This window comes from Lepisosteus oculatus, chromosome 5 (assembly GCF_040954835.1).
Source record: "Lepisosteus oculatus isolate fLepOcu1 chromosome 5, fLepOcu1.hap2, whole genome shotgun sequence".
Classification (NCBI taxonomy): domain Eukaryota; kingdom Metazoa; phylum Chordata; class Actinopteri; order Semionotiformes; family Lepisosteidae; genus Lepisosteus; species Lepisosteus oculatus.
Window position 1 is genome coordinate 58,696,889 of NC_090700.1, and position 125,897 is coordinate 58,822,785.

The following is a 125,897-nucleotide window of genomic DNA, read 5'->3' on the forward strand; positions in this document are numbered from 1 at the left end:
TTACACTTTTATTTCTTTTAATGAAAATTAAAAACTTTCCAAATCGATGTGATGATGAGACCATTGAATGAAAAAAAAATATTTTTTTACAGCTGCTAAAATGTTTTCGAAAGAGAGCCACAGTTTCAGTTTGAACTATGAGCTGTTAACCATTACAGTACATTCTGTTGCGAGAACTCAAAAACTCTGGTCTACCTGCAGCGCCATCTGCTGGTAGCACTGTACAAATAAAGACCAAAAACAATTCAGTTTCTTAATGCAATCTTTACTTGCACATTGTAGAAAAAAAGTCCACAATAACAAAAAAACAATAGCTCTTTCTCTTCTTCACACAATATCAGTACACATTATGATCAGGTTTATGTGTTAAACACTTTACACAGATTTTGAAGGAGCTCTCTGAGACCTGTGAACTAGCTGTTAAGTGTACTTAATACTTAAGGTTCTGTGAAATTCACCAATGTATTAGGATTATACAACTTGCTGAGCTTTCTGTCCACAAATGTAAGATGGAAATTAAACCATACCAATGACATCTGATGTGAAGAATTACTAATTCACTGGGCGATTGTAAAAATCCCCCAAGAATGTTTGGATTTGTTTCATTCAAATAACTTGATGGTTATTAAATTATTTCATTAAAATAACTTGATGAGAACTATCTTAGTCATTTAGTTCCAATACAGCTGTGAATTATGCTGTGACACAGAAATAGCGGTTGACCAAGTATTTGAGGGGATTTTCTGTAATTCTTGAACTTTTTTCTTTAACTGAATTTAAGGGAGTGCTTTCATTGTTACATTATTACGCATCCAAGAACAGTGCATCTCAATCATGGTCCCAAGTCATTTTAAGTGTTTTTGCAGACATCACAGCTGCGTTCTTACCAAGTGGCTGTTGTGATGCGTCAGGGAAAAGTAACTCAAGCAGTTACAAGGCTTAAACAAAATGTAATTATTTCCATGCGTCCAGAAAAGGACATTCCCATTACTAGGGTATGTGCCAGAGATCCTTTGGGCAGGACAGCACTGTTTAAATGAAACCCCTAAAAGCTAAATCTTTGTAGAGTAAGTATTCATCTCAGAAGACTGTTACTGTACATTTCTACACCAGAAGCAGACTATGTTTTAGTGGGATGTGTAAGAACCAGCAGGCATTCTGGATCGAGGTCAAGTTTCAACACAATAAGCAATCCTAGTACAGAGTAAGAAATCCTATCGCTCATACACCTCACACTTCACATAGTAAAATACATCCTTCCATGGGAATTCTGGATCCTCCCATTACAAGCCATGCTATCTGAATGAAACGGACAAAGGCAGCCTTGTAGACACATCAGTCAGTCTTTCGTCTTCGCTTGTGTTAGAAAGACACACCCTTTCATCAAGAACTAATGTGCTGAAGGTAAAGTGCAGCTCCGGAGACACATAATACTGCTGCAAACATTCCTTTCTTTGTAAACAGTACAGGGCAATCATAACACATTTAAATCCTTCAAAGATACACAGAGCAGAATTGGTTATAAAAACAAAATACAATAACATGAATAATTAACAGCAATGCATTATTATTTCATTTTTATTAGCATAAAAGTGGTTTTCCTATGGCGTTACAAATATATATATTCCACAGAACACTGAATTCGCTCCATCACACATAAAAACACTTTGGGCGTAATGGGGACAACTTCAGTGTTTCGTAGTGCACATACAAATGTAATAATAACATAATTAACTCTAAGAAATAAGTATTAATGTATAGGTCGCAGCAGAGAGTTTGACTTGCTGCTGCTTCAAAAAGCACTTGTATGAATATCTGCTTCCACTTCTGTCTCGTCTCAGACCAAGCTAATTAGACACAAGCACACAAGAGCGCATAGACATTCTCATGGCACAGCAATGACAGTGAATAGTTCTCTACATGGCTGACTCAAACTAAACTAAAATGGCATCAGGGCCTGGGTGACTAAAAAGCATTAAGAATCCTTTTGTATTTTTTAAAAAGAGCCACATGAACTTAGGAAATACGTGGTTTTGCGGGGGTAAACTTCCCAGCTCGTAGCCAATCATTTGGTTTTTTTTTTGGTCTGCGTTGAGCATACTGTACAACCACATTTTCATCTAATTGTCTCAAACACTGATGAGAATGCCAAATTAAGGGAAAAAGCCCTTGAACCACAGTACAGTCTTTTTAATTTCAGATTAGTATTTCATTGCAGATTAGTAGCTATGATGCAACACACTGTCAAAATGTCCCTAAGAACAATAAACTGTATTAACTGTTAGGCTTCACACAATTTTCAGCAAATGCTAACCATTTTCACAAATGGTGTTTTTGCTTACATACCGAATGCAAAGAGCCATTTCTTTGCCATCTCATCTGGTATTAATTCTCAAACATAGAACTTTCTTCTAAGCTTAACTAGTGACTTACAGTACATGCAGCACATGTAGAGGATGGTGTCTGTCACAGATTATGCTTCTGACAGTAATATACACAGACACAGATCAGGTTTCTGCACTTTTTTCTTGCTTTACTAAACCATAGCCCTAGTTTAGTACAAGGAACAGTCACATACCAAAAGGTTTCATATAAATGCAGTAAAATGTGCTGTATGTTTTGAACATAACATAAAATCAAAGTCTCTCTAATTTCACTCTATATACAGCAGGTTCCTTCAAATTAGGTATTACCTATAATAATCTATCAGTTTGCCATCTGTATTTGCCCAATCATGCCACATTGGAATTAAAGAAGTAATAATGTTTTAATGTTTCTTTATTAGCCCTATACAATTTCTTGCATTAGGAATTCGTCTTTTCTCATACCCCAGCTTGCTCTCCATGAGACACAGACACACAGATAGGGAGAGAAGCTTGGGGTCAGAGCGCAGGGTCAGCCATTGTACGGCGCCCCTGGAGCAGTTGGGGTTAAGGGCCTTGCTCAGGGGCCCAATGGAGTAGGATTCCTCTGCGGGCCGCGGGATTTGAACCGGCAACCTTCCAGCCACAGGCGCAGATCCTGAGCCACAGAGCCACCACTCTGCCCTTTTTTTTTTTAATAGGGCTATACTAAACAAATAAAGAACATAATGTTTTAAAATTGGGAAGTTCCTCTAATTCTACCTTGTGTTTGCATCTTTGGTAAAACAACAATACTGAAGACAGAATGCCCTGATGCAGACATACTGTACAATCAGATCAGTTTTCTGTGAATATCTGATGTGGCGGCATAAATAGGAGCTATCAGCAGTATTCTTTCCTAGAAATTAAAATGCAGACAAAAACATACAAATACACATAACACAGCTCACAAGCATACCAACAAAATGACAAGGTATTTTTCTGAAAGCATAGACAGTAAATAACTCAGCCTTAGCCAACACAACACGTGCCTTGGTTACGCTAAAACAATGAAAAACAACACTTTCCAAGCATGAGTCTCCACATCGTACTGTAGGTATCCATGGTGTGGGTGGCTACATCTACAGAGTCACACTGTTCACTGCGATTCTGAACCTGTTTCCCCCCCCTTTTTGTTTTTACATCTGATCATGAGACGGCGTGGCCTACAGAAATACGCAGCTCTCAGCAGCAGCCAGTAGAATTTCATTCGTAGGCCGAGCGATATTGTGCTTTCAGAAAAGCAGAAAGGTTGAACTAGTCTATCATGAGGAGTCCATTAGAGCAACGTACATCGAAAGAAGCTGCTCTTCTTTGACCGGTTCTCTGTGATTTTGACAGGGCCACCTCCTCCTGGTGCAGTATTGTCATTCTGGTGAAAAGAACAAGGGGAAACATGCTCTAGTTCAGACGGGACAAGAAACAGGAATTAAACATCTACAGTAAGTGAAAGAATTTTCTTTTACTTTGTCAAACCACCGATTTCACTTATTTTGTAAGCAAGACACCAGATATGGAATATTCTCCCAAGCCTGTAGCTCAGAAAACATGAATTCCAGAGTGCGTATGAACTTGGTGGTTATGGAATGCTTACCATTTTTCTGTTCAGTCTAGTCATGATGTCTCTAGCAAGCGTGAAAAAGGCCTGCAAATAAAGAGAAGCAATGTCAGTGAACTTTTTGACTTTGGATATCTGTCTAATATTTTTTTTATATTTACATATACATGAATAATTGTTTTATACATAAGGGTTTTTCTGCCCTGCTGGCCTACTTTAAAACAGGGTCATATCAGTGTGGCTTGTCTCTTTAAAACATTTCTCAGGTTCTTCACCAAAAAGGTTTCATTACAATTTCAATTAAAAAAATAGAAGTTATTTTTAGCACTTATATTAATTAAGGTAGACTAACAACATACTGTAGTTGTTCCTAGAACTGTATTAGGGTCTCACCTCTTCCACATTTATGCTGGATTTTGCACTAGTTTCCAAAAATTTTATCCCATAGTCTATTGCCAGCTGTTAAAATTGGGGAAAAAACAACACACAATTAAAAAAATCATTAATGGATTCAAGTGCATATAAGCAGTATATATAACAGTCACTCATCACTCTGAAAGGAATAAAGCGCACATGAATTTTTCATTTACAACATCCATTAAAATAATTTAGCTTCATTATTTTCACAGTACATGTTTTTAGTAATATTTACAAATTAATTTATTAGAGCATTGTAACATATCCCTGAAAACAAAGAAATACTATTGTAAAATGTATCTGGCATATGCATGAATGAATTTCTGTTTTAGTTCATGTGAGATGTTACACCGCAGCACTCAAAGAAATGCAGAAAAGAAATGGAAAAGACTGTACAGTTTTGGGGAGATCAAAAGCCTTTAGTGTGCTGCCTTACCTTTTCACCCCTCTCTTTGGACACCTGTCTTTTGTCATTCATGTCACACTTGTTGCCCAGAATCATCCTCTCCACATCAGAGGAAGCGTGCTGTGATCAGATTAAAAAAAACACCCAATGTGATGTGTTTTCACTTCGCTCTGTTCTCTGCTGTTCACTTTCTCGCTGGAATTGACACACTCTTTGCTAGAGGATGTGTCAAGATTGTTACGTGGAAATGCAGTTCTGATTTACACCAGTATGTGGCAGCAACGTGGACATAAAATTAAATAAAATTCATTATGTTCAGCTTTTAATTTAGTTTTACACAAACCTTGCTAGTTGTACCATTTTTAAAGGTTATCCTGAATGCATATAATATAGAACTTCAATACTGCCTTGATAGCTTATTAACCCCTCACCCCATATAAGGTGACACAATAAGTCTGCAACTATTCATAAAATGTGCATATATTCGGATATGCACAGAGTATAAAGGCAGTATAGTGCATTTATGTGCTGATACTTTATTCAGTACCATGATATGCACAAGAATCTTAAAAAGATAGAAGAAATGTTTCAAATAAAAATATATAATTCAGAGGAATTATTCTTTGTTACATGACCAGTTAAGTGACAACTGTTCTGACACTGTTGCAGTTAAGGAAATTGCACACTTTCAAAACTTAATAGTTTAAGTTTTGAAAGGGATTTTGAAAAAAAATCCTTCAATATCACTAGTGCTGCTACATACCAATTAGGAGCTAGACCAAACACTGCTTTGTCTTTTACATTAAGGAGCCCCTTGGTCTGCAGAACTTACTGGTGACTATAGGCTTGAAGCGACTCACCTCTTCAATGTTCCGGATCCAGTTTTTTATGTTCTCAAAAGATTTCTCATTTGTGATGTCATATACCAGCATGATGCCCTGCGTATGAAGAGGTGAAAATTGAGAGACCCCAGGATTCTCAAGACCTGTGTACACTAGCAACGAACGTCCAGTATTGTAAATCTTACAGTGAATGTGAAGATCACTGTATGACATAATGAAATGTTCCAATTTTGCCTCACATCTCAAAAATATTTGTTGTGCTAAAAGGGAAAATATTTCTTCTAAGGAAGTGTAATCGAATGTGTATATCCAATGCACTCGTTTACAATGCTCACTAAATAAATTATTGAAAACCAAGCAAAGCTCCAAATACGTTTATCAAAATAGCATCATCCACTAGGCATTGTACTGTTTTTTTTCTGAGGCTAAGAAGCAAAAGGAAAATCAGTGTCTTTTTTAGAGCAGGAATATGCAAAGAATTATCTGGATGTTTTTAAGGGAGGGATGTGAAACTCCCTTAAGAAGCCAGTTGTGCAGACACGTGTTTCTAAAGTATGATGACTTCATCATGTCCTTTGCTGTTAAACACTGCACTAAACTTTTCTGGTGCCAACAAACAGGGCTTGGCTTAAATGTTCAAGACCTCGGGGATTTCAGACTTCCTTGCCAAGACTATAGCTGAAAATTACTGTCAGACCTGGGGTCTCACCAACACAAAACAAGAGTAAAAAAACTACTAAGCAGCAAGCAACTTCATTTCATTGTGCAGATTATTAAATCAGCTTTTGGCAATCTAATACTTGAAGGACAATGTCGTGAAATAAATAAAAGGTGTTGCACTTTTGTATGTTCCAAATATATAATGAAAGTCTCACCATGGCTCCTCTGTAGTATGCTGTTGTGATTGTTCTGAACCGTTCCTGTCCAGCTGTATCCCTGGAACAGACACATACACCAAGACAGAAAATTAAAATAAATTCATTTCTGTTTTCTTATAAGTACAGCACTTATTTTTACTGCTGGGTTTCTAATTTCCAGTGCCCACAGCTGAGACATGAATCCATCAGACGTTTATTCCCATCCTTGTGATAATCTCCTTTAAGATGTTTCAAAGACCATCAGAAACTAAGAGCCCGACTACATTCTTGGTCATTGCACACTGCTCACCACACTACCTTTCTGAATAGCTCGACTTTCCAAAACAAAGCTACACGTTACTGTATGACATGGCTTATCTAAACAATGAAAAAATGGCATACAAATTCCTAGCAATATTCAGAAATGAAGGAAGCAGGTCAGTTTCCTTGCATAAGAAGAGCAGCCTACTTCTAAAAGTGTAGTACTGGGGAGATACATGGACAGTGAGATGTCAATGTCAGTGAGGAAGGTACTTAAACTGTATAAAGAGTACCGCCAACGGAGTCAACTGTTGCTGTTTATGAGAAAGTATGCGTATGGGCCATGTTTTTAATTAAACATACTGCAATATGTTAGTATTTGTACAACCTAAAACTTTTTTACAACACAATTTAGCAATCAAGCCTGCCATATGTCATAGTCTGTAACAGAGCCAGTACAAGATATTAAACAAATGTGTCCAAAAGCAACCAACGATCTCTAGAACCACCAAAACAGCACCTAACAGATAGAGCTTTGCTAAATCTAAATATACAGTGTTGAGTCTTTTTGATAAAAGCAATTCAGATCAACACTCGGTAAAGCTGTTGTTGGCACTTTAATTTGATCACCATTAAAGATCAAATGAGAAATGAAAAACTATAACATACTTCTCTGAGTGATAACATTGCATTCATCTGCAAAAAAAAGAGAAATATTACATTTAACTTACCATATCTGAAGCTTTATTTTCTTCCCATCTAATTCTATTGTCCGGATTTTAAAGTCGATTCCTGAGAAGAATGCAAAAACATTTTTTTTAATGGTTATCCTTTCATACAGAGAACTACTAGAGATAAGCTATTCTGCTATTCTGCTATTCTATATAGTATATAAGTCATAACATGTTGGTCTTTGTCAACTCAACCTTAACCTTAACGGCAATTTAAAGTAACTCCACTGAAAAAATGGACAATCTGAAAGGTGACAAAAGTGACAAAAAAGTCAAGTTATTATTTAATGGCATGTAAACAATGTTAATGTTAACATAGATCAGTGATGTCAGCCACTGGGTTGCTAATTGGCTCTTGTGGGTCTTAAGCAGAAATGAAGATTTGTTATTAATACTCATCAGTTAAATAACAACGACCTGAAACTATTTCAGGCAAAGACAGAGCATAACAGACTTCTCAAAAGGTTAGAGAAAAACATATCAGTTTTTCACTGTTAATGAAATAAAGATAATTAAAACAGACATACAGTAACTCCCCAGTACAGTCATTTTAACTCTGAACTGAACAATTATATACTTGTGCATCATGATTTGTAATTGGTCTAATTCTACTCAGCTCATAAAGATATACCTCATTCACCTTAGCTACAGTTATAAAATGTTATAAAAAGTCTGACTGTCTTACTAAGAATAAACCACAGCCTCTTGTTTAAAAAGCGTGCATCAAACCATTAATTAGCCTACAATAAGATAAGATCCTCCTCAGAAGTTTTCAGAACAATCAGAAACCCATGAAAGCAAACAATTTGTGTTTGATGTGAAATCAAATTGCAGTAAAGTTCTTTCCATACAAAAAAAAAAACAGGCTGCTGAACTACATTATGTGCAAAGAAAATTAACAAACGCACATAATGTAGTTCAGCAGCTTTTTTTAATAATGGAAATGAGCCAGCTTCTTAAAGCGTTACCACATCCCAGAGAAAAGTGTTTGGTTGCCTATAATAAATGCCATGATTTACAGGAAACTCCTCAGTCATTCAGAAGCAGGTCTCTCTAAACCCATACACTCAGCTGTAGACATCCAAACCTCATCTTGGCATATGCATACAGGAAAGTGTCAAGGTGATTCCTAAATTCTGAACCTTCATGATCCCCATGCTTTGTAATGTAATCACCACTTAAGAAATGAAAGGGCATTACAGGAAAATTGTACAGGTTTGAATGGTCATAGAAATTTCCTGGTTATACAGAGATAACCTTGAGAATTCATGAATCATTAGAGAATGAATCTGTCGGTTATTTCTATACCAATAATCAGCTTCAATCACAATCAAAACCTAGAGGATCAGCTATTATTGCTTGAAGCCCAGAATGCTAAAGTCAGTCTCAGACTGTGAATTAATAGTGCAGGGCACAAAATACAATGTGTTAAAAAATGTTAGCAGTGGACTTTCTTCCGCAGGCTAAAGAATGTCTGAGCTATGGACTACAGACTAAGGTTGGATCGCAAAACCTCTATTCTGTACTACCGCAAAAGCATTTAAGCTTAAATACATTTTGGAAGTTTGCCACATGTCTTAACTCTGAGTCTCTCCAGCGAAGACAAATTTCTTGGATTATGATTTTGAAATGACCTTTTCAATCCCATTTACCAGAATTGGGATGATGAAGCTGAAGAATGGGCCGCCATCACTGATTTTCTAAACCTCACTTGTTGCTTTGATTGCCAAAAGAAAACATACAGGCTACAAATATTGAATTTACAATCATTTTTAAACAGTAAAAATATAAGCTGTTCTTTATAGTTTACCTGGTGGAATAAAAAACACTGCATGTTTGATTTCAGTATTGCCTCCTAAAAAGACTATATTGAATTCTCCTCTCACTTCTAGACTTATCACTAAGCACAGAGGAGCTGGAAATTGTGCTGGTCTTCATGAGACCTCCATTCCACTGGTGGTGTTTTATGGTTTAATAATTTACTATATAAACAGTTTATATAACACAAGAACTTCACGAGCAGCTGCTAATTCTTATTATTCACAAAATGATATCCCACTTCTCAGAGATCTGTGCATCTCGTTAATTCCTTATCTCAGACACAGATTTCTCTCAAATAAAAAAAAAAAACTTAAGCAGCTCCATAACATAAGCTGATCCTATGCAACCCTTGAGTTACGGACTGGCTCCTGACCTAGATAACAACTGGACAAGAGGGTGCATTCCAATATAAATCCCAGAATCGAATCAGTCAAAACATCAATGAATAAAAGTGTGTGAGATCACCATTGCAGGCTTCTCAGGTTGAGCAGGAATTTCACCTTAACATACAGTATGTGCATGTGTACATTCACACTGAGAAGCATGACTGACAGGCCAGATGTTTGGATACTGTTGAGTGCTTTTTTTAAATCACTCTTTACGTCTAACAAGAGGAGTTAAAATGACTTCCCTTCATGTTCAAACCTGGGTGACAACTCATGTGACACATGGATTCATTAACACATTCAAACTATATCATATCCACAACATAATTCACAAATATTTAGACTTACAGTGAGCCTGAATGCCCACTGAGCAGGAAGGCAAACAAAATGGCTAAAGTCTCATAAATTTCACATGAAAGGAAGTGGTGAGCTTCGCAGCAACTATAAACCTTACAACAAAAAGTCCACCACTTCCATTAAGCAGACACTGCAACTAAAAGCACAATACAGGTCTGTGTCTGTTCCCCTACTATCACCTTTGGTATCCTGTATAGTGTTGCAAAGCTACTATTGGTCAGTGGCCAGAGATTCATAGATATAAACTATTTCATGCTTCATTCCAACAGAAAACAAGAGCTGGGGATCCAGTTCTCTGGTGTTTGTCTCAAGCGTTTCAAGAGCTGCCTCAGACATGCTGCAACTGAAAATCCAAAGCAGACTTTAATAAGGCTGTCAACTGTGAGCCCGCTTGTATAACCATCATAAAAGATTAATCAAGATTTCATAAGTTCAAAATGCAACATGCTAGCAATCAAATGAGCTTCTCAGTACTTAACCAGTTCATGTCAGGGAAATCTCAAGTACACAGATTTGCGGACAGATAAAATGCAAGCGTCAGTATTACTGTGTAAAGACCGTTTTATTGCTTTTTTCTTTATGACAAGCAAAATAAGTTGTCAAACTTGCTAAAATAACCTTGTCAAGTATTTCAATACAGCTGCCTGACTATGGTCAAGAACATTATTCTTCACCCACCAAACAAATAGGTTTGGATAGCATACAGTGTGCTTTAAACGTATAAAGAAACAGAGTACCTATTTTACCCAAGAAAGCAAGAAGAATGCTGCTTGACTGAAAATAGGAGAATAATCCCAAAGGTGGTGAATTAAGATAACTATGATTCAATTTCCCCTCTTCTGAAAGCCTGAGAATTACACAATAAGGGGCAAAATTTCATTACGTGTGATTCACATATCAAAAAGGCAGCCGCTCAAGAAGAAAAAGTGATTTATTTCATACTTGCACTTGTAACAACCAGTTCTGTCACAACCGAAGCAAAGGAAATGGAACAAACGAGTGTTTCAGGCAGTTGTGGAAGCCTGCAGTGTGGACAGGATGCAGGACATTGACCTCTCTCTCTCCCACTCTTGTAAGAGGAAGTGAGGTGGCTGCAGTTCCCATAGTAAGTAGCTGATCCCTCCCTGATTATTGAACAGGCTGAAGAATGCAGAACCCTCCCTTATGACACTCAACCAGCTGACTGTCACAAGACCCAGCTGTGGCCTCTAACAGAACAGCCTCTGTTCATTTTGTCACCAGAATGAAATATCAGGGGTTAGACACTTCATATTCTACAGTTCAATATGATAAAAAAAGACCCTTTGGTGATCCAGTCACAACCACAGAGCACAAGACACTTTCTCTAATTCAGCATGGCAGTGTAGGTAGGATCTCTGCAGGTAAAGCCCTTATAACCACAACATCAAGTTCTGTGTGCAGATGTACCCTCTCAAAGTCACAAGCATAACCATCATTTACTCCAGTTCTTACATAGTAACCAGAGTCTTTCATATCCATCAGATCTTGGGTTGGTCAGATATTACAACATTTTGTGTTTGGCCCTTAAAGGGTATAAATACTCTTTTATTTTCCCTTTTATTTCCAATAGTAGAAACAAATGCTTCATTTTCCTCCAAAGTTAGTCCAACAGCACTAAACAATAAAAGTCATCTGAAAGGAACATAATGGAGCAGATCCTCATTATCCAAATACAATCAGCACCCGTGGAAATCAGAAACCTTATTTGTGCACACAATCCCTCCCTTAATCTAGCCTTGAAACGTTTGAAATATATAGTATTACGTAGGTGCTCACGAAACGGGTTTGTGGAGAAAGAAAAAATTCCTAAAATATGAACAAACAAATACGATCAAAACAGGATTCCCGCCTCAGAGCATGAGCAGAACTGGTCACATCTCCTAATGTCCTCTGTGAAGGCATCAACGTAGCCACTACAGAAACAGTATTTCCTGCTCTAGTTCTTGGAATTGCATAAAATATTTAAGATGAAATATTTCTTTTATGGACACTGTTCTGTTACTTTCACTACTGCTCATAAAAGAGGGGAATCGGTATCAAACTGGTAAATAACAACCACAGCTAAAAAACACTTAGGACTGTAAGAATAAAAAGGTTACATAACTCACAACAGACTATAATCTTTTCTAGTTCTTTCGTTAATCGCTTTCTAATCTGATTAGTGTACCTTTTTAAAATGTATTTATACGTTATGTTCATGTGCATTTTGCAACACAAAAAAGAAAGGGCTTTGATTTTAGGCTTTCGAACACGTACACAAGGCAGTTCAGCCGGGTGTTCCTCATTTCAGAGAATCACAATTCTGCATTATGCATAAAGTCTATAAAGGATGAGCCACCTTGGATACTGAAGTGAAACAACAATCTGCTGAAAGTGCTGCTTCATAATATTACACACACTGCTAATTAAAGAAGTGCTGTCACCACGTGGAACAAAATGAGCAAAGTCAAGATAACTCAATACTTCCTGTTTTATAGTCAAGCAGAAGTGCCTGACACAAAGCAGCTTTATAACAAAGATAAATGGAAACCCAGAACAGCCTCTAACCAGCAGGAAAAGCAAAAAGTATCACTTGGACATCTCAGACATGTAATTATTTACTAGCTTTAACTTCCAGAAAGGACTGACCCTGCCATTGACAGGAACTGTGTCAATAGGTCAGGCAAGATTACATTCAGCCTTGATCTGCTTGCAGATAGGCAGATTGACACAGGCAGATCATTTGATTTATTCCAGGAAGCAGACACTGGAGGACATAAAGGAGCAGGTAGAGAGTTTATTCCTGCAGAAAATTAAAGAAATTAAACAATGTTTCGGCTGTGGAGCCTTCTTTGGGTGTAAGAAGTAAAAAAATGCATTTGAGGGCATTTGATCGGATTCTGTGTGCATTTCAAAGTCTCTTCTTTTCTTCTGGGCTGCATCCATGAAGGTGTTCATCCCTCTGGCAGCCTGAAACCATTCTCTTTTTAAAAATTTAGTGATGCAAAGATTTACAAACAGGATGCATCCAGAACTGCAAAATAAATGTTTGCCTTCAGCTTTCATTTTTGTTACATTATCTTTATACCATATAAAATAAACTATTTACATCATGCCAGAAGATATGGGGGGGGTTATACAAGAAAATACAATTGTTTATTGAGAAACACAACAAACAACAAAACAAACACTCAGAAATATTACTGTGTATTCTCTCATAAACTGAAATCAGGTCTCAGTGGGGAGACAAAATTAATCCATGTTTCCCAGTATTTGCTAAACCTCTCTGCCTGTAACCTGAGAGAAAAAGTTACCTTTTCCATTATACAGATTTCATTCACAGCATCAACCCATTGTTCGTGAGTTGGTGATTTTGTTGCTTTTTTTACTAGCTGCAAACAGAATCCCTAATATATATCTACCCTTTACTTCAATATGATCAAAGTCAAAATTGTCCAAATACATAACAGAAAATTCAAATGGTATGTTCACATTTACTATATCGCTAAGAGTTATATGTAGAGATTTCCAGTACTGTTGTATTTTTGGGCGTGACCAGAATATGTATGAGTGAGTCACAATCTGCTCTTCAACACTGTGAACTGCTGCCTTTTTGTTGTTGGTTTGTTTTTTTTATTTTAGGGCTGATAAAAAAAATGGGTCAGATTCTCCCCACATACATTTCTCCAAGACTGTGAACTTGTAGAGCCTTGTTAAAATCTACATATGGAATTCAGCTTGAAACCATCCTGTTTCATTCTTCTTGTACTTACTGAAGGAACACCTTGACACCATACAGTAGTCTTTCACTGGCTGCCGCTTACTGTTAGACCACACTGACATCAAAACAATATTTATTGATGCTGAGCTGAATTTTGTTATTTCAATAACCTTCCAGAATACAACTAAATACAAGCAGATACTCTTTTTCCTAGTCACACAGCCTGTATGAAAGACGAGCGCTGGGCTGCTTGGGTAAGAGCTGTAGATTCTGGGCCCTTACTTGTAAACTGGGTTAGACGATCCCTCGTGTAAAGACCTACAAAGCAATACAGCAGGGCTGTACAACTCCAACCCTTGAAGGCCACGTTGTCTCCGGGTTTTCACCTCATCTCTGCTTTTTATGACATATCGGAGCTCACCTTTATCTCAGCTGAACCAGTTCAACGCTTTTCCAAGGTCTTTAGATGCTGATGTGTAAAGAGACCTTTTGGATTCTGGCCCCCCCGAGGACTGCACCTGTGTACCTGTGTACGGTCTCTCCTTACACACCTGTAATGTTAATAAAACTGCTACCAAGGCAGTGTGTCACAGTCCTGGATGGGATGAAATTGCTAATCTCTTCCCTGCTCCCCGTCTTTCATTGCAGGCGTTTTTCAGGTTAGCAAGCAAATCATTCTGTCATTTCAATGTCATGTCAGTTCTTCAAATTGTAGAGACGTTAGGTCATTCAAGCACAATGGACAAACGCACATGTTATTTTTACAATCAACACCCCCAACCACTATTGGGGATTTTTTTTTAAAGTGCAATGGATTACAAGTTACCTGTGTAAAGGATTATTTTTTTTTTAATTTATAGGGAGCTACAGTAAGACGACCACATTAAATTTAAAAAGTCCTCAGTTACAGTGATTATACAGTAGCTCATAGTATGGCTAATTAATGTCAATTAATACATTATTGCAGAAAAGCAGTTTCCTCAAGCTTCTATCAATTTAAAAAAAGGACACAGTAATTTGTAATTGTAATGGACTATTTTTAAAAGGACCTTTCCCTGCCACTTGCCATGGCAAAGGTCTAAAATTACATTGAACGTGCTGCGGAGCTGTGCAGAACGCAAAAGAAAGAAAATACAATTAAATATGGTTTGATCATCATCTTATCGATTTGAAATGAATGGTTTAAAATGTTTATGTATCATTCCATTTCCCGCTTGTGCATTTTGTTTACAAATTGTCTGTGGCAACTTTCATTCTTTTCAAAGTACCTTTTACAAACATATCTCGAGATCAACAAAATGAAATTACTTGGGATGCATAAGCGTTAAACCAATTTCAGCACATAATAATCAGCCCCTGTGCTCCGCAGTAATTTAGTTCCCCTTTTCACTGCATTCCAGTTACTTCACACTGTAATTCTCCTCAACTGTGAATTGGCAATTGCAAAGAACAAACTGAGCAAGCAATAAAGAGTGACAAGGAAGAAACTCATGCACATAAGGCACTGGGAGAGAAAGAACACAATTTAGATTACTTCTTTATTCAAGTCCATTTCTACATTATATTCTATATCATTCTCCATATGATTGTATTGTATGATTAACACAAATTAATTAGAAAATGTCATTGTAAACCCAGATCCTTGTCCCTTAAGTACTGAATGTGTTGACTTTCAATTATGTTTGAAGAAACTGCCATTTCATAAATGTTGCCAAGCAGCAGTATATAGGATGAAAACAGTGTCTTAGGTCAGATTCCAAACAATTAAATTAACTTGACTATTATATCAAATCCCAAGCAATTCTGGAATCTTACATATTACAAATGGAGATTAACATTCTAATTAAATGAATAATCATATAACCTATCTTTCTGGTATTCGGAGAGAGAAATCCCAGAAATAAAAATAACACAAATGACACATTTTCTCGCAATTATAAAACATTCTCTGGAGCAATATGTATTCTTTCATTAAACAAACATTTTCCCCACCACAGAACATTAACTCGGAACTTCTTGACTAAGATGCAGAAACGTTGTCAGACTATTTATCAATCTGAAAAGTGATATCCTGTGGACACTGGGAAAGAATGCATGCTTTTCAAATTGATTTACAACTGCAAGACAAATCATTTTATGAGTAAAATAAACACCTACTTAGCTATTATGAGCCTTATTAAAAAGTACAGTACATAAAATCTTATTGGCCATAACTCAAACAAATAATTCTTAAACTTACAAAAAAGGGGGTTACATACTTAAATTCTCTTTTTCCTCCTGCATCCCTTAGAGCTCACACATTTAGAAGACTTTCACAAAATGTCACACCTGCTCGCATAACTGTGGTCACAACGTTACCCTGCTGTAGGATTAAATCCCACAAAACCAAGAAACGGCTGTTCACCGGTGCTTTCATCACCCAGACAACACCCCCCAGGAAAAAATGAGAATATTTCCGAGAGCAGGGATCCAAGTCCGGTCACGAACAATAGATCATGTTTCTGTAAAAATTGATTATTTAAACACATCACCAGGAGAATAACCCAGTTGTTTTAAGCAATACCTAATGGTTCACAACTTAGTGGAGCATTGCTGGACAGAGAGATATCTTAAAATTAAATTCAGAGGTATTGAAATTATATCATAAATGAGTTCTTGAACCTTCCTGAGGTTTAGATTTTTCTTGTAACATTTACATCCCTCTTATCTTTCCTACCAATGAATCTGTTGACATCTGAACAGACACATTTTATTATATGGACCTGACTTAATGGAGCACATCTCTTGCCCTTTATGCTTAATTGAGTGCTTGAATAAATTGTTAATTAGTGGTTAACTGTCACATTTGTCATGCGAAATACTGAATCACATTATCAAGTAAACCCTACTAAACTATGCAGTTCATGATCAGAATAAGAAACGCTCACGCTAATACACAAGCACCCGTGTCTCAACAAAGCTGACAAATAAAAAGACGAAAAGCCGCGCTGCACGTGTGAACAGGGGAATGAGCGAGCGAGCGGGGATAGGGCGCCTCCTGCGCTTAAAGGCTTACAGCACCTGGTATTCCCAGGCGGTCTCCCATCCAGGTACTAACCAGGCCCGTCCCTGCTTAGCTTCCGAGATCAGACGAGATCGGGCGTGCTCAAGGGGGTGTGGCCGTAAACCATATATTTAAATTTCTTTCTTTTATTCCCTTGACTGAACATCCTAAAACCATTACCTTTTTAGACTGAAAAAGGTAATGTTTATATAGAATATCAGGTTATTCTTCACTACATCAAAGAGATCTTAAAAAACAGGAATGGATCCTCCAGGAGATTTTTACATCAGTTTTCAAATGTTCAGTTGATAAATGAGAAAGCCCTGATGTCGTGACTGCCTCTGAGCTCTTCAGGGATGAAAAACATATCTATCAGGCGCAGTTCTTCCATAAGCACTCAGAAATCTCCCTATTAATTATACATTCAGGGAGATACTTCTTATAGAAGCGTATCCATAGCACATAACTACAGCCTTCCCATCATGCTCCTCTGCTGTCTGCTCTGTCTCCTTCCAGCTCATGAAGAAAAGAACAGTGTTAGTGACAGTGTGTTAACTGTCAAACACAGGGAATACTGCCACTTAAAAGCGGTAATTGTTATGAATGTGCTTTATGAAGTGTTTCAGATTACAAGAAGATGCTATTATTGCACATGATGGTACAGAAACAAATGAAACTGAATTGTTGGAGATTGCGTTCACTGGTTTGAGCTATGTAATGCTGCCACTAACCAAATACTCATAAAAATGCATATGTAAATATTATATTATAAAGACCACTGTTTCTTCCACTTGAAAAAGAGGTGACTCACTGCTAAGTATCAATTCAAAGTAATCAAAACATAACCCGTTGTACAGTTCTATACTTATAATGTATTCGACACCAACTAATGAAGCCCTACTTCAGCTGAGCATTGCCCTATTTAACACAGTTTAACTCCTAATCTTGACAGTTAAAAGCACACAATTCCAATGCTAATAGAAAACATGAAAATAACAGTTTAAAATCTAATCACCAGCTGTTTGTGTGAATGAGCCATGCTAATTGAATGCATCAATAAATAGTCATTATTTATTCTAAACCTGAGGTGCTTTTGAATATTTGTTGATCAGATGGTTAAAATTACATGTCTGGAAAAAGTACTGCATCCAAAAAACAGGTATATGATGAAAGCTATAGTGATAAAACCAAAGCTGATGCTGATGTTTCTGATTTCTGATTTTGCAAGGCTTTAAAAAATAAAGATTATTGAAACAGGCCATTTTTTAACAGACATTATTAACTGTTTTTCTCTGTTTGTACTGAAATACTTTTTTCATATTGTTTTATCAGTGGCAGACTGCAAGAACTTAGAATAATAAACCTATTTATGGAACAATATTTAGATTTTCACCAAACATGCAGATATTCAGCAAATGCCTCCTGACAGCCTTATACTAAGTGCAGAACTCGACTGACAACAGCACAAATACACTTTCAATACATGCTAAATTTTGCGCATTCAGTCACAGACATGAGGTTAGCTCTGTGGATGGTTGGTTTACTCCTCTACAGTTTGTTTCCACTGCAGTGAACTTCTGGCCGGGAGAACCGAATGAGGTTTAAGCCAATAAAACTTTCCTGTCATTATTGCTATGCAACAATGAGCTCAGAATAGCCCAACCACGAGAAGTGACAAAGACAATAACTGCTGCGGAATATTCTGAGAAACCTGCTTTCCCAGATCTTCAGAGCATTCCATGGCTTTTTCCAACATGTACCTTTCAAATAACACACTAAATAATTGATTTGCCATAATCCATACAACGTTTCTTTAAAAGGATACATAATATACAAGTGTTTTTATATCACAATACAAATCAAACTGTTGGTGACACATAAACCTGTTACTACAAATACTGTAGCTGTGGACAACGCATACATGAAATGTCATTTGCTATATGAACATAAAATAGTTACAAATGAGAGGAGGTTTTTGAACTGACTGAATAAGCTAATGAACTCATCCAGACATTTCTTGGAAACGTCCAAGGTATCGGCTTCAATAACGTGGCTTGGTGACTTGTTTCAGACTCCCACAACCTTTTTTTTTTTGCAAAACAGCAAGTCCTCCTTGCAGTTTTAAATGCACTCCCCCATACTTTCGACCTGTGTTTTCTGGTTCACGTTTTACAATTGCTTCAGAAGAAGCTGATGGGGTTAACTTTGTCAATACCTGTGAGGATTCTGAATACTTGAATCAGGACCCTTTGCAGTCTTTTCTGTCCAAAACTATAAAGGTTCAGTTTGACAGAACAGACATTCTTTTCAGGGAAACATCTGCTAGCTCCTCTTTGAATTTATTGCAGAGCTTCAATATCATTTGTAATCTGGTGACCAAGACTGCACAGAGTTCTAAGGTCCTAATTGTGCACTGTAAAATGATAATGTCCATTGACTTCAGCAGTGGTAAATATTTGACCTTAAATTCTGTTTTCCTTTTGTTTCCTATGATGTCTAAAGTAGAAAGTGTTAACATAAACACCTAAGTCATTTTAATTATATAATTATTATACAATTTTTTTATTATACAATTTCTAATTGTATAAAATATAAATATATTATAGAATTTAACTATATTTTATGTTTTGTCACCTCGATAAAAACGCAGCACTTGTCTGTTAGACGTTATCTGCAAGGTGTTTTCCCTGTCTTGAATTCTGTCTAAATCATTTTTAATTTCTTTTCCAACTTCTACAGTGTTTGCTGACTCTTCTATTTTAATGTCATCTGCAAACAGACTGGATTACTAACTATACTGGAGTCCAGATTGGCAATATGAATAAGAAAATAAGGTCCTGGTAGAGATTAATTTACTCATGTACATGTCAGCTTTTCTTGAAACTCAAAAAGGGAATTCCTGTTCCAGTCTTCATTTTACAACACTGCCTTAGAAAAATACTTCCATGTGTTGTAATGATTCTACTTAAAACAGCAAATGCTGACTCAGAAATTTGCTTTCTTTCCGAGTTTGCGTCCAGTATCTGCAATAAGAAAGACCATCTTTCACTCCAAGAAGAGAGGGAGCTGGGGAATCACCCACCCCAGGGGCAAAGGCAGCTGCTAATGGAAGTGTAATACTAACATTTAACACTGACACCCCTTTGCATACAGTGTGTCTGGCAGTGGGCCTCTTTCTACCCACCAGCATTGTTCACTTCAAATATCACCTTTAAGTCACTTCAACAGCAATCAATTTTGAGCTTAATGAGGCCTCTTATATTTTAGACGGGAAATAATTTTTGTTTCTTCTCATCTGTAGGGAAGCACCATATACTTAAGCGAAGAGATGATATTTTTTAACAGTACAATCAGTAATTATACAGCTCATCTCACTCTGCACCATACGTACTGTATACGCTAGCACCTGACAATGAAATACCCAGAGGTTCATTAATGTAAGAGGACTCATCTGGAAGACGCTGTTTGGGAATTTTTCCTTCACGGTGACAGGAAAGCAAATCACACCGCCAGGTCTACTAAGCCAGTAATAAAACACCAACACAGCCATTTCCTGCACTTCAGAACCACGATGTCCACCCAGACCTTAAGAAGGCACATTCACTTTCAATTTATATTAAGCTGAAAGTCTTTAGAGAACAAGATGTAACAAAACAAACTCGCATCACATTAAAATAAAGCTTGATTCTGATCTGAAGTCATGCCTTCCCGAAACTGGCTACTGCTTTATTCCTGGGCACCATACTTCTAATTCCATGTACCTACTGCAGAGACCTACATGTAAATATTTTCATTCAGGGTAGCATATCTTTATGAGCATAAGGCAGCTTTAATTCATAGCTTCTGGTGCAATTAACAGTTCTTTCTGAAGGGACTTCAAATATAGTGACCCAACACACACACACAAAAACATAATAAAAAACACTGGTCAAAAGTTGCAAAGATTGTTCTTTAATAAATAAACCATGTTAAAAAAAAATGACAGCTTGAGATCTTGAGAACGTGCTACTGCTAATTGTACATTTTAATTGTGAGGGTTTTACTTAGTAGTGCCAGCACATTGCTGTTGAGAAGACACTGACACTGTCTACAGCTCAAAAACATATCACAGGCTACTTGAACACACAAAGCACTTTATGTCAAGTGCAGATAATAAGCAAGGGCTTGCCTTCCACTAATCACTCTTCAACGAAATATGGGAATGAGTGTTTGTATGGATCCCAAATTTAAGATGAATTAAACTGAAATGTATGAAAAAACATTTGGATTACATTCAAAAAGTGCTTTACATAAACCAAACCATAATAACTATCATGCATGGACCACATTGACTTCCTCTCATTTTTGTTCAGTATAACAACCTGATTAACCTATTGATATTTTATGTTACTATGCCTTCTGAACACTTGATGTTTAATAATTTCATTAGTGGTTTTGTTAGTTTCTGAATATCACTCACAAACTTTTATCTACTACATTCCAGAGCTCACGCCTTTTTTGTTTATCCTTAACACCCAACATTAACTATTTTTTCCCAATTCCGCATACTGTATTTGAGTAACTGCTTAAAGTTTATCTGAAAATTTAAAAAATAAAAGCTTTTATTTTTATTCACACTAGTAGCACATGTTAAACACTACTTTGATTAAAACCAGCCTTAGAACTGCTAAAGCCTACTGCATTACAAGGTACTGCAAGTCTATAAAATCAACAAAAAAAAACTGGTATTGTTATAAAATCAACTATGCAGAAAGCAAGAAAAAAATAGTCATGCTGAAGAGCTGAAATCGTGACAAAGAATTGAAAATGTCACCTTTTCCTGGAAACTTCTGTATTTTTTCAAAAGGCTTTCTGTACAGCTCAGTTTGTTTGCTTTCCAGGGGAATTTCCCACTGTAGTACTCAGTCTATGCTCTAAAGCTCGTAACAACTCTCCACCCGTTTGGTTCCTGTTTGTTTCAGAGGAAACCACTGCAATGTTATCATATCATTATGGTCTTTTCCATTTGTGCCAGCATGGGAATTCCTTCCAATTTCTCCATTCTTACATCCCAGCCGGAGGTCACAGCACTCTGTAATTCAGGAGTACAGGGAAATATGAAGCAAAAAAAAAACACAGCCACAAGGAAGCAGAGTGTATATTTTCCTCAACTACAAATTGACAAAGAGAAAACATATTACCAATTTTTAGTAGCAAATCCAGAACAACCAGAAACTAAACCACATGTTTTATCCTAGTTCAGAGAAGGCCTACATCTGAAGACTCTAAACATCAAGCACGTGTACTGAGGCTCCCTACCTCACTATGTAAAATGCAGGCTCGCTGACTTGGTGAAGAGAATTGAAGCTTAAATATTTTTACTCCAAACATAAAACTAATTCATAAAGATCTGCACTTACCCAATTTTGATGGGTACAGATGGACAGACACTGGATGGTCCAAATATTTCCTTGAACTTTTTAAAATTTCTTCATCATTTTTAGCCTTCAATTGTGACCTATGAAATTGGTGAAGTGCATTGCAACGATACTCCCACTGGGACACTTTTATTTTTTCTGTCATGTAGCTACCAGAGTGCATCCACCTGATATCTGGGAGGATTTAAAAAACCCCATCAGGAGTAAACTCAAACAACTACCGAACTAAAACAACTTGTTCACCCAAAAGTTTTCTTTGTGCCTGCTACAGCTGGAAAAATGTACACGCATCATAGACCAAGCCCTTATACCAAAATAAGAATGAATATCTCACCAAAAGAGTACAGAACAAGCTTAAGAGTCACAGCTGAAAACACAGCCCTGCCCGTCATTTCAGGAGCTGCTATAGAGTTCAACACCAAAACAGAAGGCTCAGGGTTTGGAAAGGTGCTCTGTTGCTTAAGAACTCTCCACACCAAACAGCAGACAGTTTTGTTGAGGCTGCTTGTTCCAAGGCGTGCTGTTATCCGCGCAGCATGGTAATGCTTTCAGACACACAGCACCGCTATCAGCTGGTGTCTCTTGCCCAGGAAGAGCTATCCAGCCCTTCACGAGCCATCCCTTAGCTCCACCATATTGCTGCAGTGTTAGTGCATGCCAGTCACCCTGCACCTGTACTGTATGTATGTCACTGTTTTTGAGGAATTACCAACCAGGTTCAGCATAGCAGGCATTTAAGTTCTGCTACTTACATAGGTCACCCTAGGAGATCAAAAGTTACAGCTGCCCCGTTAATTTACATCTGCTGAGTAAAAGACACCTGCTTGAGTTATTCAGTTTCAATTTCAGATCTGGGTGCTTAAGAGCACTGATCTAGTGGTTTACCTGCACTGAAAATACTTAGGCCTACAGTATAAGCATCAATAAGCAAAATAAGCCTTCAGGAATCTCCAGTCTAGACTGTTCAGTAATAAATTAAACTGCAGATTAAATTATCCATATTTGTTCTGTTATTTTTGCATAACCTGTGAGTCAGCCAGTAGCCTGGTTTAGTAGCTGTATCGCCTAAGATTTATCAGACTGGCTGGCTGGCAATCTCAACCCAGCGAACATTTTTGATGCCCACTGAAATACTCTGGGTGGCAAAATAACACAGACATTCCTGTTCTACTGAAAGCATATTGCAAGGATTGACACTATTACAGAAAAAGCAGAATAGACAGGGGTCGTTGATATGTGTACATATTCTAACAAAGAAACCCTGGGGTGCAAAATGGCTGTCTCTTACATTTTTCTGTAAGGAACACAAATATATGTATTTCTCACATCTATAACCTCATATAAGGTAAATGATTTTCAGCATAATTAAAAACCTTGCCAACCTAAAACTGAAAACGAGGTTGCAATGCAAGAATGATCAACAAAAACACAGGTTAATTCCGAAGGACAGGCAGGTATGGAGCGCGGTTTAATTCAGGAAACATACTGTACAGTACAGGCACAGTCACCTGTTGGGGGATTCTCCCTCAGATTTGAGGAATTTATTTTTTTAAATCCCAGAGGGGAAAAAAAAAGTTTCTCAGGGGGGTTTCAGGGGTTTTGTCTGAGCAGATGTTTCTAAAGTGATGAAGCAGAACTCCCTTTTGTTGGGAGAAACACGTGTCATTGTGTGTCAGTAGGGGAATGGTGACTTCTGCTCTTGACTGAAACATTGCTTTGCTGCACGGGTAAGGGAAAGGCAGGAAACCCTATCCTGAATGACTTGTATAAGGAAATTTAAGTGAGAGTTAAAATAAAAACTGGCGTCATGAATTAGGAATCTCATTCAGAAAAGATTCCAGTTTGTTAAGACAGTAATCCCAGATTTGATCACACACATCCCTTCGATCAAGTGTTGATTATTAAGTGAATAGACAAGTGATATTATGTTAACACGTTACATATAGAATGTTCAAATGTTCCTAACTTCACCTTCAGGTAATAGATTTGAATTGTGCCAAGCTATACCAAGCTATGTTAATGTTACATTGTAATGTTATTATGATGATGGGAAGACAGAAGCTAGTGCCCCTTCAAAATCAAACTCAAGGTTAAAAAAAAAAATACATTTTGCCCATGAATCGGATTTATTTTTTTACAATAGGCTTCTTATAGTTTCACGTCATTGCTAATAACTTTCCATTGTTTTAATGTCAAAAATACTGTTTACGGAGGTATACTGTACACTCTAGTAAATAAAAAAAGCACATTGTGATGTACTTCACAAGACAATGTGATGGAAAATGAACAAGTTGGAACTTTTTCAGGGTACGTTTAACGTTTCATTAAGTTATTTTGCTATTCCCCTCTTTGCTTCCAAAGCTTTAGGTGCCGGTTTTAAATGAAAATAGCTTTTATGTCTCCTCCAATCTAGATATATGCATCTATACTTAAGAGAGAATTTCAGCAATTTGGATTTTTGTTTTCAAAGCAATGCACATGATTAAAGATTCACAGAAACATCGGACATCGAACAACACACACCGTGCAAGGCGTACGAATAGAGAACTTGACAGTAACAACGTTCCGTTGTCTGTAGTGAAACTTCGCTGTGTAAAAGCCATTTCCTGTGCTCTTGGTGGAGTAAAGATGCTACTCTAGTTTCTAGGCCTTTTCCTGTGTCAGTGTCCTCATATCGCTGTCTTTCTGCTATGCAATAGCTCAATTACCTTCGTCAAACTACCTACCCCCCGAAATGTTAAAATAGATAAAAAGAAACCCGTTAACTTACCTATAGTGGAAATGAAGGTGGTGTTGAACGCATCTTCGCTAAACCTGAAAAGCAGACAAGTCTTACCGACCCCGCTGTCTCCTATGAGCAAGAGTTTAAAAAGATAATCGTACGTTTTCGCCATTTTCCCCTTCGTTTCTCTCCTCCTGATAAGTGACAATGTAGCAACACCCGAGCTCTTTCAGTTACTCTGTACTTCTGACACTCTGTATCCATACACCGAGGGGAAGGGAGGGCCCTGCGATGACGTCAATGTATCATCTGTCATTGAGAACGTCAAGGGAACCCACCAGCCACGAAATCGCTAGGAATCATGGTAAATGTAGTCTTTAACACTACGCATTTTCCTGCGCTAAGTTAGGGGGGAGCGTAACGTCCTGGGTACGCCTCTGGACTCGTAACCCGGTGGGTTGGGGGTTACAAGCCCAGGCTGCAGAGACTGCTGATGTACCTTGGGTGAGGTGCTTTACCCCAGTTGCTCCAGTTCACCCACAAGTGCAAGCAGAGACCAGCATTGCTGGGGGTACGCCCTGTGATGGACTCGTGCTGATTGCTTCACGCCTTGAAGCCTGACGAGCCAGTGGGTTTCTAGCTATAGAGCAGTTAATCATTCTTCATCTTGTTCTTACTAGTGCTACACCCTACTGATTGAACATGCTTCCAGCTCTCCTTATCTCACACACATGGCATCTAGAACTACAATATACAATGTCCATTTATATATATAGTTCAAGTAGGGAGCTGCGTCAGCACGCGTAGGCTGCAAAGGAACAAGTAACAGGTTTATTCCCCGCTGAAAAAAAGAAAAGAAAAAACACAAGGTTTCGGCCGTGGAGCCTTCTTCAGGTGTGAAGAAGACTCACACCTGAAGAAGACTCACACCTGAAGAAGGCTCCATGGCCGAAACAACGTGTTTTCTCTTTTCTTTTTTTTCAGCATGGAATAAACCTATATATATATATGTATGTATGTAAACTCGATATACCACGTCCTAATCTATAAATCTCAGATTTAATTTAGGGAAAAAAGACCAAAATAAGGGCATAATTGATATGTATCTTCAGGATCTCTCAAGAACATGAATTGCATGTTTTTTTCAGGGATTACTGGAAAAATATGGAATTTCTATGAAGAATTTACATAAACTACTGGAATGTATATAAATTATAATTTATACATGAATAATTTATCCAGCGAATATAATTACTGGGATGTTTATAAGGTTCAACACTTTATATAACCTATATTTTAAAAGTGCGAAGTTAACCGTTATCTTTCTGACGCGGTCGGTCGCCAGGCCCCGCGCGGATCATGGCGAGAGCGGCCCCGCGTGGAAGGGGCAGTGGTCCAGAGGTGGTCAGGAGGGGCAGCACGTAGTGGGCAGCAATGCCACAGCAGTGAAAGGAGGGTCTTCTTCCCAGACCGCAGGATGTGGACTTGGAGTAACGGCCATGTTTCTTTCAGGGGTTTCCCGCACACACAAGTACCTCGCTAACCAACGAGGGGGTTATAATTAATCAGAATTAAAAAAATAAAGCTGGTGTAGGGCTTGGATTATTCATACAACAGTAAATGAGTCATTTAATTCAATAACAATAATGTAGCTGTTGTGTTTCTATGGCGCTATTCATCCCAAACCTCAGGATAGCCCATATTCACCACCCTCACCGATGCACAGCAGATCAGGAGGACAAGTGAGAAATTGCCTCACCTCTTGAATTAAGGGGAAACTTTACGGAGGCTAGATTGCTCAAGCCTACAACTGAATTGAGCCAGCTCAGTGAATAATTAACAAGTACGAATGGAGTCATAAATGAACTGATAATCAAGACCTCCATTTAACTTCTCCTTTGAAGCATGACGCCACCTACAGTTCAGTGACCTTTGTTACTATACCGAGTATCGGTTAGTTGGAAAATTCTGGTACAGGGGAAAGAGCGCCACCTACTGGTCCACCAACACCAGCTGCAGTGGTAGCCTGGCATGCCCAGGAGGTCTTCCATCTCATTATCGACCAGGCCCAGCCTTGCTTGGCTTCCGGGACTTGGCGAAATCAGGCAAATATATGGAGATAACGCACCTACCCTCAGAAATAAAAAGTATTCCCACGCTTGTGACACACATTTCAACAAACATTTTTCATCCGCAATCACTTGAGCACACGGCTAACTACAAGGCTTTAATTCTTACATCCAACGCTTCTTAAAGAATAACAAAAACGTCAAAACATTCACAAATGCTCTCTAACAACTAACATTGTTGGCTGTTTGGCGTCGAAAATGGCTTTACAATAATGCGGCTTTAAGATTTCCAGGGGGCGGACGTGTCTGTCGTTGATGCCTTTGGCTGCGTCCAGGACACGCAACACGCAGACGAACGGAAGTCTCTGCAGGAAACCTGTACATGCCCGGCGTCTGCCTGAATTTACCCGACAACCGTCGCTGTGTCACACCTCCACGAGATACATCATCTGCATACCGAAGAAGCAGGCGCGGATTTACAACAGCCAAAGAGAGGCAGCTCATAAAGAAGCGTGTCTTGCCACCAGCTTTGTCAACTTCATTGCACCTGTAAGTGCCACTATGTCAGGGGGTTGGGACGGCTGCGAGTTACGCTATTAATGTGCCTGTAGATTAGGTCCATTGCGACATTTTTGAAATTCTTGCAGTGTTTAATTGCACTTACAAGGACATAGTCAGAGGTGCTTCCAATGCACGTGTTTGCAGATTTGCTCATGTAGACTGGTAATATATGCAAACTATATTGTAAATGAATGTACACAATTTCAGGGTGTTGGTTGCAGTTTGGCCCTTACTGGTTGAGATACCCAAACATCGTATAAATGCCTACTAGAAATTCAAAATATATAAATATATTGCTGTGAGCTAATTAAATTTCCACAAATACAGTATGTGTGAAATTGTAAAGATATTAGTGCTGTGTTTCATTCAAAGCGCTTTACAGGTAATGGGGACTCCCCTCCACCACCACCAGTGTGCAGCCCCACCTGGATGACACAACAGCAGCCATAGAGCTCTCGGAGTAAGATCACCACACACCAGCTCTCAGTGGGGAGGAGAACAGAGTGATGAAGCCAGTTCATAGATGGATTATTAGGAGGCCATGACTGGTAAAGGCCAATTGGAAATCTGGCCAGAACAGCAGGGTAACATCCCTGCTCATTTCACGAAATGCCAGCGGATTTCTAAAAACCACAGACAATCTGGACCTCATTTTTACATCTCATCCAAAGCACAACACCTTTCGTTATAGCATAGTGTCCCTGTGACTATACCAGGGCATTAGAACCCACATAGACTACAGGGTGAGCGCCCCCTACTGGCCCCACTAACACCTCTTCCAGCAACAGTCTTAGTTTTTCCCAGGAGGTCTCCCATCCAGGTACTGGCCATGCTCACACCTGCGGTTGCCAGGTGTGAGTTGCAGGGTGATATGTCTGTTGGCGTTTCGATTATAACACCATCTCTTGGCATACGATTTTCGCATAACAAGCCAAACATAGCGTCCGTGTTACTTATTTACAGCAGAGAATATTTCATCCACACCAGTTCTCATGGTACCGCACGGCTTGAAGCTCGTATTAACAAAGGACCAGAGATTCTCTGTGCACCGCTGGCAGATGCACAACGGAAAGAGCTTCCATTCAACTGAAAGGCTTCAGCTGAGTGAGACCGTATCATTTTAAGATCGTAAAAATCACGGAGGGCGATTCTGCCTTCATTTCTTCTGCGATCATAATCTCTTACTATTCCACATCAGCGTTTGTGTTCGATTGCAGCTCTTCTGCACAGCTGACCACGCTACCTCTGCGCAGGCCGTGACGTCATGCCCAGACCTAAGTAGCAAACCCAGCGGAGCGGAGTGTCGCAGATCCAGCCTTTATTTCAGTGCCCCGTATCTGCTCAGCCCAGATCAATCAATCTCTTCATGCGCGGTTAAGGCTTTTTCCCCGTCACCATGCCTGTAAGTTTATACACAGTTTCACTTTTCTGTTTTCCTTTCGACTGCATTGGTTGGCACCGATTAACTTGTTTTAATGAAAGGGTTGGCCTTCGATTTCTGTTCAGTGTCTCAGTGTTCACAGTCGTGTGGATGCATATTTCTTTAGCTTTGTTGTGGCGTGGGGCACATGGCGAGCCCCTGCGCTCGCAGTGCTTGATCAAGTCTAATCTAGGCCTCGTCGGTTTTTAAAAGTTGTAAACAAAGTTTTACCGTACCATAAATGTTTTTATATATATATTCCGCTTTTGCAAATGAGTCAATCCAATTTTGTTGCGCGTTGCATCTCTGTTTAAAGGAGCGATTCACCGATTAAAACAGAAATTAACCTTTAATGTTGAGGTCTAAGTTCCATCAATTTCGTTTTTGATAACGTTATGAATTCCCGTTGTGTAGAAACTGCTACAATCCCCCCACAAAACGTAGCATTCGTATTCGGTGTCGCCTAGTTCCAGATGGATGTTGGGACTGACATTATCTTCTTGGTTTTATCTGAGAAATGGGACAACATGTTTATCGTGTTATTACGTTTAAAGTCCAGTGAAGGAAACTTCTTTAAGGCGTTGTCTCGCGGTCTGCAAGACAATCTTAAGAGTGTTTTTATTTTCACATAAATCGCCTCGGATGTAAAATTTCTGCTCTGATCAGGAGTTTTTTTTTACTTAATTTCACAGCTGGCCAAAGACTTACTGCACCCCTCTCTTGAGGAAGAGAAAAGACAGCATAAGAAAAAACGACTGGTGCAGAGCCCCAATTCCTACTTCATGGATGTGAAATGTCCAGGTATTTAAGTCCCTCCCACGGAAATACCCTAGTACAATAAGAATGATGTTTTAATAAAGAATGGTAGAGTTAACATAACGTTATACACAATGCACTATTGTATATATGACCTTTTGGTTTAATATTTAAAATGTAGACCAAACATGAAGTAAGCATCAGTAGCATTCAGGTCCTTTAAAGGTTATCACATGTTGCTGGATTACAAATGAGACTTGCAGATCTTTTTCCAATCAGCATTTTTAATGCAGACTCGCGTGCTTTAACAAAATGTTTAAAGGCAAAGTTAGTAATTTGCCAGCGGATATTATAAAGAAAGTCAAAAACTGAAATCTGCTGCTTGCATATGTATTCAGACCCCTGTGCTCTGGTAGCTCTAAGTTTACGCAGGTTGAAGGAATTGTAACAGATATAAATGAACAAGTAATAGGTTTATTCCCTGCTGAAAAAAAAAAGAAAGAAAACACAACGTTTCAGCCGTGGAGCCTTCTTCAGGTGTGGAAGTCTCAGTGTCTTCACCTGAAGAAGGCTCCACAGCCGAAACGTTGTGTTTTCTTTCTTCTTTTTTTCAGCAGGGAATAAACCTATTACTTGTTCCTTTGCAGCCTATGCATGCTGACGGAGCTACCCACCTGAACTAAAAGATATAAATGTATTATTGTTGGCTTCTGCCTGTGCACCATTGAAATGACTGTCGCAGTTACTGTTAAAAACCCCAGTCTGTTTAGGGATTGGTCAGGCAGTGAATCTGAAGGAGATGTACAAAAATGAAGACTGTAGGGCATTTCTAAGGAAGTTAAAGATAAAGTGATAAAAATGCATAGATTGGGAAATAAGATATCAGTGTTTGAATATCCCAGTGAGCACTGTTGGCTCGTTAATCAAGAAGTGGAAGCTGTATCGCACCACTCGGACAATGACTGGAAAAGGCTGATCCTCAAGACTCCGCATCGGAACAAGAAGGAGAGCTATGAGGGAAGCCACTGAGAGGCCAGCAATCACTTTGGAAGACCTACAGGCGTCTGTGTCTGGGACTGGAGTAAAGGTGCATCAGTCAGCTATATCAAGAGCTCTGCATAGCACTGCCCCGTTAGGGGAGGGTGGCAAGATAGAGGCCGTTACTAAGAAAGAACCGTCTTAAAGTCTGTCTGGAGTTTGGTTAGATAGCATTTAGAGTGATCCAGCTAAGACATGGGAAAAGGCTTTGTGGTCAGATGAGACCAAGATGGAGATTTTTGGCCAAAATTCAAACTGCTATATGTGGTGCAAACCTAACACTGCACTTGCCCAAGAACACTATACCCACAGAGGAGTATGGTGGTGGCAGCAGCATGATGCTGTGGGGATGCTTCTCATCAGCAGGGACAGGGAATCTTGTTAGAGCTGAAGGAGAAATGGATAGAGCAAGATGTAGGGAACTACTGCAAGGGGACTTGTTTCAGTCAGCTAAAAAACCCGAAGCTTGGGAGAATCTTCACCATTCAGCAGGACAGTGATCCCAAGCAGTGGGCCAGAGCAATATTGGAGTGGCTCAAGAATAAAAAGGTGAATGTCCTTGAGTGACCCAGTCAGAGTCTTGAAATTTGTGAATGAGCTGGAGCAAATCTGCTAAGAGGAATGGGCTATTCAGCAGTGTGCAAAGCTGGTAGACATCTACCGCCTAAAGGCTGTGATCGTTGCAAAAGGTGGCTCTGCGAAATATGAATGTGTGGGATCTGAAAACTTACGCAAGCAGCATATTTCAGTTTTTGACTTTTAAGATATCTCTTGACAAAGAAGTGATTTTGTATTTCAAGATTTTGTTTGAGCATGTGAGTTTGCAATAAAATTACCTCCTGGGAGGGGGGAAGAAAAGTGCAGATATCACTTGTAAACGAGCAAAGCTTGAAAACTTTTAAAGGGTTGGAATACTTTTACCAGGCCCTGTAAATGTTATTATGGATTATTTTAAAACCGTTTGCTGTTATGCAAAAGAGGAAAATGAAGTCAATGTATGGACTTCTGTTAGATGCCTTTGCACTATGACAGGGCAGGCACGACACTGAGGGTCCAATATGCGTCATTGTTAACACAGTCCCTGTTTGTCTTTAGGTTGCTATAAGATCACTACTGTGTTCAGTCATGCCCAGACAGTGGTCCTGTGTGTTGGCTGCTCAACAGTCCTGTGTCAGCCTACAGGAGGGAAAGCCAGGCTCACAGAGGGTAGGTGGAGAATGTCCTAACCAAGCACATTCTTTCTGCCATTCAGATGGAAACAGTCACTTACAAAATAACTTTCAACAAGCAACTTTAATTGAAACCCCTTCCTTGTATTTCACACTAGCCAGTGAAAATTTGCATCTTAGTAACATGGGATTAAATGTAACTATTTATTTATTATTTTCACTTGCTTACATACTGTATAGCCAGTTCATGAGATCAGTAGTCCTGGTTTCTTGTCTGGGGATTAGCCAGGCTGTTGCACATGTGTAATTGACTTGTTCTCTTGCTGTCAGAGTGTCCCAGTTGTATTATTTCCATGTATTCCCTAGTATAGACGTTGTGCCAAAATGTGCCGAAGTACAGTACAGCAGGATATTTGATTTTGTAAACGTTTAAGACTATTGCTTCCTAAATAAAAACAAAGGGCAGCACTACAGAAGTATTTACCCCAGTTATTACTTCTTGTTTCCAAGCTTGTGTTTGGTTTGTAAAATTTGTACCAAGGGGTAGTGTTCACTTTTCTGTAATGAATGTAGTTACAGCCTTTAAAAGCCTTTTTTGCACTTACACTTTTAAAAAAAGTCAAATAAACTGAATATTCAACAAAAATGTAAAATAAGAGAAGTGTGCACCAGGATAAGTAATTTTTTTTTTTCAGGTTGTTCTTTCAGAAGAAAGCAGCATTAAAAAGGATGAAGATGGAACTTTAATGTACAGAAAAGTAATGTTTCAGATCAGTGATCAATGCCTTATAAACTATTCATTGATTCCAATGGATGCAAATTAATATGTAATTGTGTATTTGAAAGATACATGGCAGGTTGTTTCTGTTATGTGATCTATTCAGTTTTCCGAATAAAGCCCTACATATCTGCAACAAATTTGACTGTTTTAAATTGGTTATCGTGCTGGAGGGGTTATACCTTTACATATTGATATACTGTGGTTTTTTAATAAACTTGAGGCACTGGACCCTCTATGATACCTCCTCTCCATACTTTACATTGGCTATTTTGTCTCAAAGAAATCGTTGGCAAGAAAAAGAGGTACATAATTTAGTGATGTTTTGCACTTTACCTAAACTATTGTGACATTCGCCTTCAGCCCTTACAAATTAGAACTGTTCTGTGAATGCTTTTCATGACCACTGAGAGACTGATCAGCATATTCAGTGGGAGGCTGGTCAAGTCTGAGCATGTCTTTTTACACATACCCATTCTTATATAGTCACTTAAAAGAATGTTGATGTTTGCTAAATCCAGACTCTGAATTTAATCCTAGATTCAAAGCATGTGCCTGTATTTAACACCGATTACAACCGGGGGGGGAGGGAGCCCATACCACATCAAGTTTGTGCAACATCGCCCATAAACAAGTAAAATGAAATTTCCCATTCTGCTACTTGAAAGGTTTTTACCAAGGTTTCTTCCATATTCTGCATGGCTTAATTTTTTTAATGTCACACAATTAATCTATACTTTCCATTGCAGATGTTTAATGCTATGACAACACTAGGATGAGTTTCAGCATAGGTTATGAGGCAGCAACCTATAAAGGAAACTGGTCCATCAAACCAGAGCATAAAAAGCATATATATGAAATGCTTGTTCTTAAGCTGAAAACAGCTAATGTACATCTTCATGCCTCTTTCAGGAACATAGAAGACAGTGCTGAACGTGATATGAGGACTTTCAAAGTCTAAATTGACAAATGGAATTTCTTAAATTTGATGTGCCACACAATCCACAGATGACAACAGAATCTAGTTTTTCCATACAAAATTTATTTCAAGAAAATAACAAATAGCATGTTTCAAAATGGGATGAATGCAGTTGAGTACACGCACATGGACTTGCTGTATAAATCTATATTTCACCTTCATAGAAAGCATACATTTTTACATCTTCACTTTAATACTCTTGATAGACTTTCTTGGGGGGGAAGTGATCAACAAAAATGTGCAAAAGGCAAACTTGAATTATGGCCTTTGTTTTTTGCAAATGAACCTCACAAAAACCCAAACATGACACCCAGAAGGTTTAATAACATGCACTACATTTACAGTGTACACAAGTGGTTCCCACTGAACTCCATTTCATCTGTAATTCTCACATTCATTGTGTCTGGCACTGAACCCCACTATGCCTAGGCCCTTCATCTTCCTCGTAGGCCTCTCCACTGTATTGTCTGCGTTGGGATTCAAGGTCCATCTCAGTGAGGTCAACCTCTTCCACATCGTCAGTAATCATCAGTTCATCTCTTGGAGGCAGCAGAGATTCCAGCTTTGGAATTGTCTGTAGTGGAAGCCATCCATTTTCTGGGAATTTTACCTTGGAGGAGAAGAAAGAACAAGTCAAAAAAAGTTCTAAATCTCATACAGTTTACAAGGACTACAATCTAAGGATTAAAGCTAAAACTAGTCAACCTACAGTTCTTGGGGGGGGGGGGGGGGGGCGTACACACTTACCGTAAACTGAATTATTAGCAGTCCTTTCTCATAGGGTTCCCTATACACAGGCATGCCTTCATTCTGTACACATTTGATGTCATTGTGCTTAATGACTTGACCTAGAATAGAGAAAATGTACATTAACATTTAAACATATCTAAGACCAATTTAAGAGTTTGATATCAGCAGTACAGTAAGGGCCAAGATGAGTATAAACTTAGTAACAATTTTGATTTTCTTAGACCTTTTGTGCCTGCAGATCTGACATCTCAACCTCTAATTTACCTGGAGATGAGCTTATGATGAGTGTTCTGTTATCCAGAGTCCGGATGGTCTTCTTGAACCCACACAAGGCCTCGACTAACTTGATTTCCATTTTCATGATGAGGTCATCTTCCCGCCTTTGGAAAACTGGGTGTTCTTTCTGATCCAAGACAATCATGACATCACCAGGCTCAAGCCCAGGTTCCTGGTCTCCCTCTCCATGGAATGTAATTTTCTGACCATCTTTCATACCTGGCACAGATGCAGTTACTATTGTTAGGACTTGAACTTTACAAATTCAGTATAATTTAAATAACACTACAATACAGTTCAATAAACCAAAGATGTGGTTACATCTTTTGCAATATTTCTTATATATGAATATTATGTAAAGCTGACCACTTTAAAGCATGGTTGGTCATTGTAGTTCAGGTGGGTAGCTACGTCAGCATGCGTAGGCTGCAAAAGATGGTTGGTCATTGTTGATTTTTTTTTTTAATAACTAGGTTTTGGAAGTGGAAAAACTATGGACTGCACAACATAAGATTTTTCACTTTCCAGAAATGCATCATCAATACACAAATCAAATCTTAAGAAGTATTTTCTTTGGTAAATTATGGATTATGAAGACTGTTCCCAGTCAAGTGAATTTTGGATTACAACTCTACACAGGAAGCAGAACGATGCCCACCTTTATCGACGTGAACCTCCAGGATTTTCTTCTTCCGCTCAACTTTGTGGCCATTGCAGTTCTTGCACCGGTCTTTCGCACTGAACCTCTCTCCCTGTCCCTGGCACTCCCCACACATGCTCTGGATCTGCTGGATCATGCCGGGTCCAATCTGTTGCACCTGGATTTGCACACCTCTTCCTTTACAGTTGGAGCACTTCTCCAGGGCGCCCTTCTTGCCTCCATGGCCTAGGGGAAAGGAGCGGACATTATCAGAGGGGGGGCATTCAGAGAGAGGCGTGAACTTAAAACCAAGTCAAACAGTATGACAAGACCCACCCGACACCGTTCGTTACTACTGATCGTTCCAAATACAGAACTGCACTGATCCAGACACCCCTTTTCATGATTCTATAACGCACGAGAAGTTCTTGGGTGACATTTATTCCTTTAACACCTTAGTGTTCCGTGCCATTAGCGACAGTCTTAACTTAATATTGGGTGGGGGGGGGAGAGATATTGATCAAACCAGGTTTTCAAAATCCCTTCTTTTGGATGTACAGTGTAGATAAGGGAGCAGGTGGAAGGCCTACCATCACACTTCTCACAGATGACATTCTTCTGGAGGGCGAGTTTTCGTGTTGTGCCGTTGTACATGTCTTCCAGCGACACGCTCAGCTGATGTACCACATTCTTCCCTGCAATTAAGCCAGCAGAGGCAGGTGGGTTATAGGTGGTTCGCTGTGTCCCCACTGTGTCACACAAGCACTAAACAAATCTGAAGCAAGCAAGCTTCAGCAACACTTCACAGAAGAGGAACTGCGTCAGGGTGTTAAACATTGTGGCCCGACAATGGTCTTGAAGTGATATAGCGTCTGACTCAGTAATTCCTTGGATCTTTTAATGAATGCAGAAGCTAAGTTAAATCAATAATGGAAACGACAACTGAGGGTCCCATTCAATCTCCATTTGTACTGTACTATGATATTTTACCAAATATTTTTCTTTTTGTTTAAAATGTTTAACATCACTTTAACCCTTACAATTTCTTGAATGATTTTTGCTGTGCTGATGAGCGAGTATAGTTTTTAGCGGACACCTTGCAGCTATTGGTCATCCAAAGCTGGCCACCCGGATGTACACAGGTAGCGGTTTGTGGTTTTGCTTCTTCTGGACTCCAGGGTTTCTGCATTAATAGTGTCCAGACAGCACAAAGAAAGATCTCGACTCACCTCTCCTCTCCCTGTGCACTCTTCCTCCCCCACCAAAAAACATGTTGAAAATGTCCATTGGGGAAGAGAATTCTCCTCCTCCTATTCCTCCTTCCTTAATGGCCTGCTCCCCTCCCTGATCGTACAGATCCCTCTTCTTGGAGTCAGACAGAACTTCATAGGCCTGAGATATAAGTTTGAACTGCGGGGAGAGACAGGGGAGAAAATACGAGCAAATCAACCTCCGGCTGTTCACGTTTCCAATTGAAGACACAACACAGCGGCGCTAGAACCGAGGGGGAGGAATATAGATTTAAGAGCATGACCCAGACAATATACTGGGATTAAACCAACTACGGGGACAAAGCGAGTTCCTGTCATATTTAAATATTTTATACACGACATCCTGATTATTTTTTTTTTTACAGTTTAGACACGGCTGTCTTGCGGAATTTCTAACCGGGAGTCTTTTACAGGAAGACGCAGCGCTGTTAATTCTGATCGGCTATTTAAAAAAAAAAAACAACAACAACTTGTCGTTTAGGTCCATTAAAACGCCCCGTATTCAAAGAGAGAGAGGGGATTACTGCTCGGAAACACTCAGATCTAAGGGCTTCCGCCGGCCCGGCTGGCTGCCGCAGTCCAGCTCCTTCCAGAAAGTTCCGCACGTGTTGCGCCGCGGCCGGTTCCGTCTCAACCCCCCCCCGCCTCCGGTCCGGTCCGGCCCGGCCCCGACACGCACCTTCTCCCCCTCGTTCGGGTTCTTGTCCGGGTGGTACTTCAGGGCCAGCTTTCGGTAAGCCTTCTTGATCTCGTCGGGCGAGGCCTTGGGACTGACGCCCAGCATGTCATAGTAGCCGGTTTCTTTGACCATCTTGCCGAGCCTGAAACGTCAACTGGAGGAGAGAAAGAGAGAGAGACACAACCGCGGTCAATGAAAACGATAACCGGCTCCGGAGTGTAGCCACACACCGTCCCTAAGGGCAATAACGACGTTAATAAGACAGAATCACCATTAACAGTAATGCAGCTCTCCCCTTCTCTGCAAAAGCGTATGCACACACGTGCGACCTGTATCTTCCCTCTCGTCAAATCCTTGAATACTCTAAATAAAGGTGCATTCTCCGGTCACCCCTTAAGCCGTACCTGCGAGTGCAAAAAGCCAGAGAAAGCGGGTTGGTTTTCTCTCTCGCCCCCGCCCACGCCGCTGTCAGACGCCGGACCGGCTGGCTCGGAAGATGTCTGCCTCCGCTCCTTTTTATAAGCCGCCGCGGTGCAGAACCTTCTGGAGCGCCGAAGCGCCTCCTCTCCGGTGACGCCAGAGAGGCCCAGAAGTTTCGCCCCCTCAGGCGAGAAGTCTAGAAAGCTGCCGCAAGCGTGTGCGTAAGACCCTGCCTGGTCAGCTGCTGCACTGCACTCTAAAAACAGGCCGGGGGGGAAGGGTTTCCAAATATACCCCCAATTCTGGAAGCATGTTTTTTTTCAGCCACTGCGGGCTTATTAATAGAAACAGCGAAGTGGAGGGATCACGCCACCCTACCTGTTTAAAATCCTGATCCATGTCGTGAACTGTTATTTTGATATAATGTGTATGCATAATATACCTATTTTATATGCATAAGGTGATGAGGTTTTTAAGTTAATCGCAGCTCCGAAGACGTCATTATAGGATTAATGTAATATGATGTGTTGAGGCTGCTTCATTCCAGGTTTAAGCTTAAGATTTTAATATAAAGTTCATCGGCTTAATGCCCAGCCCATTCTAATTAGAAATCTTGTTTCTTGCTAAGGTGAGCTCTCCTCCCTTGTGGATTTACCTTTAACGAGCCCGTCTGTAATCTCCACCTGCCGACAAAATGATTTATTACTTACGGTGGGAGTATTGGTCAGGGCTCTAGATTATTACCTGGAAGGTTAGGTTTAATTCTCAGGCAGGACACGACTGGCAAAGGCCAGGGGAAGAGTTAGTCAGAGGTTAAACCCTCGACTCTTTATGAGAAACTCCCTGGGATTTTTAATGAGCACAGAGAGTCAGAACCTCGGTTTTACGTTTCATCCGAAGGACAGCGCCTGTTTACAGTATAGAGTCTCCGTCACTATACTGGGGCATTAGGACCCACACAGACTTCAGGGTGAGCGCCCCCTGCTGGCACCACTAACACCTCTCCCATCAAGGTACTGCCCAGGCTCACACCTGCTGAGCCTCAGTGAGTTGAAGGATGATATGGCATTAGCAAATAACAATTATTATCGGTGGTCATAGGTACAAAGTGCTTGTAGCCTCTGTGCTAAAGCGAGAACACATTGCTGAGTTGTTCTTCTCTCTCCCTGGAAGTCCTCTGAGAGACTCCCGGACTGAAACAGCATGATTTTGGGATCAGGGTGCAGTGTCCTGATCTCCCTTTGTCAGTGTCATCCAGGAGACTTCTCATCAGCAGTCTGGTCATATATCAGCCTAGTAATCAGAGGATCCGCTGTGCTCATAAAACATTCAGACCAGTTGGGTTTTCTTATTGAATAAGGGTTGTCCTTATTTATGAGGAATCTTGCAAGTACAAATACCATTTTATTTCTGCAAGCACCTCGAAGTGCTGTGCATTAGCATGGACATAGTACACTTAACACAAACAAAGTTCAGGAGCCCCAGAATGTACCTGGTAGCTCTTCCTCTAAAGTGGTGACCAAAACTGCACACACTGTTCTAAATGAGAAACGATTGCTTGTGCATCGTATAATTGTAACAGAGCATCCTTTGATTTAGGATCTGTTATTACAAATTAAAATATAGACCAATGCATATATCTAAGCACTTTATTCCAATGTTTTGTTGCCCTTTTTTATTAATTATTAATATTGTCTCTAGAGGATGTGTCTAGTTCATGTTGATTTAAGTATCAACATAAACACCAAAGTCTTCAAACTCAGTGTTTCCTATTTTGTTTGTATATATTTTTTTAGCTTTTTGTAATACTCTGCAGTTGTCTATATTATTTACATTTGCATATTTGCATATTTAAGAGAACATCTAACAGTACCCATAGCTCAATCTAAACCAAATATGAAACATACTATTTAATTGATGTAAACATGGACTTGGAAAAGTTGAAATAGCCTACAATAACTGGAATGTAAGCTAAATTATATTTTCACATGTGATGTGAGTTTTTATGGAGCAATATTGTTTCTCTTCTGGGTATTGTGGAAGATCCAACTGTTCATGTGGCCTAGGATGATTTGCACAGGAAAACTCCATTTCACACACTGAGTAAATAATATAAATAATAATGCTTATACTTATTTAGCACTTTTCTGGACCTTTCTTTACAGTGTTTTACAGGTAATGGGGACTCCCCTCCACCACCACCACCATGTAGCACCCACCAGTCTGCTCACCACACATCAGCGCTCAGTGTGAAGGAGAAGAAGTCAGTTCAGAGATGGCGATTATTAGGAGGCCATGGTAAAGGCCAGGAGGCAACTTGTCGAGGATGCCAGGGTTACACCCCTACTCTTTTCAAGAAACACCCTGGGATTTTTAATGACCACAGACAGTCAGGACCTCAGCTTTATGTCTCATCTGAAGGACGGCACCTTTTTAAGACTATGGTGTCCCCGTCTCTATACTGGGGCATTAGGACCCACACAGACCACAGGATGAGCGCCCCCTGCTGGCACCACTAACACCTCTTCCAGCAGCAACCTGGTCAACCTGGCCTGGAACTGGCCAGGCTCACACCTGCTGGGCTTCAGTGGGCTGCCAGCTGTGGCTTGCAGGGTTAGGCTGCTTACTATGCACCCTGCTGCCTGACTGTATAAACTGAAGGCTTTAAAGTGGGCTGCAGGGTGAACACGGGGAGAACATACAAACTCCATGCAGACCGTACCCCAGGAATTAAACCAAAGGACCCCAGTGTTGAGAGGCTGCAATGCTAAGCAGTGTGCCACTGTGTCTCTCAGAAGCTTCCACCTGCATGGTAATAAAAATAATCAATGAATACAATTTTGAATATGTCATAAATTTAATTAGAATAATAAATAATTATTTCAGATGTTAATGTATTATTCCAAAAACAAAAATCAAACTCTCAGAAGAAAGACTGATGCTATAAATACACACCCTTACTATTAATAAAAATCCATTTGTAAAACATCAAGTCTTTGTGTTTAGCAACACAAGCAACATTAGCAACAACGATGAGTCACCATACAGAGAGGAGGTGGAGCAACTAGTGGACTGGTGCACAAACAACAACAACCTCTCTTTTCATGTAAACAAAACAAGAGAGATAATCATTGACTTCAGGAGGGCCCACACTGATCACTCCCCACTGCACATCAAGAGCTCCCCTGTGGAGAGTTAGAAGCACCGAGTTTCTTGGTGTACACAGTACAGATGCCCTCACTCGGTCCCTCAGTACCACCTCCCTAGCCAAGAAAGCACAGCAGCGTCTCTATTTCCTGCGGTGACTGAGGAGGTCAAATCTTCCCCCCACTCTCTACAGAAGCACCATTGAGAGCACCTTGACCAGCAGTGTCACGATTTGGGAATCGCAACGCTTCAGACCGCAAGACCCTGCAGCGAATTGTGGAAACAGCTGGAAAGATCATCGGAGCCTCCCTCCCTTCTGTTTCTGTCACCTTTCACAAACGCTACTTACCCAGGGCCTCCAGTATAGGAGATGACCCCTCCCATAAGCTCTTTGCCCTCCTTACATCTGGGAAAAGATATCGCAGTGTACGGGCCAGCTCCACCAGACTCTGTTACAGCTTCTTCCTGCAGGCTGTCAGGCTCCTCAACACCCTGGAATCTACTTGCACCCACTCCAGTCCCAGAAACAGGGTTGAAATCCCCCCAGTGTGTTGTGTGTGTTGTATTATGTACTGCCTTGTAATTTGCACTATCTGCACTTTGCACTACTGTATGTGTATCCTGTCTACAGTGTCTATGTCAGTGTCCAGTCTGTCCTGCCTGTTTTTGCAACGTGGACGAGGAGGAACGATGCTTTATATCTGTATCTGGCTGGAATGACGAGTGTAACTTGAACTTGAACTTGTGGACGGCTCCAGCTAGTGGTAGACTCGCATTACTGCACCCTTCGGAGGGCCGGAGGCACTGCGTCCAATTATTCAGGTGGGGAGCTGCGTCAGCACGCGTAGGCTGCAAAGGAACAAGTGACAGGTTTATTCCCTGCTCAAAAGAGAAGAAAGAAAACACAACGTTTCGGCCGTGGAGCCTTCTTCAGGTGTAGCCGACACTGTAGCCAGAATACTCACCTATGTAGTCTAGGTATGTATACCTAGGAAGAAGAAGACCTCACACCTGAAGAAGGCTCCACGGCCGAAACGTTGTGTTTTCTTTCTTCTCTTTTCAGCAGGGAATAAACCTGTCACTTGTTCCTTTGCTTCCAATTTGTATCAAGCTGGCGTTCATATCCGGTTCTGACCATTGTGACTATGGCTCAGTCAGAAATTACATTAAATCTTGAATAAATTAGATGGTTGCACATTAAATGGGTAAATTAAGAGTGGTTGGTAATATATGTGGGTTGCACGTTAGTTTTTCGTTTTATGTTTCAGTAATTTCCTGGTATGTTTAAAATTTTATAACAAATTATATAATAATGATGATTTCATTCACACTCACCGGTTACAGTGCATGACATTTTAACCCTGACCGTAGGGTTAAACATATAAACATTCCTTTATAAACATACATAACATCAAACATAACTTTCTGATGATCTACCAAATATAAAAGTATTTTTGTAACATTTACAATATTAGCTTAAAACAGCAATAATGATTTGTAAAATGGCATTTCGTATGTCTAGTGCGACCTTTTCAAATGAAACTGTATTTCTGTGTTGAAATGATCGGTACTGCCTGAATACAATTCTAATGTGGTGCCAAGACGGAGCTTCAGTTAACATTATATTATAAATAACAGACCATCCAAAAATATGTAAAGATGAAGATGTCGCTCAACTTAAGATATTTATTCCCCCACAACATCGCGTACCTCGTTACATACATCGTAAACTATATTAAATAATCAATTTAACGTTGAATACCTACCTGAAATAAGATACCAAACGGGAAAATAACGTATCTCATGATTATAATATAATTCGGAACAAGGTAAGGTTTATTCTATGCTTAAAAGAGAAGAAAGGAAACACAACGTTTCGGCTGTGGAGCCTTCTTCGGGTGCGAGGGGTTCGCATGCTGCCGCAGCTACCTACTTAAACAATTTGATCATATAATTATGTATTTTGAACGACTGATGGATATTTAACATCAGCGATTTCTGTAATGCAGCTGTTTTCAGTGTGATTAGTGTTCGACGCGTGGGGGGACCGCGCGCGCGGCAGGGGAGGCGCGAGGGGCGGCTGGGAACGGACGGAGAATTTAAAATCCCGCTCGGAACGTGCGACGGGTCCCGAAGCTGTGGTTTCTCGATCAAATATGCAAGTACATTCAGGGAAATACACGACTTCTTCTGCTTCTTCTTCTTCTTCTTCTTCTTCTTCTTCTTCTTTAACCGACGGCAGTTGTGGCTGGCGAGGACTGAAAATGATGAAGAGTTTGAGAAACAGGGGGCGCCCAGCTCGTAACGGCCCAGCAAAACCCAGCCTGTCCACCCCCGGTTCCCCGAGCCCTGCCGGTTTAAAGGGACACTGCCGTGTAAAACGCGCTTGACCGGCATGGAAGAAGCCCTTTCACGGCCACACGGAGGACAGGACATGAGCAGCACACAAGGGGTGAGATGGCACAATCCCCAGAGGCAGGTGTCCTCTTTTTATCATTTCACGACGTCGAGCTCGGTGGCAGGAACGGGGGAGAAGTGTCGTTTCCCTTGCGCTACTCTCATTCATATGATGGGATATTAAGAGACGTTTTGTAACACAGAGGTTTTATTATTATTCCACCAAGGTTCTTCATGGATGTCCTTAAATTGGCCAATGGCATTTTTAGGGTTAGATGGTTTAACGGCCATTAGATGGTTTGTCTATTATATCGACTGCGTTGCATGGCATACCTTAAACGGCTTTGTGTGCTATAGATTCATATGTATATTCTTGGCATTTTTACAAGACAGTAGTTGACATAGAAAGTGCTCCAGCTTTAGTGCTTGTTTTCTACCAAAAACTGGTAGAGGGTAACCCGTACAAACACGTTGGACAGCAGGTCCCTCAAACCAAGTCTTGGCTGCGAGAGACGACGCGCAGACCGTTTTGAATGACGACACATCTTTCGGATGACGTCACCGCACCGTGACGGGGCAGCTGGTTGACTTTCCAAACATTGAGTGTTTTGATTTAATTACGGTCGCCAATCAGCGCTTAGCAATAGTTGTTTTAGAATCCGATGACGCAAATGTCTCGAAAAACACCGACAGTCAATAGAACACTTTCAGCAGAGAAACGCGTGCAAACATCATCATTTCTCAGCGGGGTGGCAGACATCTTGAAATGCTTTTTGCTTGAGTTCAGTCGACATTTTACCACGGAGCTGATCCGGTACCGCCTCTTTTTTGCCGCGAATCACACCCAAAAACTCCCGCTGCAGTATGCAGGCCTCGCGAGGTGAGAAAAAAGAGCACGGTGGAGTCGGACAAGTCAATAATACAAAATTGGGTATTTTTTATGTAGAATAGTAGGTCTATATAACTGCATGTGCATACGATTTTATTGTAGACATGTATAGACCTTATGTGTGTAGTGGCCAGGGAAAGTTCTAGCATTTTATAAAAGCACGTTCTATTATTTTAAGTGGTCTAGATCTGCGATTTCACAGTATTTTAATATGGAAGATTAGAGCAGACACATACTATGAGTTTGTTAGTTTCCTTAATTGGAATTGGAAAACTTTTGGCTTCAAAATAAATCAAAATCTTTGGTGAAAATAAAGTATTTCCAATACCCAAAGTCAATAATTAGGTTGTATTATTGCCATTTATTTAAGAAACTGTAAATAATCTTTTAAATATTAATAACATTTTAAGAATATGGCCTACCAAATCAAAATGTAGTTTTTAATAGGACAGATACTACACAAAAAGTGTACTGTGCTATTAAGATCATTATTGTGAATTGGGAGTTATAGAAGTTATTGTATTAATGTATTTTTCTATTTTTATCCTATAGATATATTTTACTGTAGTTTTTACATCTGTGAATTGAACCTTTCAGGTCAGAGAGTCGGACAGATTCCTCTGATCTCTGGAGAAGCACTTCGATATACAGGTACAGTAGCTATGATAAACTACATTGGTCTAGGAATATGTTCGAGCTTAAGTGCTTTTTGAATGTGAATTTACAGTAATTTTCATTTTCATAGTATTTAAATTAAATTATGTGAATGTTGTATTATTGTTGCTTTTCAATAATGACATAAATAAAAATCCAGTTCACTAGTTCACTGTAGTTAATGAGTGATCATGGAAAACAGAGAAGGAGATGCTGTTTTACTGTAGACTGACCCTCTTTTTTTACAGGCGTAAACAATAATAATAGGCGTGAAGTATTGGTATTGTCAAGGGCACAACTGTTATTTTTAAAACCCATTTCTAATTTAAAATTGTCATACTTTTTTTCAGGTGATGCACTGATGTACCACCTCCCTGCACCAAACTCCAGTCAATATGAAAGCCCAGCTGCAGGTAAGGTGAACAGGCAGTTATTTACAAAGCTACCAGGGACATACAACTGTAGGTTAAGTGTAACCTAGATAGCCTAGGTAATGCACTGTTTCCCAAATTATGTGAGTGTAATTCTATATAAAAGAAATAAACTTCTCAATCATATTTTCTCTCCTATTGATTATTCAGATGAATAATCTGAATCATGTTTAAAATTAATTTAATATTTAAATATATGTTTTTTGTTCAGAAGCCAAGGCACTATGTTAGTTTTCTATCACACTATACTACAATAGTATTACACCTCATAAAATGTATGTACATTAACACATCTCATAGAACTGAACAACTCTTTTTTGCCTTTAATTTAGTAAGAGAGCCATTGCAGAATGAAAAGATCCCTATAACAGTTTTGATTATTTAGATTTCTTATGAAAATATTTTAAATAATGAATAACTGTGTGTTGCTGGTCAAAGTGGATATCACAAAATCTATGTTTAACTGCATACTGAAGCATCCTTCAGAACCCAAATCAGCCCACAAATAAGTTACTGAAGAGCAGCAAATGTATTTTTACCATCTGAAAAGCTTTTATTATAGTACAGGAAGATATGGACTGTATATGTTTAGATATGCCATGTGTATGAGATGACAATTGTTAAGTTCTTGGACTTGGACTTAAAGTCAATGAACTTCTTTCTCACCCCTTAAAGAATATATATTTTGTAAGGAACTGTTTATCTACATTTAGTTAATTGATTTTTTAGATCTGGATATATATCAGCGCAGTGCAGCACAAAATGGAAACTTGGGTCTTCAATATTACAGCTTTACAGGTATGAAATGTTTAATTAAGGATTAAATGCCATTCCATGTTGATTGTTCACATTTGTTTGTTATTTTATGTGGTACCATGTTGTGTCCTTTTGTCGTTTGTCCTTTTGTCTGAAAATCCTATAAACAAATTTTACATATATGCCTTTACTGTATATCATAGTTGTTAGCATTGCAATGAAGATGAGCTTTAAATGTGCAAATTATTGTTTTGTGTTATGTGTACATATGACTTTACAATAGAATTTAAAAATGTTTGGTTTTAGTTGAAGTCACACTTGCATTTTCCTTGGAATTTGAGTAAAGGCTCATGATTTGGTTGTTTGTACTTCTCTTTCAGGCCAGGGTAGAAATGGCATTCCTGTATTTCACAATGCTAGCTCCTATCAGCAGCAAGTGACATGGAGAGGTAAGTCATGTTTCAGACAGAATGCTTTTCCATGTTTATCTTACACAGGCTTTATATATTTTCTTCCTAGAACAGTGTATTTGAAAGGTAGAACTGTGAGAAAGATAATATGTTTTCTGAGTTCAAGAATAATGTTTTCTTTTCAGAGAATAATAATTTAGCTTATGAAACCAATAACACAATTAACCTTTGTATGTTGGAACAAGAATACAGTGCATCTTGTTTCATTGGAACCAATTCACTGTTTTTATGTATAAAATCAAGACCTGACAATTTAAGTTTCTGTAATGTTTCACTCTAAAAGAAAAGTGCTGTAATTGTTCTTTAAACTCAATAGGCCATCTTGAGATAAATACGTCATAATACAGATAGTTCGTAATTTGAACTCTAATGAATGTTCATATTCTTTTTTAGAATATGGAGCACGTAACTATGGGTACTATCAAAATGTGCCATCATGGACCAGCTGGTGTCCTTCAACATACACATACTATAGCAATGAAAGTGCTTCTCAGCCCTATGGAAATCAGTTCCAGCCAGCTCTGAACTCTGTTCAATACCAAGGAAATGGAACCTGCTATTCTACAGGCAACAATTACCAGAGCTCTTATGCTTATAGCAGTGGATACCCTGTGCCTCTGATAAACTCTTATCATCTGGGACACCAGCTGTCTAGACCCAGCAACACTGTCTTAACTTATCAAAACCTAAATGATCATATCCAGCCCAGACTCCAAGAAAGAAAACCCTCACAGATAAGCCCCACGGTACCTATCTCAAATAAGAAAAAACCCTACATGGATCCTACATCAGTCGATAACTACAAACCTCAGGCCTTTGACATGATTGTCAATAGTTTAGAAAGGGAAATAGAAATTCTGTCCAAGAAGCCTCTTTTACCTGACAAAGTGAAGAGCATTGATACAGTATCTGCAGCAAAACCTCATTTTGTTGGTACTGAGAAGGAAATCTCAGTCACTCCCATACTTCAGGAAGAGAAACAGAACTTAACCCAGATCTTGGCTCACAGGTGTGACATTTCTGAACAGAGGGACAGCCAGGGAATCAGTCAAGGCCATGAAGAAAATTCCCAGGAGCAGATTAATTCCAGCATCATGACTTTGGATGATGGTTTGTGTTGTTCTCAGAGCCCTGAGATTAGTTGTAAGGAAGAAATAGAAGGACTCCAACGGGATGCTGACTTGGGATGTGGGGACATCAACGCTGCAGCCAAGAAGACTGTAAATAATATCACATCACTTGGTCTTCCAGAAGATCTCCTCTCTGCAAATTATGACTGCTCCATTGTATCAGCTATGATCTCTACAATGAATTATTTTTATAACATTAATGCTTCTGATGTCCCCAGTGACACAGATGATAGCCTAAAACAATACTTTACACATCAGAGGAAGAGAAGGAGGGATGATTATGAAGAGAGACTACGATCAAACACCTCAAACCTTTCTAAAAACTCTAGAAATGATATGCAGACAACTCTGATTAACACAATAAAGACAGAAACACAAAGGCATCCTCATGGAATAACAGAAAAACATGGACCTCCAAAAATCCAAAACATATACCGCAAGACATTAAAGAGAAAAGGGGCATTTTCAGAAACTGGATTTTTGGCAAAAAGAGCTAAGTTTGGAGATCATGCAGCTCTCCGGGCTTTCAAAAAATTGTGCTGGCGTCAAATGTAACTCAAGAACATTATGAAAGTGAAGATTTATTATATATTTTATGGGTATTTCTTAATAAGTAATTTAAATTTTAATTCAGTTGATATACATAAATATTTAGAACTACCAATATAAAGATTTGTTCTTAATGTACACGAAAATGGGTTTAGACACTTTGTATGACATTTTAATAAACCATTGAATTTCAATAAGTGCTGCTTTTTAAGATTTTGGTATGTTATGTTTTGTAATTTTAATCTATTGAGAAACATGAGATGGTAACGCAGGATAATCTATCAATAAAATATCATATGTCTTGTAAATCTGTTAAACCTAATTCATGTTTCTGAAGTAACGCAAGTGTTTAGAAAATAATTTCTGAGTATCATTTAACCTGAAAGTATTTTATGAGAGTCAACATCTTATGGATGAAGGAACTTTGTATAACATTGCTTTTATCTTACATTTTGAAAGAAAGCTCACAATGTCATCTATCAGTGATTCCTTTGAGAGAAACTACTGTAGAAAGGTAATAAGATGGCTATTTCCAAAACGTATATGTTCTGTATGTAAAAATTGGGCAACTACAACTAAGTATATTCAATATATTACAGAAATGAATAATAAAATCATAAAAACATTATTTTTAGTATACCACCAATACAAGTGTATCTAAACACAACACATGTACTAGGTGTGGATAAAACACAATACTGTACCTTCTACTTTACCTAGAGACGTTGCCAAGCATATACATGATTTTTTTCTTTGTTATTACAGTTAGTTAAGAGAAGGATTTTCAAAGCATTTTGCTCCAGTATGAAGATGCCATTCTATTTGTTGTTATATGTGTGGAAAACAAAAATTGAAAGGTTTTACCTAAATATAAAGATATAAACAGTCCTAAACTTTGATAAGTCTGCTCCTGATAATAAAAAAATAATTTCCTTCTAGTATTCGGGCAGTCTGTATTAGCATTTGCTTCAGCTAAGATGTGAATTCCGTTAGATTACATGAGTTGACTTCAGCTGTGTAAAACATTTCATTCTTCTTGAAGACTGTAGTAAATTTGCATGTGAAAGAGCTTTGGGCTCATTAAGATGCTTTGCATGTTTTCAAATCAAAAAGAAAAACATGAAAAAAATAACAGCAAACTTGTATGAATGCACAACTTAAAACACAATTTGCCTCATAAGTAGTGGTCAAAAAGGTGTCCTTTGCAAACGTTGTTAACTGGCTACTACAGTACAGTGTGCAGGAAGAAAGAAAAAACTGAATGGAATTGCACAGCCTGACCTCTCCTATTATTCCTCGTTCCCATGAGAATTACAACTGTTCCTACTGGAGCCTCAAGCAGAATCACAGGGCTTTTCATTTCAGGACTTAATTATGCACAATCGTTCGTAAGGTGTTAACAGTACTGAGTTTAGCAGCCAGCATGTCCTGTGGCAGCGAGACCATCCAGACACCAGATTGCAATGAAAACCTTCATGGATCAACAGAAAAGATAGGAAACAGGTAGGAAAACGATATTGAGTGCATGTTCTTAAGTTGTAAAAAAGCTCTTGTTTTTTTAAAAAATTGGTTATGGTACCTTTTAATAAGTTTTAAAGCTTGGATCAGTTTGAGTAGTGTGACACCCTTTACCACAAAGTTTGAATTTCCCAGTGGGAGATGTGAGCTCATGTATACAAGACATATTCAGAGAGGTTAGTTATTTATGTTTTAGTTATCAATCAACTGAGCAGAATTTTTTTGTGTATTAGCCTTGGAAGCCTGCTAGGACCTGTTTTCTTAACAAATTGGATCTGTACTGGGTTGAGTGTGGAGTTCTTCAGGATTGCGAGAGGCAGCTGTTTTGTGTGTTTTAGTCCTATACTTTTGTATGAAGGATTAGGCCACATGGGAAAAGAAAAGGACCTGGCACTGCATATACTCATGCCCTATGCCTGTGTTCAAAAATAAAAAATAACTTATTCGGTTTACCTTTCAAAGTATTGCAAAGGTTACAGAATCACAAGCCACAAGAGAACAAATTTTCCAACTCTTTTATTAACAAAAAAAAAGGAGACTTACAACTTTGCCTCCATAGTCTATGAAGTGAAGAATATAAAAAACAAATTCTTAACAGGTGCACAGTAAACCTTGATACTCAGTAGTTCATATGTACACCTTATATTATAAGCCTTTTAAATGTTGAATTGTCTTGTATTTAATTTCATTGGGAAAATAAAAGCCCAAGCACGGTAATTTTCAATTGTTTCACAACCCTTTTAAACAACACGAAGAAAGACATATCGAAACCTTTAATATGTTCTCTCTGCTCAGATTGGACAACTTGGTCTTTTAGACCCCTAAACTCTTTGTGTCCTCAACGGTTTTTCTGATCTTATAAATTTGTACTGCTTCTCATTCTTCTGCTGGATATGCCACACTGAAACCCCGGGAACTTTAACACCACCTTAAACTTTCCAATGCAAGCCTGGGTGTGAAAAATTTCTGCAGTCTACCTGTGTTATCTGGTCATATTTGGAAATGTCATTTTCTTATATATGTACATATAATAGGTCACATTACCAAATACTGTAGTATTTGCTCATCGCATACAGCTGCTCATTTGAGTTTTTGAGTGTGGGTGGATTTTAATGGTAGTTTCTGCAGTGCTTTTAAAAATCATAGAAAGCAAATGGGCTTACTACATCTGTAAATGCAACATAACTTGCTTTTGTCATTTTCTCACCTTCAGAGGCCCATTATATCAGACAGAAACATTCAGTATCTTCAGAGGCTGTTCTTTTTCATTTAATTTGCAAAGGAATAGCTGTTTAGACACTGGATTTGGGGCCAGTCTTTCTAGCAAAAGAAGCTGCCACTTCATCTGTTATTGGTGCCCATTGCTGACAGCCTCTGAATGAAAATCAGAAACGGAAGCTGCTCTCTGAGCCACTGCCAAGCAGACCTCTCGTCTTCATTAATCACTGAATCGGGTCGGTTCGGGGGATTTTTTTGTCTGAGTTTATTTGCGGAAAATATTAAATAAAAAAGACGTTGGTTTCTGCACATTTCTCTGCAGAACCAAAAGCACAATTTGAAAGCATAATTGAAAAAAGGCTGGAAGTTTAAAGGATTCCAGCGCCACTGGGAACACACAGTTCTTTTTCGTTTACTGAGCTCTCTGTAACAAAGCCATGGGGCTTTAGTACTGAGTGACTAAAGCCTGACATTGTTTAGAGGGAACAATGCCCCCGAACTGGGCCACGTGATGCCCTGAAAGTTGAGGCTTGAGCAGCAGCCTGAATTTGAGGTTAAGCAGGTTTTCTTCAGCCCGTCCACTCCTTCTCTAGCCCTGCCTGCTGTACTCTCTGTGTTTCAGTCTGTTGCTGGCCATCGAGGGCTTCATGATAAATCCTGATGCACAGCAGCCGACAGACTGCGAGCGGGAGAGGGACAAACTGGAGATGGAGGACGAGTCATGTGAGTAGGCTTCAGCAGCACGGAGCGCACAGTGGGGCAATGGGCATGAATAGCCACTGGCAGCTTTGTTCTATAGATCCCCTATCACCTCTCTGCATTAGGCTTGGGAGGGCTTTAACACTATTTGTAAATAATGCTATGCCATCAGAGTAGCATGACATGGCCAATTATCAATAATGTATATTTAAACATCTTGTTTTATCAAGGATTTTTCATTTTCCTTTTTCATCAGTAAGTGGTTAATTCTGTACTGACTAATTTTTAAACTACACTATAGGAGTTTACATTGTAGATGTTTCTTTGTGGTTGCTGCTTTTGTTCCTTTTCCTGTCTTGCTCTTTTGATGAACTTCATGAAATTCCAGCAATTATAGGGATGTGTTGCCCAAAGGGGATTTCAGATAGATATGAACTTCCTATGACCCCACTATACAGTTGTCTTCCCATAGGAAGACAAAGGATTTTAAAGCTTTAGCTTTACTTTTCATATCTTTAGCAAGACAAAAACACTCACTTTATTTGAAATCCACCTGTTATCAGAAAGCTGCTTATCCCGATGAAGCAATCGTGAGCCTAGGACAACAACAGTTCTACAGTTCGACAGATCAACAAGAAATAGGTCATTTTAGCTAGCCAATAAGTGTAGCCCATTGTCAGGGACGTCCGAAGGGACTAACCGTGGAGAGGCAGGAGAGCGGAAAAAGACCCATATGCTTAGCGGCGAGACGGGAAAAAGGCCCGGGCTCGTTAGTGCAAAGAGTTCAGGAATGCCGATAGAAACCTATGCCCTCAGGGAGCGGACGTGGGGCGCCCTGGTGCTAGGCGGGTCTCAGGACATCCGAACGTCAATGCTGAGCGTGGACAGAGTGCAAGACCCGGAAATATATAGCCCAAGGGAAAGAGAGGGATCGGAAGAACAGCAGGCAGGAAACTAGGGACCGGACAGAGAAGGCGCGCCCTCTGTCTGCAGAGGGCTTGACACCCATATAGTCAACATCTGCAAAGTGGGAGGAAATCAGAGCACATGGGGAAACCCATATCAACACAGGGAGATCAAGCGAACACCTCATAAAGTTAACCCAGGCCAGAAACATGAGCCATGAGGTAACAGTACAAACCACCATGCCACCATCCTTCTTCAATTTGATGTTATCTTTTTGTCATTTTAAAGTTTTTCCCATTTTGCTGCTGAAATCTGAACAAGCAATTCAAACTTCTGTTATCTGTAAATCGATTTTTAGTAGACAAATACCCTTTGAATCCTTTTACATTGATGTGCTGCTTTAATCAATAGGGACTGTAGTGTCATGATTAGCAAACTTGCCCCGACTGCTTCGGGAGTCCCGGGTTCAACTCTGGCCTCCAGCGCCTGTGTGTGTAATGGCTGCCTGTTTAGTTTTTTTGACTCATTCCACTCACCTTTCCCAGATTTATGACAAAGGCCGGTCTGGGAATCCCCATCTCGTTACCTCTTTGTGAAAAGAAAATTACCATCCGTTGCCATGGAGCGTGTTTCCTTTCTCTTGAAGGCAAGGAGAAGAAGAGAGCTGAAGAGGTCCTCGCCACTGTGTCTCTGGCCCCCGCAGAAGCACTGTGGACCACAGAGGCAGGAGGAGCTGTGAAGCTCAGAATAGATGACTCCTGCCCACAGAGGCCCATCACGGTCCACCAGATGTTCATGTCTTCGGTACAGAAGTATGGGAGCCTTTATGCTCTGGCCACAAAGACGAAGGATAAATGGGAAAAGATTACCTTCTCGGAGTACTACAAGCTCTGTCGGGCAGCAGCAAGGAGCTTCTTAAAGGTAAAATCCAGGTGGATGCTGCACATTGGTGGTGGTGGAGGGGAGTCCCCATTACCTGTAAAGCGCTTTGAGTGGAGTGTCCAGAAAAGCACTATATAAGTGTAAGAAATTATTATTATTATTATTATTATTATTATTATTATTATTATTATTATTATTATTATTATTAAAATAAGCAGTTGTTGTGCTTCAAATCGCTGCCCTTTGAAAGCATTAGAAGACACACGGGACACAAAATATCACACATTGCCTCAAGACTGACATTACGCTTAATATTGAGATGTAAACGAGGAATCAATATTTCAGAATGGTTCCTTCTGAATCTCTGTTGTGTGTTGTCATGGGAAGGGAAATGTGAACAACAGAAAAAGTGTTGAAACCACACAGGGTGATTGTCTTGTTTTCCCTTGACTTGTACAGCTTGGGTTGCAGCGATTCCACAGTGTGGCGATCTTGGGTTTTAACTCTGCTGAGTGGTTCATTTCTGCTGTTGGTGCCATATTTGCCGGGTGAGTCCCTCTTGCTAAGCTGTAAGCTGATCATCTCCGATCTGCAGGATTTATTCCAATGGACGACTTCTACACTGAGAGTCTTTTGAGGGAAGATAAATGCAAAAAGTTAATTACATTTTCTAATGTAATGCATTTGCATTTCACAAACATCTTATTTATTCAGTGTTTGATTTATGTCAGCTTCTAGACAATGATAAAAATAAAACAAACATCACAGAGGTTGACAATAGAACACTTTAACTCAAGGGGATATTCCATAGTAGCGTTAGATATTATTTTGCATAGCTACCTTTTCTTCTTTATGTAAAATATACTACCAAGTATTTTTTATCAGGAAGTACTGTGAACTCATATGATGCTTTTGTTCAAACTTGTATCAGAGGCACAGCAACTGGAATCTACTCCACCAATTCTCCAGAGGCTTGTCACTATGTGGCCAGTGACTGCAAAGCCAATGTCATTGTGGTAGAAAACCCAAAACAGCTGGAAAAAATCTTACAGGTAAGGAGGAATATTAAAAAAAAACAGATTAATACAATAAGATACTGTAGACTTTCCTCTGATACTCACAAAGAAGAGAAGTTATCAAGACTTGCATCACATTAACCAGATGGTCAAGGGGTGATTACATTCAGTGGTATCTGTGTAACATTAGTTCTGCTTTCTGCATGCACATGTCTGTATTCTCTCTATGTGACATTTATCCTCAATGAAAATAAGACTCCTCTTTATATCCGTAATTCATAGGAATAACAACACCCAATAATTAAGCATACTAAAAGATTTAGGGATTGTGTTTGTCAATAAAATCTGGGTTAACCCTCCTGGCCAGAGGACGAGGAGTCTGGGACCCCCATACAGATTGAGAGACCAAGGGGCAGCTGCAGAGGGGGAGATGGGGATGGCCTGCTTATCTTGAGATACCTCTGTTCTGGATGTTGATGATGTTGCCATTCCCTTCAAGTGTCCCCAGCTCTCTGTAGTGTATACAGCTTTGCAGTGTTGGGTTGTGTCACTGTCCTTTCAGATCTGGGGCCGCCTGCCTCATCTGAAAGCTGTTGTACAGTATGTTGGGCCACTACAGAGGAAACTGCCCAACCTGTATTCGGTGAGTTAGCCATCCATTCCTTAGCTGTAGCAGTCAATTGAGAATAATTCAAGTAGGTCAAAATGTAGATGGCAATTTATTTGACTGGATTTTCCATTTCAATTGTAAGTGAATGTACTGTACCTGTCACTGTTCTTTTGTCATTCTTCCTTAAAGGAAAGCAATGGATTTCCTGTGATAAAGTAGTGTTTAAACCGAGATCTGTATTGTGCATGCATTTAAAAAAAGAAACTTTGCTATCTAACAGTGGGATGAATTTATGGAACTGGGATCAGAAATCTCTGAGGAGCACCTGGATGACATAATCAGCAACCAGAGACCGAACCAGTGTTGTGTTCTGATTTACACATCTGGAACCACAGGCAAGCCCAAAGGAGTAATGCTCAGTCACGACAATGTAAGCTAAAAGATTCAACTGTCTTGTGCTCTTAAACTGATTGAAGTTCTGCATTTATTAGGTTTGTGCTGGAAATGTTTGCTTTGAACAAAGCTAAAGTACAGGTGTGGCAGTTCTCCATACTAACAGCATTATAACATCAGCTTGTTTTGCATAATATTTTGTTTCCATTCACAATTTTTCAGAACTGTTGGTACTGTGACAGTCTGTATTCTTGAGTTAATACTTATTGTTTAAAAATTAAATATTATTAGGAGCTTTTGGAGTTCAAAATAAAAGGAAAATGTGACTGTTTTAGCACAAAAACATTACTGGCCTGGCTGATGTGTGGCTATAAGTCACACCACTCCCTATATCTCTCAACAGTGAGTGATATAAAAATTCAAATGTTTTCTAGCAATGTACCATACTATTCCACAGACAGTACTCTAAATACAGTAGCAATATACCATACTATTCTATACCTGAGACTATACTATGCACATTGTAGGGTGCATACATGAAAGCAATTTAGAGACGCCAATTAACCTAGCCAGTGTGTCTTTGCAAGGTAAGAGGAAATCGTAACATCTGGCAAAAACCCAAAAGAACATGGGGAAAACATGTAAACCTCATACGGAGGGAACCACAGTCACGAATTTCAACCTAGTGCTCAAAATCTGTGACAGCAGTACTAGCCATCACAAAACTAAATGAATAATAATAACAACAACACAGATTTAGCAAGTATGATATGCAGGCTATTGATTGCACTAAATAACAGTAGTTACAGTGCAGGAATGGCAACACCCCTATGACGGCTGAATGTCCAGATGCATTGTAAAATGTCAACTGTGCTACAAAAGTAGAGCATTTAGAATACTGAGACAAAGATGTGTCAATTGCGATAAAATCATTTTTTAGAATTTCCCACGAAGGACTGAAACATTGTTTGGTTCTTAGCCCATGAATTGCTGTTATTCAATGGAAAGACCACAGGTATTTCCAGATCTCAGTAATAGAGCTGCCTGCTGCCTGCCTGGTTTTGGACAGATAACATGGACGGCGCAGCATGCCAGCAGAGTGGGGGACATGCAGCCTGCTGAAAAGAAGCAGGAAATCCTCGTGAGCTACCTCCCTCTGAGCCACATCGCCGCTCAGATATACGACCTTTGGACAGGGATCCAGGCGGGAGAGCTCGTTTACTTTGCCCAGCCAGACGCTTTAAAGGTACAGAAAGAGTCATTAGAAACAGTAACCACCTGTGTGACTTCTGGGATTTTCTGTCCAAAAAAATTTCTGTTAATTTGTGACCCACGTTAAGTTGCAAAATACAGATTTAAAGTTATCAAAATGTTAAAGTTATAAATATACCATCCTTAGGGTGACCTTTATTTTTGCAAACCAAAAACCCCACGCTTTCACCTCCTCCTGTGAAGTTTCAAGGAAATCGAGATTACATGTGTTTCACAATGTCCAGTAGTAAATTCTGTTATAAAACAATTAGAAATACATTATGATCAGGGAAGATAACTCATGGTTTTGGTTTCCAATTAGGAAAATTCAATTCAATTCAATTTAACTAATACTAAACAACTTTTGTTAACATTTAAATAAATATTTAAATAATTCAGGTAGCCTGTAGCTGCACACACATACATGTACAAGAACTGTACCTTTGGCTTGTACAACAAGCTGTTTTGCAGCCAGGATGAGAAACATTTGTTAATAGATTTGATAATACCTGTTAATAATACTGTCACACAAAACAGATGCGTTGGGCATACCACAACTTCAGAAATTATTACAAGATAGAATGGAAAGACACACACTAAGCAAAACTGGGCTGTGTCTGAATAGAATCCAATTTTAATTAATCCATTTTATAAAAATGAACAAGTGACTGATCACAACTTCAGCTTTACTATATTTATAGGAACCACCCTAATGTTCTTCTTCTTTATGTTTTATGTCTTATTGATGTGTAGCTATTCAGTCTCATAAAGGAAGCTTGTTTAAAAAAAAAACTAGAGCAAGAGTGTAGTGTTTCATATCCTTTCTTTGTAGGTATTCAAACACCAAAGACGACAAATGTTGTTCCTCCGGACCAAGTGAACATGTTAGTTTAGAAGGCCATACAAGACAACTGTGATTAGCAACCCTCTTGCTTTTATTTTTCAAATACTGCGGAGGAAATCCAGCTGCGCCAAGAGCTTTGTATGTCCCATAAATAACATACTGTAAGTTTGAAAAGCTGCACTGTTCTGCAGGGAAGTTTAATCAGCACATTGAAAGAGGCTTGCCCTACATCTCACATGGGCGTCCCGCGAGTGTGGGAGAAGTTGATGGAAAAGATCAAAGAGGGGGTCGCTCAGTCCGGGTTTCTGAAAAAGAAAATGTTAACGTGGGCGATGTCTGTGACGCTGGAGGCCAACCTGAACTGGGCCAATAAGTAAGTGTTCCAGAGTACATTTAAAGGGCCACCAATTTTATGGATCTGCATGAAAGGTACTGTATTTCACCACTCTGCTGTATTTGTTTTGTTTTTATTTCTAGGAATGAAGCCAAACCATTTCTGTTCACTCTCGCAGACAGCTTGATATTAGAAAAGGTTCGCGCAGAACTTGGGTTCTCACACTGTCTGAAGTTCTTTTCTGGGGCAGCTCCCATCACAGGTGAAACCCTGGAATTCTTCCTGGGGCTAAACATTTTCCTGTATGAGGCCTACGGGATGAGTGAAACCACAGGCCCTCACTTCATGTCTGGCCCCAAGGTGTACAGGCTGCAGAGGTACGGGGTCACACAGTTTACAAAATAAATCGTATGCACATCATCACTGCTGAGGCGCACTGTGTATTAACAGTTTCTAAATACACTTACTATATTGATTATAGAACAACATATTAGATAACATGATAGGCTGAATTTTAAGTCATGATATTGCCTTTTTTCTCTTTGGAGCAATATACATATATAAATATGCAGTAGGAACTAATAAAGGTTTATTCCAGGCTGAAAAGAGAAGAGAAACAACGTTTCGGCTATGGAGCCTTCTTCGGGTGTGAAACGTTGTGTTCTTTTTTTTCTCTTTTCAGCATGGAATAAACTTGTTCCTTTGCAGCATACCCATGCTGACACAGCTGCCTACTCGAACTATATATAAACATATTTGTCTTACCGACAGAGAATATATTGCCTTATCCCAAGAGTTTCTCTTCTTTGGCACTCTTCCCTTTGTTTTATACTGACTCTCCCCAAGATTTCTGTAAACGCAAATGAGCCGTATTGACCTTCGTCCTGTACAGCTGTGGGAAGGTGGTCCCAGGCTGCAAATTCAAGCTGAGAAACAAGGAAGAAGAGGGGAACGGGGAAGTCTGCTTTTGGGGACGAAACGTTTTTATGGGCTACCTGCACATGGAGGACAAAACAAAGGAGGCCCTGGATGAGGATGGCTGGTTGTGTTCAGGGGATATAGGAAAGGTAGACAAAGACGGATTCCTTTACATCACAGGAAGAATAAAAGGTACATTTACCAAACAAAGCACAGGGCCATGTAACTGATTTTACAGTCTTTTGAAGAGATTGCCTTTTTTCCAGTTCATAATTTTTTCTATTACTTTAACCACAGATGTTTTTTTTTGCTTTGAGCACTAGATTTGCATATCATTGCCCTGAATGATTACTTATGATCAGATGCTAAAGAATGGCTTTTTCCACTTGTCGTCTGTGTTCAGAGTTATTAATCACTGCTGGTGGAGAAAATATCCCTCCGGTTCCAATAGAAGACGCTGTGAAAAAAGAACTTCCCATCATCAGCAATGCCATGCTGATTGGGGACAAAAGGAAGTTCCTGTCGATGCTTCTGACTTTAAAGGTAGCCTTTTTCACGTGATATAACTTTTGACATAACTGTGGAAAATCTGGGGTTTCAAAGCATTTTTTGTATTACAACATGACATTTGGGCACTTAAAGAGAAAACGCTTGATACTGATACCCTTGGTTTGTGTTGTCGTATCTGTTTCCAGTGTGTCTGTAATCCTGAGACAACAGAACCTACAGATGAATTAAGCCTGGAGGCTGTTGAGTTTTGCCAGCAGGTTGGCAGCCAAGCAACTAAGGTGTCTGATATTATCGGAGGGAGAGATAAGGCAGTGTACCAAGCCATTCAAGAAGGAATAGAAAGGGTCAACAAGAGGGCTACATCCAATGCCCAGCGCATTCAGAAATGGACAATCCTCGAAAAGGACTTCTCTATTCCTGGAGGAGAATTGGGTAAGGACATAGGGATCATATGTGCAAACCGATTGCTTTTGAAAAATGCAGATTCATTCACAAAAGTTTATTATGCAATAAGGTTCTGCTTGTCCAGAAACATGTTTTGGGGATCAGGTAGACCTTACTGCAGAATTGTCTTGTGTGAATCATTTCACAGATTGACTCTGGGGAAGAGAACAAGCCCTAGTTTCCAGTACTCAACAGCTGGGTATACACAGGGCCCACACACACCTATCTAACGGGGTCCAGCCTGGGAAAAAGAACCGCTTGACACAGCGCGATCCAGACTGGACTTGCCCTATTTAACAGGGTCCAGTCTGGAAGAGCAGGGAGTTTAAACCCAAACCAAAAAGAGAAACTCAGCCTGTCCCAGTGGAAGAGACGCAGCAGGACAGGATAGGAAGAGGTCAGCCTGTCCCAGTGGAGATGCACGGCAGGACAGGCAAAAAAAAAGGAAATAAAACAAAAGGAAAAACAATGGCCGTACACTCGGTCACAATCACTCCCCAGGGCTGTCGGTGGAGTGCTCCTCCCCTTGCGGGGGTCTGCTCATCCCTGCAGGAGGCGCTCAGTGCGTCTTAAAAGGCTCCCACAGCTGTGGCTCGTCATTAAACAGCCAAAATAGCCAGGGCTCTGCCTCCACACTGAACAGAGCCCGCGTAACGCCACATATGTGATAACAGCAACATGCAAGATGTCTAAGAGCTAAAATCAGTCACACAGTTCAAATGAAACTTATTAAGTCAATTAAGAGATCAATTGTGTAACTGAAAGCTTGGCTGGAACAAAAACCAGCATGTGTGTGGGTCTCTAGGACTAGAATTGGAAAGTCCTGCTATAGACCATTACATTTGTATACTAAATTGTTAATTAATTCTTTGCTCAGTATGGAATAGTTCCATATCTTAGAAGTTGGTGATTTAATGTTGAGCTACAAAACCTGTAGGACTAGGATCAGAGCTAGGAATCCAAGAGGCGTAATAGCAAAATTCCGTTTTGCAATGGAATCTTTCTCTTCCACATGAGGCACGTTTGTTTTTGGAGGGTGTATTTTGAAATAAAAAACAGGCGTCTTTTCTAACTCTCACACTATGCCTTTATTTTTAGGTCCTACTATGAAGCTTCGCAGACCATGCGTTCTGGAGATGTACAGAAATGAAATTGGCATCTTATACAAAGAATGATTATACAAAACACAACAGCACTGTTTATAGGGCTGTTAGACACAACTAAATTGGTTACAAAATATTTGTTCTGTAACATATACAGTAGTTATAAAATATTAATGTTTTGGTCATAATCTATTATAATCTGCTTCCTCAGCATATTCTTGCTTACTTTACATTTCAAACTTGTTTCCTATTATTTCATTTCACATTTCAAACTTAAATGTCAGCATATTAAGATCAATAGATTTCTGTTTCTAGTAATTCTCGAGATCCTTTAACTGTTGTTTATTTCAAGATGAACTGGCATTGTGTGGCTAAGTTTAATTAAATCAATATGTTTTTGCAAGGTCTCTACATTAGTGCATTAAAATGTTATGTAGCGTCATGTTATGTATGTTTACACTCTTTCAATGGTCTGTACAACTCACACTTAATCAAGATTAAGTCAATGGGCGCCAGTTATTTGCATTTGCTAAATTTATACCATAGCTGTTTTTGTCTATTCAATTATTTTATAAAGGCCATTTTTCTTCAACATATCACAAAGGGTGCAAACAGGGACAAAATAATATGCATCTCTCCTTAGGGTTAGCAAACAAACCTACGAAATAGTTTGATCCAAAATTCATTCCTCAGGCCTCAACTTACATTGTGTTTCATGGACCCAATACATTCATTCAACACTAAACATTTTACACTTACTGTAAAAACCAAAAGACTAAGAATGGATACCAGTAAACATCAGAGATATCACTCAAACCGTCTTTATAATTTGAAGCAGTGTGCAAAGACAGAGCATGAATACACAAGCTAAAAGTGCGTTCCAGTCAAGCTGCTTCATGAACAAAGCCAGTATTTGAAGGATCACTTTTTGCAAAGCAAAAAACACGAAAGGGGGGTTAATGAGAGAACAAAACAGCTTGCATTAACAGAACTCAGGACTGAATAACAGATCTAAGAAATTATAACAAATAAAGTTGAAGTCTGCACCAAGAGTAACTTTTAAAAACAAAAAAGAATCCCGAAGAACAGGTGTTTCACAACCAGAGGTAAAGGCCACAGAAAAGGCTTTCAAACGCGCGGAGCTGAACAATAAAATGCAAGCTCTAGTGAGAAACACTGCTGGTTTTACAAACAGCTGAGGTGCAGGAGCAGACGTTCACTTGAACATAAAGCATGCAGCTCAAAAGGTAAAATTACACACGATACTGTATAGGCTCTGCATCGGGGGGAACAGCCTCCCTCTATTTTGAAATGCCGTTAGATAATTCATCCAACAAACACGCTGTCTGCGGTTTCACTTTGTAACCCTAAGACCTGCAGAAGATTAAGAAAAATGTTCAACACACATGTCCATGCAGAAACCAAAATGACATCTATGGGTATACACAGTGTTTAAATACCCCAATAACAGATGAGCTTTGGATCACAATTCACAACAATCTTACATATGCGAGGTGTTATTAAGACACCACACTCAATATCAATATGAAACACCAAACGCACACTGTAACATGAGAAGGAAAAAACCAAAAACACTCCTTTCAAAATATCTTGATCTTTTAATGGGGGTTCTGTCCTAGGCAAGATTACAACACGGACGATTCTTTTTGTGTTTGCCACTGACAAAAACAGCAGTTTTAGAAAAAAGAACAAAATAAAATCCATCTGATGAAGGCCATATTTGGTCAATAAATAGAGAACGCCAAGCAGAAACAAAGTACACAAACATAGTGAGTGACGATACATACGACAGTGCTCTGTGGTCAAAGGAGAGACATTCAGAGGTCAACCCAAGGGGTTATTTTCTGTATGAATATAGCGCATTGTGAATCTGAAGATGACGGAGATCTGGGGGGTTACAGACTGGAGGCCAGAGACAGCTTGCGTGGCCACCAGGAGAGCAGGCGCCGCTTCTCAGTCCATGTCTCGCACTCTGCGGCAGATCTCATTCGTGAACTCGGAACACTTCGCACCGCCCCCCAGGTCTTTGGTCAGAACCTAGGAAGGTCAAAGGAAAAGAAGAAGAAAAAAAACAAAAAACAGGGGAAACATCATTTACCCGAAACACAGACACACGGAGCGGGGAAGAACAGCGAAGACCCACATAAAAAATAAAAATGAAGAGGGACGCATCGGAACATTTGTCGTCAGGCCGGCCCCCGATTCCCGGCACAAACCTGCTTGTCGTTGATGGTGTCGAAGCAGGCCGCCTCGATCTTGCCGGCGTAGCTGTGGAGGCCCATGTGCCGCAGCATCATGACCGCGCTGAGCAGCAGGGCAGTGGGGTTGGCCAGGTCCTTCCCTGCTATATCTGGGGCTGTTCCGTGGACCTGGGGGACCGCAGAACCACCGTGAGGACCACCGGGCCCCGCAGAAAGACCAGCATGAGCCCTGGGACGAGGGTCGAGCCTGCGGCTGTTCATATGGTTTAATTCTGCCGATGTCTTAACCCAGGGCGACTAAGTACCGTTTGTGCGAGACGCATTTCAATCAGCTGTCGTCCACACACTCTAACAAGTAGGGAGATCGCCGTTACGACAGGACAATGCAAGTTTCTAATGAAACACATGGACAGCATGTTATTGAGCAAAATGGAAAGCAAGTCAATCAGAGCTTAAAACAAGTTCTCGGTATAACAATTTTTTAGAAGAACTTTGCGATTACAAGATATTTTTGTAGAACCCCTAACCCTTTCACTTCAATTTTGCCAGAGGTTGTCATGTCATGTTAAAATTGCTGATTACGTCAAAACCCTTGGTTCTCTGGAGCGTCAGCAAGGTTTGGATATTCTGGTGTATAACACACACTTAATCAAGCATGCACTGTCAAAAACATTATAACTGTACTGGAATCACAATTACTGCAGAAGGCAGCAAGCAATACGATGGGAGTCAAAGCATCTTCCAGCATACCGATTCAAAAATGGCGACTCCATTGGCTCCAATGTTACCACTAGGAGTCACTCCCAGGCCTCCAATCAACCCAGCACACAAGTCGCTGAAATACAAACAGCATTTCACATTTGCAGCATTAACAGCTCAAGTACAGCACTAGTTACATTAGTAAGAAGACTTTTAATCACAATTTTAATCATATGGTTGTGTATGTATATGTAAAAACCCATTGCAAAAAAACAGTGAAAAAACTATATAACACGACTAATTTTGCTTTGTTGATTTTCATCTTGGTATTAGACCTACAAACTTTGACATGAGTCTTCTCTCACCTGAGGATGTCACCATACAAGTTAGGCATTACGAGTACGTCAAATTGTGTTGGATCTTGTACCATCTAAAATGAAGCAAAAGGAATGAAACATTACAAATCTTAAATTATTTGAAAGCGGAGAAAAAAAAAACACATAAAAATCTTACATTCAGGCACACTGTATCCAGGTACATTTCTGTGAACTTGATATCCTTGTAGTTTTCTGCAACTTCCCGACATTTTCTTAGAAACAGTCCATCAGACATACGCCTGCAAAGGGTTAAATTATTTTTTTCAAACCACAAAAAATCAAGTGTCAAACTGTGCCTTACTACTTTTCACAAAAGCATTCACACAGCATTCTAAATGTTGCTGAAAGATTAAAAATGTTTCCTGTATTTTAGAAAATAAATAATTCAACAGTCTCTCTTTTGGGTTTGGTGCCGATTAACAATCGAGTTAATAATCGACAACACTGCCCAGAGAGTAGAACACACAACCTACAGTTAATAAGTAAATACTACAGGAATAAGTAAATACTACACACTGGTCAGTTCTCCAGACAGCAATGAATACAATTCCCCTCCATCTCTTACAAGCTTCACGGAAATGACTATAATTACAGTTCATGGCTTCAGAATTATACGTACATGATGTTGGCTTTGTGTACCGCTGTAACAGTACTTCTTTGGTTATTCCTGGCATACTCAAATGCAAACTCAGCAATACGCTTACTAGCTTTCTCAGTGATGAGTTTAATACTCTGTACCACTCCGTCAACAATCTGCAAAGGAAACAAGCAGACAGAAACCAATGAAACAGCATACAGGTACAGAACTAATATACTGCTTGATATATTGAACAACCTGTACAGATTAGTAGCTAAATACAGCCGTGTACAAGTTAATTTGTGCTGGTTAATTTGGTGCTTGAGGAAGGAAATCATTTCTACGGTGTACATTTGTGAATAGCTCAGGGTTATTAAAAAACAGCATGACGAAGCTTACAGTCAGCACTGCTTTACAAGGACTCAATGGGAGGGGGAACACAAAATGCTACAATTTTGCACTAGTAGGATACAACAGAGAGAACATCGTTACTAAAAAGTAAAACAATAAAAAAATGCTAAGCCAGCCACTGGAAAAAAAAAAGGTCACCGAGGCAGGAGAGAAGGAAGTAAACTATGTGAACTTCAACCTGGTGGGCAAGGAAGGGTCAATGGAGTATCAGGTGACTTCCTAACATGCAGCAAGGAAACGATGAATGCACAACTGTTTAAGTGTGCGAAGCACAAACCGACAAAACAGGAGTGCAATGAGACACTGGGAAATACTGGGAAAAGTTCTAATAGTTTAGTTTTAGATGGGCGGGGGGAAAAATTGGCTTTATGCAATTTTTAGCACCTTACCTACAGTAAACAGGGCTGTAAAACGAGAGGCGCACTCTCTCCAATCCTGCTAGCACTGCACACAAAAGACTTACAAGGATTATATGCGAAAGTGCATGGCAGAGGCGAAGGCTGCTCTACAGGACATTCAAGTAAGGGGTTAACATGTGACAGAAGCGCTGGGGAAAAGTGCCCTGTTCTCCACAAAGATACAGCAGTCAGGAGGACAGCAGGACAACAATAAAAAGCTGCATTACAGTAGGCACGCTTGGGGTTTTGGGGACTCGATTCCTTATAAGGACAAAAATGTGCTTCTGTCAAAAATGACAACCCGCTACGTCAGAAGGAGTTTGCACAGGAGGAGACAGTGTGACCAGGCTTTAGCTATACCACGCAGGGACAAAAAATGTTGGCAAAGGATTTAAAAGCAAAAACAAAGCAGCAGGAAGGGAAGTGATGATGCATAGCAAACCAACTATATTACACTGCTATTATTGCTGAAAAGTAACTGCGGTGTTGTAAACTAGTGTTTAGTTCTGTAAGACAATGGGATTCTTTGTGTTACATCTGCCAATAATAAGCAGCATTTAGTTTTTTTTAAAATGTAAGTGCTCATAACGCTGACATACGGAATGTATAAACAGCAGCAAATGAAAGGGAAGAACACTTTTGATCCTATTCATAGAACCTTATTCTTTTGAGCGATGTAGGAAAAAGGCTTTCTCCACTAGTTAGTAATTGTTCACGAGGAACAGAAGCTTTTAAAGAAAGCAAGCAAAATGATAAATTCACTATCACATAAATGCTAGATCCTGTTATTCCCCTTTGAGCAAAGTCTGCCCCATGTCTCTTTGTGGAATTGGAAATATTACAATTCTCCATATCCACACTGTACTGCTCTGAACAGGATGCGTACCACGTGCTCAATCCCGCTGTACTCTCCTTCAGTGTTCTCTCGGATTGTGACGAGGTTCACGTCAGTGTAGGGGGTCTTGTAGCCGTCAATGGACACACATGGACGCACGTTTGCGTAAAGATCAAATGTCTTCCTAAGCAGCAGATTCATAGAGGGATGGCCAGCAGCAATGGGTGTCTTGAGAGGTCCTACACAGCACAGCAAAAAGTGTAAGAGTGAATCATTTCAACTGCATTGTTACACCTCCACAGAAAAACAATTATCTGATGTCTTACCTACTGTGAATCATAAGAAACATCACTTATAGCTAACGAATTTACCAAGTTTTTAAGAACACGACCATCTTTTTGAAGCAGATGCACTTACGATTTTATTGAACAGGCATTATTATGCTTCTCACTATGATGATTAACATTAATCAACTGTGAAAGTCACAGGCTAGCAGTGCCTGACCACCAGTAGATTCTTTACAAGATGGTCTCTGCAGTCCAGTGTAAAGAGTGCAACACAGATGCCATCCTGGAAGAATCTAATGGTAGTCACACATGCTACTAGTCTGTGTGGGGTGATCACCCCTGTTGATGAATGATAACCATCATAATAATGTCTGTTTAACAAAATCCAAGTCCAACTCTGCTCCTCTTATGGAGGCTGGACAAGCCTGTTCACTGGTCTCTGAGCCCTAGATCGCACGTCCTCCCAAGCTCTTCCCACAACTGTTCGCTGAGGTTCTAGCCAGGGTTGCAGGCTCATCTGTCACAGTCTCACAGGATGGAGATGGTTATACGAACAGCATGGGAACAGCTTTGCCACGTCAGGATGAGCCCGCAGGAAGGGCAGTAAGTCAGGGCCCGGGGCTTGATCAATACAGCACTGTGCACTGGGGCTGCAGGGCCGTCAATATAAAACCTTATGCACCTGACATGTTGCTCACACCACTTCATTCTGTTATGGTGCTAAACACTGGAGAGCATGCCACCTGTGTGATCACCTGCCCTGCAAACAATAACTGTTTAACTGCCCCCTCACATCTAAGCTGCTGACGTGCTGGTTGTTGCAACCTGACATCCTGCCATGCAGTGGAAGCGACAGTAAGAGACAATCATGAAAAACAAAAATCACGTGATGACGTTGGTCTTGGCGAGGTCTTGTGACCTGTGGTCTTTCATATCGCGGTATATTATTATTCATAGTCTGCAACTGGCTTTTTAGCAATACCTAGCTGTGAATACCCGACAGAGTGCAACAGTGCGCCTAGTCCAGCCTCAAAACATACAGCTTCCTTTGTGTATTTTTCCTTTTTGATTTTCACCAGGCTAAGTCACATCTTCAGCCGTGCCCATTTGACCTCCCACTAATGAGGTGATTGCGTGCTTATGCAACAGCCAAAAATATTCAACTGTCAGTCTTTAATGAACAATGAATGACAATGACAAAACATAGACACATTGAGTGATAAGTTTCTTCTGATGCTCAGTAAAGAGCAAATTATTTGCGAAAGACTCAAGTACAAGAAGGGCCATACCTTTCAGTCCAATTTTGCTTTTATCCATCGATTCTTTAGCTTCTGGGGGAATCATCCACTTTCCTCCTGGACCTTTAATTGCAGTGACATTTCTCTCTTCCCAGTGAACTGGAGCCTTAAGTCAAACAACAACAAGATCATTAAATCTCCCATTACTGGAGAGCACTTCATGCACAGGATATTGTAAGTGCTATGCATTCTGAAATGTCTTTTTCTATCTTAAGGGGCGCACTCACTTCGAGTACTGGGAAATGTGCTATAACAGACTACTCATCGGCACAATAACAAACATATCCTAACAGACCAGCATGCACTACAAAAATACACAAATACATTTCATTTCTTGTCAATCCAATGGAAGTATGCTGACCCAGCTGGTTATGTAACAGTACTAGCTTGTCTAGAAAAGGTTTGTTTTCCATTTGTAGTTTATATCTTTACTTTTTAAAGGAATAAAAGTTTACTTTCCACGACAAACTAATATTGCTCTTCTGTTTGGATTCTGCTTCAATTTAAAGACATCTTCTAGAATATTTTGGTGAAATTCCAGACAGGGGAAAAGAGAGTAACAACTGGGAGTGGCCACACAGACTACTTAGTAAACACTAAGTTTACAAAACACCCAGGTTCCTCCTCACGTCTAGCGGACTCGAGCGCTAACCTGAACGGGCACACCTCTCCCTGAATTCCCTAGATAAAGGCTGATATTTTGCGGTCAGTCTCCTGTGGAGACCAACCCCGGTAAATAACTTTCTTGATTTTCATGTTTTCTTTGTCAACATTACCTTGGCCGCTTCGAAAATCTTCATGACAGCACTTGAAATTTCTGGCCCAATGCCATCCCCTGGGATAAGTGTTACAGTTTGTAGCTGAAAACAAAACAAAAAAAATTACAAAGGTATGTAAAGGCTTTTCAAAAGTACTTGAACAACTGCCGGGAATAGTTAAGAACTGAATTCTAACCATAACTTTTGATAAGAAAAAAGTATTCTGCCCGCCCAATCTCTATCATTATATACCGAGAAGCATTAAAATGCAACAAAAGAGCATTGCAAGCAATGAAAACAAAAAACTGAAAAGTCCTATTAATTTTTAAGATTAAAAAAAAAATCAGTTCAGGTGGAAACTAGGAGTACAATATCCCGAGTTGTTTTGAATTAACTTCTTTTTGGGAAAGTGTGGCAATGCACCTATATTGAAGTCTCTAAAGCAGAAAAAGGACTGCATTCCATATTCTTCTGCCACTCTTCCAGATTTTGTCAATCTAAAACTCAGTTTAGAGTATGTTCCCCGGCCTCTCTCTTCTGGATCACCTTGCATCAGTCAGATCGGGCTGCTCAGCAAGGCTGGCAGGTCACACAATCCACCTGCTGTCTGTGCATCAAATCAAGACAGACAGCAGCTGGAGACCACTTGCAAGGTCACCTCCTAGCTCTTGTGGGAAAGAGAAGGGCTTCAGCTGAGCATCATTTCACCAGCCAGTTTATAACATGGTAGAAACGACCTTCCAGCTCTGATGTACAGTCAGTTTAAAGGCCCTCTGTGGGACAGAAATTAGGGCCGTGTCTCGGGTCCAGCTACCTGAAATTGTGGAACTTCAGATCATGCAAGATGAAGCAATCCAGTGAAGGAAAAATCACATTTATCTGAAAGGGTGGCAAGTTACAAACCCATACAGTTGGTCTTCTAACCCAGGTGAAAAGTCAAAGGCAGTAATGTACAGTATGTGTAAAAGGACACATTGCTCTCTTGGACTGCAAAAAGCAGTGCGATTGGAGCAGGGTACTTACCCCGCTGCCATAGCTTCGGACTGGTGCCTGGCTCTGTACAGCACTCACAACACGAGACAACTAGAAACCAACAGAGAGGACAACAGCTCAATACCCCAGAATCACAAACATGCAGAATAACCAACATGCAAGGTTGTGACTGTAATTTGTTTAATTTGTTCTGTAATTGAACAGACAGCACATGAATAACTCCTAATGTGACTCGTTAGGTCTTTTTCTGAAAATTGTTTTTTTTTTAAGTACCGAACAATAATGCATGAGATATTTACAGTACACTCCATGCCTTTCAAACATCAAAGAATCTTGAGGACATATCACTGCACGGTTTCTAAGTGAATGCTTTCATTCTGAAGAATGGTAAAAGTTTACAAAGATGACAGCTATGTCAAAAAAGGAAAAAAAAAATATTGAGTATTGAAGTAAAAGAGGAAAAAGTACTGACGAAAAAGAAACAACCAGTTTTGCGTATTTGAAATAGCTTCACTGCTGTGACTCTTCCAGACTCTTGATTAGCAGTGCAATTCCTTACTGCACACATCCTACTGCATTATCCCTTGCATAATCAAAGCAAAGGCATTAAAAAATACACATTATTATTTAAGCAAACAGCCAACCACTGGGGTAAACAATTCACTGCAGATCACCGCGCTAAAGCTGAAAATATAATCTTGCTAATCTGGCACAGGCTTCGAGCTCTATAAACTTTTTAGAATGATATCGAGACAATAAATAAGATTAATGTAAAGCAATAAGTGCATTATAAAGTCATTTATCAAGCGTTACATAACAACACAGGCCAGTGAAGAGAATGGCAAACACACTCTCCCTGGCTCTAGGTAAACAGAGAGCTGTGAAGTAATGAGGCCGACATCTACTGTAGATCAAACCACTGAGGGCTGCACCTGAAGCGTACTCCTTCTGAACCCCATCAAACCCCTCTCTCCGCTCCAGAAGGAGTCTCCCATGGCACGACCAGCCTAGCTCTGAAGGAAAACCTGTGGTGTTTTGGATTTACTATTCTGTTGTCCTTGAGGGTGTCAGCTAAAACCAGTGAGGCAAAAAGACGCCATTGCAGTTATCCAAAGGTCCTGATGGAAACAACCAGCAATTAATCAACATTATTCACACAACTTTTAAGAATTTGTGACTTTCGTGAATATTATCCACGGTTGGCTCTGTATGTGCTGTATTAATTTAAGTGTATGCCTAAAATACTGTTTGTAGACCCGAAGTCAACATTTATACAATGGAGTCAGAATATCTCCTGTGCCCATCTGACATCTGGAGCCGTCTTCTTTTAGGGTGGTGGTTGAGTGCCATGGCGACCCTATGGATGGTTTCCCTGTCACTAGAGATTTCACGGCAGGATACAGGAATAGATTGCCAGGCCTTTCTTCCTCATAGACAGTGTGAGTGCTGTTGCTGTTGTCACAGATATGTGACACCCCACCGCCAACACCGCCCCCATACTGCTGCTGCCCAGTGTGGGTTATTAGAGAACTTTGCACCCGACATGGGACACGAACCCACTACCCTGAGATGATGAGTCTCATGCTCTACCAACTGAGCTAGTCGCGGCTTTCTTTAGGGGGGACAGATCTATTTTACCGCTTTCCTACAGATCATTTATTGAAAGCGTATTAACATACTGTCAGTTTGGTACCATCAGTACCGCACACTGTAACAAACAGAGGGATCTAAAGAAGACTCGTGGCATCATGAAGTGTGTGGCACCCCCCCCACCACTGGGAATCTGCACTACTCCTCTTTGAGAGACACCTCTGTGCCCCAGGGTGTCATTCAGATGACCCCCTCTGCAATTTCGGATCTCTGAACCAAAATACATATGGAATCTCAGGCTTATGAAAGATGCATTTTATCCTATATGGTGGGATCTTTATATTCCATACCATCACAGTGTCAGGTATTGGCTCTTACAGAAAAGTAGTAACAACGTGAACGAAGACTTATGCGTTATGCGTTGCCTTTAAAACTCAGACCTTCCACTCACCTACAACGAATACCGCGTACTTTTTTACTCGCTATACAAATGGGCATATCTACGAAAACGTCACAATGATGTACCGATGCCTATGTTGTGAATTCGTGACCGAGACATAGGCAATTCACGGCAAACGAATTCAGAGAAATGGGGAAACTGAACAACCTGATCTCCGTTACCTAATCATCTGTCATTGAGCAAGGTTACTCCTTGTATTCTCATAAATTCTGTAATGGCTGTAGTGAAATGTATAAAATGTGTTTGAAGAAATCTTACTTCTTCTTGTTTCTTGCCAATAAGCCGTAACCCGAATCTTTCCAGCAGGCTTAAGATCTGCAAAAACGGCAGTAGGATTTTTAGGAGCCGAGAACACAAACCCGCACCTCAGACAAGACTAAATTTAATTCGGGGATGCTACAATACTCCGCACATGCAGTCAACCTCCACCTCACCCAGGTGACACTTAAAGGTGAGGAAATTATTTAAGATAACCCATACCGATTACTACTAAAAATACGCAGTTTGCATAAACGCAATCCACGTATTCATTCATCACTGCAGGCTGGGGAGACAAATATATTTCGGTGCTGATGTGAAGGACACCGCGCAGGAAAGGCCTCCGCTGACTGCCTCTGCCGCCTCCGTGCTTTCCGCTCATTAATTAAGGCACAAAGAGGTTTTCTCGGGCTAAAGAAGAGGGGCAGAGGCGCTGTCCAGACGGACAGGCTGTCCGTCCGGTGCTGCTCGGTGTGCCGGCCGGGCGGTCCTGCTCTTACCGTTGACCTCCACGCGTTTCCAGCCATCCCGTCCGCCTCACTCCGCGATCACGCCTGAGCTACTGCACTGCCTGCCCGGACCAGCTTCCTGCACGGGAAAAAAAAAAAACCCTTTTCCGGGTGAACCACGAGTGATTTCACCCCGCCCACACCCGACGGCATCACGGACTGATCTCGTTTGTTAGCTCCCCCGGCGGTGCGATCAAAAGGTTCAAAATCCTTGGGTGGGCGATTTCAGCTTTTCAGCGTCGTAAACCCAGGAAAAAAAACCTCAAAATGAGGACTTCTGTTGTTTTACACTTAAGCTTAAATAATACTGTTAATTCTAAATCTTTTAGGACAGAATCGCAGGTCAAGTAATGCACCGTAATCTCATGCTACAGTTTTAGTGTGAAAAGTTTCTATACGGTTCTGGTGTCTCTAAATTCATGGGTCAAGGGATCCCACCTTGAAACCTCCTCAGCTTTCTGACCAGATTCCCCCCCCCAATCCTAGTGAAATATCACGAAATGCTGCAAATTCATATCCTGTTCAAAAATTGAAAAGATGTCACCTCAACTCCTTTGCACCAATTTCGAATTGTTCAAATTACACCCCATTTTAATTATGCACCGTTATAGCTGCTTGGACAATGTTTAAAGCGTTTAAACAGAAACCTGAAAAGTACATGTTCTCACCCTGTAGAGAGAAATAGTGTATTTCAAATACCAGTTTCATCTGAAGGTATTATGCAAGGAAGAAAACCACACTTGTGAACCTGCAAAACAAGAGTGTGACGGAACACAACAATAGTAGTTATTATTAATGATAAGGTGTGTGTGTGGGGGGTTAAGGTGACCATGATTGGGTAAGACCAGGGGGAATATGGCCAGGACACGAAGATGAACACCTCTACTTTTTTCAACAAATGTTCTGGTATTTCTAATAATCAAGGAGAGTCGGGACCTTAGTCTAACATCTCATCAGAATGACGGCGCCTTTTTTACAACACAGTATTCCCATCACAATGCTGTAGCATCAGGACCCACACAGACCACAGGGTGAGCACCCCCTACTGGTACCCACTGACACCTCTTCCAGCAGAAACCTTAGTTTCTCCCAGGAGTTTCCCATCCAGGTACTGGCCAGGCTCACACCTGCTGGGCTTCAGTGGGCTGCCAGCTGTGGGTTGCAGGGTTAGGCTGCTTACTATGCACCCTGCTGCCTGACTGTATAAATTTAAGGCTTTTTATTACTTTGTTTATTCTTCCTGTAACAAATATGGGGAATATAAATGCATAAAATGATGTAATTTATAAACTGCAGACACTTCCACGTGTCCTGTAGAAGGACAGCAAATAAAGTTTCCATTTATAGTGGCACAGAAACTACTCATTGATTTTTCAAGTCCGTTTACATCCATTTTCTAAATCCAATCCAATTTCATTCCATAGCCACCAGATGGCGGAAAGAGACCGTTCTTCTCTAACAAAATAAGATCAGTACCACAGTACAATAATTCAATTAAATTCAAGCTTTATTGTCCCATTGGGGAAATCTGTTATACAGCACACTCCCAACAGAACAACACAATGACAGACAAAACGTTTCCAACCAAGAAGTCAGTGCAACAGTGTTACAGCAAGATAATTGAGAAGATAGTTATGATACATTGCTTGAAAGAGATATTGCAGAAATACTGGAAAGTGCATACTCCCTAAATTCCTTTTTAAATTCCTGCTCCTATTTTCCCATAGATGTACACAACCTATGCTATGAATCAAATATTCAATTATTCCAAAGACTACATTGATTATGAAGATAGGTCAGTTTAATATTATACCGCAAGGATTCTTTAACAGATCTGAAGACTGTGTTAATAATAGTAATTCCTTACACTTATATAGCACTTTCTGGACACTCCACTCAAAGCGCTTTACAGGTAATGGGGATCACCTGCACCACCACCAGTGTGCAGCCCCACCTGGATGATTCAATGACAGCCATAGTACACCAGTACACTCACCACACACCACATACCAGCTATCAGAGCATACTGATGAAACCAATTATTAGGAAGCCATGATTGGTAAAGGCCAATGGGCACCAGGGTTACACCCATACTCATTTTAAGAAACGCCCTGGGTCATGTTTAATGGCCACAGAGAGTCAGGACCTCAGTTTCATGTCTCATCTGAAGGAGAGCACCTTTTTACAGTATAGTGTCCCCGTCACTATACTGGGGCATTAGGACCCATACAGAACCACAGGGTGAGCACCTCCTACTGGTCCCACTAACACCTCTTCCAGCAGCAAACTTAGTTTTCCCTGGAGGTCTCCCATCCAGGTCCTGGCCAGGCCCACACCTCCTGAGCTTCAGTGGGTTGCCAGCTGTGAGTTGCAGGGTGATACAGCCACTGGCACATTTGATGTTTGATATGAGGCAGTATAAAGGTTAGGGTGCGACATTACAGCAGTCTCCTGGTAAGATTTAAAAACCCTGGTTCAATACTGAGATGTTGTACAAGATAACTCGTTATGCACTTGAAAGATCTGTCAGGGAGGCAAAGAGGGCTTATATGAACAAGGTTGATTTACAGTATTGTGAAAATACATACAGTATAGACTATGGCAAGGGATTCACGCTATCACAAATTATAAAGGGAACAAGATTAACGGCGTTTGCACTGACACGACCCTTCCAGATGACCTCAATAACTTTTATGCTCATTTTATGTTAAGAACCATGACATTGCCATATAAAACTCAGGTTAAACATGATGAATTTGTCCATCAGGTTCCCGGGTGAGATGTATGTAGAGCACTACAACAGGTAAACCCCTACAAAGTGACCCGAAGGAGTCACCCCCAGAGTTCTGAAAGCCTCTGCCATTCATTTGGCTGATGTCTACACAGATATATTTAATATTTCATTGTCACGGGTTATTGTTCAACGTTGTTTTAAAAGTTCTATTATCACTCCAATCCCTAAAAGATCTAGGGTGACTTGCCTGAACGACTACCGTCCCATAGCCCTTACTTCTGTAGCTATGAAATGCCTGGAGAGACTAGTATTGAGATTTATCAACAATAATATCCCTGATACACTGGCCCCTCTGCAGTTTGCATATCATCCAAATAGGCCTGTGGACGATACAGTGGCTTGTTTTACACACTGCTCTCCAGCAGCTGGAAAAACACAACACTCACATTCGAATCTTGTTTTTAGACTATAGCTCAGCCTTTAACACCATAAGGCCCACCGAGCTCGTGTTGAAACTCACTGGGCGTGGCCTGCCCAATTCTCTGTGCAATTGGATACTGGACTTTTTGACAAATAGACCACAAGTAGTGAAAATAGGTGGAAATACTTCTTCCCCAATTACCTTAAGCACAAGAGTGCCCCAGGGCTAATTCCAAAACGTTTCTCATTCTACACACACAACTGTAATCCCACCTATGACAATAACTTCATTTACAAACTTACGGATGATACAACAGTGGTTGGCCTTATTCAATATGACGACGAAACTACTTACAGGCAGCTAATTAGAGACCTGACCACTTATGGTAAGGATAATGACCTTGTTCTTAATGCCTCCAGGACAAAAGAAATGATCTTGGATTTCAGGAAAAACATCAATCCCCACCAATCAGTTTACATCGATGGTACTGAAATTGAGCAGGTCGACTCCATCAAGTTTCTTGGCCTACATATTACCAAAACGCTGGGCTGAGAATACTAGTGCAATTGTGAAGAAAGCCCAGCAGCGTCTGTTCTTTCTGAGGTGCCTAAAGAGGAGTGGCACCCACAAAAAAGCACTGGTTAGTTTTTACCATTGAGAGCATTTTGACCGGAGGTATTACAGTGTGGTTCGGCGGTGCTGCCCAGAAGGACAAACGCATCCTCAAGAGAGTGATGAGAATAGCTGAATGCATAATTGGAACAGAACTTCCTTCGTTGGCTCGATAAAGCCTCCAGCAGGAGCAAGGCTCACGCTATCCTCAAAGACCCACTCCACCCTTACCATAGTCTGTTAAACTGGCGAGATAAATATAACCTTCAGTGTCGTAGGCCAGAGAGCATTAAGAGGAACGGGTTTATGAACAGTTTCTTCCCAAGGACAGTGCGCTTGATTCCCAAGGACATGCTGACCGGAATAACAAATAGGAGGCCCATATCTACCCCAGCTCTGTAGGCACAATATCTTTAATCATGTGCAACTTAGGAGCCATTCTTTCTTATGTGAATGCTTTGTGTAATAATGTGTATAGGCTGTGTATAGTCTTTTTATAGTTTGTGTATACAGTGTCCTGCACATAGTCTGTGTTTTTATGTTTTCTGACTGAAAGAAACCGTGAAAGACTTCCAATGCACTGTTCGTGCAAATGCCAATAAAGGCTACAAGAATGAAAAAAGCAAATCTGCCCAAAAAAGCAGGGAAGATGCAAAGTAAAACATTGTCAAAACTCTCACACTCGTTTCACACATTTTTATTAAGACTACTTTCACTCCCATTTTTAAAAATACACAATTTAAACTGCAAATACTGTTTTGTTATTACCAAGAAGTATAAGTCTTTAGAAAATAATACAATTTAGTTGTATTGTGATTTCTATACAATATTTACCTTATAACAGGTTCCAGGTTAACTAATTATAGCAATTAAAGGCAATGTAACTACAGTCACAGATGATCAGCATTAATTCGCTTAATCTAAAGCAACGGCTTCTGATTTTGTTTCAGTAGTGTGCAGTGGTAGAGCCTGACATCCCAGCAGAATACTGAAAGCTATCATACATTTTCAAAATAATTATAAATTTATAGGAATTTAAAAATGCTTCATAAAACCAAGGTTCTAATGTACTGTATATTACATATTTTGGTGTCTTGAAAAGTCTGTTATTTTCCTGTCAAAATATTGTTACACATTTAGAAACCTGTTTGAAGTTTTCAGAGAAACATTATTTCCTGATTCCCACTACTCCATGTAACCTTCATAGACAATATAAATATGCAGAGCAACCTCCACCGGACTTCAAAATCTCAAGAAAACTATATAAATTTATAAACAACAGGTTAATTATTTTAATTATCTTTGTTACATAAAAATATGAGATAAAACAAGTTATCTAAGTAGTAGAAAAGCCCATAAATACTTCCAATTAGTCACAGGCAGAAATAACTACTGCTTATGACAGATTCATGAGGTAGGAAGTTATATTTAAAAGACTTGCATGAAAAAGACACTTCAGAACAGCAATTACAACATGCATGTATAAATTAATTCTGTCGCATTTAAGGATTGCTTCTTTTTGGTTATATTTCTTTTCTCTCAAACCTTCACAATGATACAAGTGACATTGTTATGGATGTTGATGTGAGTAATGGTTTTATTTAAAAAACAATTATTTTAAAAAAGTGCAGGCACACTTCCTAAGACACTCACGCATATATAAAAAGCACTTGATATGTAACTCACTGTTAAAGCACAAAAACCATAGGGGAAAGAGCAATATAAAACAGGGCAGTGTGCGTGTTCTAAATACACACTTCGTTTTTATACTTAAAGTGCCAAGAAAAATAAAATTGCATATTACTTTAAAGTGTTGACTACTATGCCATTAACCCCAGCCATTATATTTCTAAATAGAACTCAGGTTTTAGCAACAACGACAGTATGACATCATGCTTTTTCACAGGTGAGCAGCTGACCACTGATGTCTGAAGATTTAAATGTCTTCAGATATCCAATCATTCTGAATTTCCTTTAAATCTGTTACCAGGACAGATGTGCAGTATACTATACAGAAAAACAAATGAATGCAAGGTATCCTTGCCATACAGCAATCAAAGGATACTTGCACTAAAACTGAGTTAAACGAACGGATTTGAATAAAGAAACTTTCTTAACACTATATGCTCTGATCTATAACAACTCCCCACAGAAACTGAAAGCAATTAATTCAGTGAAATTAAATGCTACTTAATTTGCCATTTCACAGGACATACTGCTTTGGTTGACTGTTAATGCTCAGTGCTCTTTCAGTTTGAGATATGAGATGAGCTGCTCTGTTGCTCAGCAGTCTGCATTCATGTAGGATATCTGTGGAAAGACAACACAGAACAATGTCCTTTATCATCAATCAAAGATTTACAATCTTTATTTCCTATTAGTGATTTACTTTCTTAAAATGCCATTAATTTAAAATCTAAGTCAGATTACAGACAATCTTAACAAAGCAGTTTAATTCTGTCTTCTATGTATTTAATTTCTTACTTGCTTGCTACACCAGTGGTCCAGTCAACTTCTTTATTAAAACCATGGCCAGGGCTAGATTACTAGATCACTATACGTTTTCTGAAACCATATTTGTGTTATTCACCATGTCAAATATCTATTAATCTAATTAAGAGATAACTTCATTAGAAAAAGCTCACGATACAGACTTCTTCTTTAATACCCTTTTTAGTCATAATTAGTTTAATGCTCATTAATCTCAATAGTGGTATATAATTACACATTTAGTGTTATTCTTTTATTTAATGATCCATTAAGTACAATCCTATAATGCTTTAGATTTTGTTTTGTTTTGCATGTGATTTTGATCTCTCGAATTCCACCACAGAATCCCTACAATAGCTATAGCAGAACAAAGAAACACTAGGAATTTAACCCAGACTTACACATCTGGCAGTTAGCCTTCATTTAACCTTGATTTGGGAGGGAAACACTTACCATTAAATTGTTTATAGGCTTCTTCGATGATTGCATTGTTTGATCGTTTAAGATCCCAATAGCCTTCTTCAACCCAAGGTTTACAATCAAGTACCTCTGGTAACGGACCATTTTTATAAATCCCTGCTATAAATAACATAGAAAAAAAACATATTTCACTTTCCAAGTAATTTCAACTGTAATAATAAGATGGCTTCAACAACCCTTAATATTCATAGCAATGATGCCTCCATTACCCACATACAGTATATTATTGCCATTATATTATATATTAAAAACCGGTATTTTCCTTTGTAAATGTGATATATTCTGTATTTCTGCCATGCAATATTTCTCAGAACAACCATTTGCAAAAATTGCCATTCTACAACAAGAACTACGGATGATTAAACCATAAAGCCTCTCTCAAGGCAAAACAAAATGTGGGCCTTATTCATGTTTAAGATGGATTAGTATTACTTTACTCTTGTCTCAGAAACGCCTTCATTGAAAATGCACTCCCCTTTCAATGTAATACTGTAGCATTATCTGACATTACAAACATCACTTTAAAGTAAAGACCTGCTTGATTTTTTATGATTAAAATGCAAAAAAACCTTTTAAGGAGTCATCAATGTCTCTGCACAACTGATATAAGTCACTGCCTCGGCCAGCCAACCTTTCACCTAGAAGAGAAGTAAAGTCCCACTGGTACCAAAACTTGTAAAGATTCCTCATAATCTGGGGAGTTTGGGTAATCACACTGCTGACACCACTAGAAAAAGCTTAACTGTTAAGTGTCAAGAATGCAAATCGTTCAGGGTGGTTTTTTTTTTGAATGAATAAAAACAAATCAGTTTGCGCGATGAAAACTTATTGTAGATGGAATTAAGTGATTTGTGTGTTTTTAAATATCCCGGCTTTACTGTACTTTGTAAAAACGTCAAAGACTGCACTATGATGCATTAATAAATGAGTGGCATACGAACTACATACATTACAGTAAGAGGGAGAAGTGGAAAGGTCTCTGGCCCTTTTAACCAGAAGGTTGCAGGTTCAAATCCCAGGAGATGTACTGCTATTGTACTCTTGGGCAAGGTACTGTATATTACTCTGATTGCTCCAGTAATGTGCCCAGCTGTATAGGTAGAAAACCTAAAACTCTTTGGATAAAAGAGTCAGACAAATAAATGAACACCAGACAATCAGTGTTCACCGCATGTGATGTTTCCTTTGTTGTGGAAAATAAACTTTTTAAATTTAAATGTGTTATTATTTTGATATGTACTAGAAATGACATTTTCCACAGATGAAAACTCACTTACCGTCTAACACTTTGATGTTTGGAAACATTTCTAGGATTATATTTCTATAAGATGTGTTCTTGCAAACTAAAAACAAACACAAACAATACATCATTTAATAATTTTATACATAGAAAATAACATTTTTAATTGTTACATTCTAAAAGTATGCAATACTTTATAGTACATTTACTTTACAAAGTTAAAAAAATGATTTAAAAATATCTTTTGAGGCTATCAAATTATCAAATAAATGTCTCATTTAACACTTTAAAATTTCATTATGTTGGATTATTTTATAAGGAAAAACTTGACATTAAATCTTTTCTGAATACAATGCTGAATTTTGACAGCTTCATTTCCACCATCTAGCCAGATCATTTTCCATTTCATAAGCTAAGCAAATCTGGCCCTCAACAATATTGGGATGAAAACCCTCTAAGGAAAATCAGGTTGCTCCTGTAAGTAGTTTTGTTGCATCTGTAGTTGATCAGAGACACTGTGTAGTGGTATAGATGCTGGCTCTTTGGAATCTAATGGAATAAAGTAAAACAAGGTCTTGACTACTTTGCAATAAAGGTTCCATGGCACTTTTCAAAAGAATAAGGATCTTATCCCCAGGGTGCTGCCTGAATTCCACCTTGGACTTGCATAGTCTAGCCTATATATATTTTCCCCTTAATTCAATCGGTGAAGTAACTTCTCATTTCTCCACCTGAACTGCTGTGCAGTATGTCTGCCGGTGTAAAATGCTCCCAAACGTCACAAAAGTATGCATTTAAGTGGTGGATAAAATGAGTTCCTTCCTATTGGTAAAGTGTTTTGTGATCTTGTGTGATGAAAAGCATAATATAGATGTAATTATCTGCAAGCTGTGCTCACCTGGATTGGTGTAGTTACAGGAAATGTCCTTAAGCCGAAAGCTCTCCAGTTTTCTTAAAGACTGAAGACACTGGAGATTTTCAAAACTAGATATTTCAATCACAAGAAAAAAACATTTTTTAATGTATACGAAATAAAAAAACTAAGAGATTTATTTCAGAGAAAAGATTGTGAAAGTATCTTTAAACTGATTTTAAGAATGCAACAAGTAAAACTGCATTCCTGTCCTGCAACTGTTAGGACAGAAGATAGTGTACCATTACATTTTCTTAAAATAACCTCTGACAGATAACAATATATAAAACAGGTGAAATCAAGAGAGAAGCTCAATACACCAACTAGCATTGATAGAACGGAAAGACTGGAAAAATACTATTTTGGTGGTCCTTATGTCTTCTGCACTTCACAGCATGCATTACTACACCAGCACAGATTCAAGTTGGAAAAATCAAATTTACATCACAGCCTCTTGTTAAGCCTCTGGCATTTGACAAAAAACACTCAGGAAAGTTAAGTTGGTTTAAACCCTTATTCACAGTATAACTACCCCCTAGTATTTCTCCACTATCATAAAAAATGCTGAAAGCAGGACGCAGTGAACTTTAAAATAGGTACACTATCATTGCCTTGTTGTTCATATTGCTGCCTTAAATTGTTTTATGACATGTATTCCTCTCAGAAAATGAATTTTCCTAAGCTGTGCACAAATGTAACACTATCAAGCAAATCTGATCAGGCAGTCTTTTGTAACTGGTAATTTTTAATCAAGGACCAGAAACATTTTAAGGATAAGCAGTGTCAAAATTTACAACTCCTCTGTGAATCCCTTCTGTGGAGAGAGTATGTAATTGTAATACATACAATTAGAAACTAGATCAAATTAGAAACTGAAAGACAATTAGAATAGTTTGAAGTATTCGCTAAAAATACAGACTTATGCAGCGGCTTACTCTGTGCGAGATATGGTAGGCTATTTGATGCTGAAGCCTTGATTAGATGTGACGATAAACCCAAAAGCAAAAAGATAAATCAAACAAGAACGGGTTTACTATCGGTGATAAATCCATTCCAAACAAAAGGCACTGATAAGTAAACAAGTATTTGAAATGTAATGTGTTTAAATTCTTATATTTGTACAGTATGTGTAAATGTAAACTATACAGATACCTATACTATAAAGTATTTTGTAAGTTTCTCATGACTGATGATTAAAACCTATCCACTGTTTACAGAAGACCCTTGGTTAGGAATAATCCTATTCTTCAGTAGTGAAAGCCTTTACACTTGTGTAAAGCTAAGACTATGTATTGTAATTAAATATCATGTCTTTTTGCTGCACTGCAGACAAAGATATAAAAGGGAAGCATTTATGGTCCATCTACAAAAAATATACCAGTATTACTGCAGCCTGTTCGCATGTAACACTGAAGAAATACTACCTGCTAATGAGGTTGCCGGCTACATTTAGACTCTGAAGATTGTCACAAAGGCAAATGGGTTCTGTAATTAGAAAAACATTTCATGCAGTTAGTGTCACTTAATTCTTCACAATGTAAATAGTTCTCAAAACTACACCAGAGACGAATACTACGTACATAGCACAGAGTACAGCTTCTGAATAGCTGAATCCAAATCCAAAATCCAACTTTTTTTAGCCTAATATGTATTCCCAGAAAATTGGCTTATTCCACTGAAAATAAACCTGATAAGTAAACATTTCAGCATAAGGCTCAAAAATAGAACCCAAGAAACCAGAAGATATCTAACATATTTGAGTACTTATCCATCATAAAAGATCACAATTTCCTTACCGAAGTTTGTGATCCTGTTTGCAGACAAATTAAGCACTATGAGAAGTTTCAGAGAAGCCAGAGGCTTTAAGGATGTGATATAATTTCCTGACAGGTCCAGTCTTTCCAAGTTTATGCATTCTCCTATACAACCCAGATCATATATGCCTGGAAAACATAAAATAGAGGACAATGTATTTTTAACTAAACATTTAAATTAAATTCAGCGTATTGTCCTTCTCTGCATTAGTGTATGTCTGAAAACATTTTATCAAATCTTCTTTAATATACATTTTTATCTTATGTCACAAAAGTGATGAAAAACTTCTTTTATGGAGGACAAAGTGTACTGGACACACAGGATGGGTTGAAAGCTCTTTTTTCATGCAAACATTCATAGAGACAGCAAGCAAAGGTGAAAAAATCAACCTACCCCAAAAATTAGAAGTAAAAGCTTATCACAGCAGCAAAACAAAAAACATGCTTGTTGTATTAAGAAATTTCTTACCAAGACATCTGAGCTTCAAGTACAAGACTGATTCCAAATCAAACTCTCCTGTTTTAGATTTCAGCAATGCAGCTGTGATTTTTGCAAATTCAGTCTCTGCAAGACAAGAGAATGAGGGCATGTGCAACTGTGTGAAGTGAAATGACACAAAGAGAGGTCCACCTATCTATTCTAATATCTGTAACCTAGCTGCACACTACACTTTGTCATGACTCATTGCTGCAGCAGAATCTCTAACACTGATTCTCCCTGATTCTTTGTCTATTCTGCTTGGTGGTAGAGTAGAGTAGAGTGGAGCTGCTCTATCATTCTATTATTAGAAGGCTTCTCAGAGATAACAAAATGCTATGAAAAAGAACAGAACGAGAAGGCTGTGTGAGGTTCTTCAAATCAGCATCTAACACAGACAGGGATTTAAGCCAAGGACTGACTACAGCAGCTTCTGACTGTGTGTGAGGTCATCATTAGTGGCTGTTGCTAAGGTATTCTGCCTTAAAGTTGAATTATATACTACCTATACACTGCAGATGAATATGAAAAGTTTCTCCTACTCTGTTCTGACTGTTCGAGATTGGAAAACTCTTTTTCCATATGCCACAATGGCATGAAAGATACACTGCAGAATTGCACTTAATGCTTCCTGCAGGTGATTAACAGCAGCGGTCTGAATTATACATGATTTTTTTTCTGATGTTAAAAGTAATTATCATTTCATAAATATTAAACAACAAATCTGAGAGTTCGTATTTCTGTAAAGTCAAACTATTACTGCAAGTAGCAGTAAAACTAGGAACTGTAAGCCTGTAAGTTTTTCAATGGGACTCGGTACTAGGAAGGAGTACACTTCAGTGAGATTTATTTTTTAAAATAAACAATTTGGTTAAATTGAAAACTGAGTTACAATTATATTTGAATCTGAGATATTTACCTGTGTGTTTTCTTGAATACTTGTGCATGTCCATTGAAAACCATGCAAATAAATGTTACAAGTTATAGGCTGTGATTCACGTTATCAGGATTCCTAGACCAGCACTTTTATCTAAAGCATCTTATATTGTGCAGTATAAGCACCAATTATTTAGATGGGCATTTTACTGGAACACTTTGGATTATGTATGTTCATCAATAGTACAACAATGTCACACATGGGATTTGAACTTGCTATCTTCCAGAAGTCTAACCACTACTGCCCAATGTCCATTGCTATAAAGCAATAAGCAAACGCGTTTATAGAATACGGCTAAGAATAAGTTGGCCAAAACGAAACAAAAAATACTATGAAAGTCAAATAATTTACGAACTACTAGGCTACACGGTGCTACCTGTATCTGTCTGTTTCATTAGTTTATTTAAATTAAGGCCTGCATATCAAATGCTACACTGGAGCTATCCAGGAAAACAATTGATTTCTCCCAAGCACACAATTGATCTTAGCGAACATTTACTTTGTTGTCCTTGAGAAGGGATTACTGCACGTCAGTCAGTGTAACGTAGAAAAACGGGGAGCGCCGAAATTCAAGGGCTTATTTCTCAATGATTATATGTGCGTTATCGCTCGATATACATGACGCTTCTGCACCAATGTGTCCTCAGGAACAGCCGCTTGGAGTCCATATTCCTTGTGTCCCTGTGTAGCTGAGAAGCTCAGTGCAGGAGACCCAGACATATTGGCAGCTGTATCAATCCGTTGTGCACACAGCAAAAAAAAAAGCAAGGAGGCTTGCCAAACAAACTTACCTTGGTCTTTGTCCTTTTTGAAATCCATCCCTCATGTTCTTAATTTGCCATACAGCATCTGATTTTAAAGCATTTTTATTTCAAATTTGCGACTATCGCCTGTGTGACTGGATCTCTTCCTATCGGAAGTTTATCGGATTCTGGTTTAATCATACGATATTCCACAGCAGTGCCTTTACACACAAAAAAAATTGCACCACAAAAGAAAAAAAAAACGTGTCATGAAATGTAGGAGTTTTAAATAGATAAATACACCCGGAAGTAAATTTTCTACATTTTTTGTGTACTCTCGTCGGTTACTAGGGTATTGTCAAGGAGACGGTTCAAAGGAGCGCAAACCGTTATCGCGAAAAAGGTTTGCAGCACAACGTTTCGATACACGGCAGTGTGTGCATGTCCCGGAAACCGGATCCGTTTCAATGTTAGGTCTGTTCTGTAAGGTGTATGTAGTTTTGTCCAGCGTGATCACGCCGCAAAATCCCCAAGTAAACTCCAGCGCTGGGGGGCAGACTCTCTGTTACTGTAACCCAGTGCTGTTATTTGCATCTTTTCGTGGTCACGCTATCAGTTGACTTGGACTCAAACTTGGTGATTGAGGTTGTTTTTTGTTTTTTTAAGTTTGCAGCCTGAGGCGCACGGTGAAATTTACACTGCACTTCCCCGATTAAACACACGATTGCTATGCACAAGAGCCTCCTTCCACCCGTGCAATGTTCAAGATGCAGCAGAAAAAGTATAGAAAGGTATATAAAAAAACAGTATAAAAAATACAGAATGCATAGTTGTTATTATGTCACGTGGCCTCTAACTTAACATTTATATCTTCGAAACATTACGTAGCTTTTCTTAATAATGTTCTTCTTCTTCTTCTTCTTGTTATCATCAATCTGAAGAAGACGAAAGTCCTGTGTATCTATTAATCTGATGTATCGCACCTTTTTTTTTGGGGGGACAACAACATTTGTTACGGGACAACGTACGGTATTTTATTTTTCTTTGTTCTTCAGCGTCTGCTATCTCACCTCTCGCCACTTCACCACCCCACTGTAATTTCACCCTTTTTCACACGTCCATGTGGGCAGACATTTATTCGGGGGGGGGGGGGGGGGGAGATCTGTGCGTCTCATTCGGGAACAATTCTTTGCAGTCGGTCCGCTATGTTAACGAAATGCAGTCCGTTCATGATTTACTGGTGCTATCGGTTCATACTGTATTTGAAGGGGATTCATTACCAGGAACTTGCCTGCCTGTTAAATTGACCACTAAGGTTTCTGTTAATCATTTCAGACTCCTGACGCTCTTTTGAGTGTTACAAGACGAAGTGTAAAGAGTGCACGTCACTAATATATTCTATACATCCTGTACATCCAGCCCTCTGCCACAAAAATCTCCATTACTCACAATTCCGTGATGGATGGACAATGCTCGCACACTGCGTACTTCACTAGAATTGGTCCACACTGAGCAACTATATCAATGGACACCAGAGCAACAGAGAGTGCCCCTGCAATGACCTGTATCACATGTAGAAATTTGTTATGTATTTTGCTTCCATTTCATGCGATACAAATAAACTATGGGCTTTCACTTTAATTCATTGCAGCCTGTTGATGTTACTAGGGTCCGTTCCTTAAAAAGGTAACATATTCATTTGTAATCATAAAGCCGTTTTCTGGCATAGTTTAAAACACAGGTAAATTATTAAGAATGTATTTTACCTTTAATAATTTCATTACAGGTGTGGAATCGTGGTCTGATCTATGATGACCATTACATTACATGCGTTATTTTTTAAGAGTCTTTACTGGACTGAGGAAAAAACTCATCTTTCAAGTCAAGTTCACCCCTTAATACATAAATGAATGCTTTTCAACATTTAAATTGAGAAGGAGTCAAACTGCGCCCCCCAAAAACAAACAAAAACTGCGCCTATTTACAGAGAAAACGGTACGATTATTATAAAATTACAGGTGTCAATTTAGAATGACGTGCTTTTGGAACACCTACAGTACTGGCTGTAAAAAAGGTAGGTGCTGTAAAAACATGTAATTCTATATTCTAAAATGCAAAATGTAAAAACGTAATAAAACGAAGGGGGGTGGCGGGTTATTATGTAAAACTAAAATATTGATGTTGCGTTTTTCTCATTTCCAGGTCGGTTCTCAATTCCATCACAGGATACAGTATGTTACTTCAGGCGCCGCCTTGTGGCTGTGTGTTACTAGTAGTGGCATTAAGTATCAGGGCGGTCTCTCACTGTAAGCACTGGTGTGGCCGTGGACAGCGGTCAGTGCTGAAACACCGTTTTTATACTTCCTAGTCCTTCCAGTATTCTTTTGCTACGGATGACAACAACTATATCTCAGCACGTTTCATCTTCGGGGATGGACTTAACGGACTTTTACTGTTACAGTAAAAGCAAAACTGTGAATTATATTTTGTCGTTTTGACACATCCCGCATTCTGGTCCACCAGGTAGTGGAAATTCAATGCGGGCTTGTAACTGTCTCCAGTCCGACCGACCACGCCGTATATATATGCCCTAAATGCCTAGAATAGGAAGGACGCCTCCAACCTCCAATGTGATGCATCTGTTTAAAAGGAAAATTACTCGGCTAAGATGGGTAATAAGCAAACGATATTTACTGATGAACAGCTTGACGCTTATCAGGTAAGAGCTTGATGAAGTTGGAGTTATCTGGCTTTTTCAAAATCTTTTTGTTGTTGTTGTTGTTCCCGCTTTGGTTTGATCTGTCCTATATATTTGTACAAACTAATTATTTTTTTCCTTGTGTCTTGAACTTCAGTAGTTGATTGCAAGTTTACCCTAATGCTCACCACAAACCTTAGGGGAAACCACGCAAAGACGGGTTTATCAGTTTGTACAGATACATTAAATTTTACGATAAGTGTTGTCATAGGGGCAGTAGCATTCACCTCTCGTGGTTTGTACAGCACACTTTGAATCCGTTTTTACTGTGGACTGCGGTTAAGTCAATATAAGCGAGATAAGCCACATAAAAGCGTTCACAACCCAATGTATTCCTTACAGTATAGTATAGTATGGCGAACTTATATATTCAGGAAACGTATAATACTAACGTCAAATTGAATGTTTTCGAAGCTTTATGTTTAAAAACTGTCATTTAAACGGTTGTAGTTTGAAGTGTTGTAATCACTGGTATTTTCAATAATATGAACACATTCGTACTCTTTAAGGTAGGCTAGGGTCCAACTGACATCAGTATTTATTGGGGTATCTGAGGGTACAATGTAATTTAGAAGAAAACCAGCGCAGCAGAACCTTGAGGAACTGAATAGTGGGCAGATTCAAAGATGAATTTTAGGAATAATTTAGTTAGTTATCTGGCTGTTACCTACAGTATTTATCCACGAAACAGATTGCTCATATAATCGATTGTTCTTTTTACATAATACATACTGTATAATGGTGTAAATGTATGGACAAAAGCAATAAAAAATTGATGGAAGATTAAGAAAATTGTACAATTATTAGAAACTGAACACAAAAAAAATTTCAATTTGCCTTTTGGTTGTTATTTTATTAGCTCATATTTTTTTTTATTAAGAGCTTCCAAATAATCGAAATTATTCCTTGCAGAAAGATGATTTAGTATTTGTAAAGAACTCTCTTTGAGCACCTAATAAAAACCACTGATATCAGTTCTGTAAAGTGTAAAGGAATACCGTCCATTAAAAGAAGGAATATAGATATGAAACATTTATTTGTTGTGTGATGTACAGTATGATTTCAGATTAAATTTAAATGCAAAACTAGAATTCTGCACAATTTTGCCTACTAGTACCCAAACATAATGGATTTTATTTATACCATTTTTCACTCCAGACAGTTGAGTTGGATTTTTAGTCAGTAATTACATTTTTAGTATTATTTACATTTAAATCCTCTTAAATTAGAACAATTAAAAACAAATGTCCCACTTGTAAAAGCAGAATTAAGGGGTCACAATTATGAAGATTTGAAATTAATCTCAAACGACGTTTAAGAAGTAAACACAGAGAAACAACCACTACGTTTGTGTTCTGCAGGTCTCAGTGTGTGCTCATGAGTCACTATTTAGTACTGTATGTTTTGAAATCATTACTGTTTGGACCAATACAGCTTCAGTACACAGTCTCAACTCTCTCATGATTCCTGACATTGTTTAAGGGAAAATATACTGATGAAGATGTGCGATACCTACAGGTAGGTCCTCTGATAGACTGGAACTGGATCAAGCATTCCTGTCCATTTGTGTCTCTCATGCAGCTGATCTTATGTTAGTACAGATCTCAACATTTTCTGTTATCTGGAATATTAAAAGTTTGCCTCTTCAAAAAGAAAAACATATTTTACCTCAATATGATTTATTGTTCCCTGATGCAATGATACAGCAGTATTCTGGTTTAATTATGCGTTCAATCTTAAAGTTTTGCACTTGCATCATTCAAACACAAGTGTACAAATAATTGCTACCAAATGATTTCATTTTGTATGTGGCAGATTGTGTTTGATAGAGGTGTTAATTAAGTCTATTAAATTAACAATGACATTTTTATACTGTATGTACAGTACACAGTATAGATCATGTTGTGCTGTTTGTACACCAGAGACTAGTTCAACACCAGTTTTACATGTTAAAACATGTTTACTCACATACAGTTTACCCACATTCCATTCAAATTCAATTAATTTTTAAGAAAAAAATATTAATATGATTTTTCAGCATTTTGGAATTATGCTCAGTATTTAAGCATTACACAAAGAACCAGTGTTTTTATTTCAATGAACAAGAATAAATTGAAGTTTTCTGCTTAAAATGCAATCTTTAAATTGTGTTTGTAGCTTACACAGACCACTGTTTCTCAGTCCCTTGTGGAGAAATTGTGGGAACGCTATGTAGTACTTTGCTTTCTTTTCATTTCTTAAGCAAAACTGTTTCATTTCTGTCCCATGGATTGACCAATGTCATGCCTTGGTGATACTTTGCACTGAGAGCTTTGGGACTAGCAATAGCATTCTTATTGCATTGCACTCATATGCCCTGCAATGTGTTCCTGATTGATAATGGTTTTGTTTTTATGAATAGGAATGATTCTTTGTTTTATAAATATTTTTTAAATAAAAATGAAAGGTTCTGCTGGCCACACGCAAGCAATATATATTAATATACAGTACATGAATACGCTCTATTCTTCTGTTTGAATATGTTCCGTTAATCTGCTCAAAGAATAAATATTTGAACCAAGAATTTGCTGAAAGATATTTTAATATCCATGTTTGCATCATATTTTAGTATTCAACTTAGCCAAAAGCAACATGTTTTGGTATTTTGATTCTATAGTTTAAATAGAGCTCTGTTACCTAAATATTAACACGTTAGGTAGACTTCACATATGACAACCTTATATATATATAGTGATTATTGTTATGTTTGACTTAACTGTCTGACAGTTGAGGCTGGTTTGTCGTATGTTATTGCTCTAGCCTTTCTGACCTCTTCATAGGTCTGTCTACAAGAAACCTGGCTTTTGTTCTTTGTAACAGTAACCTGCAGCTCTTAACGGACTGAAGGAGGGCTATCTTCTGCACAGCTTTTCTGGGTGATTCAGTGAAACTTAATAATTTATGCCAAGCAGGATGGTTAGATAGCTTACTTTGAAACCTAACCCTGAAAAGATAATGTCCCTGGAGCCTCTTTGGTTACTTCTGATAGTCTTAATAAGCCCATTTAAGCAATGAAAAATTCTGAAGGTTCTCCCATTATTCTATCATGTGCTTTGAGATGCCTTGTTCATAAACATCTTGTGTATTTACATGTCCTGTATCAGGCTGGTCAGTGATTGATCTTTTAGTTGTGTGGTTAAAATTGTCTAGCCTTTTTTTGTGGGAATGAGAATTTCGTAAATGGTAAAGTAACCATTTTAAGACACAGTTTTCATGTCACTCTTAAGCAAATAAAAAAACAGGTGAAGCTCAGTGAGCCCACTGAAGCTCAGCAGGTGTGGGTCTGGTCAGTACCTGGATGGGAGACCTCCTGGGAAAAACTAAGGTTGCTGCTGGAAGAGGTGTTAGTGGTGCCAGCAGGGGGCGCTCACCCTGCGGTCCATGTGGGTCCTAATGCCCCAGTATAGTGACGGGGACACTATACTATAAACCGGTGCCGTCCTTTGGATGAGATGTAAAACCAAGGTCCTGACTCTCTGTGGTCATTAAAAATCCCAGGGTGCTTCTCGAAAAGAGCCTCCTAATAATCCCCATCTATGAATTGGCTTCATTACTCTGCTCTCCTCCCCACTGATAGCTGATGTGTGGTGAGCATTCTGGCGCACTATGACTGCCGTTGCATCATCCAGGTGGGGCTGCACATTGGTGGTGGTGGAGGGGATCCCCATTACCTGTAAAGAGCTTTGAGTGGAGTGTCCAGAAAAGCGCTATATAAGTGTAAGTGTATTATTATAAATATATCAAGTCACCAAACAAATCTCCTCACTGTTCTCCAACGCATTTCCCAGGTGGAATTGAAACAAACCTGTGATTAAGATAAACATAACCTTCAGAGGAATTGGATTATTTTTAAAAAAGGGGGAATAAAGCAAATCTAGGCACTGTTTTTTCTGATCGTGCTTTCTCTCAGCAGCAGCTGTATTACAGTGTGAGTGGAATCAAGACTTTTCTTGGCCAAGGTGCTCCTGTGAGCTGGAATCCCCACTCATGGCTGCCTGCCCTTCCCCTCAAATTGAGGAAACTGCCAGGTCTGCTTGGCCAGGTAGAGTTTCCTGGCCTCACCTTCCCTGTGACGAGTGACAGCCACGGACACCAGAATTTTCCACCTTTAGCCCAGAGAAATCTACATCCCAAAGCCACAGTGCAGTGTCTTATATTTCCTTTAGCAGCTGGCTGTTAAGGTGAAACCTGCTCAGAGGCCCACATGCATCTGAGAGGCATCGACCCAGCGCCCTTTGTGCTAAATTAGTTTAAGAAACAGATTCAGAGAAAAGGCATCGATGTTTTCTATACAACAATGCTGTCTGAATCGTTAACACTCAATCAGTGGTCACCAGCTAAGTGGTCAGATTAACACGTAATTACTGCCTTAACTTCCTGAGGGCTTGTGAATCATTTGTGTAAAGAAGGTTAACTCTGTCCTGTATTACAGCACCAGAGAGCAACTGCTATTCTTTAGTTAACATTTAAACAAATGGCACTGCTTAAAACAGGCTGAAAGAGAATATGAAAATTACCATATGGCTAAATTATCAGTGACATGTTCTTAACCTTTGTGTATGAATAAGTTTCAGATGATGGCTTAACAGACACCTTTTGCTGGTGTTTTCTTAACACACCAATGTATTACGTGTGAAAAACAGGATTGATTTTGACCCCTTCTCTTGGGACTTCTTCTTGGGACTTGAAGATTAACTTGTGATATTTTTTGTCTTATAGGATTGTACCTTCTTCACACGTAAAGAAATCCTACGGTAAGTGACGATTTTCTCTTTGTTGCTTTCTCGTAGTGCCATTTTATTAAGTCTTGCTGAATGGGAAAAAAAGATCATTTCACCTCACTCAAGTGCATTTTAGGTAGTGCTGTAAGTCACATTATGAAGGTCCCCACCAATTTCAATTGGTTTCTTTGTAATAAAATGGTAATCTTTATTTTTTAAAAAACCATGTATGTGCTCTTTAGCTGTATCTGGTCAGTGTGTCCTTGTCTCTGTTAATCAGAAGGCTTACTGGTTCTGTGTAATGTGTTGTTAATTATTAGAATACCTCATTCAGAGAAAGGCTGATTGTCATGTTGAAGAAGTTGATGTAAATCTCAAGTTACTTACTGCTCTTCTTGATAGCTAAGCAATAAGATGTGTCTCTTACAAGAATGTTAAAAAATCTATCTTAGGACTCTAGCCATCCTAATGATGTGTATTAAAAAAAGTGTTTTTTGCTGTGTAGCCAAAATGAGACCTACTAGCCATGACGCAATGTCAACATCCCTACTTAAATCTAGCTTCTTTGCTCTTCGTCTACTTGTTTCTAGCCTCATAAATGAGTCCTTCAAATCTGGTCTGCCACTGTGGCATCTGTGATAGATTATAAAGTGCTTAATAACTGCCATCCTATTTCCAATATTGAGTTTCTTCCATCAATTCTGTAGTGGGTGTACAGTTCAAGTGCAAATTTACATCTAACAAGGTGTAAATCTTTCCTGGTGGGATTTAGACAACACTAAAACAGCCTTTATCAGTCAGTGACTTGCTGATGATTTCTGACTCTGGTTCACTTAATTCTCATGCTGGTTTCAAGTACAAATTTTGATACTATGAAAACTATTTAGAATTACTAGTACTTCCCTTTGTTGATTTTGTTGATTTATTACCTTGCTAATAGGAATCAATTGGGGTTTATTGACTGTCTTAAATTGGGTGAAATCCCATTTGCTCAGGGTGTTCCACAGGGTCCTGTGTAGGGAACTTTACTCTGTAGTATATACGTTACCTCTTCCTCAGCTTGTTCTACATTGTTCATGACATTGGGCTTCACTATTGTGCTGATGACACTCAAGAGTTTTATATTCTCTCATTTTTTGGACCACTGCATCCAAAACCAAGCATATTCCGTGACATCAAAACCTGGAATGCTACATTTAAGATAACAGACTCAAGAAACCTCAGCTACTTTACTTGGATAACCCTGACGACAGAGCCAGGACAGCAGAATCTGTACCCTTACATTTGCAGAGATTCTTTATGATCTATTATGATCAAACTATAAATATATTAGAACTAACTCATTGCCCGGTGGGGGGCAACCTTTGGACCTGGGACAAGCAGATGTTTATTGTCCCCCACTGGGAGTTTTGTTTACCTTCCATCTGTGCCCACATAGTCAACTGCTGCTGTACAATATTATTAACTGCTACAGTACATATGTTCCTATTGTGGTCTATAAATCATGTATTACTGCTGCAGTTTCTGCTTTTTGCAGTGCCTTCCTGATATTAAGACAGATAGAAGAAACTTTTTTACGCTAAGCTAAGATCAAGGCTATTCATAGAATCAACTCCCAGCAGCAACTACACAAGTCTGTAATTTTTAGTGTTGTTGACAGTCTTGAAATTAAAACCTTGACTGAAGTTATTATTTTTGACCCTTTATTGTCATTTGAAGCTCATGCTAGTAACGTTGCAGTGATATAATTTTCCTATATCATAGTGTCAACACTATATCATAGTGTTGTCCAGGGAAGGTCCTTGTTCTGTCTATCTGATGCTGAAAAATACATGCCTTAACTGTCACTTAATGCAAAGTCTTGCTTTTCGATGTTTAATGTAACCTTCCACCAGGCAGGGAGCTGCGTCAGCATGCGTAGGCTGCAAAGGAACAAGTAAAGTTCCATGCTTATTCCATGCTAGAAACAGAAGAAGAGAAACACAACGTTTCGGCTGTGGAGTCACTTCGCTTGACACCTGAAGAGGGCTACACAGCCGAAACGTTGTGTTTCTTTTCTTCTGTTTTCAGCATGGAATAAACCTTTACTTGTTCCTTAATTTCAACCTGCTGTACTGCTTTTCTTACCATGGGTATCTTCTAATATGCAATAATAGGCTTTGGCATATTCAGAATTCAGAGGCGTGTGTCTTAACTAAAATTACTCTTATACTACATCTTTATATCACTTCTATTCAGAAATTCCATTGGCTCCCTTTGAAATTTAGAATGGATTTTAAGGTTCTCCTCTTTGCATAGACTGTAGGATAACAGACTAGCTTGATCTTACCTCAAGGACTTGCTGCAGGAATACAGCCCAACACTTTAAACTGAGATCAGCTAGTTCAGGACTTCATGGTGGGTGATAATGTCCTCCTTCTATGCAGCTCTGCATGACTGTGGAGCTCATTGTCCAAATCCATTGTCAACGCCTCAGTCATTTTCCCACTGACTTTAAGAGCTGTGGTGTTTCTTTGTGAAGCTTCCATGTATGCCTGTAATTTCCTAAAGAACAACAACAATGACAACATAATTGTTTTTTGGAGTGTGCTTAGTTTTGAGTCAAGTGACAACATGACATCTTAACATGAACAACATTAACGGGAAATCTTAAAACTTACGACATGCTTCCTGTGGAGCGTACATTTAACATTGTGAAAGGAAATGAACTGTGATTGTCCTACCTGACCTTTAGAATGCATCCCTACTTGACAAAATGAGAAGCAGTGCAAAACTGAAGGATTTGAAAAAGTGTTGGTTCAGAATATAACTTGCATTCCAAACTACTGAACTTGTTTTTATGATCTACCAACAGTGCAAATTGGAAAACGCCAATGATGTCCTCATGATAAACAAAAACATGAAGAACACTTTTATACATCCATTGGACTGTATGTAATTTATGCTGGTTCCACTCATATTCTTGCTTATTAGTTGTAGTAGGTAGCTGCGTCAGCAAGTGTAGGCAGTAAAGGAACTAGGAATAGGTTTATTCCATGCTTAAAAGAGAAGAACTAAGATGTATGGAGCTGAAGAAAGCTCCACAGCTGAAACGTGTTTCTTTTCTTCTGTTTTCAGGATGGAATTAACCTTTACTTGTTTCTTCTTCCTTAATAATAATAATAATAATAATAATAATAATAATAATAATAATAATAATAATGTTTCTTTATTAGCCCTATACAATTCCTTATCCTGTAAGTGGATTGGAGGTTAGTCTCTTAAATGCTTTCTTTAACTTTTTTTTTTTTTTAAGCTGAGACAGGCTTCTCTCCTTATCAAAAACTCCTATGTAAACAATGAAAATGATAGAAATATTCAATCAGAACTTTGATATTCTCTCAGATCTAATTTATGCTCCTGGGCATAGAAGTGTGTTGTAGTTTTGCAAACTTAACTAAATTCTTAAATCACTTTCAAATTCAATTACAGTACATACGATATCTGCTTTCCTTCGTTACCAAGGTTATTCAGTATTGTGTTCAGCCTAGTGCCTAGTCATTGTTTTTTTCAATGGTGTGTTTATGTTATAATAAATAATTAATTATTTAATATTTATTATAATTATAATTAAGAATGTAAGAAAGGTTACAAATCGTGGGAGGTTTTTCAGCTTGTGTTGCTTATTTGGGTGTTAGCAGCACATTGATCTAAGAATTTTATTTAGCTGTTTCTTGAATAAAGGCTTTGCGACAGATAGTTGACTTTGCTCAAGGACTATGGAAAAGACAAAGGCCAAGGATTAGAAATTACCTTTCCAGAATAAAAAAATAAGCTGTATTAATCATTTATCTCTAATTATTGTTGTCGCTAGTGCTGTTGTCTTAGAAGCTCATAAAATTTCACTTGTATTATATAGGAGTGTTGCTGTTACTAAAGTCAATAAAAAATTAACTGATATTTACCGATAGAAATTTTCCAAAAGAATTGATGGTAGCAAACACAGTGACACATAAGTACTTATGTCTACATAAGTAACCAAACCTTCATTTTAAAGGCCATTATTTTACCTCAGTAATTCTTTTTTTATTTGACCTCAGTAATTCTTTTTATTAACATATATAATGAAATGATTGTACTGTAAGTAATCAAAGTGAATTAATAAATAAATTGTAAATAATCCAGTGAATTTTAGTACACACATCATCCATGCATTCATATTCATAAGACATTCACTGAATCCATAAATCACTCAGTGTCAGCCTCCTTGGGACCCTGAGGTCCTCACTGAATCTCATTATATACCGTTTCTCATCTCAAGCCAATAAAAAATCATCGCTGTTTTGGCCTCAGTTGGAATTTGATGAGACTGGGGTTGTGTGCTCAACGAGACCAGCCTGAGCCACTTTGAAAATTTACAGCTCATGTGAACTTTAGCTGCCTGCTTTGTATTTCGTTATGGGAACTTTTTCACGAATACTACATCCACACTGAGGAGGCAACCTGCAATCTCTCTCCTTGACATCTAGAATCAAAACACTGTCTCCCGAATAAGGCCTTTTTATACTGCACGTCTTGAAAGGCATTATATTGTGCATTTCCATTTCTTTTTATTTTGCATTTGCTCTCATTTTAAAATTCCTCAAAGTTAAAAGGGAAGCCTTCTAGTCTGTGCAAACCTGGTCCTTTTCATATCTGGGAAATAGCTGTGTGTCTTTAGGATGAAAAAGTAAGATCTGCTACAAATAAATTTGCGCAAACGTTTATCCTCAAATCAGCTGAAGTCTGAGAACACTTTATTTAAGACTGAAAGATCACTTGTCTCTTTGAAAAGTGCACCACAGTGACATTTAACTCTGTAACACGATCTGCCTCAGTACAACATGGTATCATTTTTGCTTGTCTATCAACTTTGTCTTGAGTTAAGGATATTATATAATTCAACTGGCTTGATGGATCTGTGTGTGATTTCTCTGTTTTTATGACCTGCTCTTAAACATACTGATGCAGAGATCTAAGATGCATGTTTTGTATTATTTTGCTCAATTGTAAGCAGTTTCTTCTGTTTGTTTATAGAAGTAAAAAAATAAAAGAGCAAAACCTTCTACGTTTACTGAGCAGTAAACGTAGGTATCTACTGTACCTAATGATTATTACATTTCTAATATTTTTAAATTAATTAGCCTGCAGAAACTATAAAGCAAGCCTTTTGAATTAATCTGATGTTGCACAGCAAAATATATATGATCTAGTCGTTTAATGGGTGTTTGTATTGTTATGTTTAAAGATAGCTTAAGGGTTGATAGCTTGAGGCCTTTTGCAAACGTATATGTTACCTTATTTATGGATTATATATGCAAGTTAAAATCAGCATTTATAAGAGATATGGGTTGTTTTGTATGATATACTTTGTACAGTAAATATGCATATAATGTCAATATAAGATAGCAGCAATGCCTATTGTCTCCCTTAAGATCAAATGTTTATGTGATCTTTGATTCACTCAACTCAACAATTTGAAAAAATTCAACTTTTGATTTCTAAATATAGCATAAATGTACTAAGACTGGGGATAATAGTTGCTTCTTTCAAGACCCCCTTTGATCAATACAGCCTTGCTAATCAGCTCAATACATTACTCACTGTTTTTAATGATGCACTGAACTGATTTGCCGAGATAGGCTCTGGCTTCTCCGCGACACTGAATTGAAGTGATTAGAAAATGGATGGATTGATGAACTGACTCTCTTATCAATTGTATTGCTAATCCGATGGCCATAATCCTTCCCACGACAGCTCTAGTACAAATTCAGTGTGAAGATCATGCAGCTTGGGCCAAAAGAGTATAGGCAAAACTGTGTATTCATAGAGAGATTAGATCAATGGCCAACGCGATTTACTGCACAACTGTTTCTGCAACAATGTGATTTCTTTTTCCCTTGGCCCTATCACAATCTCTGCTGTTACTGGAATGAGCTGATAGCAAGCAGTAAACCGTATAAAAGCCTGAACTGCCACTGTGACAATGCCTTTGTCACAGCTGCCCATATTGCAAAAAAGGAAAAATAATAATTTAGCTGCTCTTTCATATTCATCTAATCATCTTTCTCAGTTCCCTCTCTAGGTTTGAATTTAATTAACTGTCATATTTATGCAAAGACTTGCTTTTCGGCATTGAATGAAACTGCTAAGTAAAATAAAGTTAACTTATTTTTTAACTTTGTCATCCAACGTTTTTCATCAACTGCGTGAAAATTTATCCTGTTCTGCAGGTGCCTTAAACACCTTAGACACAATCAAGAATTACTGTATATAAATGTGTTAAAAGCATCAACAATGTACACAATTCCAGTTGTATTTTTGGCAATTAAAACTGCGTTGACTGTTTATTAAATTGACTATTTAACAACACAGTTTTGGTGAGAATAAAACAAGCAACGTATTAGCAATATTTAATTTGTGCTGCATCTACCAAAATGTGATGTAAACTACACATGAGCAGCCTATAGGAATTTTATCAGTCGAGTCTAACTGAGTCTCATATTCTCAGGGTAGTGGGTTTGTGTCCCACGTTGGGTGCCAGGTCCTCTATGTTGGAGGTAGGGCACAAGGCTAACAACCCTGTCCCATAAAAAACTAATGTTACAGTAACAGTAACAGGATATTGCAGCCCCTACATGCCACTAACTGACTTATTGACTGGTGTTCCTTGTCATTAACATAATTTTTTTTTTCTCTGCACACCCATAAAGCTAAAAAGCTGCTTTTGTGCTACAAAATACCGATTTTCAGGATGAACTGTCTATAAATAAAAAGTCAGTAGAGTCATTGAAATGTGCTTCCGTATAAAGAAAGACAATCGCTGAGTGAAAAAACAGAACAATGCAAATTGGCCGAGACATTTTCACAGCAAGCATGTTCCCCAAAGCCCTTTGATCACAGTGCTGACGTGATAAAATTTCACATTTAAAGAAAATGATTGCCTGGAAAATTCAATTCTCATAATCCCTAGCTTCTATTTTGTACAATAAGTATAATGAAATACAAATTAAACATGATCAATAAGTAAAAGACCTAGAGTGCAATTTTCCCTGTGGGCAAAATTCCTTCTGAATTAATTTACTATAAGAGAAATAAAGTTAGTGAAGTGTAACAACTTACTTTAGAATGGTTTAAGTGTATTACACCACCACACTTTGTTCTATACAGCTTGGAAATACATGAACTGTTTCCTGTGCCTCTGGACTGTTCTTGAGGTTAAATTAATATGATTGTATACAAAAGCACATAGAACATTCTCGCTTACACGTTGGTATGGCAGTTTCTATTACCTCAATACCCTTCTGCTGTTTTTTAACCATTGTGTTGGATTTTTTGTATGGACGTGTTAATTGAATTTAAAAGTAAGACGAGAGCAGTGTATTTTCTGGATGAAACTCAATTACGATTCAATTTAGCTGCTGGCTTTCCTGCATTAGAATTATGAAGCCATTTGATTGCAGCGATTCTCACTAGTGAGATAGACGTTTGAGATTTATAGGGAGTACTTTGTTATTTTAGATTATTGTGCATGATCAACAGAAAGACATACTATATATTGATTTTATTAGTTGTTGCAGGCAAGGACTGCCATGAGCCCCACTGGAACACAGGGTAGTTATAGATATCAGGAAAATTGAATATGGAAAAGATAAATACTGTAGGTAACATTATCTCTGGTAATCACAAAGGACTTCTTGCATCAAAAAGTAATTGGATATATGTGACATATTTACTATACTAGAATTATTCTAATATGCCTTTAAATATTAATAAAGCTTCTTATCAGACTTCTTATTAAATATGGAATTATTCCTCGCTAATGTGTTTCAAACCTAGCCTGGATTCAATACACTTTATCAGCTGATAGAATATAGCATTGCCTGTGTAATAAGGATTGTTTTCTTATGGTTTGACATTTTTTGGGGGGGGGATTTGAGCAAATTAAGTATATATTTGTAGATATTTTAATTATGTATATTTGCCATCCTGAAAGTGAACTCCATAGCGCAGAAACTGCCCTGTTCAAGGTCACTTATGATCTTCCATTAGCTTCTGATTCTGGTTCTTTTTCTATCCTCATTGTTCTTGAGCTCAGTGCTTCTTTTGACACTGTTAACCATGATATCTTACATTCTCGTTTTGAGACTGTGTTTGGAGTTTCTGACGCTTCTCTTCAATGGCTCAAGCCATACCTCACTGACCTTTGTCACTTTGCCCCTCTTGGCGGATTTAGCTCTGTAATTAGACTTGTTAAGTCTGGTGTTCCTCAGGGCTCGATACTTGGCCCCCTACTTTTTAGTATTTACATGTTTCCACTTGGTCAGCTTTAAGATCACATAGCTTCAATTATCAGTTCTATGCTGACAATACTCAAAACTACGTTCATTGTATCTCTGACATAAAAACATGGATTTCCTTAATCTAAGCTGTGACAAGACTGAAGTCATGCTTGTTGGCACCCCCCATCAACTTTGTAAAGCAAGTTCTGTAACCCTATCTGTGGATGGTACTGTAACTTGAGCTTCAGTCAAAATTGAAAAACGTGAGGGTGATATTTCATTCATGCTTGACATTCGTCCCGCATGTGCAACATATTGTGAAAACATTATTCTTTCACCTCAGAAATGATCAGTTAGTTATCACTAACTGTTGCTGAAAAGCTGTTGAACACATTTGTCTTCTCCTGCATTGACTACTGTAACATTCTATTCGCTGGGGTTTTCTAAATCCACATTAAATAAACTCCAGTATGCCCAAAATTTGGCTGCCAGAATCCTGACCAGGTCTGGTGCAAGTGTTCACATTACTCCTATCCTGGAGTCCTTGCACTCGCTTCCTGTCAAGTTTCGTGTCGACTTCAAAATCCTCATGCTCACCTATAAGGCTCTGCATGGTTTGGCACCTCAGTACCTGTCTGAGCTACTATCGTCCTACTCCCCACCTCGCAACCTTCACTCTTCTAACTCTGGACTCCTATCTGTCTCCCAAGCCTGTCTACACTCTATGGATGACAGGGCCTTCTCCTGCTGCGCCCCAAAGCTCGGGAACTCTCTCCCCAAGGATAGCAGAGACTCACCTTCTCTAAATTCCTTAAAATACAGACTCAAAACCTTCTTCTTCAGAAGGGCCTTTATTTAACTGGTTCTGTTCTATACCGCTCTGCTCCTACCGTATTCAGTGCCCCCATCTACTGTCTCCTGTCATTGTGTATTTTCATTGTGCATATCTTGTGTATTTTTTTGTTCTTGTTTTTCTGTAAAGCGCTTTGAGAAGCCACCTTTAAAGGCGCAATATATGAAATAAAGTTTATAATTAGTTTTCCAATATCTGTAGAGAGAGTTATCACATTTCTTTCAAATTTAAATGTATTTTTTTTACAGAACAGAATTAGGATCATGCCGGTCTATGTAAATATGATTTCTTTGAACAATGCCAAAAATCAAATGGCATTATCACTTCACTGAGCCATAATTGTGTGTTTCGACTCTACATAAATAATAATGACTCCAAAATATGAAGTAAATCATTTTATGGCACATCGTGTAGATGATCATGTTATATGTGAAGAACACTGATCAGGGTATGGGCAATGAGAAATGACAGGCTGAGGAGTGAAACCTGAAGCTCCTAAAACAACTACGATAAAGCACACCTTTCCTATTGGATAAGACAATAGAGAAAATACAATAATTACATATAGTCTGTTTTGTTTTAGGTTAACAGTTTATATGCCCCTCTGGATTTTCTGTTTTCTTTACTTTGTTGTTTTTCGTAATTAGTCATTAGGACTGTCTCTCAGCTAGCATCAGTCTGATATAAAAATGTTTAAAACTAAATACCTCTGAGAGCCATATACTATAAACAGAATATAGCTCTGTAAAATCATGTGCTGACATTATGGAATGGAAAAAGCCCAATACATGAAAGAAAAATAAGCATCGATTGACACTTCTGGTAAATGGTCTCATCAAGTTGTGTGCTGTATACAGTATGATTGACTGTTTGTCAACATAGGGGCTGCTTACTACAGCTTTTACACTGGCTGAGGGACTATCTCCATAAACTAGTTTGAATTATTGATTCAGTCTTGTGCTGTGAGCTCATATCCTAAATGAGGTAGGTATGTGTCAGAGTAGAATCCATCATGAACTCTTTTACAGATTAATAGAGACTAGTAAAACCAGAAATCTTGTTCCTGGTTCAGGCCATTTAGCAACCCAAGCTCAGACTTTTTGTTTTAACTGCTCTTGAATCTCTTAGGAAGTCACCATCTCCTCTAATCAGAATATATACTGTATATAGATTTCCATGAGACATTGAACTATACAAAACTATACAAATGTTGTTCAATCCAAAAGATATCTAAACAATGTCAGAACATTGTATTTTTAGGAAAAAAAGTTATCCTTATAACACAATGGAAGCATGATCATGATTACTGAATTTACAGAATTGGCCTTGGGATTTTAAATAAAGCCATAATCTGAGTGTATTTAACAAAACATGTCATGATCAATCTGTAAATGGTCTGCATCTTTACTGCCACAATTATCAAGAATGCTCTGCCTTTTAACGAAACAGGTCAGTGTCATCATCTTGTAACGAAACAGCGAAATTCCACAAATGAACATCACCACCAGGAAATGGGAGATGTGTAAAATCTGTTACATGGGAAAATTCCTGGGACAACATCTACTGTGCTTACAGAAGAGTGCTGCATGTTTGCGAAACATTCCCAGGGAACTGCTGGCGCCCTGGAATTGCTGTGTGACATGATATTGAAACAACAACAACAACAACAAGGACTTTTCTAAGATCCTGCCAGCTCCTGCAGTTGAAGCAGGTGAAGTCTGCTGATATAGTGTGTCCTGCCTAGAGACCCTGCCCACAGTCAGTGCTTCGTGAGATGCGTTCACCCCGCTGGGCAGCAAAGCAAGCCCCTTAAGTTGATGGTTGTGTCATTCCACCACTGCAAAAGCTCCGCGCTTTGCCGCTTGGCAAAGCAGTACTGAAAGATTATCTGCCCAAGGCTCCCTGAAGACTGATGTGAATATTAACTTTCCACGTCCTAGAATGGCTTCAGTCAGCTCTGACTATGCTGCCAGTGCTTCTCGGGTAACTGTGCTGCTGTAATGAGGTCGTGCCACGAAGACGTGCAGGTAGAATCATTACATGTCTCACACCAGCGGTCAGCAGCTTTGTTGTCAGACATTTTGCTTTGAACTGTTTTATAGTAGCTGACTGTTTCCAAGATTCTGTTTTGGCTTTCTCTTAAAGATGTATCACGATTCCTTTGTGTAACTTTCACTGTTCCCATTTGAATAAAAACTGATTGCCAGCTCAGGGCACAAACTTCGAAGCTCCTTTCAATTGCAATGTGACAGTTTGTGTTGGGTGTTGCTCGTCAAAAATGAATATTCATTGATCATTGCCCAACTTGTAACATGAATTGGTGTTTTATACAGTGTTTCTACAGTATGTACGGCTTAAATGAATTAGATATTTTGGAATTATTTAAAAAGAGAGATATGAGAGCAGTTTTTAAATACTGGCTGCAAATCATGGTTTTTAAAGGTTTGGAGTTCAGGAGCATGTCTGTATGGTATTAAGTCTAAACAAATACACATACAGAAAAAAAACGAAAAATGCCTGCAATCATTCTTGTACTGTCCATTTCAGCAGAACGTGCACTGCTGTACTAGCAGAACTGGCAGAGCTTGGCTGGAAGTGATCCAGACACCAAGATTTAGTGTTTCAATAGCTACTACCACATCCAGACCTGTACTTTTTTGTATAAGTAGCTCAGGTGGGGATCTGCGTCAACATGCGTAGGCTGCAAAGGAACAAGTAACAGGTTTATTCCCTGCTGAAAAGAGAAGAAAGGTTTCCACAGCTGAAATGTTGTTTCCTTTCTTCTCTTTTCAGCATGGAATAAACCTGTTACTTGTTCCTTTGTACTCTATGTATATACTGTATACAAATACACATACTTCAGCTTTAATTGATTCCACTGGTTTGTTATTTATATTATTCTGTTTATAGCAATGGTATCAGGAATAGGAAAAGTGAAAATATTCTCCTAGAATTCCACACCAAAATAAAATGAAATGTGATAAAACATTGCTTTTTATCTGCTTTGCTTTCAAATAATTTATTTGTGTGTAAGAGTCGAGTGCAGAGAGTTAAAATACATTTTTAATCTAAAGAAAATACATGAAAGTAGTATTTTAAATGTGGCAAACATGCCTGTACAGTATGTTCTAGAGGCTTCCTCAGATACCTGGGAAAGGATGAGTTTCAAAAGGTGCCATTTGTTTCAAAACGATCAAGTAAATTTCGTGGAGTAATGTACAAATTAGGTAACGCTTCACATGGCAATAATTGCTGCTGTTGAATATTATGTGACCACCAAATGGCTAATTATAGTGCTCTGTCGGTGTTGCACATACAGTACATTCCTGAAGGCAATCTGACTTTTGTTACAGACCTTTTTTCATCAAGGTGCCTTTGTGAAGCCTCTTCGGATCTCATTTCATTTGTGTCTGAAGTGGTACAAATATTGAATCCTATACCATAACCCCTAAATGTAAAGAAATGGCCTTAAATGTAAAGCCCTGCTTTCCTCTAAATGTAAAACTTCATTCCCGGTGTAAGAATATCAATAAAAAACGTCCCCTACATGTTAGCTGCACGTTGAGTGTCATTCATCATTTTGAAAGGATCCTTTTTGCTTTCAGGGATAGAAGGTTTGAATTCAAGGAAAAGCAAGATTTTCATTTAGGCATTTAGGAGAATTGTGAGATTTAGACTGAGCTTTACATACAGTATACTGTAGGGGTGATTTCACATACTGGAGTTAAACATGTGGTTGAAAGGAAGACACTGTGGTTAGATTGAAATAAGTGTCTGGTGCTGTCATGTGAAGTGCCTTTATCACTGTGCCAGAGAGCTCCTTTCCAGTCCGGATACACAGCTGGCAACAGCAATGGGTAGGGGAGCTGCAGGCCGGTGAGAACTGCACAGAACCTCAGAGCCAGGAATCAGCCACAGGTCCCTGCCATTGTTTTACTGCACAGGTCTTTCTGGCTTGCCGTGATGAATGGGTGAACGCTGTGCAGGTATACAGCGGATGCATAATCGCTCACTTTTCCTCCTAATGGGATTGACTTATACTTCTTGAATTTCAAAATATATTGTTAATTGCTGTTATTTCAAGATCGAGTGACTACTTTAAGAAATTAAACCCAGATACAGGAGACTGAAGAGATAGATAAAGTTACCATCAAGGGACCTAATTAGGCTAATAAAGTAGGGAAACTCTGGAATCTTATTTGTTGGCCTGTACTGAATTCCACTCAGGTCAGCATGGCTGTTGTATGACGCACATTCAGGATGAAGGATTTTTCTCTTCCAATTATTCAAATTTATAGGAAGGACATTTGATCTGTGTGCTAGGAAACACAGGTCAGGTTATACGTGGGCCACTCTAGTCAGAAAATACCCTTTAGAATCTCTTCCAGTGTGAAAACCAATAGAAAAATCCTTTAGGGTTTTCGACCTTTTCTAGTAGTGTTATGTGCTGGGTTTTTTTACAGGACTTTATAGACTCTAACAAGAAATCCAACTGGACATTCATATAGTAATTGTAAGAGCTTTGCAAAGAGCACAGTCATATTTCTCACAAATCATTTAAGTAAAGAAAATGAACGGGTCACATTTATTCACACCCCCAATCCTTTTATTCCTTTAAATTAAATTAACAAAAACAAACCTACAGCACCATTCTCCTCTTTGGAAGCGTCCAGAACTATATTTAGGCCTCCAAAGGTTTCCTACCATCTCGTATGAACAAGAGAATTTATTTTTTTCTCGGTGGCACTAATAAACTTTCACAGTGTCATGAACCGCAGGCAGGCGTGCAAGCGCTCCCGCATTCACACGAGCTCTAGTCTCCCTAAACGCCAATTAACACCACACACTATTCAAACCCTCATGCTCCTCTTGTACCTCGCTCACTATTCAGGTCTCCTCCCTGAGCTCCGAAACGAGTTTCTAGTCTCACCTTTCATCGATTATTACTTTTTGGCTACCGACTCAGCACTTCCCTCTTGACCATGACTTCCCCTCTCGTTTTGGTACTTCATCGATTTGGAACCCTACTGGCTTTGACTCCTCGCTTTCATGCAAGACCACGACTTCGCCTCTCGTTTGGTACCATGCTGTTTTGGAACTCAATCCCCCTCCCGACCTGACTCCACCGGAGTTTGTCACGCACAGGGTCCTACCTACTGCTGCCTCCTGCCCTGTGACACATAGTTCCCCTGGGGGATAAAAGGAGATACAGTATTACACCGAAGACATTCAGTAGTAGCAACACTATCAGGTTTAAGGTCAGAGAGCTTTTCAAAGACTGCAGGCAAACGATCAGTGACCCCTACAACCTGGGGGATGGCTGTGAAAGAATCCACAAAAAGCTGAATCTACTCTACCGCTGCTACCAGCCATGGGAGAATGGAAAAGCCAGCAAAGAGACGTGAGCAGCAATTTACTATGTTGCCTTCTTTTTATCCTCGTTTACTGTGGACGAGGTAAAGAAAAGGGATGTGGCAGAAGAGACATGCATTTTATGGGACCTAAAATGATATAATCTTGAAACGAGAACCAGCACAGAGTAGCCTGTGAGCAATAAACCCACAATCAAGAAGCAAAGCTGATTTTATGTCAGCTGGTTTTTGCTTGCAATAGGGCAGTGTAGTGTGTAATATAGGCCAGAAAGAAAGAATATACAGTACAGTGGTTTAAGAGACAGAAAATGCAGGACAATTGGCAGGGCCAATACTCCAGAACATCTTGGTCTGCATTTGGGACAGGTCTGGAAGAATTGTGTGTTAAGGGAAGTACTGAATGCTTTCCTCTCTAGCCACTGACTACAACGAGATTTAAGACTCAAATTTAAATGCTAATTTCTATTACCTGTGCTTATTCTTGTTGGACATTTCCATTGTCAATTTTCCTTTATATTTGATTCTTGCATTGCATTCATCCTGAAATCTAATTAAGCGTCTTCCAGCTATTGTATTTCCAGCCCTTCTTTTTCTGTTCTGTTTTCTGTTTTTTTTTTCTTTGCTTTTGCTTTGTTCTGATCTTGAACAGGAAAAAAAGGCTGCAAAGTATTTGCTGGTTTGAACAGCTGGTGACACTGAATTTAAATAAAATGAAAATTCAGGGACCTGTGCATTGTGTGGTGAAATTCTGAATGATGGCTGTGTGCTACTGTCACAGATTAAATTGTGCATTTTGCAGTATCCCAGGATCAGAAATGAAAAAGGTCATCTTGCGCAGATCAAATTATTGTGCTTGTTCCCATGTGTTTCCATCATAGTCCCTGGTAAATAGAAATGAGTTAAGTAGTGGTTAAGCATAATTTATAGGGAAAGAAGCTATCAATGGTGTTTATGGTATTTTCAGCATAGCCATTTTAAAGCATAAATTCCCTGGAGAAGTCTATTTTTCCTAAAACCTAGCCTGAGCAGAATTTCATGCCCATTATGCACATGCTCAGTGTATGTAAATTACCTCCTTAAAATGGGGGATTAAAGTTTCCCATTATCAGAAATCTGTAAACAAACTATTTACTACAGATTTTCCTCTTTTGTGGAAAATGAAGACCATGGTCATATTATTGAGTTAAGTAAAATTGCTTCCAGTGTGGAGTTGCTTTTAGGATTATTCTACACTCGGTAAAGCTAATGAATTTCCATTTCCCAAGTATTGGGATGTAATAATGACTTGTTCACATACTTAGTTCTGATTTTCAATAGATGTTATCTGTGCAAAAGATATAGGAAATATTAATTAAAAGCAGGCTATAAATTTGAAGTATATACATAAGATGTAACATACAACTTTATTCTGTCCACACTAATACATGTACGAACCTTCTGCAAATTGTATCTAGGATTCATATAATGTTGTTTTTTCTTTATATCAATACTATAATTGGCATACAAGGAACAATACATTTTAGAAGTTATTTCAACACATTATGCTAATAGCATATCAGGAGGTGGCTATCATTTAAAAGGTTATTGACTGAAATAATGTTTACCTCGGCTAACCCCAGATATCACAGATAGGTCATTGTAATAAATTATAATGTCAGTTCATCCTCTTTCATCTCTTTAACTTGAGCAGCGTTCTGTAGGGTCCAGACACTACACTACATAGGTTTCAGTCAATGCGGGTTTTCTTGATCGTTACTAATCCTTGTAACATGCGTATTTTTTAAGAATCAACATACTTCTAGCCAGAGTAATACTGTATGTACTGTATTTGTCTGGATGTTGCTATTTGTGTATACAGTATGTGGTATAATTTACCAGATATACTGTAAATGTCATTGCTATTATTATTTAATTAGAATCTTTTTTATCCAAAATGACTTAAGTTGTATTAATCAGAGCAATCCAAATAAATGACTATATTCAAAGATATGACAGCAGAACCCCCACTGAACCCTTCACCTTCTAGTTATAAACCTAGAATGTAGTGTCTACTCTACTGTACAAAGCTGGTTACAAGCTTATCTTTGACTTGCAAAGATAAGTCAGCCATTCCAGACAGAGTGAATTACCTCTCAGAACAGATTATCTTTGGAATTATTATTTAAAATAAGAGTGAAGACTAGTACAGTATATGAACCGTAAAAGAGAAGCATTGCAATATCCTAAAGTCAGCTATCTTAAGAGGTACAGTGAAAATAACCCTAGACGTTATTTCAGTTCTGCCTCCAAATGTTGTATTTCAAAAGCAGATTTACACCTGTACAATTTAAAGTTTGTATTAGAATAAATAAGGATGTGACAACTGAACTGAACTTGCACATACAAAACTTAACAGGTTGTATTGGAAAGCTTGGTTCTGCATACTGAGCTTGCCTTCTCTGCAGGATTTTAAGAGAAAGTGCTTGGATTGTGAAGGAATCCTGAACTTAATGAGATGGTTAATGTATTAGGTTCTAATGGGCACTAAACCCTCCACTTGTTTCTCATCAATGAGCCATTACGAGCTTTTATCTCCTGTCTTCAGTGCCCAGTGTCATGCACAGTTTTCATTATTTCTGAAATATATCCAGCTGTGAAACAGTGTCACGGACCAACAACACTGTAAATTATCTTTATCAGATCAAAGAAATGCTCACCACTGGCTCTTAATTTTACGCAGTGTTGAACATTGTGAAATTTCTCTTCCGTGTCAGAAGAAGAAATGTACTGAGCCAAATGGTGTAGACTTCCGGTCACTGAAATTGAAGACAGTGGGCACATCACACAGGCAGAATTACAAGAATTGCACAAGGAGCCTCTAAAGTACAGTGGGTTCAGAGATATTAAATTCTGCATGAACACAGAAAAAGAGAATTACATTTGCAAATTTTGTAACTGAAAGCAATCGCATGTTATTTCATACTTAACTGACCTAGCTTGACCCCAGGAGCTGCTACTGGTTTCTAAACCGGTTTTTAGCTATATGTTTTGAGTGTTTGGGTATTGAAATCAAGTTATTTGTTTCCTGGTGTGTGAAAATCATCACTTCAATGATTCGGTTCAATTTGGGTCCCTAAAGAGTGGCTAGAAAAACACCATGCATGAACATATCTGAGGCACTGCTTAAAATGTAGTCTGGGTTACTTGATGAAAATGACAAGGGTTCCAGCCTTTGTCTTTGTTAACTGCAGCATTTTATCAGACAAGCCATGGATGACTCTCAGTTTGAAATGCACAAAAAAGAAATTCCAAACAATGCTCTCTGAATTCATCAGATAATGTGTCCAACTCACACGCAGGAGAGAGCAAAGAAAGATATACCAGTGTAAGTCATTTCATTAATGCTCCGATTCAGTTTCCCATACTGTAAATCCATATGTATTGTATGTATAGTAGGTACTGTAGGAATGTCACATCAAGTTGAATCAGTATTCATTTTAAGGGTAGAACATTGCTTGAGGGCATATATTACCATGATTTAATATCATCTCACATTACAAAGGCCTTCGGGGAACTGCAACGGCATGATTTGCTTTATAATTTAACTATATTTTTCATAATGCCAGAATGCTACACTTTCAAAACCACAAATCATTACCTTTCTTCACCCTTTTGAAACCAAGAATGAGTGCAGCATTTTTAATGGCAGCATGTAAGTTATTTGTGTTCTTGAAGGGAAAGCAGCCTGACTCCCACCTTATATGGTAAGATAGTAAGAGTCTCATTGCCATTTCACAGTAAGAAAGCTGAAAGATGCCGACATGATGTGTGATTGCAAGGAACATTTATAGACAAACTTTCATCACATCGGATGAAATAGTTTTAGTTTAGTTTTGAGCTACTCAGCCATGAGCGATCTGAGGAGTCATTTCATTTCTTCAGATCTACCTATCTACCTGTAGCATCGTTATGTCAATGTTTTGGAGCATAATGCTCAGTACTATTGGCCATGCCTGAGTGCTACAGTAATAGCAGTCATTTAGTTGTCATTGCCAGATGAGATCTCTCCAACAATTGCTTTGCTTACTGTGTGGCCTTGAATTGGGAAGGCAGGCTTTTATAACAGTACACACATAAAGAAAGAAAGCATCCCAAGGAAGAATCAGGGAGTTGTAGGTGTTATGACTCACATGCAAAAAACAAAAGGCACCAGGTTTAGTAAGAGATCATCTCTGCTCATCATGAAATCACATTTATAATTGCACTGCCTGTGGACGTTAATTGTATCATGTTACTGTTACTGTTACTGTTACTATTACTGTTAGATACATGTTTCCTAAAGCATAAAAATGATATTTTTTTATTTTGATATTTTTGAAAACGAAGAACCATGCACTACATGTTTGCGGAGGTGAGTAACCCACGTCTTAAACACAAAGTTAGAGTGAGGAAAAACAAATGTGTAAGAAGACAATGCTTTGTTTAAAGAATTAATGTCAAGAGTAATTTATACAAAATTGCCCCCCCGGGGATGAATAAAGAATTCTGAAGTGAATTGGAATGGAAAACAAAGAATAATGTTGTTTCTGTGGAAGTGATGTTATTTTTATACTTATCTGAAACTGCTGAGAAGAGGGGTCCATGCTCTTGACTTTGACTTCTCCAGTGCTTGTTGTTTTCTTGTTTGTACATTAATAAGAATATGAGAATAGTTCCACACAAGAGGATGCCATTGGCTCGGATTGGTCCAAGGACCTCATGCAGCTGTTTCTTGGAAGAAGCCCAGGTATCTGCTCCGGCAGCATGGCTGAGTAGCTTGTTCCATGCAGCCCTTTTGTGTAAGAGACGAGTACCTTATGTCCTTGGTTTGAAATGCACTTCAACATAGTTTCCACTTGTGCTCCCTGATTTGTGTTTCATCATTCATGGTGAACCTCTGGGTTGACTTGGGCGCTGCTTTTAAAAATGTTGAACACGGGTGTCAAATCCCCTCAGAGTCTCCTCTGTACAGGACTAAAAAGGTTACATTTCTTCTGTCTGTCAGTGTAGGACAATCCCTTAAGCCCCTGAATGTATCTGATTTCTCTTTTATGGACTGATATTAATATTCTAAATCAAAAATACATGTTGGTAAACATTTCAAAGGGTAGTGAAGAAAAGAATGGATTTTCTTTGGACTGGGATGAGACTGCTTCAATAGGTGACTGAAGGTCACTGCAGCATTTGCAATACACATACAATAATTGTAAATACAGTATATTACATATATTACACCAAATAATAATAATTTAGGATCAGGTATTATTCCTTCCCCATGAGCTGTTCTGTTGGCATTTACACTATGCACTACATAGTGGGGTTGGGGGTGGGGGGGTCATTTGTTTGTCTATGAAACTGTTATTCTTAGAATGAACAGTGATTTTAGTCAACTGCTGAGGCTCAATGCAGGCCTCTGTAATGAAGGCGCAGGACATAGTGGCACTGACTTACTTTTTCGATTAGGTTGTGGTGGGTTAAGAGTTTTGTTCCATTGTATATTAATGTCAAACAGATCAAATGTGTCCTGGATAGTCATCCTGTCCAATGTATTACTAAAATAAATACATGACTGTCAATTTTTCACTGAAGGACTTTGATTCCTGCACAACACAATGGAATACATATTTCAGTATATTTCAAGTATTCTAAGAGTGATATGATGATGGGAAGACTATAGATGATTCTCTAAGATAATGCTATTGCTTGTTGTATGGCCCAAAAAAGCATTTGAGAAAATGTAGCTGTTTACAGTAAATGCATGGAAAACATTTGTGCTTCTAACATCTACAGTACTTCATTTCCAAACAGAGATCACAACATATTGAAGAAAGCCATTCTGTAAGCTGAAATGTTGATCGGTTTCTTTCTTACCAACGTCTTGATCATAGTGTATTTGGAGTAACTGAGTTACTCCTGCTGAAGAAACCTGAAGATATTACTGATACATTCTGATATTTTTGAAAGACGTTTTTAGTGCCATGACATTCTTCAGCTCTGCGAGTGATAAGCTGCCTGCATGATTCATGTCATTTCAATCCTTGTTTGCACTTGCTGTGCATACTGCAGAGTATACCATATGCCATTTAGAATCTCTGAAGAACGGCAGTTTGTAAGAAAGCAATTATACACTATTTCTAATATAATTTGCCTTGTCAAAGCTTAACTGCTTTAACCTTCAAATGAGATTTGGAGTGAAAAAAAATCTGAATGATTTTTTCTCTTTCTTATTTTCAGGCTGCATGGAAGATACCACGAACTGGCACCTAATTTAGTACCAATGGATTATACCAATGATCCTGATGTTAAACTCCCTTTACAGCTGATAATAAACATGCCTGAATTAAAGGTAAGATTCGCATTCACCAGATTTTATCACATCACCAGTGGGCAACATGGCAAAAAGCAACATGGAGTCTGCTGTACTGTGATCCAAGAGCTGCCATGTTAACTAAATCTACAAGTTTTGTACTTTGAACAAAAGTTTCCCAGAAGAGGCATGCATGGAAACTTTTTGTCTTTTAAAACATCTCAGGCAACTGTAATGATGACATGATATAGGTTTCCTATAAATGTCAGTTTCCATTAGCAAAAGCAGACAGAAAGAACAAGGAGCAGATAACTTGATAATCCAGTGAGCTGCAGACAGCAATTAAGATGTTGCTGTCACAATTTGTGAGGATAAAATTGAAAGCTATCTCTCGCAGTGCTCTTGTTAACAGGGCCTGTCATGTTTTCTGGACTATAATCAGTTAGAAAGAGTTCTTTTTATAGTGTGTATTGTAGAAAGATTTCAATTCATTTTCTGTATTTGACATTGAATGGCTCTGGGCTCCGTGATTCAGAGGAGCAAACAACAGAGGTCAGAGGTGCACAAAACTTGAACTCTTAGGGTCTTAAACCACAGAACCTGGTCATACAAAACAGTTTTTTAGATATGTCACATTCCTGAAAAAAATCATTCAGAGGTCTTGACTACCTTTGACTACGGCATGCAAACTGTTAAGGTCTTAGCTGGATTTACATCTATTCTCTCTACACCTATGACCCCAGGCTGTAAAATATGTAAAATGTATATTTAGCTTCATGCCAAATTTTTGTAAACGTGCTGAGGTAAAGGCAGTGAGGATTCACATGATGGCACATCACGTCCATTAGCAATTTAATAACCCTGCCAGTGAAAAAACATTCAGCTTGCTGCTGAGTCAGTCTCCTGAGTGTGTGTGCGTTTGAGAGAGTGTGATTAGGCTCAATCTGTCACAGCAGGAAGTAAGGAAGCAAGTAGCAAAATATAATGAGCCTGAAACTACTTGGCAGGGAAGTACAAACAACAAAGACTCTCTTTCTTCAGGGGGAAACTGGGAGGCTTAAGAAATTGTAAATGGTAATTTATGTCTTTTTATGTTTTTCCTGTGTTTGTTTGAGGTTTGTATTTTTTTCAGAATTCTCAATTAAGTGCAACATTTCTGCCTAACGTGTTACCATAAGTAGCTGTAATTCACCTCACAGATTCGCATCGCATTAGATTCTAGGCCCAGCTGACATCTTGTTTTGTGAAATACTGCCAACCTATGGTTCAACTCTAATGGTATTAATCTATTGAAAGGCAGGGGACACTGTATTTTCTCTAATGGCTTTAAAATAATTTCAGTTTCATTCATATAGGGGAAAAGACCTGATTTTAGAAGCAAAGAGGAAGACATGGTTAGGATCTCTTTTCTATTAGATCCTTTAATGGGCTCTTGGTGGAGCCTGGAAATGTTAATGATAACTCTGCCTCTTCAGAGACATTTGCTAATGAAATAAAGTAGAAAATTGAACTTTATTTCTGAGCCATCTCCCGCATAAAACATTCTATGCAATTACAAAATTAATAAAACTTTCCATGCATGTATGGACCCAACCTGATCATTTTTAATGGGATTCAGACGTTAAATAAAACACAGTAATAGGCCCTGATTATCAGATTTAATTATTTGTACAGCAAATTCCTATTCCATTGTGATTTTTATTACCTTCCTCAGCCATTACTTGGAGACTTGGTGGTTAAATCTCAGTGACTCAGTCAGGGCCTGAAGAATTGCTTTGCAGACACATTTTTCAAGAGTCTTGACTGTCTATACAGGATTTTAGACAGACAGCTCTGATCAATGACCTACATTCTGTAATTATTGTGCTGCAGAAACAATAGATAACAGCAGTAAATGGATCAAAAACATTTTTTAATACTGGGGTACTTTAAAAGCACACTATATATTTTTTTAATTTGAGAATTGTCAGTTTCTTTCCTCCCCTTATATACCTTAATATTTTAGGATATCAAACTGTTATTTACCCCCATTTTACTGTACTTGTCACGTAGGAGGGAAGAAATGATTCTTGCTGAAACGTACTTGTTTATGTTAGGTGAAGGACTGACAAAGCTCTCAACAGTACACCACAAACCTGAGGAAGCGTCATTCACAGCTTGGAGTGCTACTGCAGAGAGACCCACGAGCTCCCCAGTTAACTACATTGTCAGCCTAAGGGCACATTTTGGACTTTGAATAGTGGACTTCACTCTGTTGGAGGTTGCCTTTTAACTACCGTGTTTCTTAAATCACTTAAAATCTCCAACATTGGTTTCCCGTGATTCTTGAGTAATTTAAAAACTGGCAAAATAATTGATGAAATTTTAGCAAGGAAAACCAGCAGGCATGTGGGTATGCAGGACCAGGACTGGGTACCCCCAGTCTGATTATCTGCTTCCCAGAAGAAAAGACCCACACATTGTTTCTAAAGTCCAGGTACTGTATACCTGTATTTGTAGTTCGTGATCATAGGGTCTCAGACTGCATTAAAAAGCCTTCTGACGACTTTACGACTTTCCAGTGTCTCTCACAATGCCCACCAACACACACAACACAATAATAAATTAACAATTGTGCAACGAGGTAGAAATAAAAAAAAAAGTCAAAGGACAAGTGTTGCAACACTTGTAAAGCAGGATATTAAAAATTCTGCAGTGGAGTCTCTGATGTCCACAGGAACAAGAATAATTCAAAACTGGGTTTTAGGAATACCAATATAACATTTATAGAAAGCTATATACTGTACGCTTCTTTTAGAGCATAACTTGAATACAGCATTTCACTGTCACCTATTCTGTACATATTGCAGGAATATTATGTTTTAATAGGACCTGTTCTTTGCTGTTTATTTTAATTGCAGTGAAGAAATTAGAGATTACATTTCTGGGTCCTAACTACTCAACGTTAATGCTCCTTGAAAATGATTCACTCCCAGCTCCAGGTTTTGTAGTGCAGTCATTTGTAATGCATGTACAACATAGTGGGGATATTTGTTGAGGGCAGAGATGTTGGATATGTTCCCTTAAGGAAATTATTTTTTTAGTACAGAAGCATTTGCATTATTCATGACAGTGAACTGCAATGACTGCAATTACTTCATAAATCAGGAAGAGGTAATAAGGTGAGAATTCATTAGTCTAGTCATGTCCAGATAACTGGGAATCCATCCCATGTAATGTTCAAATTAAAACTACATGCATCAAATTCTGATGCACTGTCTTGTTCCTTTGGCAAAACTCTCCCTCATTTTATTTCATAGGATACTACATTGCCGAATGTAAAGGATTAAACAGTTACGGTGTTGTCCCGAGAAATAATAACTTCTAGGGCTTGGTTTTTGTTTTCTTATTTATTTCTTAAGGATATACAGTAGTGCACCCCTCTGAAAAAATCAGTTATTCACCATTTAAATTCAAAATAATGCAATAGCCTTGAACAGTGACAGATGAGGCGCAGACAGCAAGCAGAATTCAAATGCCATTAGAAGCTTCATAGACATTAATCACAGCTGCACCTACACAGAAGCCCATGTTAATGAGCTTAATGTAAGATGTTGTTATTCCAAACACTAGTGACCCTGGCAGTAAAAGTCAATGCCTGCTTACCTGCCTGATGTAAAACTGACCAAAGTGCTTACAGTATACTGTACATGTGTATGACTGTGCATGCTTGTGTACAAAGGGGCCCGATGTCCTCAGAAGAGACTCCTTGAATGCTTTGTTGTTTCAGAATGACCTTCAAATTTCAAATTGCACTTCTTTGTGCAGTATGAACATCAATGTAAAATAGGGCACTAAACTGTTTTTTTATAAATGACACCAGTGAAGAAGATTAGTCAATGTGGATATTTGAGGAAGGACTAATTTTCATTCTGCCTGGGTCTGAACACTGTTAAAAAAGAGCTTACTTTAGGATCAGACTTAATTAGCCATTATCTTGTTGTACATATTAATTCAGTAACTTTTAGCTTGAGGGTACTGTTTTACTTGTCCACCCCACAATATACATCATCCCATGTGTCAGGTGAACAGTGCACTTTTGGCATAAAATTCTTTGGCCTAGCTTGAGACAAAAGAATGGCACGTGAATTTCTAAATTTAGAGAAGAGGACAATGTGCTTGGCTACTTCATCTCACTATTACCTAGTCTTTTCATGAATATGCTCATACCAGTTTTTGGCCAAGGTCATTTTTAAGAAGAAACTTGTGTATTTGATTTTTGGCTATATTTTAAAGAGCTTGCTTTGAAATAAAACCTTAGGTACTTCTGATCCTAGATTAAATCTAATGTTTTTCTTGTTTCTTTTCTTAGCATGTCTTATAAAAATGACAAATCACGTTTATTTTCTTCAGCTGTCGTGTCACATTGGCTATGTGTATTCATTATGAAGTAGGAAAGCGATGACCTAGAAGTCTCTGAAGCAACTAAAAGCAAAATAAAAAATATCTGCGACATCCATCATTGATGTAAACTAAATTTGCTGTATCTAGAAACCTAATTCTTATGATGTGTGGAAGATGTAAATATAAATGTCTAATTTCTCCTGCCTTGATTTCCTCTTGAATCCATGCATGTTTATATCTCCCTAATTTAGTTGCACTTTAAGAATTTATAGAGGTTGATTGCCTTTCCAGATTTGAGATAAGCTCAACGGACTTTTCACAGCTTTTATTATCACTGTTAAACAGTACTGTAACTCAGAATCTGTTGGGGGTGTTTTGTTTAAACCTCTTTCACACCAATGGATGACACCACACATCTTACTCACAGCACCCATGCTAAATAGGTCCTTGATAACTGCTGCAAGGCACAAAGCTTGCAGGCTGTAAAACAAGCTCTCTTTTTTGCTCAGGAGAATCCCTTTAGGAACCGCATTGTGGAGTCATTTTCTGAAGATGGACAGGGGAATCTCTCCTTCAATGATTTTGTGGACATGTTTTCAGTTCTGAGTGAAATGGCTCCGCGGGAACTAAAGGCTATATATGCATTTAAAATATATGGTAAGTCACTTCAATCACTTGATATTGATTGATCAATGCCATGATGATTGCAAGTCACTGTATTCTTATCAATACAAATTTAAAAAGTTTTAAAGAGAGAGAGAAGGTTCTCCAAACTGTATATTTTTGCCAGATAGGCTCTCTCGATTTTATATACCATACAAACAAAATTATTTTTAAGTCTCACTAATACAGCACCATTTGTAAATAGTTCTCAAAACAAACTCTCATTCGAAACTTTGTCATTTCTTAATGACACAACACGTTAATTTTAAACAGCTAGGACATCACTCTATGGACAGACACAAAGAAATTTGGTCAGAAAAAGAATCTTAGACTTTTCCACCTTAAAATATTTGTTTCTAGATTTCAACACAGACAATTTCATCTGTAAGGAGGACTTGGAGAAAACATTGAATAAATTGACAAGAGAGGAGCTCACAGCCGAAGAGGTGAATTTAGTGTGTGACAAAGTGATTGAAGAAGCAGATCTAGATGGGGATGGCAAGCTAGCTTTTGCTGATTTTGAAAATATGATTTCCAGGGCTCCTGACTTCTTGAGGTAAGCACAAACACTTTATTCATATCTAAACTGGTGTGGATGCTAATGTGGATATAGCTATTCCTGTGTCACTTAGTGCAGCAAAATCATCTTTTTAAGACTTAGCTATTCTAAGTAATTGAGTGTCAATTTACAAAGTAAAAGAGTCTTCCCTTCCTTGTTTCTAGCTCTAAGAGAGGCTCTTTTTCTTACAACAATTTTTCTGTTCTAGCAGACCAGAATCACAGTATCTAGTAGTTTTTATCCTTTGCAGTTTATCCTTTTTTATCCTTTGCTTCCATCCTTTGTTTTGTGTATTCTGTGTAATACACTATTGAAGTTTGAGTTGTTATCTCTAAATAAATCAGAGCTTTTGGGAAAGCTATCTTCTTCTCCAGGCTTATTTCTAGATGTACTGTACTAGTCATCAGATTAATGTGCCATTATGCCAAGACACATTGCAGAATTTAGGCACCTTTCCTTTAATCTTACTGTTTCTACAGTTCTGTTGTTTGATAACCTGGAGTTATTATGTTTTGCCTAGAATTAAGATAAGGTCAAAGCCCCGAATCTTCTTTACGCTTTTAAGCTTTAAGCCAGCAGCCATATTACCCTGCAACTCACCACTGGCAGCCCACTGAAGCTCAGCAGGAGTGAGTCTGGTCAGTACCTGGGTGAGAGACCTCCTGGGAAAAACTAAGGTTGCTGCTGGAAAAGGTGTTAGTGGTGCCAGCAGGGGGCGCTCACCCTGAAGTCTGTGTGGGTCCTAATGCCCCAGTATAGTGACGGGGACACTATACTGTAAAAAGGCGCTGTCCTTCAGATGAGATGTAAAACCGAGGTCCTGACTCTCTGTGGTCATTAAAAATCCCAGGGCTTTTCTCATAAAGAGTAGGGGTGTAACCCCGGCGTCCTGGTGAAATTTCCCATTGGCCATTACCAGTCATGGCCTCCTAATAATCCCCATCTATGAACTGGCTTCATTACTCTGTTCTCCTCCCCACTGAGAGCTGGTGTGTGGTGAGTGGACTGGAGCACTATGGCTGCTGTCCAGGTAGGGGCTGCACATTGGTGGTGGAGGGGAGTGCCCATTACCTGTAAAGCGCTTTGAGTGCATTGTCCAGAAAAGCGCTATATAAGTGACATCCACATACTGTACCTAGCAGTTACCATATTAAAACCCTCCAGTAACTGTTTATTACCCTTCCAGCCACTCTTTCCAGATAACCAGTGGTCTGATGACCATTCCCTCAGACAAGAGGGATGAAGTCAAACCTTTGTTAAAAACTGCTCGTGCATTTGAATCTTTCACCTGGGTTAGCCTAAAAATCTTAAAAGGTCTTTCACTGGTGTGCTTGTCTATCATAGTACAGAAAAAGTAATACCATACAAATAATAGTTTTCCTACTGTATGGTCAACAGAATGGTTGTGTTGGTGCTGGAATTAATACAGAGCAATAAAAGGAATGTTTCTGAAATGTATTTAATCTTATTGCAAAACTGTAATAATGCAAGCTAAAGTGCTTGATCAAAGACAGTGGACAATACTGTCACATCACATAGTAAGCACAAATACTATGAAAGCTAAAACCACCAGAAAGAACTTAGTGTCAGAAACGTATGTTGCTGTAGAGATTATTTAGACGCACAGTGATCATCTTATAATTATTTATCATTTATCATGAATCTGTCCTTCACCTACAGTACTACATGCATAAAATGGACTTGATCACCTTTTGATTCCTGCTTGACAGAAATGTATTCCACTGGTCACCCATTCACGCTCCAGACCATTCTTAATCAATTGTGTTGCACGGTGAACATCATACAGTAATTGTCTTCATTACACTGATGGATTCTCATTTATAGTCACAGAAGCCTCTTGCAACGTCTGGCACTGTTTACTCATCATTTGCACTCTTAAATGAAGATGCAGCCTGTATCCAGAAGCATTTCTTGGGGATATATTGTTCGATTAACAGAGAGGGAAATGTTTTGAAAAAATAATTCTAATTTAAGATACCTGTTACACAAGTATAAGGAAGGACTGTGAGATCGTTTAATTCTTTATTTCATTTTACATGGAATCCTAGATGCAGATAAGAATGGAATTATTTCAGTGTTTCTGCACACATACACATAAAGATTTACATATTCTATTGACAGACAGATTAGATTATGACAGATTATTGTGATAAATCTTGTTTTATGACTTCATTTCACACAGAGACCCAGGCCAGTACCTGTGTTAAGATGTAAATGAAATTTCAACATTTTAAATTGGAAAGTGGGAAATTTGTTCCAATAGGTTTCATTCCCAGAGCCAAGACAGGAAATATTGCCTTAGTGTGGTTTCACACGGAGAGTGCTTTGTGACTCTTAATAACATAACGTCAGGGAAGAGCAGATGCAGGCTATCAATAAAACACTTCTTTCAGCCTTCTGTACCTTGGCCATCTGTAACAGGATTACCAAAACACCAACTAAGGCTGTGGTTGAAATTTATTCTCACTGGTTGTCATTCAGACTGAGGCAGCCTGGTAAGATTCTGCCATGTCCCCCCAAAAAAAGACAAACAAATCAGAATAATAAATAATAAATCAGAATAAAACATCTACAGGAAAGGAGATATATAGGCTTATACCACTGAGCTTATCCATTTACAGGTAAAGCAGATCTCTGAGCCACCTACCAATTCCACTTGCAAACATCTATGCACAGTGCTGCTACAGTATGACGACATATTGGGAATCAGACGAGTTTCAGTTCCATCCAGGCCCTAGTACTTAGGCCGTAGCTAGATGTGGAACGTTATCTCATTCCTCAGTAAACGTGTTTGAGATGCTGCTGCTGCTGTCAGGAAGGCTTGCGATATGGATAATCTGGGTATTTATCTGTTTATTTCCAAATGATCCTTGTATTGGCATTTTTGTTTCTTCATTTTGTGCTATGCCCAGCCACACAGTCACCATTCTACCACACTGAATATGCAGAGCGCCTTTTTAACAGATGCCAGTAATTTTACAGCCGGGTTTGACAGAGTGTTTTATGTGCAGATATTCGGAGGGTCCCAGTTTTATAGTGTGAATCGCACAGATGTTCTGCTCTTCTAGAACATTAATTAACATACAACTCAGTACCCTCCCTCGGATAATTCAGACAGTGCTAAAGATTGCTCAGTGGTTTTAAATTCCTCACAACACCCTGAATTATTTTTTATCTTTACTTGCAAAGTGCATCTCAGAGCCCTATACTGAATAAATATGTAAAATACAAATGCATAATAAAAATGAATAATAATAATTACATGGCATGAAAAATGAAAACAAATTTGTTAAAGAGTAGGATTTTGATCGAGTAAGTTTTGAAGTGGGATTTAAAAGCACTGAAGGACACTTTCAGTTGCTAACTTCAGGGAAATTACATTTTAGCAACAGTATTTCACTCTAAAATGTTATCATTAGTGGCCTGCTTGTAGTTTAATGGGAGTATTAACACTATGCTCTGGCACTGACCAAGTGATCTGTTCTTCAAGACTGGCTACATTTTTCTTACAGGAAATTGCTTTGTAAATCATTAGGGTGAGGCAGTCTCGTTTCACAATGGCACACAATGGTTTTAAACGGAAAAGCCAAGAAATATATAAAGAAGCCCTGAGGATCAATCTGCCAAGATTTCATAAAGCAGGAAGAAATTGAACAGTCAAGAATGGCAACAGAGTGATTCAGAGACACACTTTTTAAACTTTATTTTAACCAAATCCATACATTTTTGGCCTGTCACATCACATGAACCATCAAATATTCAGAATGGACAACTTTTATGACATCAAATTAATTGCTTAAGATTAGCAGAGAGAAACAAGATTCACATTGTAGTTGTGAGTTTGACTACACAGAACCAGAATATTCTATTTTTGAAACCATATGCTAAGTGAAGGTCACATTGACATAATTTGTTTGCTGACTTATAGACTGAGACAGGGTCTGCATCTGTAAGTTTTGTGTTGTGTTTCTGATTCAAAGTCTTGGCTTTCAAATTGCTAAGAAAGCTCTAGATGTTGATTACAGAAGAATATAGCAAACTACTATTGACTGTAGTTCACTCTGTCATAAATGTGATATATGGTACTGTAGGTTTGCAGGCAAAAACTGTCTGCAGTTTATGGAGTGAAGTCATCAGTATTCAGAAGCATTTTAAAAGGTCCTGTTCATTACTTTAATTCTCCCTTATTACATTTTTTTTCTCTGGGTGATTAAATTATGAGATTGGTTTTAATTACTTAAGTTTAATTTTATATTGTGTAAATTAATCTTTAGTCACTTAGAAGACTAAAGGGGGATATTGTATGTATATAATGTGCATGTAATGGAAACATACATCCTACAAGTTATAGAGTATTACACACTATTTTTCTTACTGGTATTTACTGTATACTGTATATAGTCAGCCTTTTCAGTGCTGAATACAGAAGACGTCTAGGGAACCTGATAAAATTATTTTAAATCCTCAGGGGTTTTGACAAAGTCCCCTCAGATGATTTTTCAGAAGGAACAGAGAGGCACTTGTGGATGTGCATTCAGAACGAAGATCACGAAGCACTTCTTTACCTACTGTAGGCTTGCAGGAGTGTGGAACATGTTACCCCCCATGTTTTTGAAGTTAATACCTTGGTTTTGTTTGATGGGCTAGTTGGGCAGAGTTGTTGACAAAGTTAAGCTGTTTTCATAGAAGGGTGTGGTCAAGATTTTCTTTCATTCAGAATCTTTGAATTTCCACATTGTTACTTTCTTGGGAGGCTACTGTATCATCTTTCAATTGACGTTTATGGGTGAATTTGAAATTATTTTACTTTATTTATTGTAATATTTTTGAAGACTTTGTGCAGTGCAGTTGTCTTTCAGTCTTTTAGAATCCTTGGAAGGCTAAGAATTCAAGTATCCCTGTTGAGCAAATGAGTTTGATGGAGTCACTATTAAGAACTATCGCCTAAAATTATTCTTACATGCTTATCTGCTGGTGGGTCATCTGCAAAATGTAACCTGGAAAGGGTAGCTTTAATCTAAACAAGTGCATTGTTCTCCTTTAAAGAAATCCAATACTAATCCTTTCTTGCTCTTTTTACTTTCAGCACTTTCCACATACGGATCTGAGAAAAGTCAGGGAAGATGTGCAAAAGGAAAGCCATGATGTCCCTAGGCTGCCTGATCTCAGGTGTTCAGGAGCGCTGTTGAACAGCAGGACAGTGGCAGAGAATACCCCACAAGTTTCGGCTGCCAGTGTGAACTGCGCTGCACTGAGGAACAAGATGTAACGTACAGTGCAGTACCACAGCAGACACCAGTGATCCTATCAATGCTGTCCCCACGATGTCGTGCAGTGCGCATCTACAACATGTCAGGCGATACCGACCTTTACTCTTCCTTGACATTTATCTTAAATGACATGTCCGTAAAAAGACAATAATTTGGCTGGGTTGACAGGATTTTGTGGTGTTGATTTCAAGGAAGCACAGGCCTTTGGGCATTTCAAGTTTTATCAAGAGGGAAAAAAATGCATGCTTTTTTCGCAGAATTGCAAAGCTGTCAACTGTTGTAACTTGAAAGATGCACAGACAGCTTTTGTCTACTAAAATGCAGAGAAAGAAGAAAACAGGAAACACCTGCATATATTGCTGTACCGTTGGAAGACTGCCGGGAGTTGTGAATGACTTCAGTGTCTTTGTAACTGAATGTTAAGCTGTTAGGCTTTCTCCTTTTTTATGTGTGTCTTGCACATTGCAATTATTAAGGTGGCACTTCTGGAATATCTTACATTTTTTTCCAAAGGGGTGACCACTTTTGTCTCAACTGTGGGTAGTGATGAATCAATTTTAAAAAGTCAAATATATGTGGTGTGCACCAAGGAAAATACAAAAAGCACAGCACTGGCACCAAGGACACAATGATAGTTTTTTTTAACAGCTATGCAATCTTTCCCCATAAAATGCATGAATGTAACTGTATTTTGTTTCCCTGCTGCAAATTGCTTTGTCATTTTAATTCCAGCACTGCTGAAGTACTGGAGCATGACGACAATCATATATAACTGTTCTCCAGTTGAAGGAAGGGCTCTTTCATCTACACTGCATCTACTTTCATGTCCACCACTGAACTTCTTAGTCATTTTTGTTATGCTTTGATACTTTTTGTGTTTTACTGAGATGTTAGCATCAACTGTCCTAATGAACCTTTTTCAGTATTTGATGTAATATAGAATATTTGGCTAAACTTTGAATATATGAATTTTCTTTTGCTTGTTGAGTTAATGAATCTCCTTTCGAAAGCAAATTCTCTTCTCCCACTGCTTCTTTTCTTTATAAACTCAGTGTCCACAAAGCAGCAGCAAACAAAAGGATAAAAGGCAAAGACATTTCAATGGTAAATAACCATCAGTTAAATTTCACTCATTACTTCCCTCTTAAGAAGAAAAAATAATTTATTTGGAAAAAATTTAAACTGCATTCTTCATCTTTACAAATTTAACTAAAAAGAAAGTCTTTGATACTGGTACAACAGCAGCAAGCGGGCCTGTTGCCATATACATGTATTTTTTAGGT

The 125,897-nt window shown here is 38.7% G+C and overlaps 7 protein-coding genes, 1 long non-coding RNA gene and 1 other non-coding gene across 12 annotated transcripts; 3 read left to right on the forward strand and 6 right to left on the reverse strand.

The window, feature by feature from the left end:
• Positions 1 to 244: 244 nt before the first annotated feature.
• On the reverse strand, positions 245 to 25,223 carry rab8b (RAB8B, member RAS oncogene family). Its single transcript, XM_006628917.3, has 8 exons — positions 24,990 to 25,223; positions 7,475 to 7,535; positions 6,501 to 6,561; positions 5,644 to 5,721; positions 4,814 to 4,903; positions 4,354 to 4,419; positions 3,997 to 4,047; positions 245 to 3,774 (listed from the first exon to the last, which is right to left on the reverse strand). The coding sequence occupies exons 1-8, from the start codon at positions 25,111 to 25,113 to the stop codon at positions 3,682 to 3,684; spliced, it is 624 nt and encodes a 207-aa protein (XP_006628980.1). The 5' UTR covers positions 25,114 to 25,223; the 3' UTR covers positions 245 to 3,681.
• On the reverse strand, positions 16,808 to 16,926 carry LOC138239267 (5S ribosomal RNA). The gene has a single exon (XR_011189740.1). It is a non-coding gene; the product is annotated as a 5S ribosomal RNA (ribosomal RNA).
• Positions 20,733 to 24,979, reverse strand: LOC138239247 (uncharacterized). The gene is made up of 2 exons (XR_011189730.1): positions 22,202 to 24,979; positions 20,733 to 21,873 (listed from the first exon to the last, which is right to left on the reverse strand). It is a non-coding gene; the product is annotated as an uncharacterized lncRNA (long non-coding RNA).
• Positions 25,224 to 28,863: 3,640 nt separating the features above from the next.
• On the forward strand, positions 28,864 to 32,872 carry rps27l (ribosomal protein S27 like). Its single transcript, XM_015343407.2, has 4 exons — positions 28,864 to 28,973; positions 29,684 to 29,792; positions 31,881 to 31,991; positions 32,650 to 32,872. Exons 1-4 carry the CDS (start codon positions 28,968 to 28,970, stop codon positions 32,676 to 32,678), a joined length of 255 nt encoding a protein of 84 aa, XP_015198893.1. The 5' UTR covers positions 28,864 to 28,967; the 3' UTR covers positions 32,679 to 32,872.
• Positions 32,873 to 33,754: 882 nt separating this feature from the next.
• Positions 33,755 to 37,858, reverse strand: dnaja (DnaJ heat shock protein family (Hsp40) member A). Its single transcript, XM_006628918.3, has 8 exons — positions 37,732 to 37,858; positions 37,328 to 37,481; positions 36,607 to 36,787; positions 35,968 to 36,072; positions 35,396 to 35,623; positions 34,726 to 34,956; positions 34,459 to 34,559; positions 33,755 to 34,321 (listed from the first exon to the last, which is right to left on the reverse strand). Exons 2-8 carry the CDS (start codon positions 37,457 to 37,459, stop codon positions 34,106 to 34,108), a joined length of 1,194 nt encoding a protein of 397 aa, XP_006628981.1. The 5' UTR covers positions 37,460 to 37,481; positions 37,732 to 37,858; the 3' UTR covers positions 33,755 to 34,105.
• A 6,071-nt stretch (positions 37,859 to 43,929) lies between these two features.
• Positions 43,930 to 61,258, forward strand: acsbg1 (acyl-CoA synthetase bubblegum family member 1). 2 transcript variants are annotated; one of them, XM_069190724.1, is made up of 18 exons: positions 43,930 to 44,171; positions 44,778 to 44,831; positions 45,185 to 45,247; positions 45,995 to 46,063; positions 46,402 to 46,470; positions 46,885 to 47,768; positions 53,205 to 53,432; positions 53,853 to 53,941; positions 54,325 to 54,445; positions 54,972 to 55,052; positions 55,300 to 55,449; positions 56,482 to 56,658; positions 57,699 to 57,880; positions 57,985 to 58,218; positions 58,734 to 58,951; positions 59,163 to 59,302; positions 59,455 to 59,701; positions 60,812 to 61,258. In XM_069190724.1, the coding sequence occupies exons 1-18, from the start codon at positions 44,156 to 44,158 to the stop codon at positions 60,886 to 60,888; spliced, it is 3,099 nt and encodes a 1,032-aa protein (XP_069046825.1). In that variant the 5' UTR covers positions 43,930 to 44,155; the 3' UTR covers positions 60,889 to 61,258. The 2 variants fall into 2 exon arrangements, with proteins under 2 accessions (XP_069046825.1, XP_069046824.1); XM_069190723.1 differs by lacking the exons at positions 43,930 to 44,171; positions 44,778 to 44,831; positions 45,185 to 45,247; ... (1 more) ...; positions 46,402 to 46,470; positions 46,885 to 47,768 and adding exons at positions 49,371 to 49,673; positions 51,529 to 51,629 and having other exon boundaries at positions 53,158 to 53,432.
• Positions 61,259 to 62,415: 1,157 nt separating this feature from the next.
• On the reverse strand, positions 62,416 to 72,590 carry idh3a (isocitrate dehydrogenase (NAD(+)) 3 catalytic subunit alpha). 2 transcript variants are annotated; one of them, XM_015343701.2, is made up of 12 exons: positions 72,480 to 72,581; positions 71,980 to 72,036; positions 69,702 to 69,761; positions 68,697 to 68,780; positions 67,912 to 68,026; positions 66,387 to 66,574; positions 64,734 to 64,867; positions 64,251 to 64,353; positions 64,103 to 64,167; positions 63,789 to 63,873; positions 63,054 to 63,206; positions 62,416 to 62,874 (listed from the first exon to the last, which is right to left on the reverse strand). In XM_015343701.2, the coding sequence occupies exons 1-12, from the start codon at positions 72,504 to 72,506 to the stop codon at positions 62,791 to 62,793; spliced, it is 1,155 nt and encodes a 384-aa protein (XP_015199187.1). In that variant the 5' UTR covers positions 72,507 to 72,581; the 3' UTR covers positions 62,416 to 62,790. The 2 variants fall into 2 exon arrangements, with proteins under 2 accessions (XP_015199187.1, XP_006628982.1); XM_006628919.3 differs by lacking the exon at positions 71,980 to 72,036 and having other exon boundaries at positions 72,480 to 72,590.
• A 5,244-nt stretch (positions 72,591 to 77,834) lies between these two features.
• lrrc61 (leucine rich repeat containing 61) lies at positions 77,835 to 85,804 on the reverse strand. Its single transcript, XM_069190725.1, has 9 exons — positions 85,399 to 85,804; positions 83,662 to 83,757; positions 83,175 to 83,321; positions 82,803 to 82,863; positions 81,364 to 81,449; positions 80,503 to 80,568; positions 79,795 to 79,863; positions 79,199 to 79,324; positions 77,835 to 78,565 (listed from the first exon to the last, which is right to left on the reverse strand). The coding sequence occupies exons 1-9, from the start codon at positions 85,424 to 85,426 to the stop codon at positions 78,459 to 78,461; spliced, it is 786 nt and encodes a 261-aa protein (XP_069046826.1). The 5' UTR covers positions 85,427 to 85,804; the 3' UTR covers positions 77,835 to 78,458.
• Positions 85,805 to 87,559: 1,755 nt separating this feature from the next.
• On the forward strand, positions 87,560 to 125,575 carry cib2 (calcium and integrin binding family member 2). Of its 2 annotated transcripts, none has more exons than XM_006628920.3 (6): positions 87,560 to 88,069; positions 92,867 to 92,901; positions 113,646 to 113,757; positions 118,611 to 118,758; positions 119,125 to 119,320; positions 124,431 to 125,575. In XM_006628920.3, the coding sequence occupies exons 1-6, from the start codon at positions 88,019 to 88,021 to the stop codon at positions 124,450 to 124,452; spliced, it is 564 nt and encodes a 187-aa protein (XP_006628983.1). In that variant the 5' UTR covers positions 87,560 to 88,018; the 3' UTR covers positions 124,453 to 125,575. The 2 variants fall into 2 exon arrangements, with proteins under 2 accessions (XP_006628983.1, XP_015198918.1); XM_015343432.2 differs by having other exon boundaries at positions 118,614 to 118,758.
• The last annotated feature ends 322 nt before the right edge of the window (positions 125,576 to 125,897 follow it).

Bases quoted from the DNA above. Each gene is read 5' to 3' on its own strand.
- rab8b (XM_006628917.3), bottom strand. From the start codon at position 25,113: ATGGCGAAAACGTACGATTATCTTTTTAAACTCTTGCTCATAGGAGAC. The intron at 7,536-24,989 runs GTAAGTTAACGG...CATTCTTCTCAG, and splicing joins CACCTTCATTTCCACTATAG to GAATCGACTTTAAAATCCGG. The intron at 5,722-6,500 runs GTGAGACTTTCA...CTTCATACGCAG, and splicing joins CATACTACAGAGGAGCCATG to GGCATCATGCTGGTATATGA.
- rps27l (XM_015343407.2), top strand. The intron at 29,793-31,880 runs GTATTTAAGTCC...GTTTGTCTTTAG, and splicing joins CATGGATGTGAAATGTCCAG to GTTGCTATAAGATCACTACT. The intron at 31,992-32,649 runs GTAGGTGGAGAA...TTTTTTTTTCAG, and splicing joins GAAAGCCAGGCTCACAGAGG to GTTGTTCTTTCAGAAGAAAG.
- dnaja (XM_006628918.3), bottom strand. From the start codon at position 37,459: ATGGTCAAAGAAACCGGCTACTATGACATGCTGGGCGTCAGTCCCAAG. The intron at 35,624-35,967 runs GTAGGCCTTCCA...CCTTTCCCCTAG, and splicing joins CATCTGTGAGAAGTGTGATG to GCCATGGAGGCAAGAAGGGC. The intron at 34,322-34,458 runs GTAAGTGTGTAC...TTCTCCTCCAAG, and splicing joins TGCTAATAATTCAGTTTACG to GTAAAATTCCCAGAAAATGG.
- acsbg1 (XM_069190724.1), top strand. The intron at 46,064-46,401 runs GTATGAAATGTT...CTTCTCTTTCAG, and splicing joins TCAATATTACAGCTTTACAG to GCCAGGGTAGAAATGGCATT. The intron at 59,303-59,454 runs GTAGCCTTTTTC...ATCTGTTTCCAG, and splicing joins CGATGCTTCTGACTTTAAAG to TGTGTCTGTAATCCTGAGAC.
- idh3a (XM_015343701.2), bottom strand. From the start codon at position 72,506: ATGGCTGGAAACGCGTGGAGGTCAACG. The intron at 69,762-71,979 runs GTAAGATTTCTT...GTTGGTTTCTAG, and splicing joins TTGGCAAGAAACAAGAAGAA to TTGTCTCGTGTTGTGAGTGC. The intron at 63,207-63,788 runs GTATGCTGGAAG...GCGGTCCCCCAG, and splicing joins GAGTCGCCATTTTTGAATCG to GTCCACGGAACAGCCCCAGA.
- lrrc61 (XM_069190725.1), bottom strand. From the start codon at position 85,426: ATGGATTTCAAAAAGGACAAAGACCAAG. The intron at 83,758-85,398 runs GTAAGTTTGTTT...CTTGTCTTGCAG, and splicing joins CAAAAAGGACAAAGACCAAG to AGACTGAATTTGCAAAAATC. The intron at 81,450-82,802 runs GTAGTATTTCTT...TGAAATATCTAG, and splicing joins GCCGGCAACCTCATTAGCAG to TTTTGAAAATCTCCAGTGTC.
- cib2 (XM_006628920.3), top strand. From the start codon at position 88,019: ATGGGTAATAAGCAAACGATATTTACTGATGAACAGCTTGACGCTTAT. The intron at 92,902-113,645 runs GTAAGTGACGAT...TCTTATTTTCAG, and splicing joins ACACGTAAAGAAATCCTACG to GCTGCATGGAAGATACCACG. The intron at 113,758-118,610 runs GTAAGATTCGCA...TTTTTTGCTCAG, and splicing joins TAAACATGCCTGAATTAAAG to GAGAATCCCTTTAGGAACCG.